The sequence below is a fragment of the Pholcus phalangioides genome, unplaced genomic scaffold (assembly GCF_987345545.1).
Source record: "Pholcus phalangioides strain wild (caught in Gottingen) unplaced genomic scaffold, Ppha-v1.0 ptg000011l_1, whole genome shotgun sequence".
Taxonomy (NCBI): Eukaryota; Metazoa; Arthropoda; class Arachnida; order Araneae; family Pholcidae; genus Pholcus; species Pholcus phalangioides.
This window is the reverse complement of record NW_028301604.1, coordinates 24,338,826-24,460,721: the sequence shown is the minus strand read 5'-3', so window position 1 is coordinate 24,460,721 and position 121,896 is coordinate 24,338,826. Positions and strand designations below refer to the sequence as shown.

Genomic DNA, 121,896 nt, shown 5'->3' with positions numbered 1-121,896 from the left:
CGGGTTGCCTGTGTAAAGGGAAATCCCCTGGCCATCCCCGCATGTCAGACGAAAATGTTTAGCGCATCCGACAGAGTTTCGCACGTAGTACACAGAAATCACGGAAATCCACTCGCAGTGGATGCAAACATGTTCGCAAAAGTTTGGGACGAATTTAACTACCGTATAGACATATGCCGTGCATCCCAAGGTGGACATATTGAGCATTTGGTTTGTAAAAACACTTTATGATTAGCCATGTAATATAAAATTAATCTTAAGTGTCTACGTTCAATATTTTTCGTAATATACGCAATTTCAAATCGGGTGATTCTTTTTGAAACACCCTGTACTTTTTTTCCGTGCAGTTCTGCAGTGAAATCCATAATATTAAGCACACTATACCTGTCTTTCACTGTTTGCGCATTTAGTGCACGATAATCACCGACTGGTCCACAGTCTGTGCACAATATTATGCTTTATTTCTACATTTGCACGCAGTGGTTTTGTTATCTCAGGAAATTCTTTAAGTAACTGTGTTATTAAGTGTCGCCTGTAATCAGCTTGATTAAGTGAATTGATGCTGATTGTGAATTTTTGCTGTAGACGATAAATTGGTTAATAAATCAAAAAAATTCCTTAATTTTAGATCAGGAGTGAGACCGAAATTGAAAAGAAAATATACGCCTATTATTGGTGTGGACACATTTGCTACTAAAAATGGCCATTGGAATTTTCTTCGTAAATTCAAATCAATTGTGAGAAGTTTTTGTCGATATACATTAATATTAGATGTATTTACCGCATGCAAAATGAATAACATTGGTTTCATACGACCGACAGAGTTAGCCGGAATAAGTGAAACGTCTGACCCTGTATCTATTAGAAAATTTATGTTCGTCTTTTCATCTGTTACAAATGGCGACGGGATTTTGTAGGCAAAGTGACTGCCACCACTACACTTTGCTTTCCGAAATTCCCGCATTATTATCAGTACACGGTTGTTCACATTTTTGGACATTTTGGCTAAATTTTCTGTGATAAAAACAAAACTGCTTGTTTTCCTGACAGCGGGTTCTACTTCTATACCTAAAATTACGCCTGCCTCTGTATCGAAAATTAGGCCTTCTGTCTAGAGTTTCAATACGATAAGATAACTTCCTAATTTCGGCTATTAAAAAAATTTTCCGGGGAAAATTTTCCGTTTGAGAGGATGCAGAGGGAATGCTACTGGCTATATTGGTGCAACATTGTACTGGTTGACTTCCATCACACGACAGCTCGTTCATCCAAGGAGAGTGCCACAACGGCAGCCGAGATGGTCTGTACGTGCGAACGAAGGCGAGGCGTTGCAAAAACAACGGTTCTAAAAGTTGTTATTTGGAGCGTTCAGGGCCGCAACTAGGGGGGTGCTGGCGGGTCTGGTGCCCCGGGCGGCGGACTAGAGGGGGCGCAAATTTCATTCTCATGTTTCTCATAGGAAAGCATGGGAAGCCACGGTTTGTTTGAGCTTACTTGGTCCTTTTAATAGAACGATCACTAGCTTCATCTGGCAACCTTGATTTCCCATGTTTTCTCTCTCAACAGACGCGCTGGTCACGCCACCTCCTGTTATTTTTTCCTCCATGGGAGCTGTTCGCATTAGAAAGGAGGTCAGGGTAGGGTGACCATTTGGCCAGTATTTCCGGCACAGTCCCGGTTTTTCTGTTTTCTGGCTATCCCGACTTTTTTGCGAAAGTGTCCTGGTTTTTCAACAGATTTTACTTGAATTATTTAATTTGTTATCTTTATCAAAAAGTTTTTCGCTCGGGTAATTTTCATAACTCAATAACTATAAGTCGACATTATTTCAAGTGATCATTATTTCCTTTCACTAAATATTTCCAAAATCCTTCAACTTACTTTCGACAACTCAGATATTAGATATTGCCAATACGTGTAATATTCAAAGAAAATCCGACTATATATACAGTGTATATATTCGTATTTTCTTTGAATATTACACGTATTGGCAATATCCGAGTTGTCGAAAATAAGTTGAAGGCTTTTGGAAATATTTAGTGAAAGGAGTGAGGCAGTTGGCCTATTCCTGAACATAACCATAAAGAGCAGTATGCTTATTGACATTTTTTTTGTTAGAAGCCTAGTGCTTTTCACATTTGACAGGCAGCTGTGAACAAGTTAATTCAATTAACAGATTTCAATCAATATCATATGCGTAGAGAGCAACATTGATTTTCTAAACAAAACGTGGACATCGCCTGGGAATTTAACAGAAATTTTTTTAAATTACATAATGCATTTTTCAGAATAAATACATTCAGAGCACAAAGTGATACTGTAAAAAAATATGTGAAAATGTTCTGGCAGCAGTTTTCACTTGAGGAAAAAAATTGAGGAGGGGGGGGGTGGGAAAAATAAGATAAGATATGATGAGAAACAAATTATTCGGAATTCTTGAATCATCACCAAAAAACTTATTCTGAAAATATTTTCTATTTTCAAACTTGGGGATTTAAAACAGCTATTTGTTGTATTTCAGAAAATTCTGGTTAATTTTGAGCCATAATTGGAAATTTCGTGACTGCTTGGTGACAATTGGCGATGTCTCGTATTTGCCCTTATATTTGGGAACCAAATTTCCCGTATGCTATGTAATAGTATCGCGGCAATATCAATAAAAAACGATAAACGAACTCAATTCGGTCTTCATTGAAAAGAAAACTTTTTCTCACAAATATAATCATGAAAAAAATCACACAAATATAAAATTTTTCTGTTGCCCTAACTGGACTCGGGCGTCATTGTCAAGGGATTAAAATCTGTATTTGCACGCTAAAATCTGCTCAAATGAGTCATGTGCTTTTATTGTTTTGATAACACCTTTACCCATGGAAAGAAATGATCTGCTCGTGTTTGGAGGCAAGAAAACAAATTTCAGCCATGAGGTGAAGTTAATTGGAAGTTACAGACCAGGTGCATTGTCATCAAAGAGCAATATACTGTACTAGCTGTTACTTGCGGCGTCGATCGCGTGGATTTGGTAATCTGAAAATTACTCGGCGATGATTCTCCCATACAAGATTTGAAACTATCATGATCCCTTGGGGGTTGAACTATCAGAAATCCTGTCTTATAGTGGGTGTCTACATTATAAAATATAATACTAATCAAGTTCCATATTTATAACTTCAGCGGTTTCAGCGCGGAGCCGGGATTGCTCCATATAACTTTTGAACCGCCTTATGACCCCCTTGAGGTTGAAATTAGGAATGTCCCTCCTTAGTGAGTCTTCACATCATAAAATAAAACAACTGACTAAATTTCATATTTATAGCTTCGGCGACGAGATTGCTCCATATAACTTTTGAACCCGCTTAAGCCGGGTTTTCCTAGAAGTAGAATTTCAGCGCCGGGTGCAGTGCGAAAACGCTGATTGGTTAAAAACCTGAAATTCAGGTTTTTTTGACCAATCAGCGTTTTCAAGCTGCGTGCACCATAGGAAACCTGTTCCTAGGAAAACCCGGCTTTAGGGTTGAATTTTGAAAAATCCCTTTTTAGTGAGTCTCTACATTACAAAATGAAAATACTGACCAAATTTCATATTTTTTACTTTAGCGGTTTCGGCTCGGCGTGATTTTCATATAAACTTTGTAACCCCTTATGATCCCCTTAGGAGTTGAATATCAAAAACCCCTTCTTAGTGAGTCTTTACGTTATGAAATAAAACTACTGATCAAATTTTGTGTTTATAGCTTCAACGGTTTCGGCTCGGTGATGAATCAGTCAGTCAATCAGTCAGGACATGTTATGCTATACATATAGATTAAACAAATTATTTTTGAAACTGGCATTGGACTTCAAGTATAAAATTGTAACCTTCTCTGCAAAAAATAGCAGATATTAAACAAGCCTTATATAAGGTCCCTTTACACGTACAATCTTCCCTGCACGCCCGGAGCGGGACGTTCTTGCGCGAAGGATTCGAGGGTGGTTATAGGAACGCGGCGTTCAAGAGCGTGTTGTTAAAAAGAGACACATTCTTGCGCGCTCTCTCCTGCAGGAAAGAAGGCCCCGTTCAGAATTGTGTGTGTGTAAAGGGAAGCGTGTGGCGAAATTCATACGATTTAGTGTGGCGTGTGGACTTTCGGGGAAGTACAACACTCCACGTTCCTGGCTAAAGTTTTTTCCCTGTTGCAGATCGAAATCGGCATCAACGTTGTGTTTCCCAGATCTATTTCCAATTTTAAAAATATGCTTATCGAATAAATTTCTAAATAATAAAATAGCTTTTTTTTCGAAATTTCTGTAGCCAGTGGTAGGCGTCTTAACGGGTGAGTGAATGGAAACGGAACGAGTGGCAAATCAAAAAAGGGCCCCAAATTATTGAAAGGCTTTCATCTATTCTGAAATTATTTATTTTTTCTCTGCTGGATTTTTATTAATTTTGGAATAATTTCTTTCATAAATTCTCGCATTATTTTGCATTAATTATGGATTTATGCACATCTTCTATTATTAATTTCAAATTTTGAAAAACTGATCTTTCTTAAAATATTTATTTTATATTAAAAAAAGCAATTATTTTCTTTAAAAGGAAAAAAATAGAACTTATGGGCTAAGAGCCCCTAGTTAAACTATTTTAAATTTTTCCCACACCCTGAGGGTAAATGAAAGCTTGTGAAGTTATCAAAATAATAACAGTAATTTAACATATCAAAGCGGGTCTGAAGTTTACAGCTATCGCGCGCGCAAAAGCGTACGAGTAAAGGGGCCTTTAGGTTCTAAATCCCGGCAAAGTTTTAATTTTTACATACTACTCGTATATATATATATATATATATATAAAATGAAATTTCACTAATTTTTCAGAAGCTATACGAGGAGTATGTAAAAATGAAAACTTTGCCGGGATATATATATATATATATGTATGTATAAAGCTCAGATCGAATAAAACAATTCTTTACTTGATTATCTCTCACTTAATGATCTGTACTATCTCAGCAATAACCCCGTGATTATGCTTGAATTTCAGAAATATGAATTTTTCAGAATAAATAGCTCATAACTCGGGGTAGCTCAAGGCAATACCACACTAGAAATACCTTTAGCGTGGTGTTGCTCACAAGGCCGGTTGTCCACTGGAAGCTCACAAGCGAAAACAAGTTACGTGTATGAGCAAAACTGCTATAGTAGTCCTGGGGCGAAAACGACTTGTTTTCGCTCGTGGTAGGTCCCAGTGAACGACCAGCCTAAAGGCCGAAACACACCACACTGACGTGATGTGATTTCACGTCATTAGTGTAGTGTGTTTCGGCCTTTGGTCGGAGTATCACATGGGTCATTTTGGATCACGTGATGTTTTCCTTTTTCAGTGAAGGTTTAGAGGAAAATACAAACTGTATACTGTTCAACTGCACATTGTGCAAATATTTTGTCAAAAGACTGCATAAAGCAGGTCGAAATTCAGTGTTTACCGTGCATTGACGCACACAACGTGTGCCCTAAAAGCCTAAACCTCGTTGCAGTAGGCAACGCAGTATACGTTTACGCGAAGCCAGAACCTTTCGAAGATTGGCTGCGACTCAAAAAATAACCTAGCGTGAAATTACAAAAGTTGCTAGAGTGAAAGTTTCAAAAGATACGGTGTCCATAGAAGAATTAGAGAGGATGGATACTTGATACGTAAAAGAATGGTCGGGAATCCGTCTCTCTCCCAAAGAAGCGCCATGAAAAACTGAAATGGGCACGAAATAATACGTGTTACGGAGACAAATGGCTCATTGTCATAATTAGTGATGCAAACAAATGGAATTTATATGGCTTTTCTACTGGAACGACCTAAAGAAAAGCAAAACTTTTTCCAGCAGAGAGCAAGGAGGAGCCTTAATAATGGTATGGGTAGTATTTGCTTTCAATGATCAGGCTTAATTACAATTTTTGAATGGTTGTCAAAACTCTGATGCTAACATGGAGAATCTAGATAACGATTTGCTACCTATTGCAGAAGATTTAAGAGGAACAAACTGGACGTTTCAGTATGATATTGTGTCTATTCAAAGATCAGCTGCCACAAAACAGCTTCTTAATCCGGAAAATGATTGGTTTTAGCTTGATCAGCGATGAGTTGTGACCAGTATTGAGATGGGGCATATTTCTAAGATTATTATGGGGCATATTTCTAAGATTATTATGGGGCATATTTCTAAGAAATAGATATGCAAATAGAAAACATTCGATTGTTGATGACTTGAAGAGCTCTATCGAGGATGCAGTATGGATGGTGAAGTCCTACAGAATTTAGTAAGACAAATGGAGAATCGTTTGTTTGAGATAATTAGAAAATACGGCTATTAATAGCTTGTAATTTCTTTAAATTTGCAGTTTCTTTAAACTTTTGGGACAGCTATTTTTTGTATTTTTTATATTATGAATATTTTAAATGTTCTTCGGTAGAATTTTTTATTAATCCATGAATGTAGAAACACTTCAGGTATCTTCCATTGAAAAGCGCTAATTTTACTCACCGTATTTTTCTTGTTATTAAAAAAAATGCATTATCTAAATTTTTGAGACGAACTGTCATAATACCGGCATCTTCGGTGGTTCAATAACGATTATTATAAACCCTTTTAAATTATAACTAAAATGGTGAACCTCATTATATTGAAAGAAAAATTCCATTCAAAAACAGAAATATGCTAAGCATGTCCAAGTATATCCTGCTATCCGTGATGAAGCATTATACTCGAACTTATTTTTGTTCCAGGCATGATAAAAACCATTGAAAACCTGGTGTTGAGAAAAAAAAATTGAAATGATTTTTATCTCTCGGAACAGTCACACAAAATATCATTTTAGTAGTTTGTTATCTTTTTGTTTTAGAAATAAATGATTCATGTAAACGGTAATTTTATATAAAAATAAAATATTTTGTCATCATGTGTAATAATTTAACTGCATAATTTTTTCTAATAATTAATCATTTCAACTGAATAACATGAACTGGAAACTTATACTAAAACAGTGCATTGAAATTAATAAATAATAATAATATCTTTTTTTTTTCTGCTTAATTTGATAGTCTTTGATCACGTCTCATAAAACGTTTTCCCCAATCCAGCTTGTAACCGGTCCAAAGTTTCTCCAAGTCCAAACAAGTCCGTAACCAGAAATTTCGTTGAGGGGGGGGGACCACTTGCATTTCGGGAAGGGGGGGAGGCACCAGAACCCGAAGTCCTCTCCCCCCTCTAGCTACGGCCTTCAGTCCAAATGGTTTGAAGGATATGTTAAGCATATTCACAAAAATGTTGCATGCTTACAAAGCATGCAAAATGAATCCACAAATTTTTGAGATATGGTGCAAGCATTGCAAATGCTTAAAAGTCAGTGAAATTTTCAAAAACAGGTACATGTGAAAACAAGGGCGTAGCGGGGGGGGGGACTTGGGGGTCTGGTCCCCCCCCCCCGAAATGTGAGAAAATGACCGAAAAAAGGGAAAAAGATGGCCAAATCCATTGTTCTGTCACTTTGGTCCCCCTTCGAAATGAAAGTGGTCCCCCCCCCGAACGAAATTTCTGGCTACGCCCCTGTGTGAAAACTATGTCAGCATTGTGCATTAGAGACTCACGAATGTTTTTAAAATCAACATCATGTTGAATAACGAGGGGAAACTCATTGAACAAACTAAGGAAAACAATTTTCTTTCTTGAGTTTTTAGCAGGAACTTTCGATTAGAAGCGAAGAAACATAATTACGCCAACAGTTGCGACATTGGCTACAAGCTTGGTGAGACCCGTTTGTGAATAGCGTTTCCACGCTTGAGAGCGAGAGGCAAAGTAGCCGCGCTCTCTATTAGACGACTTTGCATTCAACGCCAGTCGAGTTCCAATGATTGCTCAGATCGCTTTAGTAGTTCAGCAAGAGCGACTCTCGGAATATTTGAGATAGTTAAGTGTCTCGGCTATCTTCGGAGTTGTTTTCGCACACTATTATCGATTTTTTAACTTCATTCACAGGTTCTTCTTGAACCCCCCCCCCTCTTCCACGAAACTATATGATGTTACTATTGTTGTGTGTATAGAATACTTTTAATAAGGATATTAAAATATATACAACTAAAAAGATACTTTTAAAACAAGTTTGATATGTTCTACTCAGATTGAAAGAGAGGATAAAATATTTCAAAGGTAAGTCTCCTGCTTTTACTTATTTAATTGAACCATTTGTGTATCACTGTCTATTATTTTCCTTTAACTCTATTACTTTGAAGGTTATTTTTTAAATATGTCATAGAAAAACACACTAAAGTATCGCATCAAATTTATAAGTTTTCGTATGATATTAGTTTTTAGGAAACTGAGATGCTTTCTTAATTTAAATCTCTTTTCATAATGCACACTTTCGATAATGCAGTAAATGAATTCAAACAGATCTAGATAAACTGCCCACATGAGGAAATTATTGTAAATTTTTTTTTAATCTCCATATCAGTAAAATAATGGAATTTGGCAATTATTGGTGAGCTTCAAAAGGGAAAATTTTAGTTTCATTTGGTGAGAATCGAAAGAACAAGAAGAAAAAAAATGAAATTGCCAATATTTTTTCTTATCACAGGCTGAATTTAAAATAAATTACAGCTAAATTTCTCTGGTTATAAGAATGGATTTACTTTGAAAATATCTTAAAAAGGAATTATTAAGACTTCCCTTACCTGTACTTCTTTTTTGGGAAATTATGATCCAAATATATTTATATTAATTTAACCAAACTTGGATATGGATGGGCAGTAGTGAAAGTTGCAGTTGCCCTAAATTTATTACAGGCAGTAAACCGGCATTAAAATACATTGATCATATGCGTATTTCATCTTGTGATTTTGACTGCTTAATAAATCCCTGTCTTAGAATTCTAGCAATTTATAAATTGACGTAATTAACAAATCATATTACATGTCTTATAAAGTTCTGTGCGTCTTATTAACACACATAAACAAATGTTGTAGATGGCAGCAAAATACATAAGCATGGCCTTGATTTAATGTTAGACATTAATAATAATTGATCTGCTCTTCCCAGCTTTTATAGATAACTATCTATTATTCGATTCACCTTTATCTTGTACCTACTGATATTATTTACTGTAATCGTATTGATGATAAGATAAACAAAAACAAGTATAAAATAGAAGAATTAAAACTATCAAATAAATTGAATATTTTTATCAGACTCAAACTAATCACCTTATTAATTGAGTGATTTTTCTATCGTTTACTTTATTCAATAATATTGGAGAATTAAATACAATACTTTTTGACATACACGGGTGCCGATACATTTTTTTTATTTGGATCCCGGAAAAAACAACTCGTGTACCACAGAGTATGCCACAAGGCTTACAAATGTAAGTAACATACATCATACGATTCAGATAAAAACCTGACATTGCAATACAGCTTAATACAAAAAATAAAAGATAAATCAAATCGTCACATTATATGGGCAAAATAACAACGTAATATACTAGCAATAGATATCAATATGAATAGGAAAAAAAATTATGTCGACGCATTGAGCATTTTCGAATTCTCTAAGTAATAATAAAACAATACCAAAAACAAAAGCTTTTTATTTTTTTTTTGTTCTTTATGGTGTAAAAACGTCCATTAAAAAAACTAGAACAAATCTCCTTTGAAAATAGAAAAAAGAACTTCATCCTGTTTCATTTTTCGTACGTCTAGTTTTAATACTGCTTATGAAAGTATCAGTGATCATTTATCTATTGCTGAAATTAATATGATCTTGATCTCATGAACATCGCAACATCACTGTCAAAATAATTACTAAACATGTTCTGGACTACCTAATAAAAAAAATATTTTTATCAAAACCTTTCTCCTGTATATAAATTAGTGAAACTAATTAAAACTAAGCAGTGTTCAGGTCTGAACATGGATTCTTTTTTTTTGGGGGGGGGGAGTGAAAGCCCGTTTGATAAATACCATGTATTCAAACACACGCCTGTGTTTTTAAACTCAACAACATTTAATTCTTTAAGAAGGGTGATTCAATAATGCGTCAGTGAAACGCAGGGGAATTACATAAGACAACCTCCCACTGGAGAGTTGTGACACACTCCCACATGTAGGGGAAGGGTTTGATCATTTGATCATTTTTGTCGCACCACGGTCATTTTCTGCACACGAGGGCTAATTAGACCGGGACCTACAATTTATTGCCGGTTCCGAACGGCAGGCTTGTTTTTTTTTATACTCATCGAGAGGTTGGTGTAGGGGAAGGGTGGGCATAATGCATAGGCGGAGATAGACTTGGAAGTCTGGGGAGGCACGATGATGATGATGATGCCAATTCTTATATACATCTATACATTAAATCAGTCGACTCCACCTTGGACGCTGGGGGGGGGGGCAATGCCCCCGCCCCGTATCTCCGCCCATTGCATAATGGCCATGGCGGGCAAAATTGCCACTGGCTATTTCCTTCCCGTAAGGTGCTGCCACAAAGCTCCAAACACCTCAACTGCTCTGCTAGTCCACCATCATTGTTATATGGAAGTTGAAAGCTGTTCAGATGGTTCAGACCATTTGTTTGGAAATCATTCAACATTTTCTTGTTTTTCACTGTGCTGATGTAAGATAACGTGTTTCATTAATGTTTTTAACAGAATACAAGTTCCTAATACATGCGATTAGCATTCACCCCTTGAAACTACAAGATTTAAGCTATAAATACGTTGTATATATGTCGAAGTAAGAGTTAGAGCTAGTCGTTTATGCTGTGGAGTCGCATTTATATAATGGCGCCGAAGAGGGCAAAATGGCCACGGCAGTGGTCATCAGCGGCCATTTTGTCCTTAACCATAGTCACTTTGACCGACACAAAATCTTGTATATTTTTGTACACAAAATATATAAATCAATTTTTATCCTAATTATATACATTTTTTTTACACAAAATTTCAGTAAATAAAAATATTTATACCTTTACGACGGTAAATATATATATATATATATAGGCCTATATATACAGCGAAATCTCGATAACTAGAACCTGGACTTGATAACAGAAACAAAAAGACTCCCAGTTATCGAAATTTATTTTAATCGTAGAAGATTTAATCAAATTATTTTAATCATAGAGAGATTTAATTTAATCATTAATAAAAATAGTTTTTGCACTTAAAGGTAGACGTCAAGTTGGCTCCCTCGCATCTGTCGAAAGAGGTGTTCTCTCTAATTTTGCAGTTTGTATATCACCGGGGAGATTTTTTATCCCTCCTTTCGTCATATTTCCTAGGCAGCGGATGAAAGAACTTGAAGATGGTGCTCCACCTAGGATAGATTTCATTTGTCAAACTTCAGGGTGGATGCAAATTGAAATATTCCCCCAATGGTTTGATCACTTCTTGAAATATGCCAAACCATCAAAAGAAGACCCAGTATTGCTAATACTTGATGGACACGCTAAGCACACGAGGAACCTCCCCTTCAATGAAAAAGGTAGGAATAATCATACCACTGTAGTTTGCCTTCCACCTCATTGCTGTCACAAGCTGCAGCCCCTGGATGTATCTTTCATGTGTCCATCCAACACTTATTATGTTCAAGCAATTGAGAGATTCTTGCAAAATAACCCTGGTAGGTTTCTAACTCAATATCAGGTGTTACGACTTCTTGGGGAGGCTTTTTTGAATGCAGCTACCCCGACCATTGCCGTAAAAGGATTTCAAAGATGTGGTATAGTCCCAATCAACAGAGATTTATTTAGTGGATTTCGCTGCAGCTGCGACTACAGATATCTATGATCCCTCTGTCGCCTGCCTACCAGCTGAAGATCATCAGGTGTCGCAGGCCCAAAACAAGAGAGAACTCCTTCTGTTCAGACGGATTGCGTATCTGCAGACCCTTAACCCCCAACGCTGCACTTCCTGTACTTTTTAGTGACGACAGCGCAGCATTCACTGTAGGTTCCGGAGATTCCAAAAATACAATTTCTTCGCATCTCGAGAGACTCATCTACTGTAAAGCCCACTCACTAAAAAGTTTCACAATCTTTCTATTGAATGAGAATATTGCTTTCATGAGAGAGAGAATACACATTCATATTCTTTAAAATGCAATCAAACAATTATTTTTTTATATCGGGCAAAATGGCCACTTGGTAGGGTTGCGGGGAAATACTTTTTCTCCAACAAAACTAACCGAAATAAAGTCAAAATAGTATTTTTTGCATGAACCTAAATATTTAAACTATCTTATACAAAACTTTCATTTGTTTTTTTCAATATTTACTTATCGAAAAAAATTTTTCCTTAGCGTGGCCATTATGCCCACCCTTCCCCTATTTCTCCCCAGAGAGAGGGAGAGAGGCATAATAATAAAAAATAAGAAATACACAAGAAAAGAAAAGCGAAAGTTGACATCAACTCCATCTTGTGTTGGGAGCAAGAGATAAAAAGTTCGTTGTTTCCACCGTTCGTTTTGGAATTCTCAACTTTATTCAAGTCGTAAGACGATTTGCTTGACTGTTCGTTCAGAAATGAAGTGGCCGAATAACATTTTTGATGTGACAACAGCTCGTATAAACATTATTATTATAATTATCCCCTCTTGATTATTATATATTAATCTCTCTTCATTTCCTTTTTATTAACATTTTGTGTTTGAATGAAAAATGCCACTTGTGTCTGTGAAACTTTCGCTCATTTTACACAAACACGAAGACTGAAATTTGCTTAAGCCAGAGGTGCCTCGTTCCTAGCAATTATATAAACATATATACAGTAGATGCACATATAAGGAGAAAAAAAGCAAAACAGTGAAGGAAAATAGATATTCGATCACCGTATATGGAAATATGTCAATGGGAAGTACTTTACCGTAGATCACTTCGGTTAATCACCATGTAGAAGTACTGCACTCGTACTTTCCTCCTGTCTGTAGGAAGCACTTGGATAACTAGTAAAAAAAACTAAGGATTCACCGTATTATTTCCAGTTAACTTTCAAGACATTAGAAAGCCAGAATAATTTATATTATGAAAAAAAATTATATGTATGTGTGTACGCGTAGGTATATAGTCCAAATACCTACATATACATACCTATGCAGGGTGCATAGCTAATAGCTCGAACCGCAAATTACTGGCAAACCGTTGATCCTAGAATTCCTAGAGGCATACTTCCAATTAGAAAAAGTATGGAAATAACGTGTAGACCTCAGATAAGTCATTCATATTGCAAGGAGTTGTATAGTTATTAAAATAAAAAAATTAACTTTCTATACGGACATCCTGTGTTCAGAAACCCAATTAGAAAGTTGTTGCCCTGTCTCTCCCGAGATAAAAAAACACTTTCCTGAGTGAAATATTTGCTGAGATATTTGAATTCAAAAAACGGAGGAAAGTTCGGGAAAAAAACAGGATTAATAACAACCATTTCCTCAACTTTAGATCAATTACCTAGTAGTAAGGCCAGAAATTTTCAGTTCGCGCTGTTAGCTATGCACCCTGTATATGCATAGTCTAAACCTATGTTTAGATAAACTATAAATTGCCTAGAATGGTTAGTCAACTTTGCAGAACACACGATGTAGGCCTACTCATATACATATGGCGATTATTCGAAATTTTTGTTATTTCATTAAATATTCTAATTTCTAAGAAATTCAAATCAAAGAAAATATTCATGTTCCCCCTTCTGTAACGTATATGAATATTATAGAACCATGATGAAAGAAAAAAAACGGGGGAAAAAATCAGGCAATTGACATTTTATTCAATATGGATAAAAAAAATAACTTGATAGCTTATTTTAATAATGAAAGAAAATTGCACTTTTTTTTGTTTGACATTTCGAATTCCCATCACTATTAAATTATTATTTTATAATGTTGAGTTATTGATTAAAAAATTGTTAATGCTACCGCAATTTGGTTTTTTTTGCTGACCGTCTCCTGGAGAAAAACTTTTTTCCCAAGAGGGGGTTTTCAACGAAAATATCGAATTTTTTTCTTCTATTTTTTTTCATTTAAGGCTTGAGATACAGTAATAAGATCTCACATGAAAGGGATGCATTGCACACTTATAATGTACACTTAGGGATGTGAATCGATAAAAAATTTCAACTAATTAATCAAAAAATTTATCATTCGGATTTTAATCGAATATTTTCAAACTATTACTCATTTATTTGACAATTTTTTTAAATTAATTGATGCTACAAAAAAGTATTTTATTAATTTCTCTCACTCACCTATTCGCTAGATGTAAACAAATATTGAAATAGATTAAGAAATAAAGGCTGCACGCTTCAAGTAATGCTGAACACTTTTGTCACATCCTTGTAATTTCTTCACTAACATCTTGTTTTGCTAGAAAATCAGTCGCTTTAGGGTAGTCACTGTTTTTTCAAACTACTGATCGATTTCATATACTCTTTTTCATATTGTCGCTAGAAACTGCTCCCGGATGGTACTGGGGGAGGGGGGAGGGTTGCTGCTGTTTTCCGAATACGAAAACTGCTGTTCACAGTGTAGACAACAAATTTTGGTCTTGTCTTCTAAAACGTCCATCAAGCTGAATTTGAAACTGAAACCGTCACCAGTTTTCGTTGAATCGACTTGATAAAAAAATTTGATTAAAATATTGATTCAAATATTTTTAAATATGGTCAGTTATCTGAAATGTTGCTTCTAGGAATATAACTTAAGACATCTAAATCGGTTTTCTCAAACACACCTCAACTTAAATTATCAACTTTTAACAAAAATTTTAATCGGATTGATTGAGTCGATTAACCCAACTAAAATTCTTAATTGCGATTAACAATTGATTGATTAACCTACCCGATTAATTGGACCAGCCCTACTTATAATGTGCTATGTTCGATACATATTGAAATTTGTTCGAACAAATAAAGGGTGTCTATGTGCTTAAAGCTAGTGTTATGATCCTTAACACACTAGTCTTAAGAAAATTATGAAATTTTGAAACTGTCTTAATGAAGGTATAGAAAAAATTTTCTAAGTGCTTTTAAAGACCTAAAGTCTCCGTATAGCTTTTGGTGTAAAATCACCGTGCTTCTGAAAGAGAATATTAGAAAAGAGCACGTTCTTGTGAACTCGACATCATACTTTTAAATGAAGAAATGAGGAATGAACATGGTTCTGATGCAGATGTTTAGCCATGAAGTTTGAGCATTTTCGCCCCATGTTTGCAAAAAATTAGCACGTGCATTATAATTGGCATTAAAACACTCTCCTAGGGATGAAGGATGGAATTGGTTTCTTTTTCCTCTTAACTTTTTTCCCATGTCTTCGTCGAGGTGTTTCCAAAGTTTCGTAACTTTATAATGAGTAGTTACGGTTATAGCAGGGCCGTAACTAGGATTTTTGCCGCCCCTAGAACTTTAAAATCAGATAATTTTGTAATGGTGTTCTTTGTTCCCACCTAAAACTGCTGCCCGGGGCAGTTGCCCCCCCCCCTTATAGTTACGGCCCTGAGTTATAGACAGCTCTGAATAGGTGAACTTTAATTATATACACCACACATGTTTTTTTGGGCCGGTGATCTCAATGATATTAATTTATTTAAAATTATTATAAACAATGATTTTTATACAAAACTGAAGGAAAAAATTCAACAATCATAACAACTAATAACAAATATAAATATTTTTCATTTGATCACATTTCTATTAAAAAAAATTAAACGAATTACCGCAATGAAATATACTGCAAAGAAAAACACATACGCACAAGACAACAATCATCATTATAAATATCATAAAACGGAAATTCAACTGTTTCGCTTAGAATGTTTATTAATTTCTTAAAAAACAGTAAGTATTATTCTATAAAGGTACGGGCAAGTCGTCTTCTTTAACAGATCGGCAAAAGAGAAAGAATAGCGATAAACCATGATATGAACAAAATATTTTTTTAGAGAAAAATTGTGAATGATTTGGAACTCCTCTTATACCAGTAAAAAAGTCTGATATAATACTAATAAGACCGCATGCAGTGCATTCAAAATTTAAAATCTGCTTCGACCGCCTTTTACGACCCCACACTGTGATGGGATTAGAGTTCACTAAAACACAATGTTAGGTGATAGTCCGTATAAAATATAGTCTTTTCAAATTAAAATTGATATTTAAAGATGACAATGTCAAACGATGATTTCCCAATATGTGCCTCTTAGCGAACTTCAATCTCATCAGAAATTGAATTTTCTGGATGTTATGCCGAAACTGATATTTGGGAAGAAAAGTGATCACTTTTCCACGGCATAACATCCAGAAAATTCAATTTCTCAGTATATTTCAGGCCGAAAAAATACCATCTCTTCATTCAATCTCATCAATTTGTGTATGTTCGTAAGGGACGGCCGGCAGCGTTCGATTTTGAATAAACTGCATGCGGATTTATAAATACAGTAAACCCCACTTAATGGACACCCCTATTTTAAGGCCAATAATTATTTCCCCTTGTTTACAAACCTTAAAAGTATGCATTTAAAATTCTTCATTAACGGTCACCCTCTTTTACGGACGAAATTTTTTGTCCCGCCGGTATCCGCAAAAGAGAGGTATCGCGAACGTTTTTACTGGTAGAAGAGAATTTAAAATCGTTCCCAATTTTCTCTGAAAATATTTTTTGTTTGAATCCCGTTTTATCGACATCCTCTTCTGTCGACCTATTAAAAAGAAAACGGCCTGTGGTAATTTATACTCAGAATAACATTCACTGTTCCTCCAGAAATTGTTAACCAGTGTCTTAGATCTAATAACATTCTTTCCGATTTCACGAGAAATTAATCTGCACTTTTTTAAAGCAAGGATCTTACACTGTTCTATCCGAGATAGCCCTTTGCCGCGTCCCATCTTTGCAAATCGAGCTTAACGAAAAATAACCTTATTGAACGATTCAAGAAGTTGTTAAAAATGATGCTCAGCTATATGACGTGCAGATAGGTGATTGCGCGAGAAAAAGGGAATGACCTTAACATTTTTCCCGACTGCATTACAATGGTAATGAAGAAAAAAAATATTTACGAAAAAATAATTGTGAATTTTCGAATGATTTTTTCTGATACTAATCCTCTTAGTCATCATCTAAGAAACTGTTTTTGAAAAATTCTTACTTTTAGGCCGGCATTATATTATAAAAGTTTGTAAAAATTATTTTATAAAAAACTTCAAAAATGCAACCAATGAGCACATCGGTTATGTTCGAGCGAATGTATAACCAATAAACTTATTGGTTGCATTTTTCAAGTTTTATAAAAGAACTTTTCTAAATCTTTTATAGTGTAATCCTGGCCTTACTTTTTTTTCAAATGTTATTTCTCTCCCCTGGCCTTATCTTTTCTTTCCACCACTGAATGAATGAACGCCAGGGTCTCTGCCACCGGACTTATCCCGTTGCCGAGATCTCTTCCAGCCCAGCTTCGTGGCAGAGTCTGGAACAAAGTGAGTGTGTACACCTAACAGTCTGAGTGTGTAGCTAGTGTTGTGTATGATATTTCAGTGCTGCCATCTATACTTCAAATTGTGAGTGAAGTGTAATGATTGAATATTTGTAACGTTGTAGGCCTGTTGCTCTCTGTGGCGAGACTTTTTAACGGGGATATCGGCTCGCCTTCGCGCCTTGAAGTTGGGAACCACAGAAAACCAACTTCAGCCGACCACTACTGTGGGGTTCGAACCTAGATCCTCGCATCGCGAGTCCGTCATTATAACCACTCGACCACCACAGCGGCTTCTTTCCACCACTGTACATTATATCTATTAATAATATTATATTATATCTTTCATTGCGATAATGTTTAAGGCAGTTAATGCACCCATTTTTTCAGAAAAAATGAAGTATTTATGACCTTGTTATTTTACATCAGACTAATCTACCGACAGAGATCAGAAAAGACAAACTACATATTGAAATTTATTTCAAACATTTGTTAATCTACGGCAAAGTTGAGCATGAAAGAAATGGACCGTGTCGCGTCATGAAACCTCATTGCATCATTGCAGTGCATTAGACTCATATCATCTTTCTCTCAAAGCTAATAAATAGTAAACTATTTCATGGAATGTGGACTTCATGTCCACATTCCATGAAATAGTTTACTATTTATTAGCGACTCGTATATTAGAGTTTATATAGTCACGAATCAGCTAATTTCCTCTAAAATACATTTCAAATGTATCACGACTATCAACCATTGCATGCCTTGTTTCTTTATCGCTATTGATATTAGTATTTTTGAGAACCGACAAAGTTGATTTTGCGAAATTTCCCCCATATCTTTTTCGGCAGTGTCCCTTAACCCCCTTTTTTTTGAGTCAATTCAAATGTTCACAACCTACATAAATTTTCTGAGCTTCGATTGAAGAATATTTGATGCAAATGTGCATGCATATAAAAAAATCGTGCAGTGTTTTTTACCCCTCTGTACCACAGCAAGAACACTATTGTTCTTAACTGCTTATTCAGAGTATAATATATGAAGTAATCCACGGAAAATATGTTCGAATTTTTTTTCCTTTTTAGAATCGGTGTAAGAAAATATCTAACATTTCATAAAGCAATAATTTTTGATCGGTCAAGTTTTTCATCTCGATAATACAATGAAGAGATCCAGTTGCGAAACCTAGATAAAATAGAATTTTCTCTATTTCCCAATTCAGTCATTGTAAATCCACGTCAGCACCAATCGTATGCAGCAAAAGAATTCACAAAAGGATCATTGTAAATAACAACATAATAAATAAAAGCATAGCATGTATTACTTGTGAAAGTTGCGAATCATAGAATAGTAGTGTGTTTCGAGATACTGTATTCTTGACATGCAACAGGCATCTCCCAATCACTATCGACGTGAAAGAAAAAAATCGCCTATACATAGAGAGAAAGTCCTGTGATTCTGATGGAATAGCACATGCAGTTTCCTCATGAGGCCATTCTATGATAGGTATATATTGTATAATTAATATGTTACGATAAATGTGATAAATCCGGCGATTACGCATAATTACCGACAACTTTTTTGTAAGTTTGATAAAATTTGCAAATTCATCACATTTATCGGCTATTATGTATAATCCCCAGAGCTCATATTGGTAAATATGAGCATATATTGATCATCAATGAATTACTTAAATTTACCGGAAATTTTGCCTCAACTTCAGTGTGGGAGGATGGATTCGATCGGTGGTGTTGATTATGCTTAAAAATGTCGATAAATGTAAAGAAAGATAACATTACACCGCGCCGATAATACGATTTATACGTTTCATCCCTATAATACTAATTTTAATCTAATTTAATTTTTATGACAAAATATGTGTAATATGCACTCATCACGTACGGGAGATACTGATAGGTTGTTGAATTTCAGTGATTATTTCTCTTCCATATTTATCATACCTACCAACTTCATTAGGGAATTATGCATAATCACTAGAAAACTTGATAAATGCAGGAAAACCTATCAAACTTATCGAGATACACGCGATTGGTGATTATGCATAATAACCAAATAATCACCGATTTATCATATTTATCGTAGCATGTATCTCTTGATCATCAATATATTTATCCATGACGTATAAACATTTAAAATTTTAGGACTATATCATGGGTTAGATAATATTCCCTCGTTTCTAATGTTTTATTTTGGAACCTTTGACGATGACGATACTGTTATATGGAACACAAACACTAAACGTTTCTACTATATGCATGCTAGGGTGGGTAAAAAAAATAAAATTCACATTTTTAAGGGGCACAGCGATAAAAAGGTGCTAAATGGTCTCAAAATAACACATGATTTTTTTTACATTCTGATTAGTGTAACTGCCTCCGGATTGATATTGATTTTTTCGATATTTTTTATTTTTTTTCGATATTTTTGAATTTTTTTTTCAAGGTAGGTTTCAGTTAGGGTTTCGACAAATTACGTTACTTTCTACAAACATAAATAATTCGTCACGTTGTAGTTGTGAGGGGTGGGTAGAGTGGGGAAGAGTCTAGGAAGACCCTATGCGTGCGCATGTGACGCCGACGCCCATGTTTCCCAGTATAACCAACACCTTCTAGAGCAAGCTTTAGTCTGCTTTAGAAGGTATTGGTATAACTCCGACTGAAATCAGGCGAGGTTGTGTTGTGCTCGCTTGTGAAATTTTCATTATGGATCGTATTTGTTCAAAGTGGAAATGTATGTTATTTCGTGATTGAAGTGACATTAAATGCCCATCGGTGACCCATTAATGGTGACCCATCGGTTAGAAATTCTTCGGAATATGGACTGGGTCGCCGTTTTTCGGTTAGTAAGTCTCGAAACGCTGTGCTGAAATTCAGTAGTAAGAAGGATTTTTGTGCTATTTGAAATATGATGATAATAATATAAATGCCACTTTTGTAAACTTTTTCTTGTAATAAATAAATGTTACTCATGTGATTTGTATTTGTTTTATAGACACATTAAATTTTTTTTTAAAACCTTATACTTTGACAAATCATCAAAAAAGTTTTTTTTCTTCAAAATATGTATTCTTCAAAGTCAATCCGGAGGCAGAAGATGATAACCCATTCTTAAAAAAATTTATATGTGAGCTAAAGACATCATTTTGGCACCCTTTTCGTGCTGTGCCGGATAGAAATTAAAAAAAAATATTTTTTTTTACATACGTAGAAAGATACAGAACTTGAATACAAAAATTTGAGTAATAATTTTTAGAATTTAAGAAGTTGAAAATTATCAAAGAAAGCGCCTAGGCTCTTTATGAGGGAGTGGGGGAACACCCCGACGCTGAAAGGAGGCAAAACGTTTTTGAGATAGCTTGGGAAATGCCAAACAAAGCGCTCGTCCCCCGACGTTCTGCCATATAGTAACACCGAAATTACAGAAATTTGAATGAAGAATATAATATTGTTCCGGATAATGTCTCACAAGTCCTTGAAATGATCGGAGGAGAGATGAAGCACAGTTTTCAGGACGTCACAGATTTATTCACAGGAAACAGCTATTTTACACGTATTTACAAGCAGACAGAACGCGATCGACAAATAAGAATCTCGCACTAAGCTTAAAGTCCAACAACACTGACTCTCTTCCTTTCTGTCCGTGAATCGTTTTTACAGATTCGTCGAACCTTCGAGAGATAGTGTTTCCAGAGAATTCTATTTCGTTGTACCACGTTGGTGGCGCCCTTCCCAAAGGTCAAAAGAGATTCTTTAGACAAATCTAGAAGCTTCGAGCAATATTTATGAAATTTGGTCAATAGTTTTATTTCATGACGTAAAAACTCACTAAGAAGGGTTTTTTTTTTTCAAAATTCAACCCCCAAGGGAGGTCATAACAGGGTTCAAAGGTTATACAGTAGAACCCCTCGATAACGGACACCCATGAGGCCAAAAAAATTTTTTGCTAATAGGAGGTACATATACGATGGAACCTCGTTTATACGACTTTCACATTTATACGACGTTTGGCTTTGGTTGCAATTGGTCGCTTTTAAATTTATATGCGACTGTGTGTCCCAGTGATACACCAATGCATAATGACCAATCGTCTCGATAAAGAATGTTTGATTAAATTTCACATTATAGTAGTAAGTTTTTGTTTCCTAAATGAAGTAGGAAAGTTTGATAAATACGGGAAAAACATAAAAAAAACGTATCTTCTTTTCATTAAACCAATTAATTATTTTTACCCGTATATGACATGTGCAAATTTGGTATTAAAAATTAAATTAAATAAGTGTGAAGAAGATAGAAAAACATTCATAACATTATCAGTCTTGTAATGTTGGTTTTCTGTCACACATTATCAACTAACAACACCATCTCATCACCATTTGAATTCACCATCCTGGACCATAGTTATATATGCTCAGTTAATTAATTAATTGACGATTTATCATATGTAACAACATGTGCTTGGGTTTAAACATAATCTTGAGAGTTTGGGAAAAAAAAATTCAGTTTGCTTGATTTTACTGCCCGCTAACGGGGAGTGAAATACATCAAAGCCTTATTCCAAGGGGCTGGTGATCAGAAAAGCTTCCGTTAACGGGGAGTGTTCACTGTACAGGGAAATCATGTCGAGCTGAAACCACTACTTTTCCGCACACCAACTCCAGTCATATATCACTGTGTGGAAATTTGCAACTAGGGTGGGAAATGAAGAATCAATCTATCGGTGGTCGCCCTGATAGGTAAAGAACTTTTCTGATGTATTTTTGACTGGATTCGAACCCGTGGACCTTGACGGTAACCTTCATAGTGGAAGATGAGCATCTTACCACTGCGCCAATCGGGCGCTTGATCCGAAGCCGCTGGAGCAATAGTTATGAAATTTGGTCAGTAGTTTTATATCTCGTGACAAAAACTCACTAAGGGCGTTTTTTGAAATTCGACCCCTAAAATGGTCATGAGGGGGCTCAAAGGTTATATGGTGCAATCATCACTGAGCCGAAATCACCGAAGCTATAAATATGAAATTTGGTCAGTAATTTTACTTTGTAATGTGAAAACTCACTAACGATGGATTTTTCAAAATTCATACAGTAAGTGGGACATGGGGGGGGGGGGCAAAAGTTATATGGGGTAATCATCGCTCAGCCATACCCAAGGTAGTCAGTCGTGAAGGATCAAATCGAGAACAGTTCCGGTCCTGCCATTGGTCTTCTCTGCATCGGCGATGCACTCTTTTTCCGCCCCTGGAATGTCCATCACTTTCCTTGGAGGTACTTCGTTACGACCACATCCGAGAAGGGCGATATGTTCCTTCAGCGTGTGTAACTGGTCATTCCTCATGTCCAAGAAAAATCCGTGTTTCTTCAAGAAGTTCACTCCGATGATGCACGGATCCCTTATGTCTGCCACGAAGACGGTGTGTTGGTAGGTGACTGTGGCGAACTTCAGTGAGACTCTTAATTTTCTGTCCTGTGACTGTCTGCAGCGTCAGCGATGGTGGTACGTAGAGAAGTCGTTGCTGGAATTTCCGAGCCAGGTCCGTCCTGACGATGCTCACGTTGGCTCCGGTGTCGATGACCATCCTACAAGGAAATCCGTCAATTTCACCTTCTACGTACATTCCATGGTCTCCGCCGCTCAGCTGTGAGATATGGTAGACACTTGATGGGGCATCTCCTCCTTGCAGCGACCTCCGCCCCGCGAAATGGCCGCGTTTCAGTTTAACGGTTCGGAGCTTCGAGAGGTGTCCCCTCTCTTGGGAACAGTCATTGGGCAGGACCTTCGTAGGTGGCCTTCTTTATGGCACCTCCAGCAGACCAGGGTCTTGTCTTTCCGATTTTCTCGGTCGTTCTTGGCCCTTTCCAGAAATTATTTCAATTCCCTGAGAATGTCCGCCGTAGCGTCCCCCGCAACAGCACCGCGGACCACTCGTCGATCTCGTCTAGAAGCTTGGTGGGCTGCTTCGTACTTCATGGCGTAGGCGAGGGACTCTTGACGTCCTTGTATTCCCCCAGACGCAACGCCTGTTGGATGTCCGGATCTTTGACGGCATCGACGAACCATTGTAGGGTCAACCCCTCCCTGATGTCTGGCGGGCAATCCGGGTATGCCAACTGCCAGAGCTTCTCGATGTCCATTGCCAGTTCTTGCAATGTTTTCCCGGTCTTCTGCTGCCTGGTCTTAAGTTGCAGCCTGTGGAAGTCCTTCAGATAGTTTTCGCCGAACCTCATCTCGAGCGCATTCGTCAGGGCTGCATAGCTAGATCGGTCTTCAGCGGCGATCGTCTTAGGAAACCTCGGCGGCTTACCCTCGAAGAGCGGCGGCTAGGTGGAAGGCCTTGAGAACGCCGTCCCATCCGTTCGCAGAGGCGATCATCTCGAACTGCGTCTTGAAGATCGACCAGGATGACTTTCCGTCGTAAGTCGAGGGCTTGATGTTCGGCCGCATGACGTCAGCTACGGCTGGCAGGACCTGGTGAGCGTCCGCGGTAAACGTAGGTTCTTGGATTTTCTTCTGAGAGCTCCAGTATTCTTTTTGAGAGCTTTTCGTCGCGACTGCGGTAACAGCTCCTTCCACTGCGTTCATCCTACTTTCGACAGCGGCGATGTCGTTCTTTACATTGGTGATGGCGGTGGAAATGTCTTGCTTCACGGCGGTGACATCCTCTTTTACGTCAGCGATGGAGGCGTTGACCATGGCAATGGAATTCGTCACATCTTCTTTCACGTCAGTGATGGAGAGATTGACAGCGGCAATGGAGTTGGTGACATCCTCTTTAACAGCAGCAATGGACTTGTTGACAGCGGTGACGTCTTCTCTCATGGCTGAGCTCGTTGACTGGATCTTTTTCTCGATGCCTGATTTCATCTGGCCCATCACAGACATTAGTTGACTCAGCTGTTCTCGCATTTCATCCATGTCCATTCTTCTCGTCTTCATACAAGTCTTGAATTATCCCACTTCTGACACCAAATTGTTCCGGATAATTTTCCACAAGACTTCGAGATTGCAAAACAAGAAGTGGTTCGACGGACAAACACAAATTTATTTACAGAACAGCAATTTACACGTATTTACAACCTAACCAGAGAGCTAACAAGTTTCTCGTAAAGTTTAAACACAACTGATTGTTCATCGAATCTCCTATTCGAGTCTCTTTGAGCCTGCCATCTTGTGAGCGCCAGACTATTTATAACCCCGGCAGAAACTTCGAGAAAAAGAATGTTCCACAAAATGCTATTTTACAGTTTCCAAGTCAGCGGCGCCACCGTACGGACTGTCTGGAGGGGCGGGACTTTCTGGAATGTTCTCACCAACAGCATCCCTCTCCGATAAACCGAAACCGGCATCAACTCCCGTTGCTAACAGAAGACCGCGATAAAGAATTGCGCCATCTATCGTCTATAGTTCGTAACAATATTTTGTGTTTTTAGAGAACCTGGGTAGTTTGTTTTGATTATGCCCATTCCACTTTTCACGGCCAACCCCCTCTCAACGATAAGTTTGAAATTTAATTAGTAAACGTAATATAATAATATCACCTTAACAACAGAGCGGTGACCGCATCTGAGGGGTGTCCGTTAAGAGGGGTTTACCGTATATAAATATTGTACCACAAATGAGAAGTTTAGTTTTTGTGTTTCTGAGAAACCCAGAAAAGTTCTCATAGAACCCCAGTTGGAAACATATACTCTAGGAATATTTATTTGTTAAATTCTATATCTCAGATTGTCTGAAGCATCAGGTAAAACACTTAGAAGGTGAACTAAAATTGAAGTGTTCGGACCAATAACGGTCTATGTTACACTTTTGAAAAATCAATTTTTTGACTGAATAATGTTCCATATAGCCTCCGTTACAGGTTCCTTAAGTTAGTTCCTGCAGAAACCCACAAATTCGTTGCTACGCCATTTTAAACAGCTGCAACCGTGAGTTCTATACTGTAAATTGTAACAACGGTCTATGTTGCCATTGCGTATCAATTACTTTCCGAGATGGAAAAACGGTCTATGTTTCTTTTGTCCTCAGGCGAAAGAAAAATTTCCCCTTTTTCAGCGATAATTTCAATCGCATCTTCTGTAAAGTTTGAAAAAACGACATACACCGTTATTCGTTCGAACCCTTCAATTAATGAAGAAACAAAAACAATAAATAAAATGATATAATGAAACAAATTAATGCATAATATGAGTATGCCATGTACGGTATTATGATTGTTTATTTTGTGTTCAAAATTGAAGGTAGGTTTTTATTCATTCAAGAGTGAAACAAAAACAAATGTAATACAAAGTTTGAATAACAAACTTATTTTCAATACTAAAATTTTGAGTTTTTTACTCGATTACAAATATTCATTACAATATTTGTAAAAACTTGGACCATTTAAGCTTGTCTTTTTGTCTATTTGAAAATTAAAAATAATTAAAGTTATATGATCAATTTTTAATTTTCAAATAATTTTTTGTATTTTTATTAAATTATAATTAAATTTTAATTTCTAAACAAGTTATTTATAATTTTTTATTCAATTATAATTAAGTTTCAATTAAATTAATTATTAAAATTATTAATTAAAAATTGTTGGGAAAATATATCTAAGTTAGTGTCAGAAACAGTTACACATTGGTTCATCACACATTTAAGTAGTTAATGCAAGAACCTCTTCAGCTCTTTTGTTCATTAGCTATATTTTTTATTGAGCTTTATTATAGTTTATTCGTATGAAAAATTTAACAATAAAAATAATGATTTTGAGTATTATAATATATTGCAACTAAAGATATAATATATTTTTTTTGTTCATTCGCAACTTAATCGAAAGATCAGTTTTTAATTCAGCTTATATACAGTATATTATATATATATATATATATATATAAATTGTATATATATAAATATAAATATTCAGTGATACTCGTATAAAGCTGAAATGCTACACCTTCGCAATCAGGGAGTAAAATCATTGTGAATTGGGGTCAGATCGTAACGAGCAGTCTAATAAAGTGTATGAGGCCCCTTTAGGCATCTTTGCTGCTGTCTGATTCTTCGAGCAGCACGAACATACTACTGCGAAAGAAAACAGATTCTCGTTCAAATTAGCTGATGCTTTAGGGTATAAAAGAGGATATTCCAGTTGACCTAAAAATAAAAGAGAAAACCTTTTTATTGCCAACTGTTCATTCTAACAGAGTTCTCAGCTTCACTACTCTCATTATCTGACTCAAGAGGAGTTGTTGTTTAATGAGTTGCTAATATTATCTCTTGAAACACATTCCATATTTCTTTTATAAGCCATCCGAAACACATTACCCGGCATTGAAAATGTCCACTTCATGGAGAAATGCTGTGAAATCAGGAATTTTTTTCTCTCAAGTGGAAAGTTGTTACCTCGTCTCTCCCGAGGCAAAAAAAACCAACAAATTCCACGTTTCTAAGTGCAATTGAGAAATTTAAATTCGAAAATAGGGGAAAAAACAACATAAACTAACGGACAACGCTTCTCAACACGTTATTTTGATAATTTTTCTAATTGGAAGTACGCCTTTAGGATCAACGGTTCGCCATTAAAATGCGGCAAGGGAAACTAAGTAATTACGTTGTATATTGTCCAAAGAAACTAACGGACAACGCTCCCTTCCCTCATTAATGCTGTTCTTTCTCCTTTTCTCTCTGATTTGCGAGTTCAAATATCTCAGCGAATATTGCACTTAGAAACATGAATTTTTTTTGTTAGCCTCAAGAGAGACAGGGCAACCACTTCCTAATAGGAAGTTACAGTACAGGGTGACAGTTAAAAATTTAAATTTTTGTAACTTTTTATTAATAAGTTTTTTTTCATTTGAAAGACATTTAAGATGATGGGCGACATCATTTGAAACATTTTTTCTAATTGAAAGTTGTCTCTAAAACCAACGGTTCAGGAAATAGCCATTGGGTAACGATATGAGTGGACACCCTTTATACTGGATATTAGTATTGATAGCAGGCCGAGGGGCAACTGCCACGGGCAGTAAAATTTAGGGGGCAGGAACAAAGAACACCGTTGTAAAAGTATCGAATTTTAAAGTTGTGGGGAAGGCAAAAATCCTAGTTACGGCCCTGATTGATAGTAAGATAAAAGCTTTACCCTTTTAGTACTGATGGTGCTTTGAAGTACCACCATTCTTTTTAACCCCCGTAACATCCCTTACATACGTTTTTGGGTTTCGGTATTGTGAAATATAAAGGTTGTATAACTACTTCACAGTTACCAGATGTGAGAACAAGTGTGAAACTATTAATATTTTAAATATGTAAATTAATAAAATTGAGTTAGATGTTTCACCCCTGTAAAAGTGTCTGCTGCTTTCCATTTTTGTGTAATGCAGTAAAACACTGCTTTTACAAAATGTTCCCTAACAAAGATACAGAATAAATTATGGCTTTCTTTTGTGGTAAAATAAATAATTAAATTAATAATATTCATTACTATATGTATTATTCAACATGTTTGAATTGGTATTTTTTATTTTTAGGGTAACCGTATAGTTCTAGGGAAACTTTCAAGTACCAGGTTAATTACGTCTCACTGTGTACTAAATAACTCTTTGAAAGAAATTATTATTTTTGTTTTTATGTCTTAATTAGAACTGAAATGACCTACCAAAAACTTTCATGGTGATAAGTACATTTTTCACAATATGGTACTGTAAGGGTTAACATTTGCATATATTTAATTTTTAAAACACGAAGAAACGTGCCAATGTTTAAATTGTATATAGTTTATGTATAATTTCAGGAATTTCATTTTTATTTAAAGTTTCAGACTGGAATTTTGTTTTGATTGCAATTCTAAGATAGGAATTGTTAAGTACAGACCAGGTTTGCGATCATGGCAGATTCAGTGCATACCTCATGACCTCGGTCGGGCGGATAAATTCTATGATTTTTCATTGTGTAACTAGTAAGGTTTAGTTTATAGAGAAAGTTTCAGCAAGAACTACTTCGATGAGTCTTGAGTGTGGATAATATAATGTAAGGAAACATTAACAAATAAATTATGAAATATTATTTTATCCTAGAAAAATATCTGTCGACAAAACAGTGCCTACTTTCATGAGCTGAAGCTAAATCGAAAAAACGGAACTGTCCTCAAAAGAACTTCCTTCACTAAACTACCCTTTTCGTCAGTAAACACGAGTGAAGTTCAGGAAGGAAAAAAACTTCGTTTCTCTCTAAAGCGTTTCATTGTTACGCATTATACCAAGGCCAACGTAATTCTCAGGGAAATGTCTTTCGATTGTGTCATGACATGCAGGAACGACGACACGCAGAGGAAGAATGAACTGTCGGGGTCATCTAACACACAGTGCGTGAAAACTCATTGTGAGTAAAACAGAGACGGCTTAGTGACGAGAACATCAGCTTTTACGTAACAAAAGAAAAATATCAGGCACTAGACCAGGTCGATATTTCTAAAGATTTCCTGCTACAGTTAAAAGTCTTAATAGCTAAACTTATAAAATACAAATCGAATCGGTATTTCTTCTAAACTGCGAAGCAATTTACTAATTTATTGTCTATTTGCAAGCTTTAGTACATTTGAAATGCTTAATTCATGCCGATTTGTTGCGTAACATGGATTAAAAATGTTCATTGTATTTTTTTTTTCATTTGTTCCTCCTGGTAACGTGAGCAGAAATACGGGGGGGGGGGGGAGCGTGAGGAGCAATGCCCTCCCAGTGTCAGTCGGCGCATGTATGAATTGGCATCATCATCATGCCCCCCCCCCCAGCCTTTCATAAAAATACAAATACAAATATAAAAATACAAGGCCACAACAGGAAAAATTCCCAACGATGTGGCTGAGAAAAAGATGCCCATAAAAAATATGGATGAGTCATATTTCTAAAATACAATAACCCATAAAAATGCAATTATAAAAACTGAAAACTATGTATAAAATATTATACAATGCCCATAAAAAGTAGTCATGATTGTCTTACTCTAAGTATGGATAGCTTCTCGATTTGCCCCAACATGTTTATCGCATTTCTTGTGTGTGTCAATTATGTTAGATTTCATGTCTATCTCTGCCTATGCCTGGTAATGAAATGGTAATTCTTTTATATTTCAAAACATCTTTTGCTAAAAAATGGACTACGAACTTTCTTTTGTGAGCAGCAGCAATCTGCTAAATTAGCTCTGGCTAATTTCGTAATTGAATAATTTGCGTAATAATAATTGTAAGGTACTAGTTCAATTGAAGATGAGTAGTAACGTATCCCAAGTTTTTGATAGATGGTGATTTTCAATGACGAAGCAACTATTCATTGAAGTGGCGAGTCCTCATACTGCCTATACCAGGAGCCCATGGTCCCCACAATCTGCAGCAGTGCCCCTTGGCTGGAATCTTTGACTGAGTCCCTCTATAGTGAATTTATAGTGTGAAAAAACAAATAATAACGAGTATCATCCCAGCCCCCCAGGCTGTATACCCTGTCAGCCCCACCTTCATGGGGAGGCGTGCCTGAGGCCTTCGACCATTAGCACAGTGCGGGCCTAATTCGACATTTTTCTGAGGCCCCGCGGGCCACTAAGCTATACTACAGACGTGTTACCAAAGAACTCGACTGACCACGAGTGGCCCACTGTCCACGTGCTTAAGACCTCTGGTACAGGCAGTATGAGGATTTGCTGATCCCCGAATCCTGAAATTATGTCTATTTAATTTGCCATTCAAATAAAAAGTTGCCTCATCACTGAAAATCACTATATATCAAACACTTAGGTTACGCTACTAGTCATCGGAAATCGAACTTATTGTGCCCACCCTGTACTTACTGTATTTAGCAATCAATTCTGTTCAAAATTTATGCAACGTTTGAAAGAAACGACGAACTTTTAAAAACATAAATGCATGAAATAAAATATATTTCCCGTGTTATAACCAATTTGTACCCACTGTACTAATTTGAATACAGCTTGACGAAGAACTCTGTTTTCATTTGAGTACAGTTTAATAAGAAAACGTATGTGTTGCGAATTCTGTCGGAAAAAGCATTCGTAGGCACAAATAAGTTAATAAATAAAATATTAAAGAAAACCATTATTTTCTTTTTGGAGGAAGATTTTATGGGTGAAATGTTTCATTAAAATGATTTTGCATATCATTATTCCACTCACAAGCTTACGCTGGAATATTTTAAGGAGGTGCCTTGGGGAATTGGGGAAAGGTGGGTAAGACTATGCGCTTATTGGATTTTCGATTATAAAAACGAAACTTGATAAAATCTCAAAAAAAAAAAAAAAAAAAAAAAAAAAAAAATTGACATACTTTATTCAATCAAGAATGATTATGCAAGAAATGAAAGTAATAGCTTCATAAACGAATGAGATAAATTTTCTGGGCGCGGTAGCCCAGGTCGATAAGATACTCGCCTAAAGTACCAAAAGATGTTTAGAGGTGTCGCGAGTTCGATACCCGGTTCGTCCTTGTCAGAAAACTTTCCTGACACAGGAGTAGCACAACAAAAAATGGTGACATGACCGCGGAAAAAATTGTTACCTCAGGGAGTCCCCATCGGGGGGTTAGTGCACCAACCTCTCGATGAGTATAAAAAATAAGCCTGCCGTTTGGAATCGGCAATAAATTGTAGGTCCCGGTCTAATTAGCCCTCGTGTGCAGAAAATGACCGTGGTGCAACAAAAATGATCAAATGATAAATTTTCTGTAGAAAATGGCGAATGCGTGCTCTTTCCCGCCCTGTCAGGTAAGAGTACGCAATGTGAGCGGTCAAGAGTACGCACCCAAAGATTTGACAATATTGTATTCAAAAATGTGTACCTTCGTAACTAGAGCATTCTCATATGCCACCACTACTTACATATTCCACGCTGAGCCCTATCTTCATCGTAGAATTTCTCACAAGCTGGGCAGATGTACTTCTCATACATGGCCAAACTTGTTAGGAGAATCGGTTTTTCGATGCAGAGTTTTGAAAGTCTTTTTGCAGTGATTTCAGGGCTCTTTTTATAATGCAATCGCCCCCCTTTTCTTCCTTTCAGAGCAGGTTTTTCGAAGTCAGCGTCGTTGCTCCTAGAGGCGTCTCCAACCGTCGCGTCGTGGCTATTTGGATATATTATTCATTTGTGTGCCTATTTATGCTTTGAAGGGGTTCTTTTATAAGGGAAAATATCTACTAAACTACTCTGGGATCCACAGATGAACTGTGAACTGTTCACTGGAGCCATGGGTGACAAAAGTTTGAGAACCACTTGTTTTAGGCTGCCGGCACACTACGGTTCGGCTGGCGCGGTTGATCTTATCAGCAACCGTGAAATTTTGCGTGAAAAACACACTGCTGTTAGCAACCGGGTTTTTTTATTTTTTTATGTCACGTGACATCTCGGGATTGGCTAAATTTTTTTCGCCAAGCTGAAGTTGGCTCCAGTTAGCACGCAAATTCATGCTCATAAGCTGCATTGCAGTAAAACCCCGTCTTAACGAATACTCCCTCTTTTACGGACAAATAATAATTTACAGATGTATAATATAAAAACGTATGAATTTCAAACCTCTTTTTAACGGTCACCCATTTTACATGTATTTAATTTTTTTGTCCTGTCCGTGTTCACAAAAAGGAGGGGGTTTTACTGTATATACTAATAAAAATATTCATGTAATGAAATTTAATTTTCTGTAACAATATTTGCCATTTGAAATTAATTCAGAGTTGAAGAAAGACAGCCTACAAGTTGACCCATTTTTGATGCTTTTACGATTCGTGACCAAATCGCACAAATTTTTTTATATATGATGACTGGAATCATCATAATTAATTTAAATAACATATATATTAAAAAACTATTTAAGTAACATACTTTTGAAGTTTTGGCTTGAAGAAAATTATTGGCCATGAATTTAGCACGTTTTTCTTTGTAATTAAAGTAAATTTCCAATTAATTAAATTTCTAATTAATGGAAATTAAGCACAATAATTGTGATTTTGGGAAACCCCATATGACCAAAAGAAAGTCAAGGAAAAAATGATTTTCTCCTGTTTAAAAAAAATATATATTTCTTTTGATGGTCAGGAAAAAAAAAATTCAGATAGGAAATCGGAATGAAATTTCTGAATTTCATGTTTTAAAAACAGTAAAAAATCAAATTTTTTTAAAAAAACATTCTGATACTCATTAGACCTTTTAGTTCCCAAAAATGTTCATTTCGTGTGATTCAAGTATTACGTCAGCATCGAGGGGGGGGGCGGGGGCGGGGTTTCGGATTTGCGGACATTTGATGACAAAGGGGCGAGGGGGGTTTGAAGGTCACTTACATCATCAACCACCCCCTTATACGAAATTATTTACATGCTTCACACTAAATCTCTTTCCAGACACAGATTTATGGCTTCGCCACGTGCTGGCTATTCGAATTGCTCTGCCCCCTATTCACGTTATAATTTAAAGTTCTTGACCACGAATTACTCAAATTTGCCGCCCCTCTGAACTTGCTACCCCGGCCCGCTTTACACCCTGTACATACTTTTTTAACTGGAGCTAGCAAGCTTTTGGCGTCCCTGTGTAAGGAAAGGTTAGGAGTGGTGTTAAAGGGGCAATTCGGCGCCCCCTCTAGTTCAGCACTCGATACAGTGGACCCGCTCTCCCTAGTTGCGGCTTTGTAAATCAAAAACTGCTTGAAAAGAACGGTAGGTGTGAAAATTGTCTTAGTGCACTCTTCGATATTACCCGCATACAACGTTTTGCCTAGATCAGCGGTTCTCAATCTTTTTTGACCCACGGAGCCCTTTCCAGTATATAATTTCTATGGTGGAGCCCCGTAGGCCTATTTTTTATTTATTCATCAAAGTTACTGATTTATTTTTATTCAAAAATATTAATAATTATTTTTTTCAAATTTACTGGTTCTTTTTTTAATTTCCTCGAGGGCCGCGAAGCCGAAACAACAGATAGACAGCCACATTCATATACGATACAAAAATTAATACCAAAAAGACAGAATAATGAAAGCAAAACACACACAATGCAGCTCTTAGGGACATATTTCATCCCCGGTTCATACTTAGGCTTTTAATAAATGTTTCAAAAGTTTGATATGGAGAATTTGCAAATATAAAAATATATTCCTTCAGATGTCTGATTATTTTTACTTCTAATTTTTTATGAATTTATTATAAATGGTTGGGCCCCGTGGTAATTTGTACTCTTTTGGATGAGGTAACTAATTGGTTTTTTGCTAACACGTTATAATCGGGATCCAATGCATTTCATTCAAGTGTTCTAAAATATACATCTCGGTATTAGCGTAATCACGTTAGTTTATGAATGTCATTATAACCGAGTTTTAATGTGTGCTCATGTAGAGCAAAAAAATTTCACTAGTTAGAAAATTTTTTTTTCTTCATCGGTTTTTTTTATTGTTATCAGTGCAAAAGCGCCAAACAAAGAATTAGCTTCTGTCGAATAGAACTTCACCATACAGTTCTTCGAATTTGTCTTTTCCCCTCATTTTTATGGCAACCTGAGGAGAGCAATTCCTTTGTCCAGTGCATCCGAAATCCCGTCACCCTCCTTGTCAAACCACTTAATAGACAATGGAAGAGAGCAACCGCAGGTCCAGCCGAACCGTCATCAGGGAGCGCAAGCCTTTGCAATACATGATGGCAGCTTTCCGGTTACCCCAACCGTCCCAAAAAATGTGGATTTTCTCGGTTGAAAAAACCGCGCTCAGCGGTTGCAGTTGTATCTGTGCGTTGACAGAATAAAACTATAGATGATGCCTTCCCCCCCAACCTCAACCGCGTCCAACCGCGCCGTAGTCAGGTCCCAGCCTTAGAGGCTCGATAGTCCTCTTTGCCATCTGCACTTCCAGATTTCACTTCATTTGAATTGACATCACATTTGTGTGCATACTCTTAGCCTCATGGCCCCTACATCCAGGAGCAGGGCCCCTAGGCTGGGATCTTTTGCGGTCCCCCAGACCAGACTTTCACAGGCCCCTTTATGATGAATTTATAGCGTGAAAAAACAAAAATTATGAGAATCGTCCCGGGCCCCACAGCTGGAGCACTGTCAGCCCCACCCTTGTGGGGGCCCTGCTTAGCCTCCATGCAGTTTTTCTAAATCCCCCATTGATAGCTACACCTTCGCATTTTCCCAATAAATTGAGGGCATTAAGGGTGTTATCAATAATGACAATTTCTTAAGACACTTCCCAACACACGTATTAATTTAGTCATTGTCACTTTTATTTACCCCGCTGCCAACAGCAAAAAATTGCTGCGCACTCTTACCCACATTTCCGATAGTATTTATTACCCAATACATATTTTGGCGCAGTTTGACCTAATTGGTCCTTGTGCCACAAAAACCAAAATCCATTCCAAATCCCAATAACTATTTTATTATCAGTATTTCCTCAGCAATTCATTTAGCTATACTTCGCTTGTCTTTTAAACGTTGGTACTTTCTCTACCCTCTCAACAAATTTGCTTATCACAACTTGGCGGAAAATCGAGAAATCTAAGATAGTTTCATTCAAAAAACTACATAAAAATTCATTGAAGCATAACGTGTTCCTATACGCATCACCAAAATCCTAAAAAAAATCTACCCAAATCACTGAATAACAGATTAATGAACGTACAGATACATGATTGGGTGGAATATGCATAGTAAAGAGCGTGCCATTAAAAAGCCCATCTATCTATTTGTTTACAGAATGAAATGACATCTTCTCAGGAGATTCAGAACTTCATTAATTTTTTCCCCCCGTTCAAATAAAAAAGTATTGTATGTCAATTACTGGTGTAACATTGAACCGTTCCGTTCCGTTTAAGCCCGACCTGATTTGTTTTAAGCTGTCTGCGAGATAAGAGTATTTTGATTCATCTGGGATTTTGGGTGAAGTACAGATTTCTTTAATCTTGTCTTTTTTCTGTTTATCGAGTAATAAAAATATTTGTAAACTTCGAAACGTCAGTTTTTTTTAACATAAAAATCAACAGAAATGACAAAAATTTTTTTTTTCATATTCTCATTCGCAATTTACCTATATACTGAATTAGAAAATTGCTTTAGCATGCGTTCTATATATTACCGGATATTTCAGATTTCTTTACCAGTGGGAGAATTTGTTAGATAATAAATTTATAATATTGGGTCTGACCCAAAATAATTTTTAGATACGTCAATAATGGATGTGAGGGGACAGTTGGCTCACTCTCGATAGGAGAGTCTAGGGTAGAAAGCAATGTGTAGGCATGTGTAGTGCTTTCGATGACTTTTTCGCGTCGGTTTTTAAATGAAGAAAATGATATTTAATGTACGGGTGATGCATGGGGTAACAAAATCCTCAATAATATTCACGTGGAAGACGTGGAGGTCCTAAATCTTCTAAAAATGTATGTGCCAGGGCAGATGATATCTATCCTAAGGTCCTCAGGGAATGTGTGAATGAATTGTTGGGGCCAGTCCAGCCCCTCCTAGAGATAGAAGGCCTCCACACGCTGCTCCTGATGTCAGCAAGTAGTCCATTTTCGCTCAGAATATTCAGGGGGAAAAAATTCCCTGCTCGTGCCAGGGTCTATAGGTCAATTCGTCGCGCTCAACTTGTCGCGTTCAATTTGTCGCAGCGTCATTTCGTCGCGGTACAAATTTTTCGCAGACTCATTTCGTCGCTGTATAAAGTTGTAGCGAAGTCATTTCGTCGCGACAAATTTAAATTGCTTTAAAATTCATGTTTGTTGTGATCTTATAAATAGGGTAGTTGCTTTAGGCGTAAAAAATAGAATTAATTTTTTTTCTCATTTATTGAAAATGTTCCCCCTTCCCATCTCTGTTTTAATTTTTAACAAATGAAGGAAAGTATTCATTGAAGTCATCGAGGGACATTGGAACGTACACAAGATAATAAATTGGGATCCAATAAAGTTTTAAAATTTAATTTTTTCACCATATATTCTGTCGGGATTCCCATTTTCCGCAGTGAGGGGCGTTGGGAAGCTCACCCAAATAATAAATTGAGAAGAAATAAATTATTAAAATTTAATTTCCACCGTTTAAGCCGCATTTTGCACTCTTTGTAGGGATTTCCATTTCTCGCAGTGAGGGACGTTGGGGAGCAAGCACATCAAGATAATAAATTGGGATCAAATAAATTTTGAAAATTTAGTTTCCATCGTATAGGCAGCGCTTCCCGCTTTCTGTAGGGATTTCCATTTCTTGCAGCGAGGGGCGTTGGGGGTGCACATCGAGATAATAAATTGCGACCAATGTGCCCCCTCCTCCAGCACGATTTCCGTAATTCACTATTAAATGTATCCATGCATAAAATATATTTTTAAGGAATTTTTTATCGACAATGTATCTAAGTTTTATGTGTAACTGCGAAAAGTCTTATTTTCAAATTATGTTTTTTCAATGCAATGTACATTTCAAATCATTTTGTATTATCACACTGAAATAATATTCAAACACTCCGACCATAGGCGCCAGAAACTGGGAGCTGATGACATTTGAGCCCCTCCTCACTCCAATAACTCATGAATATACAACGCAATGTACCATTTCGCCTCCTGAGTACGGGTTTGAGTCCCTCATATACGGAATGAATGGCGATTTTCAGCTCTCTCCTTCCCAACAAAAGCAGGAAGTGCGGCTTATACGGTGAAAATTAAATATCAATTTAATTGAATTATTAACTAATTAAACAAATAATAACTAATAACTAAATAATAAATAACTAATTAGACAAATTTGTACCGCGACGAATTGGAGCTGCGACAAATTGGAGCTGCGACAAATTTGTACCGCGACGAATTGGAGCTGCGACAAATTTGTACCGCGACGAATTGGCACTGCGACAAATTGAGGCGTGACGAGTTGAGCGCGACAAGTTGAGTGCGGCAAATTGACCGGCTACGCTCGTGCCAGTATCATCGTTGTGCGGAAGAGAAATGATCGGGCTCAGAATTGGCGATTTCTATGCCCCACATCCAATCACCATGCGGTATTTGTGAGCCGACTAGGACAATTCTACGCAAAAATAAGAAGAAACGAAATAGGATGCTGCTATTCAAAATGAGGCAAACTTGCTAGGTAGTTTTAATGACGTTACAGATGAACTTGGCAGCCCGTGTGGAGCCCTATCTCTAGGAGGTGCTGACCAGTCACACAGATTTACAGAAGTAGTGTTGCTGAAGTTATCGTCCTAAGGGATTGGAAGCTCACTAATACTTTTTCTAAAATAGCCTTTCTGATTTCCTGATGAACAATTTAGTAATCCTAAAATTGATTTTGTACACTATAAATATACCTGATTCAAAATATTGATTGAATTTTCGGAAAAAAATATTGCAAGCAAACAACACACATACTCAAAAAATTATTTTATTAAAATGTTCGAATCAGGTGTTTCTGGAACAGGTTTCCCAATATGAGACACCAAGGGTTCCTAATACGAGACACTATCTCATATTGTGCAATCACACTGAGAAAGAAACATTTGCATGAAAAAAGTTATTTATTGAATTTAACTAATCGCCAAAATTGAAAAGATAGTATAACAAATTAAATTTTTTTTACGAATAACAAACATTGAACAAAAATACTGTCTCCTTAATTTCTCCACAATCCTCGTGAGACCATCGAGAGCATAGCATACATCTTGTCCACTTCTCTCCATGGGTGTCCTCTGAAAATCGGGTTGAACAGAACATGCATTCTGGATCCGACTCATCGTAATTAAAATCTGAATCATCCGTCCTTTCAGAGTTGGTTTTTCGTCATCGCACGTTTCGTCTTCACTCGAATCTCGTCTTTTCTTTTCGGTTTTATCCGACTCTTTCTTGGCTTTCTTTTGCTTTATTCCCTTTGTCAGCCCCAGTTAATGTTTGCCCCATTTTGTCAAAAACAATTGACAGGTACCAAAATTAGAAAAATTAATATTTGTTACTCAATGCCAAAATCCCTTTCAGTAACATTATGAACTTTTAACTTTTTTGTATCGTATGATGGAGAAAGTTTAAAGTTTTTAAAGCTTGAAAAAAGAATTGAAGCAAAATTTTAATTTCTTCGATATTAGGGAAATCACAGATTTACTAAAATAAAGTTGACTAGGACTCGTTCGATTGTGTAATGGAAACAGAAAATCGATAGATATGTTTAATTTTTATCAAGAGAAGAATTATGGAACGAAGATTTCTATTTTAGTTTTTTGGTTACATGTTAAAAAAAATAGGCCGTGTGTAGATTTGACCTGCTTCCTAGGAACCCAAAAATATCCGGTTTTCGACCAAAGAATGATTGTTGATAGTATAGCTCAAACGTGTATGAGGACATTGCTTACGGCTAATGTGTAATAATAGTGAAAGGGAAAAGAGAAAACGGGTGGAATTCATTTTACTTCCGAAACAGTGTGAATGATTCGCATGCTGTCAGCAAATTTTTTTCTTTCTTTAATTTGAATAAACACATCCGCATTCAAAAATAAAAATAGAAGCCGCAAACACTGAGTCATTCATGTGCAGCCTCTAAGAGGGCTGCGTATCATAATATAATTACTTTTAGGGGAAATAATTTATGTTTCGTGTCGGTAATTGAAAATAAAACTCTGCTACAAGAGAAACAACCATTCACATAATTCAGATTGTTTAACTTTTAACTGTGTGTCGAGATAAATACTCTGTATAGAGTTAGCTTATCTGCACTTGTGTGATCAAAGTGTTTTGTGCTTCTCCCTCTCATGGTATGCTTTTTTATCGTAAATGTCAGGTAAGTAAGTAATTCACTACGTTTATCGGGAAAAAGAATAATAAAAAAAATTAGAATTTTATGGAAAAATATAAGGAATTCTTTTTTAGTTTGATGCTACGGTTAAATGCAATATCTTCACTACGTTTTTCTCATGAAAAATATGGATTTCATGCATACACAATTCACATATAACTTTTTAGTTTTTGTTTTTGACGTGATGTCATTGGTACGCATTTTCGTTCAAAAAGCCTGATAAAAAACCGCGTTGTAAAAATATCATTTCATTTGAAAATTTAGAATACTTTCTTATTTTAAGTATTACCGAATACAGTAACTTTACTAAATTACAAGAACACCGGATAGCACAACTTCACTTTCTATTTTCGTTCATCTAATGCTGTGAGACGTAAGCAAAGATAAATAAGAAGTATTGATTTCGAATAATTATCTTAGTTTTAAAAAAAATAATCGATATTTCTCTCATTTGAAAACTGAAAGACGAAATGATTGTTACATGATGATGTTTTTTCGTAAGTTCTGTTACTTACGTTCAAATTGAAGAAAAGTTCCTCGTAAGATCTCATTGGAAGCATGGACTCCCAAATGAGAAATTTCAGAATGATTGAGGATACAAATACAAACACAACGCCACAACAGGCAAAATGCCCAACGAGGTGGCTGAGAAAAAGATGCCCATAAAAATATGAATGTCATATATTTCAAAAATATAGCAACCCAATTAAAAATGTAATTAACAAAGGATGAAGGGTGAATTGAATTTAAAAAAAATACAAGCACATATATTCAATTCATATATATATATATACAATCGTGTACATCATACATATGAGGGAAAACTAACACCAAACCTGATTACAAATATTTTTATTACAATGAAAAAAAAGACATTAAATGTCAACCGAGAGGCAAAAGAGGAAGAATTACTTCCACAGTTCAGTTCGAAAGGGCAAAATGTTTACTTCAATTATATATTGAGTTACGACTGTGAAACATGCAAAATATTCAATCGCATGTTGTTTAGTTCCCGTTTATTTAAAATCCTCACAGTATCAATAAAAAAATTAAATATATCTGTTCCGTTACCTTGCTCTACTTGTTTTTGATTTTTTCCGGTGAGTTTTGAAATTTTCCAAGAATGCTTTCCGAATTTTTCTCATGTTTCTTCTTTCGTTGTCACGCTCCACAAGGTAATGATTATACGATAAAGAAGAAGAAATGTCAAAAGAAAATATCAACGGATACGAACCTCGAAGAAAAGAAAAAAGTGTTTGTCGTGGGAAACATCCACCTTGCAGAAAGCAAAATGCTCTGATGTACGCTGGGCATTACTTTCTCCATTTTATTTTCCCATGAATTTATGACAACTTCCTGAGCTTTTATAGTTTCAAACTTTTTGACCAGATAAATAATATACATTACTGACAAATCACTGTTATGTTCTCTGCGTCGGTGCGCAACTTAATGCTCATGAATACATAAACCGTTAGTCACAGATCTTCGATAAAGACAAAATTGCCAAATTAACATTCTGAAACAACGTCTGACTACTAAGAAAGGACCAACACTATCAGAGAAATTATTAATCCTTTACTTTATTGTTTTGGACTTCATCGATGTGATATCACAGACCATAGGGAAACGATTACCATATGAAAGGATGATGAAGGGGGGTGGTTTCAAAAGTGATACAGGCGTCCCCCGCTTTACGCGATTAATTGGTTCCACAAAATGATTACATAAGACGAAATCGCGTAAAGTGAGTTTACATGAGTTAAGATAGGGATAGGGGTTTTCTTCAGAAGGATAACAAAAGGTAAAACCAACTTCCAGCAGCAAAATAAAGTTTTTTGAATGTTTTAATTACTCAAACTTAAAAATAAATCTCAATTCAGACTATATGAATAAATTTAATACGTTTTTTCTATTTTGGTAGCTGGTATTTTATTGCTACTTCTGATTGATTATAGTGAGTGAATGTTTTCTTTCCTGAACACCTCAGCCTGCTTCGATAGCGAGAGAAAGAGAGAAAGGCTGAGATAATTTTTTTTAATGAAAGCAGTCGAGATTCAGCTGATAAGCAGCATTCTTCGTCTCTCTATGAAAACTTTAGAAGCAAAGCTGGAGAATTCCGAATATCCTAAAAATTCTAGATTCTTCCTATGAAAATTCTAGATTTATTAGGATCGTTTTCTTTGATTAAAATTCTGATGGAATTGTCGATGTGTTACCAGATGTTCGTTTGTGAGATAAATTTGAGTGTTTCTTCCATATTTGTCTCATCTAAATTAGAAAATCTAACGGATTTTGTGATTTTAATTATGCCATATTTCTAATTTGCAAGCCCATTTTCAAGATTAAAATCAAACTGTAAACCAAATTTTTCGGGTCGCAATTTCTGAAGTTAACTTTTCAAAATCGATTTATTGCTAAATTGCGTTAAGCGAGGGATACCTATACTTTTACTTAAACCTATTTATTGTCTATATTGAGGAGGCAAGTATCCATCACATAAATACGATTTAACACCAACGACAAAAATTCAAAAATTTTCTGTATATACATTATGTTTCCAAAAGCCTGTCCGTTTTTTGGAGTTTAGACATTTTCTCTCGAATTTTTAAAAAAAAATACTGGGCGAATCGTTCTTAAATTTCGGTCTATATACCTTATGTTGATAGTCACCATTTTCAGTGAAAATTTATTCACGAATGCATTTATTTAGGGAACCGATGAAAAATTGAATAAGAAAAAAAAATTGTATTAGTTTTGTGCAATTTTCTGTTCACAGTTTCGTGAGAATAGAATGTATATTTATGAAAATATAAACGTTTTCTATAAAAATTTCCATCGCATAATTTTTGCTTATAATATGTCAAGTTTTAAATCGATTTTAACGAAATTTACAGCAATAGCATGACGCTACATACATGAGACATACAAAATTGGAAATATGGCAAATTATTAGACAATGAGATACGAATATTTTAAATAAATTATGATTAATTGCGGATGCGCAAGGAATATAAATTTTATTTTTCATAATTTGATTGCCAAATATATAGTGCAATTTATATAAAAATTCCAACTGAGTGTCATGAAAATTCAGAAAGATATACGTGATATTTGGAGCTGTAACTTCGAAATTTGCTGGAAGTGTAACTGAATGATAAGGAATTTTCCACAAATTGGTATACGATAAATTGCTGTTATTTCATTTTTGATTTCAGTTTGTTTATTTGGACATTACACACGCGTGTTATGCTAAAATAATTCTCTTACATAGCATCAGACACAGGTCTTTGCTCATTCGCATAATGCTGTGGGCTTATTCTCCACAGAAAATAATCGTATACCAGTTTGTGGAAAATCCCTTTCTGAATTTTCGCGACATTCAGTTGTAGTTTTTATATAAGTTGCACTATATATTTGGCAGTCGAGTTGTGAAAAATGAAATTTATATTTCTTGCGAATGTGAGATTAATCATCATTTACTAAAAATACTCGTATCTCATTGACTAATAATTTGCCATACCGTATAAAATTTTCATACGGTATGTCTCACATGTATAACGTCATGTTTTCTTTAAATTTCGTTAAAATTGGTTTAAAACTCGGCATGTTATAAGCAAAAATCATGCAATGGCAATTGGAATCTTTACAGAAAACATAAAATTTTCATGAATATATGTGCTATTCTCACGAAAATGAACAGAAATATTGCACAAAATTAGTACAATTTTTAATCTAAGTTGTGAGTCATTTGCAGCTTTTTCTGATATAGGGTTGATCCAAAACATTTTTTCCTTATTCAATTTTTCATCGGTTTCCTAAATGCACTCGTGAGTAAATTTTCACTGAGAATGGTAATTATCAATATGAGGTATATATGACCGAAATTTCAGAACGATTTGCCAAAAATTTTTCTAGACGTTCGAGAAAATGTCTTAACTCCAAAAAGGACACAGACTTGGAAATACACAGTGTATTTTCCAGTTTCTATTATATTTTCACACTATACACACACTTTATATATTATAGTTTCTATATCTTCACACAGCATATACAGTCGGACCCAATTATAACGAGAAGCTCATTACCAGCGAAAATGCTCGTTAAATTCTGTCACTCGCTAAATCCGTTTCAAGTCAAAAGAATGAAATTTTGGAAATGAGCTGCTTATAGCAAGTAACAAACATCAATAATTGACGTATAAATTTTTTTTTTTATGCTATCTTTGACAGTCTCAAACTGTATTTTTTGAAATTTTCCCCCAAAAACTAAGGAACACAAATCATGGGCAGGATGATAGGGTAAATTTCCGGGGGCTAATTTCTCAGACAAACGGAGTTTGTATTGGAAATTACGAAAGGGCTGAATTAGCTATAGTTTCTGGTCAGTTTCTTATCTTCATTTTTAATGTTCATTCCTAGCTAGACGAAGTATGGCCATGCATATTGACAAAAAAAAACGTTGAATTAGTAATAATTTAATTTAATAATTTAGCTGAATTATTTAATTGTCATTCACACACATTCCTCGTCAAGTGCATTATCTCGAGATGATAGGATAATATGTGTTCATAATCTGAGAGAGGCAAAAAAAACTAAAAGAGTTTTGTGTTTTTATACTTTTCATTTCTCTCATTTATTTTTGTATTTATTTTTTCAAGTTTCCCTTTTCAAAAAATTCCTTTCTCCCTCGTAAAATCGGAGCTAGAAAACCTGCTCGCAAAAAGTGACAAAATTGCTGTTGTTCCGGATGTGTCTCACAAGCACTCGAGATGGCAAAGTACGAAGCAATTTCACTTAAAACGAAGATTTATTTTACAGAATAGTATTCACAAGAAGCGGTTTCGACGAAACAAGCTAACCAGAGAGAGAGCGGCCTATAATAAACCTAACGAAAATATAAATAAAAAGATCTCGTCTTCCAACTGAAATTCAACACACTGCTCATAGTTCCACGAATATGGCGCCACTATACACACAGACAACGAAACCTTCTAGAATAATCTCGACGATTTTCGCATGATCTTTACACTTGGCACTATGACATCGCCAAATCATCGTTGTCGCCAGACTTACCAAGTTTGTCGTTAATTTGGGGAGATTTACAGAGAAATGTATTAACGATTACTTAAGTGAAAAATGACCTAATACACTTGATAAATAATGACTATTTACATAATTTTCATAACACTATATAATTAGCATTGTACCAAACAAAATAAATTAATTAGCTCGTTGAATGAAGACTTTTGCAAAAAACGGGCTCGTTATAAGCGAGTCCGACTTTACGAAATACTTGCATACTCCGCCAGATATGCAGTATGTAGGCTTGAAATAATGGAAAGGTATGCGAATTATTTATCACAGATATATTGTTTGGTTTTAATACGGGTGACAATTGTCTACATATGTGCTGACAATACTCTTAACTTGAACCAACTAAAAATACAATGTGACGGTGTTGTAGCCTATCTACCAATATGAATTGACTACTCTTATGGGTGGTTCATCATTTTTGTTCTTCTCAGGAGGGGGTGTTTCCGTTCTCTATTGAAAAATATCTCTATTGGGGTTAAAACCCAAAACTCCCCCCCCCCTCCTCTTGTGTACGCCAGTATATGCCTATAAGTGCCCGAGTGGCATGGTGCTCATCTACCATCGTGAAGGTTGTTGTCAGGGTCCCGGGTTCGAACCCAAGGGAGGATATCGATAAGATATTTTCCCTAACGAGCTCGAGGCGACCACCGATAGACAGCGCCTTCGCTTCCAACCCATCTCACTAATGGCAGTAAATTGCAATGCTGAGCGATATGGTCAGAGTTGGTGTTTGGTGAAGTAGTATATGCCTATACTAGTAGCATACAGTGGCTTGTGCAAATGCACGTTACTTGAAAATCTCCGATATTTACACGACAGATTTTTCCGAATCACCTGATTTTTCGGTTTGGCAATATTTGACTTCTCTCCATTTCGTTTCTCCCATTTAACAGCTCCGAATCATCCTCTGGGATTACGGAAAAGAGAGAGTCTTTGCACTTGGTTTGCAGATGATTCAAGAATTGAATGAAGACTGTCATTGGGAGTAGAATACGTTCCATCCCACAAAATATGTTGAGACGCATCGTGGAAGATTTTTCTCATACATTGTCTAAGGCCCTCATCAGACGGAAATACTCAAATCAATCTCTGGTAGCCTAAAGATTTGGAGATTGGACAATTCGATTTGCCCGTTCTCCCTCACACGGCGCTACTAAAAAACTTAAAACCCATGGAGACCGAGTAAAAATGAAGCAGTGTTTAGTTCACCTCCTTCACATGATCATAAGAATAAGGACATCTTGAGGAGTTCGAGACCCGGTAATGAAAACGGGTGATTGGGCTCCCTCGGGACCCAAATCAATAAAAATATAAGGAAATGAGTGAAGTACGTATCCACAAAAAAAAAAAAAAGAAGCGTACGTACATAAAGTTATGAAATTTTAAAAGTAAAAATATTCATATTTGATGGATGGGAGATATAATCTCAGATTTAATGAAAATGATGAGAGGAATGAGATTGCACAGAATTATTGGAAATCCAAAACTACAGAAAATAACAATTTCAGAGTTGTTGGAAATTATGAATTATTTGAATTCAGACTTTCGAAAATTGAGAACTAATGAAAATTTTAAATTGATGCCGTAAAGAAATTCAGACTTAATGAAGTAAAAAAAATCAGAATCAATGAAAGAAGTAAAGAAAATTCAGAATTCATGAGGGTTCAATAATTTTTGTTCCCTCTCTTCCCCTATATATATATATATTTTTTTTTCTGTAATCGCGTAATACTAGAGTAGCGAGTATACTAGCGCGTCAAGTTTACAGTCAATAGGTGGCGTAGGTTTTTCTATGTAGTTGCCAATACTCCAATATTCTGTCTGAGTAGCGCCATAGAGAAATACACGTTTTGGGTTATCTGGATATCTAGTATTTTAGTATCTAGGCAACATCAGTATCCCGGTGTAAGGAGGGCTTTAAACAGTGCATCCGAGCAGAAGGAAGACATTCTTTTACAGCAGTGTTTCCCAAACTTATTCAGTTCATCGCCCCCTTTTCAAAAACATTTTTCTCATCGCCCCCTTTTCACAAATTTTTTTTCTCATCGCCCCCTGGAAGTATCGTTATAAATCCACATAAAAAATTGAAAGATGCAGTGATGAATTCTAGATTTTTTTGCATCAATATGTTTTCCTGCAACAGGGTAGTATAAAAGGGTAAAAAATTCGAAAACAATTACAGTAAAGTTTCAAAAGATTACAGTAAACTTTATTACAAACAAAAAAAATTAAATTTGTGAATTATAAAATTATAATACATAAAGCATATGCACATATTTACATTGACTGCAGTCGAAGTCGTATCACACTTAAAAAATATTCTATTAATGATAAAATTATTTAAAAAAAAAAACACACAGACGCAACTCCAAATAGCAATCCTAATGGGAAGGGTGCAAGTGGTGTGCCGTCATTATTTGTTAATGATGGACTATTTTACTAAGCAGCATTCTCAAATCCTCACAACTGAATATCTGTAGATGATTTCGATTTTTTTATCGAATGATTTATGAATGCATTGAAACGTCTCGCTCCTGAAAAATTTTGGATACTCACGGGACCGAAAATTTTCTCCGCTAACTAGGAGTGTCCGTTAATGGATGGTAAAATAATCAATCGCATATTCGGAGTCCCGTTGACGTAATTAAAAAAGTATCCGCTATAACGGGAGTGTCCGTTATGAGAGGTTGCGCCGTATATCCCGTAAAGTCCAGGTACAGTATTTGCTTTTGCAACCAGAACAATTAAGTCATCTTCAAAGTTCAGGCCTTTTAATGCTATTTCTTGTAAATGTGATAATTGTTAATGTTGGAGATTGAAAAAAAAGTATTGAAAATTGTTATTTTTATATCCAGTACAGATTATTTATTTCATTAGATTGTAAGAACCTCTTGGGAATATGTGATGAAATCACGTTGTATAAAAAAAATAAATATTATTTTAATCGCCCTCTCTCCCCCCCGTTTTGTCAACTGCACCTTACACATTACTGAAACACTTTAAACTAGATTTAATATGTGTTTCCTATGAAATCGCATATCCGGAAATTTTATTTTACACGAAATTATTCCCAACGACTGATGTTGGACTCAAGTGTTCTACTTTGATATGGAGCATAAAGTAAGGTGTTGATGAGTTGAGTTCCGGTGAATGCATACCTTCATTGATGATAAAATTCAGCTAATCCTCATTACTCAAGCTCAAACAAAGCCGTTGCACCTCGCTCAATTTGAAATATTTATCTTTAAAATGGAATTGATGCAAAAAAACTGCTCGTTAATTTCGATTTTATAGTGGCCGTCTTAGAAATACGCGCTATCCAATTTAGAATATACTATCAAATTAGAATTAGTGTTGTTGTAGCGCACTAGATACGCAATCGTGTTCACACTCCTTGGGTCGGCAACCAAATTTCCCTGGCAATCTGCTGCTTTATGACTTTTTCCCTGTTATCAGAGATCGACTCCGAGATCAACAGCACACTAAATATATATTTCTAGTGTGGTGTTGCTCCGATGGGACACAAGTCCCAGCTATTTCGTTGTGTTTTTTTGTTTTTCTTTGTCACTAGAATACAGCCAAAAAATTACACTGCTGGCCACCCAAAATGCAACACCAAGAAAGACAAGAGATATCGCAACAATATTTATTTTGTAGATAACATGTTGACCAAGCATCAAATGATTAAATTTATAGACTTCTGTGAAGTGTGGTTCCTGCCAAAATCAGTAGCCAGAGTAGCCACCATTGTTGGAGATCACCGCTGCCACACGCCTCGGCATTGATTCAAAGAGACTTTGGATGTGTTCTTGGGGTACAGCAGACAAAGCAGCTTCCACGCGTTGCCAAAGTTGATCTGGTGTGGCAGCTGGGGATGTAATCTGGGTCAATCGTTGAGCAAGCATGGACCACATGTTTTCTATCGGCGAAAGATCCGGAGAGCGAGCTGGCCAGGGAAGCAATTCAATCTGGCGATTGACGAAGAACTTTTGGACAATGCGTGCCACGTGTGGTCGCGCATTATCCTGTTGAAATATGGCTGTGGGCAAGCCCTGAAGGTAAGGAAGGACAACTGTCTCCAACACCTCGGAGATGTAGCGCTGGCTTTTTAAAGTACCGGCAATGCGTACTAGAGGAGTGCGAGAGTGATATCCAATACCGCCCCATACCATAATATACCGCCCCATACCCGGTGCAGGACCAGTGTGGCGGTGCATAACGCAGCTGTTCAGCATCCTCTCTCCACGGTGTCTCCAGACTCGAATCCGACCATCGTGATGTTGCAGACAGAAGCGTAACTCGTCAGTAAAGACAATTTCATTCCATTGTGCCGTCCACATCCTTCTTTCATCGCACCATTGGCGGCGGAGACGTCTGTGGTTCTGCGTCAAGGGTAGACGAAGCAATGGACGTCTTGCGGACAGACCACTCTGCTGTAAACGGCGTCGAATGGTACGCGCAGACACTGGATGATGCGGTACAGACTGAATGTGCTGTGCTATGGTTCGTGATGTGGCTGAGCGATCCGTCACTGCCATACGCACAGTACGCCTGTCATCACGTGAAGTGGTGCACTGAGGTGGATGCGATCGAACACGTCGGTCCGTCGTACCCTCCTGCATCCAACGATCACATATCCGCATTACAGTTGTTTGGTTTCGTCCAACACGACTACCGATTTCCCTGAAAGATAATCCACAATCTCGGTAGGCCACTATCCTTCCTCTGTCAAACTCGGATACTTGATCAAAAGATGATCGCTGTTTTCTACGAGGCATAATTGATCGTTTCTTTGAAAAAACCACAAGAAAAACACAATTGCCGTACTTCAAATCGTCGGAATCTCCAAGCCTTAAATAGCGCTTTGAAGTGGCGCCACAGGCGCGCGTAATGTGCGTCTGCGCTGAAATTCTAATCATTTGCATATCTCACCTCCGCTAATGCATGTTGTAAATTTCATATTATTTGCATGCTTCCTTCAGGGTGTTGCATTTACGGTGGCCAGCAGTGTATTTTAGTTTTTTCTTTGGATTGTCGATTGGATTTTTATTAATCTTCTACGCTTGCAATTAAATACGTTTACAATTTACAATAGTAATAATCCTTTCCCTCGTAAATCAAAGAAGGAACAAACGATAATGGCAAATAAGGAGGAAAAAGCCATGAATTACTAAAGCTTTTCGACACATTAAAAGTGTCGTCTTCAGAGGATGAATACAATCTCTATCAACGCTGAAAGGGGATCCCACTTGGATTTATTACCAAATTTCAAGCACATCGGAAAAAATACATCATTTCAAGTCAGATGCCGTGGTGAGAATTAAGCGTGTCTTTTGCATGGGCATTGCCACAGCCTACTTTTCTCATATAAGCAAAATTTGTCATTTAGTAAAATATGATACATAATAATCCATTTTTATCAGCAATAACACTAATAAATTATTTGAACTCAATGTTCAAGAATTAAGTTACTGAAAAAAAAAAATCGAAATTTAATCTTTAAAATAAATTAGTTTTTGAAATTATCAATCAAGCCGCTCGTGAGACATTCGCTGTTATTTTTGGCGTGTTATCTAAGCGAATTCTGAAACGAATTCGAACGCAAGTATTTTCTTAATATATAACGTTATTTTCTGTCATGTTATTTCGGGTGTGAACGGTTCCGTAGGAGAAAATGGAGTTTCGCCAATCAATGTAACAAGATAATGAACAAATAAAAAAAAAGACCCATTTGATATTTATTTTTTTAATTTCCTATCAAAAACATTATCCAGGCATTATTCACCAAATAACCACAATATTTGGACCCAAGTCACAGAGGCCCTGATTCCTGCCTTGCCCAGGACCTCTTCGTGTCTAAACCGGGCTCAGGCTATATGTCATTCATTTTTCAAATCACCAGTGTTACTGGGATATTATATAGGTCCATATTCTAAGAAAATATAATTTTGCATTATGTCAAACACAGGACTCTCGCTTCTTTCTTGATTGAAACTGGCAAGTATTAACAGGCGGGAGAGGGGGAGAAATCATTGCAATTGATAATTTTTTTTTTACATATAACTCTGAATGAATCTCATTGAATATTTACCATTGTTTTATGAACATATCAGAAATCTCTCGTTAGATTGCAATGAGTTTCAGCTTTCAGCTCAAACATTAAAATAAAAAACTCAGATGAAACCACGCTAATTAAACGCAAAAAACAATCAAAAAATTCTTAGACACAGAGTGATTGAAGAAGAAATTTCTATCATCCGATGCTGAAGGAGCGTGTGTGTGTGTGTGGTATTCTCCTATCCGTGTACTGTATTCCTCGAAATATCCGGAGGAGAAACGATGCTTGTTTCGGAGATATAATACCAAAATTTTTCCCCCTTTTATCCTTATACTGTCATAATCAGTGCGGATACGGATAGTGTTCTTGATAAGCATGAATAGACAGCATGGGCACCGAAACCTCATGGCTGAGGCGCTTTGAGCCCCCTCACCCAATAAATTTTGTACGGGGTGATGAGTCTTCCTCCCGCCCCCATTAATTTCTAAAAAAACACGATAGAATGCACATGCTATCTCCTACGTACGCATTTGAGCCCCGTATATGCGGGACGACAAGCAACTCTCAGCCCCCCCCCCCGCCCTATTTTCTTCATGTCAGTGCCTCTGATGGATACTACCGCCCAAGTGCCTCATAAAAATCGGTCAATATAACAGGATTTAGAGAAATCAAAATTTTGAAGGAAAAAAAATGCATTATTGTACTTAAACGGTGAGGATTCAACAAACATCTTCCTTATAAGTTTCATTTCCTTTCGGACACCATCGAAATGACAAATACAATCACAAAAGCCAAAACAGGTAAATTGCCCAACGAGGTAACTGAAATTGATTTATATGTCTGAAGCAAATGAATTACCACCCGTCGTGACACAAACACTTTCGATATGTGACTCTTTTCAACACGAAAATTCAATACCGCTTGTCTGCAATTCATATTCCACATAGGCCTACTTATGTTATCCATGGGTTTAAGTAATTCACGAAGTTGCACGAATTTCTTACAAAATGTTTCCATTACGGCAGTGTTCCTCAAAGTGACCGTCGCGGCTCCTAGGGGCGTTGCGACGAGCTGTGGACCATTGATGTTTGTCTCTGTTCATAAGCGGCTCTATTATGAATACACAATAGCTACTATATTTTTCCTGGAAGCCGCACATAAACCATGCTTAGGAGCCTAGGGTAAAAGGAGCCGCGGGTGACAAAAGTTTTACAACCACTGCATACGGCGATGATGATTAATGTCATTATGTATAAAAAACAACAAAAAAGATCATAGAAGTAGGTGAATGAACAGTAATGCTAAAATCATGCCCCCCCCCCATATCCTGCCGCAGGGTCCCGAAGCTAGGCTCTTTGGCGGGGCGCTGCTGTATTGAGTTCATATGAAAAAAAAGATGAGAATCGTTTCGGTGCCCCGAAACCAGAACACTGATACCAGTCGCACCTTTGTGGAGACCATGGCTCCAATAATAACCTGGTCATTAGCAAAACCAGTCCTTGGGGGAATAGTGGACCTTTGGTCTGAAGCTGATATCGCTCCCTTAAATAGTCCCATCGCCCACTTTGGGAAACACTGTTTTACAGGTTCACTAATCCTTATATTGTTCGAATCATGTATTATATTCAACTGTCAATGTGTGTACTTTCACTTTCTATAACCATGTAAAGTTACTATAACCGTTCTCACTGTCTTCCTGTTTTTACTTGAAGTTGGTAGATACAATACGTGCTACCCCGTATATTTAATTATTGTCTTCCCAATTCTGGAATCCTATGAGAAATAGTTTATAAAAATACTGTAACTGTAGTTATAAGGTTGCAGGAATTAGGGATGGTTATACTGTATATAGGATTATATTTATTTATTTGTTTTTTGTTGATCGAAAACGTGATTTTTTTTCCCCATATAGTAAAATTAAAAAACTTAGGTGCGGGTTTATTTATGTTTTTATGGGGGGGGGGGGGTTACGGTTAATAACGAAGAGACGGTTGGTCAAACAGCAAAACCATCACAACCTAATTTTTTTTTTACCTTTTATTTTCACGGTCGCAACAACTCACGTGCATTGCTAACCAGGCTTGAAATTACCCTGTTTCTAAACTTCCTGGTGGATAGAAAGAGAGGAAAAGAGTGATATTCTCTGTTTTTCTCATTGTCATCCGATACAAATAATAGATAAACTTTTACTACAATGGGCTACACTCTTCAGCATTTTTCAGAAAAAGAGCATTGAAAGCCATTGTACTAAAAATGATTTGGCGGAGTTTCTTGAATGTGGAGCATAATTTCATGGTGAATTCGAACGAAACAACCAAACCATAATTTGGTGACTTAGATAAGATTCTGATTTACAGAGAAATACTGCTGAGCGAGAGTTAACCACTTCTATTGTCTGTTGTGTAATATGAAAACAATGAAATACATTAAAAACGAAACGTTTTGTATGTTCTATAAAGAAATCGACGCATGATCGCATTTCGCTCACGCGGAAGTGATAATCAATAAAAACAGAATTCGTGTCATTTCTTTTCTTTCATTAAATGAGGTTTTGAGAAGAATTGGAAATTATGGGTGGCTCATTTATCGAGAAAGCATTCTGTCGCGTTTACTGCATGTGTGTTGTTGGTCTTTCAGATTTGTGTCAACCACATTATGTATACATAAATAATTTACATAAATAATATATATATACAGCATATTGGGTTATTTGAATGCTCCTAAATTCTTAAATTATTTCAAACCATGAAAATCCGAGCAGCTATAAAGTACAAACAAAAGTCTACTCATAAATGTGAAATGTGTGATGAGGATTAAAGATGAAGCATTATCACTGAACATTTCTTTCACTCGAATGAAAACCCTCAAACATGACGACCAAACAATGCAAAATACAGAGTGTTTCAAAAAGAATCACCTGATTTGAAATGCGTGTATTACGAAAAATATTGAACACACACATAGACACTTAAGATTAATTTTATATTACATGGCTAATCATAACGTTTTTACAAACCAAATTAAAGGTGTTCAGTATGTCCACCTTGGGATGCACGGCATATGTCTATACGGTAGTCAAATTCGTTCTAAACTTTTCCGAGCATGTTTGCATCCACTCCGAGTGGATTTCTGAGGACTACGTGCAAAACTCTGTTGGATGCACATCACACTTTCGTCTGACATGCGGGGACGGCCAGGGGTTTTCCCTTTACACAGACAATCCGTGTCTCAGAATTATTTATACCCATCGCCTAATGCTCTGAGCTGTAGGAAGTTCAACACCAGGATATTGTCGACGAAAAGCGCGATGAACAGTTGTTACGGACCCGCACTTCGCGAAGCTTAGAACACAAACGATTTCTGTTGTGCAGTCGCCATCTTGACAAACACTGAAGTGGCAACCGAAGGAAGAGCGTTACCTGTCAGCAACTGCGTGAAACTCGAGATTTCCCTCTTTCTACCTATACATTATTCGATCTAAACGAATTAAAAGCTGAATGATAATGATTTTTTTTAAATCGGATGATTCTTTTTGAATCACCCTGTACTTTTAGGTGGGTCGTCCGCTGGAAGCTACCACGAGCGAAAAGAAGTTGAGGAACAATTTGCGCGTATGAGCAAGACCGCTGTAATATTCTTGCACATACACGTAAATTGTTCCACGATTTGTTTTCTCACTCCTAGTAGCTTCCAGTGGACGACCGGCCTAAAAATATTGTGCACAGTTTGGTCGTCGTGTTTGTGGGTTTTCATTCGAGTGAGAGACATGGTGATTATAATTTTCAGAACTGCTACCAAACCGTACACGCGCTTCTTTAACATTTCTCCGGGAGTTTCTGATGGAATGGTGCATGCCGTCATGTGCTCTGGGTACATGTGGGGCCCTAACATATCAAGCCTTTTTTTACATGTTAAATGGTGGGGATTTTGCCCTACCAGTGAAGATAAAAAATGACGAATGGTGGGGCAAAGCCATTTTCTTGTTTTCCTGAAGCAGCTTCAACTTCAAATCCTACCAATATGAAGGGAGTCAAAGAAAAAAACTCAGACAAAAAGATTTTGCCATTTGTGAGGCCGATTTTTTGACCGATTTTTTTCAAGAAGGAAAAGGAAAGTTCAACTGAAAAGATAAGTTTTCCAGGGACCGACTTCTATGGAATAGGTCTTTTGCTCTCATGAAAAGACAGATAAAGATGGAGGATGGCCGAGGCGAAGGATATGACCATGGATTGATTTTTTTTTATGTTCATTAAAGTGAAAACGATTTAGTTATATAACCCTGTCATCAAATGCCGGGGTTAAAACATTCTACTTTAGAGCAATATAGATAAACATCAGTGTAGTACCACAAAACCATTCAAATTCGGAAATTGGGAATTTGATTTAATTTATTAAGTAACATTTTTATTTATTAATAATGTTCATAAAATAATGTTTATTAATAAATTTTCGCCTGCTATGTCATTTGTACGAACACACTGGAGCTTATTCCGCTTCGAGTGCTCTTTTTTTTCCAGTGCCCCACCAGTTTAAATTTCTTATAAAATGGCCTGTAACATATTTATGTCAGAGTTGTGTTTCATGTTCGAGAAGTGCTGTCATCCACTTATTTCACTTCTATTGTATTCCACATCATAAGTGAATGTGACAGATGCCTGCATTTTCGCGTTCTTTTAAGTATCGTGTTGGAGGTCTGCCTGTGTTCGCTGTGACTTTTTGAAATGGAATACCCCAGCTCGCATTCTCATGACTCAAAGTTGAAAAACAACAGCAAATGCAAATCAACTTCAGTCAATCACCTGTGCCACCCGCGGGGTTCAAACACGGATCTTCGTCCATCACGATGACCACACAGTAGTCATAATTTACAAACTGCTTTTGTACTGTACGATCACTGAGTACGATGTTGAAAATACATTTTCTGATCTTGAACTGTAAAATATTGGTTAAAAGAGTACGAGGCATCATTCGGATATTTAGATTGGTGACCATGAAATCCAAAAATATATGTGAGATCAGGGCCGTCATTTCAACTTTTTCCAGGAGGGGGGAGGTGCAAAGAACATGTACTCAATGTATTGAAAAAGAAATGGTATATATATACCATTTCTAGTGTATTTTCTAAAGCCAGGGCCCCCAAATGACAGGCCTATGTGAGATTTAATCATGACTATAATATTTACATAGAGTTACAGACATTATCCTATTTAGAAGACACCAACGAATAAGGCAAATACACAAAAAATAATAAAAGTCCTAAAAGATATTAAAAGTATTCATGACGATAGACCCGTTGCCGTCTAAAACATAGAAGAGTTGATCCACTTTGCCCAAGAATATTTAGAAGACACCAACGAATAAGGCAAATACACAAAAAATAATAAAAGTCCTAAAAGATATTAAAAGTATTCATGACGATAGACCCGTTGCCGTCTAAAACATAGAAGAGTTGATCCACTTTGCCCAAGAATATTTAGAAGACACCAACGAATAAGGCAAATACACAAAAAATAATAAAAGTCCTAAGGATGACGTCACTCTCCGCTACCATACGAAGAATTTAACAACTGGCTGTTGCGAAGATATATTTTGGAAAGAGAGAAAATTCAACTGCCCCGGCGGGGAATCGAACCCACGTCCTTTCACTTTCCGGGTGAACGCCCTAGACCACTAGACTACAGAGGCACCGAATCTCTCAATCTTTCCTTGGAGCTCGTGTACACTGAAAGGGACCGTACGTGGACGGCCGGACCAGACTCAGGCCAAGCTCACAACTGCTGACGCTGCCACCAGATGGCGACTTATGCTATTTTATTATTTTTTGTGTATTTGCCTTATTCGTTGGTGTCTTCTAAATATTCTTGGGCAAAGTGGATCAACTCTTCTATAGACATTATCCTTATACCGCCTTTCGTCCTCGGCGTCGTCATTCCTCGTCCACTCCCTGCACATAACGCGCACGCACACACACTCGCCAACTCGACTCCGGCATGTGGCGCCATCTATCTCACAATCGGCCATCTTGCAAATCTTCCGTGTCCCGGAAGATCTGTTTTTCCGAAACATCCACTTCATCATGCACTCAGCACAGCTGTCGATCCCCGATGGTACTTCATAATCACTAATCTCGTTGTATGCGTCTTTCACCTTGACTTTCATCAGTCTGTCGAGGTTCAGAGCGAGGGGATCAACACCTCGCTAAAATCAACTATTTCAGCTCTCAAAGAGCAAGGTTTCACTTTCAAACATGCAGTATAAATACATAAATTTATTTATAATGGTTCTCAACACTCGAGCACTGGACACACTCGTAACCTACTGCACTTTGGAAGAGAAATCTTCCTATTCTATGATGTGTATAATCCCACTGTACAAAATGTGAACATTGATAATTCGCATTATTTGTCTCAGGTTTTATCAAATATGAAATCCATTTATGACAATGTATATATTAATCTCGAAACGTCTCAAAATGAACAAAACTAGAGACAGCTTCCACAATCGAAAATTCGAAACCTAAATGTAGGCGATGTTGTGTATCTAAAATCAAAGGACTCTTTTCGCCTACGATATGATGGACCATACAAGGTCATAAATAAAATTTTGAATGTAAATTACAGCATTCAGTTATGTAATAATCTCTATTCAAATGTGTTTACTGTACATATTGACCGTTTGCACTACACCGTACCCAGAAGACCATATCTGTTGCCTACACCAACTGCCACACAACCACAGATAGATGCCTCACTTCCCACACACACATACGATCTTCGTCCTCGAACAAATTAATTTTTACTCTTTTGATACCCATGTGTCTTTTTCACCCACTTCATTCTTCCTGAGCATTGGTGTCATGTTGAGACTTGGATAGAAAATGTATTAGCTAGCAATTATGCATTTTGTATCCCACTGCGCAGAAGTGTCAACATGTTATCAAAATGCTCAGCTTCTTTAATTTTCTCTTTTTCGCCCTATCGACACGTAATCTCAATGCTCGAGCTTCTCCACAACTTCACACTTTAACATTGCATAACACCCACACATTTTTCCCCCCTTCACATGTTTGCAAACACTGTTTTCTGTTGTATATAGTCATTCCTGCGGTCAGTATTTATGAATTTACTCAAGAAAATTTGTTACGTTAAAAAAAAAACAAAAAAAACTGATATGTACAAGGGGTGCAAGAAGAATATTCCGACACTGATCTATAGTGGACTATATGTTGTGGAACCACTGATCACACTCAGATATCATGTATGTACAACATGTCAATACGCTGTTGACACTGACTGAAGTACAGGGTGCTCGACAAAGATGTTCAATATTTTTATACTGTTCAATTATTTACCATGTCATAATAGCATAATTGTATATATTTCCCATAATTTTAATTTTGGCTCTGAAAATTGGTTTTTCTCTTTTCGGCTCTGCTAATCTTTAAAATTTTTGTATATACAACGAATGTGTGTTCTCAAATTTTTTTTCGTTTTTTTTGTGGTGGGGTAGAATGTCATGCCATCACAGGCATGAATTTGCAATTTTTTACTTTTTCGTACCCAACCCCGACCGCAAAATTGACTCATACACCTCCCCCAAGAATATGTGTGTGGTCACTACAGAAAACGAGCGGTACCTTTTGTCGGCAAAACGTCATTCTACTGATACATCGCTCTCAAACTTTCAACAATCGATGAGACTGTATGTCGCCGCAGCAAATAGCGGTTGCCAACTTTCTACCAACTGAGGGCGCACTATCGTCGTTGATTCAACGCCAGGTCCTTTGTACAGGCACGGTAAGAACCAGAAAGTACCGGTTGAAGTGACCGCTACTGTACAAAAGGACAGTCACGTACACCAGCGGCGAGCTCACTCATGTACACTTGGCGAGTTCGTCATCGTCAAGGTGTGAAAATGTTGAGAAAAATGGGGTTCCTAGCGTCAGCATAGTCAAGATGTATCTCTAACGAAGAGAGGTTCTCCTTGCGGGACCTCCTGATGATCGTGCAAGCGTCTGACGAATTTGCCAGTGTGTAAAAAAAAATGTAGTTAATGTGATCCCACCATCAAAGAAACCTTTGGATCAGAACCACCCTCATCGATTCACTTCATCCACACCAACGTGAATCGGACATCGAAGACGACAAAACTCCAAGCATAAATTTTGGTCGAAAGCATCATGTAACGACGATTAGTAGTGATAATGTTCCTGAAATCCATCTACAATTGTTGGTTTGCATCTGCAACGACGCTGATCAGCATAGGACATTCCCCAAGCATGAACTTTGGTTGAAAGCATCTTGCTACGATGATCGACAGTAATATTATTTATGTGAGGTACCTCATTCAATCATTTTTTTTAATTTATTCTAGCAGAGCCAAGTTTTTGTTTGTCAAAATTTTAATTCCGACATTAGTAAATTTTAACATGAGCATAATAATCTGATTTTGGGTTGCCATTTGCAAGCACTTTTTTTTTTGTGAGGATCCCCCTTATGCAATGCTAAAATAAATGTGATTTTTCTAAGTTTCGTTAACCTAGCGATTTTCTGGCCTAAAGTTTTTGTTGGTATATTTCGTCATTCCTTGTCATTTTCACCTCTTCCCCCTTTCAGGTATTCTTCACTATGGTGACATCAACATACCAATTTAATTTAACCTAACCTTAATCTTACCAGAATTCACCACACCTTGATCACGATCCAATCAGCAACACATTTTTCTGCGATCATCCGTCTTGAATTGAACGTCTTCCTGTTTTCGTCTGTCACTTCATTAATCTGTTTATTAGATGCCCTCCGATGTTCCTTTATTCCCGCATTCTGAGGTATCAAAGCCTCACTCAAGAGTATTTCAATTCTCATTTGCATTTCATTCATGCACCTTGATACAGTTCTGTCAATGGCTTGATGTAACGAATCTTTCAATGCCCTCATCACTTCCTCTTTCTCCCTTTATAGGAAATTCTTCTGCTCCGTCAGCAAAGCCTCTTTCTCTCGTTGGAATTCAGCTTTCAGTTCTCTTTTTCATTCAGTCTCAACATCAGCTCCATTTGGTGTCTTTTCCTCATCCCAGACAGTTCTTTTTTCAGTTGTTCAATGACAGTCTTGTCTCCTTCAGCTGAAAATCTGTTTCCTTCTCTCCTCTAATTTTTGTTTAACGTACTGCCACTATGTCCCAATAGACTTCGTTTTCATTCACCGCAGCTGTCAGTAGAGCCCAGTTTGTTGATGCTGACGATTTCGCTTCAGCCTTATCGCCGTCTGTAAAGCGAGAATTTTTCCTTCACTCACTGGGTTGGTTGGTCGTCTTATTAACACACGATTTGAGCAGAGCTTCTTTATGACATACACTTTCGTGGGAACAGCGTATCTATCGATGAATAAGGTAGCGTAAAAAAAACCTAAGGGAGATACATTTTCTCCGGCTATACCATCAATGTTACACCATCAAAACACATACTGGGTGATCCTAATTCACAGTGAAAAGTTTGATTGATCATGGTTACGTCACTTCCCGTATCAAGTAATGCATCTACTTCTTTGTCCATGATCTTCACGATTTTTCGACAATTACTTCTTTTATATTTACCTGAGGCACTAACTGTTTTATTCACATCTTTTTGCGTGCAATAAATAGATTTGTGGCCGAACTTATTACACCGAAAGCATTTAACGCGACGCGACTTATTTCTATAGTCTTTTGAGAGATGATTTCTTTCACCACAGTTGTAACATCTGATGCTAGCTTTTTGAACCACATCTGGTCTTGGCATCCGGTTGTGAGGTCTCGGCTTGCTTCCGCCCTCACGTTTACACTCGGTCGAAGGTGTTGGATAGCAGTGCCCTCGACTATTGCTAGTTTTCAAGTCATCATACACTACCAACTTCGCCTTGAACTTACTCACCGACGTCGCGCCTTATAGCAAGATTTTGTGTTTGTCCTCTGGAATGCCGTCCAGGTCATACTCAATAATTGCAGCGTCCTCGATATTGCCGCTGCTAGCAATTTCTTTCATTTGCAAGAAATATTCACGAGTCGTCTCGTTTTTCAGTTCCCTTTCAGACAACATCTTGTGTATTTGAGCACTGCTCAATTTTGAACCAAACTCAGCCAGGAGCGCATTTTCAAGATCGCCCACGAGCCGATAACTTGACTCCGGCCACCTAAAAATCTGAGCAATGTTTTCCAGCTCCTCGACGAATTTCTCGACTGGATAGGTGCTTGTGCCATCAAACGACTGTATCGAGTCCTCGACATCTTTCAGATTCATTGAAAAGTTCATCGTGAAGCACTGGGAATCGGCAGAACCAGGTCTTGGAACTATCGACTCGTTGCCGTCATTTACCAGAAGCACGGTCTGTGACATCTGTTGTAACGCTGAGGTCGATTCGCGAGTCCGAGTCGTCATAAATCATTGGCCGTCTGGCTCTTCTTCGTCATTGGAAATGGGAACACTATGATGGTCATCTTTTTCATCGTCTGAAGTTTCTGATTCAAGCCATTCAAGTCCATTAGAGGTTGATAAAATGTTTTTTGGCAGTTGATCCCGTCTCTTACATCATAGTCTGGGCACAGGAAATTTGCAACGAGCAACTGATCTGTTTCACTCCATGGCTTAACAATTAGAGCCAGTCGGTTTTGTATTCCTCGGAGCCATGATCGCACCGAAAACCATTGAAATTCCTGTCTCTTTCAATTTCCCCTATCGCCCTCAAACTTGAATACGAGTAATGTAATTTCTTAACAATCTTCGCGGACGTGCTCTTTATGTCAGTTATGTTAATTTGAGGGATTTCACCCAAACAAATCGACATTTTGTTCGTCGGAAACTGATCAAAACTCACTCACCGTGAACACTTCAAAATCGTCGTCCTTGATTAGCGCGTTCCGTCGACAAAATGCTGTTGCCGTCGTAGATCAGCGAGATTCGTAGTCGTCGAAAGGAATCTGCCGTTGCAGATCAGCGAGATTCGTCGTCGTCGTCTTGAAATGGCGTCATCACTAGTAAGAAACCGTCGTCGTCTTGAAATGGCGTCGTCGCTGGAAAGAAACCGCCGTCGTCTTGAAATAGCGTCGTCACTGGAAAGAAATCATCGTCGTCTTGAAAATCCCGGTCGAGCCCCCAAATATGTGCGATTTAATCATAACTATAATATTTATATAGAGTTACAGACCCTTATACCGCCTTTCGCCCTCCGCGTCGACATTCACTCTCCTGTCTCCTCGTCCACTCCCTGCACATGCGCGCCCACACATGCTCTCGTCAACTCGATTCCGGCATGTGGCGCCATCTTTCTCACATTTATCCAATCGAGAGCAACTTATAAGAAAGGAAACGGAAGAGTCATTTAATCTTCCCTAAAACACAAGATTTTTAGAGAAGCATTGATGCAAATCTCTCCCATGGGCCCTGGCCCTTACACCCGCTAATGGCTTGAAATAGAGCCAGTCACGGGCTTTAAACATATGATTCTGGTCTGGTCTGTTGCAAATCTGGCTAAAAATAAGTTTTGAGTTCGTTGCAGGACTTCATAAATTGTCAGTAGTGTTGCAAAGAATGCGATCGTAATTCGTACCGAAGCCGATTCAACAAAGTGTTATAATATGCGACTTTTTTTATTTTTGGCTAGGCAGTATATGTTTCACATAAATCAACTACTATGACCGCATATGCGCTTCGTTAACATTCTATGAGGAACCTCTAAAGAATAATGTACCGAATAACCCAGTTCATAATGACATAGAATTAATCTAGCCATAGAATTTAATCTGGCCCATATAAAATTGATTTAGATTATTAAAAGCAGAATAACAAGAAAATGATAATAAATAAAAATATGAGGATAATAATTAATAATTATCATGTAAATTAATTAGTAGGTCATTTTAGTTCTCATTAAAGGTAAAAAAATGAAATAAATACTATTTTTCCATGAATTCGTTAGTACATAACAAATTGTTTGAAAAAAGTTTTTTGTCTTTAATTAGAACAAAAATGGCCTACCAAATAATGAACAAAAAAATTATTTATAATTGCAATTTTTTTTTCTATTTTTATCTATCATTATTTTCTTCTTATTTTGTTTTTCATACTGTGGTAGATAAAAGGTTATACAGGGTGGTAACTATCGACCGCCCAATAATTACAGACGTGATTCCTTGTGTAAAACTGATATGGGAAAGTGCTGTCAGTTTTTTGATCTGACCCATAATTAATGAGTTATAACGCTTTAACAATTGATGACGTCACTTCAAAATCCTGTTAAATTCACCAAACATACTACTTGGCGTATTTGGAAATGCTTAAAATGCTTAAATGTCTGAATATGTTCTTTGCATCTTGCAACGCCAGCTTTACAGCAGAGGCTCCGACATGAAGAAAACATTGGGAGGATTGAAAGAGTTACTGGTCGTCCCGTCCCATATATACGAGATTGAAGCGCGTACGCAAGAGAGGAAAGGTACACTGAATTGTTTTTCCAGAAATTATTGGGGGGGGGGGTCCCAAATGTCCCCAGCCCCTTGGTTCCGGCGCTTATGCTTTATAAAGGTTATAGATATATTCCATGGCATTCATCATACAAGAATATTGTGACATGAACTTTATATAGGTGCACGTCACTCACACTCACTCCGTAGTAAATTGGCAATGGCGATAGATCGAAGTTTTGCTCGGTTTGAAAGAAACAAATCTCTTCCTTTCACCAAACTACCCTTAAAAAATTTTGAGAGGTATGAAGTTCAAAATTATTTTTTCGAATAATACTGGCTCTAAAATACCTGCCATAAAACTAAACGTTTGTGAGTAGATTACAATAGCGAAGTTTTAGGCCAGGAAAAAAAGTATATTGGGGCTGCTGGTTTTAAAACTGGTGTTCATTTTGCCGAATTGTCTCTATTTTTTGAGATAATGCATAATAACAATATTGTACAAGTCTATATCCACTAATTTTTGTATAGAAATTTTTCTTTCAATTTTTCATTTACACACACACATTCCTATTTTAATCAACACGTTACCACATTTACATCATTACCGGACATCAGTGATCTTTATGTATTAATATTAAGTTTATTAATGATTTATGCATTTCGCACAGTTTCAATGTGATTTGTATGCTGCTTATGGCATGAGCGGATCGATCTGGAGAGCGCTGTTGGGAGGGGTGAGTTTACAAAAAAATAAAAATAAAATAATAATACTAATAAATAAATAAAATGAGTTAGTCACTGTGAATAGGATGATCATACGTCCTTCGTTTTTTCCCGTATTTTCCAGGATAGTCCCGATTTTCTCTGTTTTTTCTCCATCCCGAATTTTTCGAAAAACTACTAGTTTTCTCTATTTTTCAGTCGAAATTTTCTTGATTTTATTATTCATCAAAAACGTTGATACAAGTAATTTTCAACGGATTGATTAAATGCAATATCAGCATATGAAAGTTCCGAAAATCGCATTTTGCTTGGAGGGGGAAGATCACTCCTCCCCCCCCCCCCCATAGATCCGTGTCTGGCTTATTACTATTGAAATTCAACTTTCACTCAAACTCAAAAACTAGAACAGATCTGATAAAACCAATATCAGATTCTGAATCAGTGCCCTAAAAGCACCCTCAAATCAATGAAATATCCTTGAGAACAAAATCAGTGCTGAGTAGAATATAATCAGTAGAAAAATCCGAAACCAAAAAGTATTTTGAATATGTCAATTCGTAACATAATAAGTTTGATTAAAAGTTTTTGATTGAATACGGTTTCCACCAGTCGTCAAGCTACCATTTTTAGATCCTTCATTGAAATTTCTTACAAGTAACAGTTTCGATGAAGGCTAAAAAAACCCCCCAAAAATATATATTGCCGTTTTATTGATCAACATGTAATCTGATTAAAACGCCAACATAAAATAACGATCACGCAGTAAACACGTACGCACTGTTCGCACCTTCCCTCAAAAAATTTGACTTGATAGTGAAGGCAAACAAATTGCCACATTTTGGCAAAAAGTGTTGATTTGACTAAAAAAATTTCAAACAGATCTCATTTGGCGGACATTTTACAAATTAGGTGATAAATTTGCTAACATAATGGACGAAGCTAATACATAACCGATACGTAATAGCAAGGTTATAGTATCACAAGCGCCAATTGCGAACTTGTCTCTATTGGGATTGAATATTTCTGTTCGTTTTCAAGAAGTGACAACTCGCAGCTGGCAGAGAAATGCACTTTCGTTCGGATTTTGGCACATAACTGACCGTTAGAAAAATGACACGTCACAAAATTTCAGAAGCTTATAACTCACTTAATATTCGTCCAATCCAAAAACGGAAAACACTTTTCCGTACTAGTTTTTCACAAGGAATCACATGTGTAATTATTGGGCGGTCGATAGTTACCACCCTGTAAATTTTTTGGACTAGCATATTTAAAAACAGCCGAAAGCCGCGTTGTTTCATTTTATTCGCATGTTATTTTTCTCCTTGAAATTATAAGTAAGATGACATATATATGGTATGATATCAATTGGGGCGAATAACTGTCCAGAAAGAAAATGCACTCATGCGGTGCAGGTAAATGCAGTGGCATCTACGGATTGACGTTGTTTAAACAGATTTAGCTATACCCCCTCATGTCTTATGCCGGAAGCAGCGACGCAAGACTTCGATAGTGAAAACCACATCGCTCGAGGTCGTCTTATAACGCATGGGTCCACCCAGACACATATTTTGGTACAGTGTTCACCAATACGCATCTAGGCGCCTGATTCATGCATCAAAATCCAATTTCACTCCTTCAAATTTCGTTGAGAAGTGAAAATAATTCTTCAAATTCTAGGTAACTTTTTTTAGTAGAGTTATTTCTCACTGATAAAAAAAATACACCTTGAAATTTTGGAGAAAAATCAAATTACTCTTCAAAATTATATTCTCTGATAACATTGCCTCGGTGGTCTCAAATGCATTAGGGGGGGGGGGGGAAGAGGAGGTTCGTGATAAAGAAAATTTAGTATTACGATTTTCACGAGTAAGTATGCGAAATTGATAGGCAGATACATTGAGCTAGGCAGGGGCCCCAGAATATCACTTTGACCGAGGGCCCATAATACTCTTGAGACGGTCCTGACGCGGCTAGCTTTAAATTTCTTAACAAAACGGTTTCGCCAACTGTGAATATTGACAAACGATTCAATTTCATTAAATCTAATTACTGAAATACAAACAAACCAAGACACACACAGGAACCAAGACACACCGGATGAATTTTTCGGGACCAAAAAGAAGGACGTCTAGCCACCCCATCCCGGAGCCACCTTCTCATTAGAACCAAAGATGGTTTCAGAAAAGATAGTATTAGCCACGATTGAGTATTAACCGTTCTTGTATTACAAATACAAATACAAAGCCACAACAGGCAAATTGCCCAACGAGGTGGTTGACTTAAGAACATCATGGATCCCCGACCCATTTTTTGGAGTCCCTACCTACTACTGCTACACCACCAAGCAACCCCTTCCCGCGGAACCCCCCAACGAACCCCCAACGAATCGGTACATGCGGGAATGTGCGTGTACGTGTAGTGCAACCTGACGTAAAGTTTGTTTCGGTGTAATGCTTGTTATGTGTAGTGCTATCATCTGCCCCCAGTTTTTCTAACTATGAGTGAAGTGTTATGGTTGAATGATTTACCGTTGTAGGACTGTTGCTCTCTGTGGCGAGACTTTTTAACGGGGAGATCGGCTCGCATTTGCGCCTTGAAGTTGGGAACCACAGAAAACCAACTTCAGCCGACCGCCACTGTGGGGTTCGAACCCGGATCCTCGCATCACGAATCCGGCACTATAACCACTCGACCACCACAGCGGTCGGTATTGAGAAAGAAACTGTATCTAATAAATTAATAAATCTTGTATACCGTTATTTTCTCTTAGAAAGATTTAATATTGATTGATGAGGCCAATCACTAAAGTTGACAGATATTGTTTATTAGTTTGATATCTCCTGATGTTCATTGAGTGGGGAAACAACCTTGAAACACGAGTATTAGATATATCATCAGTTTATAAAAGAAGAAATCGAGATAACATTACTTATAAATGGAATTTATGTGCACATATTCATAGAATATCATGAGAAAGCGAGTTGACTTCACATGTAGAAGTTGCAAATAATAATTAGATCCAGCTAACGAGAGTAACACAGCATTGTGATTTCAACAGACGTGAGCAAGTAAGTAATAAAATAGCCAACCGTGAGCGAAAAACTAGTAAAACACATGGATAGTAACTTTTTCAAAAACCCGCTCCTAAAATGAATACAATATCCCGAAAGAGAGTCCATATACAAAAGATGTCAGCAATACCACAAATAATAATGCAAGCTCAAGTTAATCTGAAGTACAAGTCAAACCACAGATCTAAAATGCAAAAGAATGACATCGACAACAATATACCAAGAGTTTTCCTATATAATTTTTTTTTTAATTTTATCTCCGAATTCCTTCTAAGGATCGTGACACGTTCGAACATGGTAACAAAACAAAAGAAGAAGAGGAAAAACACTCAATACTTGCGCGTAGTACTCTTGGCCAGGGATGCATCAAGTATTTGCTGTAGCTCATATGCAGATAACCGTAAGCCTCATCTTCGCTTTCTCAGCTTATTCTTGTATCCCTCCCAACTTACTGCATTTGATTTGTAAATAAGAGAGAACAGTTTTTTTATTTCATCATATTATGTGAAAAGCATGAAACAAAGAAAATTCTCTTTACTACCAAAATGCAGCGAAAAAAAAAAACCCGCATAGAATGCCGCGTATATATTTCTTTTTTATCCATATTCTTAACGATATAAGGAACTTTTCTTATTGTTTATTGTATTGATATATAATCATGCAAATGTAAGAGAGGTCATAGCAATAATTTAAAAATTTTCACTGGAGTTATCAACTCAATAGTCGTGAGTTTATCTCAAAGAAGTTTCTTATCTGTGTCATAATCATTCATGAGTTATACCGCATATTTTTTTCCAATTCAAGCTTTAGTGTCTTTTTTCAAGGCAAAGCATGAGTCCCTTTAAAAAGACGATTTCCCTTAAACGGGAAAGTATAGAATTGGCCGGACTTAAAAAAATATATTTGAAAAAGTTAACCTATCTTTACTATAAGAAGTGCAATTGATTTTGATATAATTTTACTTTTATTCGTTGTTTTTTGATATAGAGTTGAAGTAAACGGAAAGGGGGGGAGGGAATGGAATAATGGAATAAACAAGAAGTTTAAATAGCCAAAAAAAAATATATATATATTTTTAGACATCTCTGAGAAAATTGGACTCTTTGTGCTGAGAGGGATTGATTGAAATATTGAACTTCAGGACCCGCTGTATGCCTCTAGGGGCGGGTCAGCAATATATATGATTGATTACTATAAGAAGTAGGAGCTTAATTATAAATTTCTATAGCGAAAGTTTGCAAGTTTTGAAAAACTCAGTTTTCTAATCGTTAATAAAGGGCATCATCCTATGTTCCATGTTTCAAAAAATCATCCCATACTTTGCTAATAACTGGAATATGTCTATTCGGAAAAAATGTCTTTAGGTACAGGGTATTTATGGAACATGGAAGTATATATATATAATACATATTACAATGAATAGTGCTTTAGCAACGTTGAAATATTTACAAAACAATTTAATCGGATTATTTTCGTGTGGTTTTTATCGTATCTGAAGTCCCAAAAGGAACACAAAATTTAAAACTATGTAGTTAAAGTGCCACATTGACAAGTTTAAAAAGAAAAACCAACAATTTTGTAAGTAACAATTGATTCCCTAAGCCACACGGTTATTTATTTATTTTTTCAAATTTTTCCTTTTCAGAGATGATCCTGTGAAATCATAATTTGTATCCAAATGCAATGCCCGAAAAAGAATGGCGTCTACTGGCTGTAGTTGTTGTCATTGCATCAGTATTACATTCAACAGAACCTTTCTTAGGAGTTACTATCAAAAGAAGTGAGACCGCTTTTTTCCCTTAAATTTTTTGTAACAATTCAGTTGAGTTGTGAAATCGTCGTGACACATAAGCGTGTTTAATTTTGACAAACACAATTTATTGAATGCGAAAGAGATCTCAGTGAATGATGCAGCTTGATAATCTCCTCGGTAGGTACGTTGGAAATTATTCAGACTAGTCTGTGAAGTCACGAAAACTAATTTCTACAAAATATTGTTTTTTCCCCCATTTTAACAAAGAAAGGGGGGGAAGTCATGGCTAAATTCATCTCGTGTGTTGTGTAATTTTTTCCCTCAAAACTGAATTTTAATGCTGTTTGTTCCAAATTAGCTAGGTACGTCGTGCACATCCTTTCATATTTTATTAGAGATTATTAAGATTACAAGGTATGGATAGTGATGAGTTTTACATCATCATTATCTCTTATTACTATCAAGGTTATTTATATGAAATGCAGGCAAGTACGTTGTCTTATAACTTCTATGATGCGAAATGTAACACTAAATTGAGGCTATGGTAATACCTGATAGGGAGAGAGGTAGTGTTTTCAACATGTTTCGAGTTGTGCGCACCTTTTATCTTCTGCAGAAAAAAACAACAACAAGACAACAGGCTATTTTATTAGAAATACAAACTTTTTAGCCACTTTGAAGAAAAAGCGTCCAACAATGTGGCGGGAGTCATGATTATTGACAAATAAGCAATAGGGCATAGCGATTACCTCCTAGAACCTCTAGAAGGTAGTGGCCCACGAGTGCACTTTTAATTTTTACTGGTGGGTCAAATAAAAAATCTGGCGGGCCAAAAGCCCACCATTTGACGTGTTAAAAAAAAGCTTCGAAGAAAAGCATCCAAATATCAACTTCAGCATATGCTCAAACTCAAACCAGCCTAGCATGAATTCTTGAATGCAACTTGTATCGAGTGGTTTGGTCACTATGCTCAATCATACCTTGCGAACACGCAATTGGGCACAAACACCGAACATTTCTATGTTTTTCCAGCGTTTTTCACGTAATTTAATAATAGAATACTAGTACACGGGAATTGTTTCGGAAAAAGACTAGAAAAACAACTAGCAAAGCAACAGGGAAAAACAACTAGATGGACATTTTTCCCAACTAAATGGCCGAAAAAAAGACCAGATCTAGTTGGAAAATAACTAAATTTGCAACACTGATCATATACTTCAGCAAAGATTTTCGAAGGAAAATTCAAACGATCTCTCACTAATAAAGCAGATTAATTTTCTTCCTACTAATTCAATTACACATTTCGAATGGACAGAGAAAAATACTTTATTTTATATCAATATTTCAATCTTTTAAGATGATTCATCTGGTACATGCCAGTACAACGGTGAGCGACATCAATGCACATTCTTCCTGTTCTGTTCCTTGGCTGGTGGGTCGTCAGTTGGATCTTGCCCAGGAAGTATTCTCTCGACATGTTGTGTTACTTCTCAAGTAAACAGTGTTAGAAGGTCACCTCCTCCTCCTCCACGTTCCAGTTCTCAAACTTACGACTATTCGCCTACTCCATATACTCACAGATACCCTTATAAAGAAAAAGGTAACAAAATATGGGCATATATACAGTATATATACGAGTATATAGTTTGTGGTGGAATTCGGAAAGTTTTCATCGATTATTTTAAATGAAATCACGGTTAAAATCTTATCAATGACAGTTGAAACAGTAATTTTTTCCGTGGATATAGATTGAAATTACAAAAAGAAAAGAAAAGAAAAAAACAACACATTGATAAATGTAGTTCAAACTGTAACGTTGTATTTGTTTGGGACGGATACAGATATATTCTTTTTGTATATTTTAAAGAAAAATATTTTCGTTGGTATAAGAGTATAGGGCTATTTAAAATTCTGCGGTTCTATTTCTTCTTTCAAGATCTTTTCACGGAATTTTAATTAGAACGTTCCGTCTAATCGAGCATGATCTTTTGCTTTTTTTACCAACACATTTTTAGAGTGGATGCTCTCAAGAAGAACTTGCATATAACACGAGAGATGTTTACTCGAAGCATATCTGCTTCAAAACGTGAGTCATAGTTGCGTAGTTCCGGGAGATTTTAGGTGAAATATCAATTAAAATGGAAGGTGGTCGGAGAGAGAGAGACTTCGAATCATTCATTTTTCAAAATTATGTATGATAAGTAATAAATTTATTTAGACAGTTTGCATAAAATACCGAGTGAGAAATTTCAGTTTTTATATGTATTGATTGCAATTGCAACTACTTCTGTTCCACCAAATTTGTTTCGTAGAAAACATAAAATCTCTTTTGAATATGTGCTCTGGTATTAAGTTGATAATAATCTTTAAAAATATTTTTATTTTAAGGAATTTGTGGACGAAGGGTATATAAGCCACAGAACCGAGTCGTAGGAGGTACCGATGCTCAATTTGGAGAATTTCCATGGCAAGTACGTGGAAAATATAAAGCAGTTTTTAATTTACAGTATTTCTATATATACTATATATTCAGTCACACTCTGCATATGACAAATGTTCGATGACATATAAATAATCTAGTCAGAACAAACATTCTGTCAGCCACAGCAACACGTATTTTAGCGCCTTCGTGCAGTGTAGAAGGAGTACTTAGACTCCACCTGTCCCCCCCCCCACTGGTTGCGGTCCCGATTCATGTAATGGTCCAGAAACATTTTTATTTTGTTACATTTTTTGGCTTATTGTGTGTTTTATTATTTTTTATTTATTGACTTATATTACACATATTAAATTGAAAAAAATTTGATATGATAAACATGAAAAAAATTTGATATGATAAACATGAAAAAAATTTGATATGATAAACATGAAAAAAATTTGATATGATAAACATGAAAAAATTTGTTATGATACACTATGAAAAAAATTCAGACATCGCGTATTCCTGTGGTTTTGCCGGCGAAAGATGTTAATTCGCACGAAATACATAAAAAATTCAATTTCTCTCAATTTGTGCCAGAACAACAAGAACAATCAACTTCAATATTTACTGTCTGACAATCTTTCCGACAATCAATGGTTTCTCAAAATGTCATGATTTATTCGAGTTGTTGAATACATTAACAAATAAATAAATTAACTTTTAAGTCCGCGTGCGCTAAAACTTACAATTGGTGAAATGTAGAAAATTCTTCAAAAAATCATTTGCAAAAAAAATTCATATTTTAAAATGCAATATTTATGGAGGTACATATTTGATTTTGAAGTTTTTAGCATTTATTGCCAATGATTGAGGGTGTGGTTCACAGTTTGTGAGGAAACGTTATTTAAATTCAAAGTGAGAAAAATTAGTAAAAAATGTAATTGTCATTGAGTGATTAAAAAAATAATAAAATAGTTTAACCCTTTAACTCCCTTCATGTACAGGCTTTTGGCAACAAATTTGGTTGATCTCTATTAGAAGCCTCGGCGATAAATCTGGTAGCCTTGTTGCAAGTTAAAAAAAAGAGAAAGAAATAAAAGAAAGAAAAAAATAGGAATAAGAGTGGGGAACAGTATATATATATATATAGTAGATAAGAGAGCGTAGAGACCTACAGTAGATTACTCTTTCGCCCTCACCCTTTCCTACGTGTTCTCTTTCTCTCTTACATATATGTATATAGTAGAAAGATAAGCGCTGAGAAAAATATATTATACGTGGGAGAAAAATCATTAAACAAGAGTTTAGGAAGAACGGAGAAGGTAACAAAATTCAGAGAAAAATAGGGAGGAATCTTCGATGATGAGGAAAGATGTAAAGAAAACACACGCATACAGAGAGAGAGAGAGAGAGAGAGAACTCTGGTGAATTTTTCTGATTTCGTGTAAGGACGAGATATTTCACCCGTGATCATGGGGGCTAATTAATTTTGATATTAAAACCTGTTTAATCAAGTTGTTCACAAGAAAACAATTTTTTTCATTTGTGTTCTTTATGTGACCAGTGGTTTGAAGTTGGAACAACCAACATTTCCTGCAATTTAGGAAATAGAAATTTTGTGGATCTCTGGTGAACGTGGTAAGAAAAGTCACCTGTTCTCAGCAGGGAATCGAACTTAGGTCCTCTTGCAAAGTGGACAAACGTGCTACCATATACTACACTGGAGACACGACCTTGCCTTTCTTATTTTAAGCACATATTACTCAGAAAATGTCAATTTCTTTGATGCTAAAGAAGCTACTAATGCTTCTACTTCAGCACCTCACGCCACAGTGCGTGAAATAAGGAAAGCAAGGTCTTGTCTTCTGTGGTATATATGGTAGAGCGCTCGTCCGGTCTGCATCTGGGGTTTCGAGTCCAAGAGGTACAGATTACTTTTCTTTCCGAGTTCACTTCGGTTTAATATCCAGAAAACATCTATTTTCTCGATGTATTGGGCTGAGAAGAAGCCGTTTCACTGTTTCTTGTATTTGCTTATTTTCCGAAGAGAAGATATTTTTTTCTTTTCATTTCATCTCTTGGTCCCAAAGAGATTGAATAATTACTTTTTATAATTTTGTCGAAGAGTGGTGAGAAGTAACCGGGATAGAGTACGTGATGAAAAATATTTATTTTTTAAATACTGTATTTCTCTTTCAAACGGGGTGGAACTAGAACATAGGCTCCGATGCCTCGGAGCTGAGGCTATTTGAGCTCCTCCCTAATAAATTTTGTGAGGGAGGCCGAGCCACCCCAATAATTTATGAATATACAATGCAAAGTACCATTCTGCTATACGGGCTTAAGTCCCGTGTATACGGACGAATAAGGATTTTTAGCTTTTTAGGATTTTTAGCCGAAGGCAAAGTTTGGGGTCGGGGCAAACTTTAGGACAGAAGAAAAATGTCGTAATAAATTAATTGAAGTTTACTGTGGTGGGGCGTAAAAATCATGTTCGCTCCCCATCCTCATAAAAATCTTATATAGTTGCGGCTTTAATCTTGTATGGACTGAACAGGTAAATATGAAGGAGTAACACAGGTAGCACAATCATTGTTGCTTCGAACGCATATGGATGGCGACAACATAATATTGACGGAAAAAGAAAAGGCAATTACCTGTTATACGAAGGCTTTAACAACTGGCTGTTGCGAAGATATATTTTTGGAAAGAGAGAAAATTCAACTGTCCCTGTGGGGAATCGAACCCACGTCCTTTCACTTTCCGGGTGAACATCCTAGACCACTAGACTACAGAGCTACCGAATCTCTCAATCTTTTCTTGGAGCTCGCGTACATTGAAAGGGACCTTACATGGACGGCCGGATCAGTCTCAGGCCAAGCTCACATCTGCTGATGCTGCCACCAGATGACGACTTATGCAAGGATGACGTCACTCTCCGCTACCATACGAAGGTTTTAACAACTGGCTGTTGAGAAGATATATATTTTTGGAAAGAGAGAAAATTCAACTGCGGGGAATCGAACCCACGTCCTTTCACTTTCCAAAAATATATCTTCGCAACAGGTATATATACAGTATATATCTTCGCTCGGTCCCTTTCAGTGTACACGGGCTCCAAGGAAATATCGAGAGATTCGGTGCCTCTGTAGTCCAATGGTCTAGGGCGTTCACCCGAAGCGCCCTAGGTTCGATTCTCCGCAGGGGCAGTTGAATTTTCTCTCTTTCCAAAAATATATCTTCGAACAGCCAGTTGTTAAAACCTTCGTACGGTAGCGAAGAGTGACGCCATCCTTGTATAAATTACCTGCCATCCAGAAACAAAGGCAGTTTTTCTGTAGAAATTTATTCGCCACATGCTTCCTGACTACATTATACGGTGAATTAAAAACTCAAATTTGTTTTTAAAATCGCAAGTATCTACAGATGATTTGAATCGAAAACCAGCGAATATCACAATCGTAATAGTTAATGTCCACGCAAGAGTCACCGCAAAATGCTCCATCATCCTGAGATGATCTAGATGTTTGATGTTTTGCAAAGAAATTTTTTAATATGAAGTTCTTAAAACGACGTATAGATGGCGTACACATATATTCTAGTTTTATATATATATAAAACTAGTGTGTGTGTGTGTGTGTATATATATATATATATATACACACACACACACACACACACACACATATATAAATATATATATATAATTTCCTCTATTTTCTACCAGGTTTGCTTGAACTAAGTAGACATAGTTCATGTGGATTAAAAATCATTGAGTAGTGGTAAAGTGCCTGTCTATCCCCATCCACAATCACTATTGTGCTGGTGATTGGGGGTTCAAACCCAAATTCTCTGTTTGCATCACACCTATACGGTGCGGTAGCTCAGGTCAATAAGACACTCGCCTAAGCATGTTTAGGGGTGTCGCGAGTTCGATATCCGATTCGTCCTTCTCAGACACTTTCCTGACGCAGGGGTACAACAGAAACGGCGACATGACCACTGAAAAAAAATTACTTCCGCAGGAAGTCTCATACTGCGGGGTTAGGTTAGCGCACCAATCTCTGGGTGAGTATAGAAAAGATGCTGCCATTTAGAATCGGCAATAAATTGTAAGTCCGGGTCTTATTAACCCTCGTGAAACCTGTAAGCAACGGAATGTCAAGAGACTAAAATTATGTTCCATTTTTTGACAGGTTTCCATTTTAGAAAGGTGCACACACACATAAAAGCATTAGTCACAATAAAGGGAGTATTGATTAATTCCGTCGAAGACAGTTTTCCGTTTCATACAGTATTTGTCTCAGATAGGTTTCACCGCACAGTGACACCTCAGTTAACGAACGCTTCGGCTTACGAACGTGATTCAGGAATGAATTGTCAACATTAGCTGAGATATCACTGTATTTGCAATGTATGAGTTTGAGTGTGAAAAAGGAATTTTTTTTACACAGCTGTTTTGCGAACAGTTTTTTCCTGACTATTTGCGCAGCCTAGGGGTTAAAGAAAAAAGCTAACAGGTATAGACCATTCATAGTTATTACACGATTGGAAGCTGTGGAGACTGCTTTATAAAGTACGCCTATGAACGATTGTCATTACTCACAGACTTTGGCCATTTGCTCCATTTGATAAGTTGCCTTACAAATGAATGAAATGACTGAATTATATATTTTTGATAAAGTTTCATGACATTCTTGGTGCAACTTTAAAATTTGAAACAAAAGAAGCTCAAAATGGTATACATTGTTTCAAATTACCCTACGCAGTACATTGCTAATCATTTGCGTTATTTTCTTCTTTTCTAGGCTCATATAAAGATTACTCAACAACAATGTGGAGGAGTACTTTTGAATCATTATTATGTCCTCACAGCTGCTCATTGTGTTTATCGGTAAAGTTAACACATGTTTTGTGTAAAAAATACAATATAACTTATACATAACATGCATATATATATTTTTTTAGTATCTATATTTTCCCACAGACTACATTATTATCATGTAAGTTGAAAAATTGAATTTTTCTTACAACATCAAGGCATGCACACAGACATTACACAGGTTACAATAAATAAGTTTATGTGACAGATGTCATATAAAGCAAGGTATAAATGTGTTCGAATTACAGACATATCTGACTGATACAGAACACCCCAAAATTAGTATTTTGTTACATCGCCACTCATAGATATAGTGCCTTGTATCCAGTGCGGTATCGAATTAAATAGAGATTGAATGTCTGCCTGAGGTATGTCATTTCATGCTTAATTCAATATGCATCCACAGACTGTCCGTTGCTACAATTGGTGAAGACAGACAGGATAATCGTCGCGCAATCAGATTAAATTTCATAGTTTTACGGTTCTTCCTCTCTCAAATTCACTCAACTGCACGTAATGTCGTATTCTTGCATGAAGTAGTGCAGTCTATGTACTCGATAAGCGTTTCAAAATATGCTTGGGAATGTTTTTTATATCGTCTTCCCTTGCCTGTGAAGAGTAGTAGGGAAAGGCTTTGGGAGCTCAACTTTAGGTAGGGCTTAATACTTTCAAGCGTATGGTTTTCCTTTTTGTTTCACCTAAGAGGTCATTCAAGTATTACGTCAGCATCCGGGGGGGGGGCGAAGGGGGTTTCGGATTTGCTGACTTTTGATGACAAGGGGGGATTTTAAGGTTGCTTACGTCATCAATCACCCTTTTTGAAGATATGAAATATTCTAAGCTGCTGACGAAATTTTGCTGACAAGGGGGGGGGGGGTCAAAAATGGCTAAAAATCTGCTTACGTAATACTTGAATGGCCCCTGAGTATGTACTGATACTACTAATAATTTTCTATTTTTTTCCACTTGATACAGTATAATTCAATGTCTTTCAGAGCTCTGTTGCAAGACATGACTGTTGTCCTTGGAGCGTATGACATTCACGACCAAACTTATCAGCTGTTGCCCGCTCAAAGATTCAGAGTCATAGAAAAGAAATTGCACCCGAATTTCCGATTTTCTCCTTCTCATCCTGATCGATACGATGTTGCTCTTTTGAAACTTGATCGTCCCGTGAAGTATGAAGAAAATGTCTTACCAATTTGTCTTCCTCCTCACGGCTGGAATTTTCAAGGCTGGAAAGCTGTCATTACAGGATGGGGGAAAACGGATCCTGCTCTTAGTAAGTTTATTTCGCATTTACTGCATTATTTTTAATAATAATGCGATAAACGCATTATACAGGGTGTATAGGTAACAGAGAACGTATGGCATTTTGATCATGGCATCGTTGATCCTTGAGGAATACTTCTAATTAAAAAAGTATCCAAATAACATGTAATACTCAGATATGCCATTCATTCATATGTTGCAAGGGGTTCAATAGTTATTAAAATAAAAAAAAGTAATTTTTATACCGTCTCCATGTGCCCAAAATCCAATTAGGAAGTTGTTGCCCCTTTCCCTCTGATGCCAACTAAAAAAATTCGACGTTTCGAAGTGCAATATTCACTGAGATATTCAAACTCGAAAAACGAAGGAAAGTTGGGCAAAAACCACGAAATGCGGTAAAACCGTTTTACCCACAAATACACGAAATAACTTTCCGAGGATTATGGCCTATCTATAAAGACCGTATACAGTATGTTATATACATAGTACAGTCGGGTAATATGGAATACCACTTTTATTTTTTCGATTATTCCAATTTGAAACATGGCAGAGAAATCTGAAACCTGTATTTTTATAAAATTTTGTTTCTTGTGTTTGCATTGACAAGTGTATCGCATTTAAAAACAAATATTATAACTGAGAAAAAAGGCATTTAAAAGAAATCATTTTCGTGGGGTGATGTAGAATAGACGGGTAATAAGGAATAGGGGGTTCAGAATGAAAAGTAATTCGAATTGATCAAAAACCCCATTCAATGAGTCTATGACAATGAAATTAAAAATTTCATCGTATGTTTCTTGTAGTTGATGATGCGTTGGTGTCATAGTCTATTTACAAGTGTCACAAATGCAATATTCTTAATCTGCTCCAAAACCGTCAAGGTTAGCCCGCAGACAACAGGGCACATTATTTATAGTATATATAACACACTTTATAGTATTCCATACCACCCGACACACCATCTGTGAAAAAATAGCGTTCCGGGGAGAATCGCTAGCTAAAAACGAGCACAGTACAATAAAATACAGCACTTGTGATGTACATTGTGCTTAGTTTTAAATTATTGTGTGCACGTTTCCAAAAGTTACTAAACACTTTTGAAAACATTCCTGAATGAATTTCTGGAAGTGGAGAAAAAAAGCGTTCTCTCTCCCAAAGCAGCCGTGATGATGGTGACAACTGAGCGACACTATCTCTATAGCATCACGGAGACATTTTGAAGTTGTTTATCACTGTTCCACATGGACGCCATACCTGAAGGCCTAAACCTGGTATTCCATATTACCCGACTATTCCATATTACTTCGAATGTACTATACAGTATATGTTACGGGAAATGCGATAAATCCTGTGATTATACATAATTGCTGGTTATTATGCATAATCATCGACCAGTTTGGTATAAGTTCCATAAATATTATGTATAATCTCAAGCTCTTGAAAATATGATCAATTGTCTATGAATTTCTTAAATTTACCGAAGAATATGGACAAACTTCTGGCTAGGGTGATGAATTGAAATTGAAATTTATTTAACACAAACACATCACAGTTAAAACGGCTACAAAACACATATTACATTCGAAATATTACACCCAAGGGATCACACGATCCGTCCAGGGTTCCATGATTTGTATACACTTGGCAATATCATATACTCTTATTTATAAATAAGATCAATCTCTGGAACCCTGGACCAGGCTTGGATTTAGAACGTTGGTGTCATCCTTCCCAAGAGCCGAATTATATGTAAAAAATATTTCTGTGTAAAATATGGGACGATCCAACGAACCTACACGATAAATCGACCCTCCAGACACATCACCATGGGTCCACACCTACCCTGGGCTAGAGTTCAATGAGCTTACTTCTTGTGGGGGGATTTATGCATGGCCATTTCAACATCACGGGTCCTCGGGCATAGTGATGTTCTGGGATCCCTACACTTAGGTGGAGAAGCACCACTTACATATTTACATACTTACATTCGAAAATAATGGTACCATATCTGATTTTGTACGCTCCAAATCATGTCTACATGGGTAACTGGGTTAAAATGGCCCTGGTTGTATGGAAAGTATATAGTCACATTTTTCCCAACATATTTCACTTGAAAGCTTAATTTCTTCACAGCTCTCTGTACCCTCCTTCAACTCTTGTCGTGACTCTCCTTTCAGCTGATTTTCACCCGTGGCACACCTTAGAATATCATAGGACCATTCAAAGGGGCGGGGGTCATATGACTCCAGGTTATGAATCACTTGTTTAGAGGGCAGATAAGAAAATCCTATGAAATAGGGAATGTGTGAACTATATTAATGAATTTTGATTTAACATACACTGCTGAAAACAATTACAAGATATGCATTATTTATTTAAATTTATTAAATTTATTAATTTTAATTTAGTTGATGATTAATTCATGTGACACAACTCTTTGTGAATACAGTGGAACTTCGGTTAACGAGCTTAGTTCCGCCAACGTGCTCGTTATTCGAATCGCTCGTGTTTATCGAATCAAACTTTCCCATAGGAAATAATAGATACTCGGATAATTTGTTCCACAATTCTTCATTCACATAAAAATGTCTAATAAAAACGGTATTCAATCAATAATACAACACAATAAAAATATAATAAATAGTACAATAAAATATATATAATATAAATATGCGCCATAAATAAAAATACAAAAAATACGATGATGTTTACAATTTAACTTACTCTAAACGACGAGAAAGAGAAGATGTCTATCGTTTAGGACGATTTAAGGACTCGCTGTTGTCTGCAATTTTAATTCTTTTGTGCGACTTTGAAAAAGAACCTGTCGAATGACACTTACTTTTGCTTCCTATTTAGGATTTTGAGGAAATGAAAACTTGTTTTGTCGTTGGCCAGATTCATTGTTCGATTTTCTGCAGTTTTATTTGATTCGTTTTTTTTTCTTCCAAAATTTTCACAGATTCCCACACACACAAACACATTCTGCACATCTCTTCAGCCTCATTTGAAGTGAGGGACTTCTCATTTGTCTCTTTGTCTCTTCATCAGATGAAATACCTTGTGGAGGGTACTCCACAAGCTCTTGCTGTTGTGTGCAAAGGAGATCCCTCAGTTCATCTACGGGCAACGCCTGGCCATGTTCCACCACTAATTCTTGAATGTCATCCTCATGCACCTCCAATCCCAGTCTTTTCCAAGGACACAATCTGTTCGACAAATGGTGGCTCCTATTCATGAGATAGCCACTCAAAGTCACGTTCAGTAATACAATCAGCCCACAGTTTTCTTCAAACAGAACTTAAGAAGTTCAAGGGCACGTATGCATAGTTACAATGCTACATCTAGTTTTGTATCTTGAACAGTCACGCTCGCACGTGTATTCATCTTTCGGGGGGGGGCGGGGAGACACGTTTGACCAAAGACTTCAGGGGAGAAAACTATCCACAATTCCAAAGTAGATGTGAGGACGAAAGCGAAAAACCATCGGCTCAGTTGTGATAACGTGAAAATCAATAATCAAAGCGAAAATTTTTTGCTCGTAATGCGAATCATCGCTTGTTTACTGAGTCAAAATTTGTCAAAAATCTTTGCTCGTTATGCTAATTTCTCGTTGAATGAATCGCTCCTTAACCGAAGTTCCACTGTACCTAACAATGCCCTTTGTCAATATTTTATCAATTAAAACGTTTAAAAATTACAATTAAATAAAAACTACATTTCCCGTAATTATTTTGAGCAGTGTAGTATATTAAAAACCTGCTGATTACTTCTCTTCTGAAGGCAATCGATATGGAACTCGAGTCCTACAAAAAGCGGATGTTCCTATAATCTCGAATCGAGAATGCGAAATGTGGCATCACTGGAAAGGAATACGAGTACGAATTTTTCCAGAAATGATTTGCGCTGGTTATGAAAATGGAAGGAAAGACGCCTGTGTGGTAAGAACTCATTCTTTTAAATTGAAATGTTGCTCTCTTGCATACTCATTCATCATTTCATAATTTAATTTGTTCTAGACAATTCGATTGTGTACTGTAGTTTTTTAAATTTTTTCAATTACTGGTGATATAATTGCAAAAAAAATAACATTTGCATTGATCACTAGAAATAATTATAGATTTGACTGCACACATATAACTTGTTGCTTAAACGGATAAACAATCGCAAAAAATTAAATAAAACCACAATATAAATTTTGTAGAAAAGTGTGGTACACAAATTTTTATTTATTTTCCCCAAAAAAGTATTTATGGTCAAAGAATGTCACTTCCTCAGATTTCAAAACAATGTAAAATTCTTCAAAATACGATCTTTTTTGTTAGACTTTTTTTCGGTCTTGGTAATATTTACCACTAATTTTAACTAATCACTTGAACTAACTAATCACTTAACTAATCACACAAACTGCTGTAAATTTGATATAGATATTATTTTCATCTTCACTTTTTTTTCTTAAACGAATAACAGCAATCTAATGATTACCGAAGATTCTAAGGTTTTTGATAACTTTTTTGCACATGGCATATATTTTACGGCTACTAGTTCAGTTTTATTATTGTACATTCAAAGTTACGATTTTTTCTCATACATTCTTATGTTTTTGAATTTTTTATGCATACTCAGCCCTCTGACGCTGATAGTTAGTTTTTTGAGTTAGGGGAAGGAATGAAGGAGAATATATATTCATAATTAGCTTTTATTTCAGTTTAGTTTTTTTAGTTAATTTATTAACCTTTGAATGCATGAATTTTTTTTCCAAGCTGATAATTTTTTTTCTTAGTTAATAGTATATATACAAAGCCGGAAAAATCATTATAAAAATCTGTTTCGAATTGCACTGCTTATACAGGAGCTTAAAGAGGATGCCTCAGAAATCACATAAAATAAATGCATTGAAGTAATATTACTTTCGTATATATACAACTACCTTCATCGTGATACAAACTATAGTAAGAAAAAAATTCGGATAGCAAACCTCAAGGTAAAAAAAAACAAATACAAACTAAACATTTTAGAGAACAAAATACAAATTAGCGAAATTATAGCCACGCATGCTCTGTAACAAACAAAGAGTTGTTGTCGTTGATTGGGATATCTATCAGTAAATTCAAAATATAAAATGGAAAGAATATTATGATCTCTTATGCTCAAGAGCGATTCCGAACTTTTATCACTGGCTATAGCAATGAACGTGTAAAGCATAGTTTGCCAAACATTTTGTTCCATCGTTCCCTTCTTCAGAAAGTTTTCTCTCATCACCCCCACCCCCGACTCAAGCGAACCCATAGGGGATCTTATGTTATACTCGTAGTTTATATCTCCCCTTGGACCATTCTATCGCCCACCAGGGGGCTATATTAGACATTGCCCACTTTGTGAAACACTAGTGTAAAGGAACCCTTGGCACATATGCAAAGCTACGAATTTAAGGGTTAATTTTCATAACTGACTTTAATTTTCCCTAAGGAAACGGTGATTTTTATCATAATTGCCGAGGATAAGACACAGATGAATGAGAAATAAATATTGTGTTGGTATTATACAATGTGTGTATGCATTTTCATACATAAACATGAATGAAAATACATTAATGTTGCCTTGTTATGGTAAAGAAAGACATAAACGCCGGTTACTGTGCATAATAATCGACCATTTCGGTAAGTTTGACAAATTCATTCATATACCAAGAATTTATCTAACTACCGGTTTATATTTACCGGTAATTTCGTATAATCCACAGTTCGTATCAGTAAATGTGATAAATAGTCGATGAAGTACTCGAATTTATTGGAAATTATGCATAAACATCAATCTAGGATGATGAATTCGACAGCAGTGTTGGTTTTGTTTGCACATGTTCATACGTGTCAAGAAAGCTAACATTACAAAACTGATAATAATTCTTTTTAATCTTCTTCACACTTATTCTAATTTTTTACGGCACAATACGGGCAGTGCACGCGTATCATGTCAACACCATCTGAAGCAGAAGGCCTCCACGCGAAGCTCGTGACGTCACTGACGAAGGTCATCTCACCTATAGCCATTGGATATACTGTGAAAAAGGGACGATGGCGCATGTGTCGGCCGGTCATACCCAATGGCTATAGATTAAATGACCTTCTTCAGTGACGTCACGGGTGGTCAGCTGAAGTTGGTTTTCTGTGGTTCCCAATTTTAAGGGGCGAATGCGAGCCGATCTCCCCGTTAAAAAGTCTCGCCACAGAGAGCAACAGGTCTACAAACGGTACAAATTTTCAATCGCTCACTTCACTTCTGAAATATAGATGGCAGTACTGAAAAATCAGACACAACACTAGATACGTATCAGACTGTTAGGTACACACACTTACACTTCCGGCACGACTCACTAGGTAGTAAATTGCCCATGGCGATAGACCTGAGTTGTGCTCGGTTTAAAAGAAAGAAAGTGATGCCACGAGCTTCGCGTGGAGGCCTTCTGCTGTAGATGGTGTTGATCATGTACGGGAACAATATGCAGTATAAGGGTTAAATGACGAAAGAGAATATGATAAATTTTGCCTATATTTCTCAAACTTACCGACTACGTTTAAGAATTATGCTTAATCGCCGGTGAAAGTGATAGATCTGGTAAAATATAAGCTATTACAATTGACCGAGGCGATTAGTGGTTATGATTTCGCATTTTATTAACTTTTACTGTAACATATATAATGTAGTACATCATCACGAAGGCACGCCAGCTTATGGTATTTTTTGCAGTAAAAAAAGGAAACAGGCCCCCTTTAGAAGAAAAAATATGATGCTTCTCCCGTTGAGAAAATCATGCGTGCGATAACGTACATATATCATAATGCAATAGTATGGAGTATTCTATGAATCTCCCCCTTCCTTCACTCACATGAATTTAATCAGCACCTCATTTTTTGTTTTAAGGATTCTGCATTAATAATTGAGCTGTACAAAAATGTACAAGACACCGCATGTCAATATTTATCCTAAATGCTGTAAAACATATAGTAGATTGATATAACATACACAGACGTCTTTCCACATGTGTGTGTGTGTGAGTGGATACGATTTTTACTTTTTAAATACGTGTATTCAAATTTGCCAAATTTATTTTACTCACACAAAAATCGCATATGATATCAACTTTATTCTTTTTATATAGAAATAAAAATTAACATCAATTATAAAGAAACATATTCACCATCTAGAGCAGGCATCTTCAACCCGTTTCTCACGAGCACCGCGGTGCTCCTTACGACACCCAGAGTGCTCAGTGCTCGTGTCCGATTTCGCGCTCGTGAGCACTTGTTCAACGTCACAATTAAACACCTTGTACAAATTGCACTCAACGCATGCATTCGTATGTCAAACTTGCCGTAAGGGTGCTCTTCTTTTGATGATGGTTATAGACAGTGCTCACAACTAGGAAAAGGTTGAAGAGAAAAGGTCTATATAGAGCAGCGGTTCTCAACCGGTGCTCCGTGTGCACTTCCCAGGGGCTCCGCGGCAACTTGAGGAAAAGAAAATAAATCAGTAAATTTGATAGATAAATGAAAAAAAGAGCCTACAGGTTTCCGCAGTAAAAATTATATATAAAAAAGCTCCTCGAGTCAAACGGGCTCCGCCATAAAAATTATATAATGAAGAGGGCGCGAGTCAAAAAAGGTTGAGAACCGCTGGTCTAGAGCAATGTTTGAGGCCATATGGCCTCCCCTTAAGTTCCTGAGATATTTTGGGGAGGGGGTGATAATCAAGTTTAAGGGGAGACCATGACAGGCTGTTAAAGAGGGGGAGGCCCAAAGAGCGGTGAAAAAAATTCAGATGTAAAGAAATGAAGGTAATAAGAGTGAAATATTGGGGGGGGGGGACTGCGACTACTTTCAGAACTGCGCATACAACCAGGACCATCTTAACGCATGGGCTCCATCCGGACACAGCCTGGGGCCGTGGGTGCGTAGGAGGTCGTTCATGGTAATGATGTCTGATATTATATTTATCGACGAGAATAAATATTTAAGTTGATATGCAGGTACTCCTAGCGAGATAGGTGGTCCCTGATAATGCTGATATGGCTCCGCATAGAACAAGGGCTCCTCCAGGCGTTGGCCTGAGCCTGATGTCAATGGGAAAGTGGGGAAGGGGGTCTAAAAAAGGATAAGATCTGTTATCATGATTTGCGATACTAAGTAAAATATACGCAAGCTCTTGCTTCCGGCTAAGTACGGAACCTCGGAACATCATTTTTCCTGATCGCCTACAGTGTTCACACGGAATTACGTACAACCCCGACAAAAACTCTCAATGAATTGGGGGGGGGGTGGGGGTGGGCTTATTCAATACATTTTTTTCACTATCAATTTACTCGGAAAATCAATTCAACAAGTAGGAAGGGCCTCGCTCCTTGATGGGGGTTGAAGCATTGGTTGAGGGCCCTGGATAAAAAAAAAGTTCAAGAAACACCGATCTAGAGCATAGTTTGCCAAACTTCTTTGAATTTTTTCTCTCATCGCCTCCAACTCAAGCCAACTCATAGCTTCTATCGCTCCCCGGACCATTCCGTCACCCCTCAGGGGGTGATATTGCCCACTTTGGGAAAATCTGATCTGTAGTATATATAGAGACCTATATGCACGATAAAAATAATTACGTTATATTAAAGAAATGTGAAGTAAAAAAATACAAAATGAACACACACACACAAAACATTGAAAAAAAGCACACATAATACAATAAACAAGAAAATGTGAAGAACAAAATAAACAGCACAACACACACAAAAAAAAAGAAAATTTTTCTGAACTGTAGGGTATCCACTCTTATCGTTGTGTAATGGCTATTTCTTAAACAGTTGGTTTAAGAGACAACTTTAAATTAGAAAAAAATGTTTCAAATGATGTCACCCATCATCTTAAATGCCGTTCAAATGAAAGAAAAAATTAATAAAAGTTACAAAAATTAAAATTCTTATGCGCTCCTTCTGTCTCTCCTGATGCCAACAAAAATTTCTATGTTTCTAAGTGCAATATTCGCTGAGATATTTGAATTCAAAAATTGAGAAAAAAGGAGAAAGAACAGAATTAACTAACGGACAACGTCCCTTTTCCTTATTTATGCTGTTCTTTTCCCTTTTTTCCCTGGTTCGTGAGTTCAAATATCTCAGTGCATATTGCACTTGGAAACACGAAATTTTTTTTGTTGGCCTTAGGAGAGACAGGCAACAATTTTCTAATTAGAAGTTAGAGGACGGGGGACCGCGTATAAGAATTTGAATTTTGTAAGTTTTTATTGATAATTTTTTCATTTGAACGGCATTTAAAATTATGGGTGACATCATTTGAATTTTTTTATCTAATTGAAAGTTGTCTCTAAAACCAATGGTTCAGGAAATATCCACTGCACAACGACAAGAGTGGATACCCTGTATATAACTATAGAGAATGGCAAAGCTATGGCGGATAAATAATAAAAATGTTCACGAAAAATGTCTTTCCTAAAAGTAGCTTGTATAAGCTTACTTTTATACGGTTTAAGAAAAGTATAATACGGAAAAGAAAATTTTTTATGTGACGCAAAGAAAGTATAGGTTAAAAGAAGATTTCTAAAACCCTTTAAGTGGCACAGCAGAAACAACTGAGCCGCCTTCAAAATGCCGTATCTTTTTTTTAATGAAATAGGCTTCCCTTCGATTTTCAGCGGATGCAAACTAAGGGTACAGGGAAAAGTGTTGCATTGAGAAATCAACTTTATAAAGTATCTGGGCTTTGCCAATGCTAAAATAAGAGGCATTCAAGGAGGCGAGATATCTCGTCAATGCCGCTTAAAGGTAAATGAATAACACATAAAGCATAGAGCCTAATATAGATCCTTGTGCGAGTTTCTTTATTTGGACATAACCACTCAAGTTATCCTGACTTTCTGTTGTCTATTTAATAAATATGAGGTGAACAAATTTAATATATGTGACCTGTATTATGTAATATATATGCGTGAATATTCATTTACGAATTCTCGTTTCAGGGGGATTCTGGAGGACCACTCATGGTTCATTATAATGGCAGGTGGACATTAGTGGGAATAATATCCGCTGGATTTGGATGCGCACAGTGGCGACAGCCAGGAATTTATCACAGCGTTTCTACAACGGTAGATTGGATTAACAGCAATTTGAGGTGACATGAAGCCGCGAAGTTCGTTGAAAAGAACATTTATCTAACTGCTAACAACAAGCTATCGTTGTTAGCAGAATATTTTCAATGAGTAATAAATGAACGAGGCATGAAACCATTGAGGTAATATTTCATTAGTAGAAAAGACTACGAAGGCAATTGGACATGCGCATGATTTCACTGTCCTAGTGAGGACTGTAAACAAAACCAAGCTACAGGAATGCTACTTTGAAGATAAAGTTTGTGGACAAGCATAGGCTATATCATTCAGTGATAAACTGATCATAGTATTAATGCGTTTCAGATTTGTACTGTAAAAGGTTATTTATATAATTTATAAACGATATTTGACTAAATCAGATGACATTAATTACGAATATAGCCTTGTTATAGGTTATGAAATATTTATGAAATGTTTTTGAAATCATTTTTGAGTATGATTGCATATTGTGTGCACACTGTATTTTCACACATTTTATACGAGTACGATGCAAAAAAGCGGAAAAAAATCAACATGAAACATTCACTTACTGCTATCGATGCAAGAAATGCTTGAATTGCAAAGTGTGTTGGAGATGAGTCGCTTTGTGGAATTAGTGTGACTTCAGCTTTTCAGTGATTATCTCAATCCACTGGGATAACCAGGATTGATATAAACATTGTTGTGTTCAATGTTCTATCGATTATTTAACAGGTAGAAAATATTATTTCCCTTCTCTAAAAACGAATGTTCGATGAATTGCTGGTTACGCACACATTTATATTGCACTTATGAGTTTCAATCACAGTGTCTATAGCATTTTTGAACATTATAATACAAGTATTAAATTTTGTTTTGAAATAGAATGTTGGGCTGAGTGGCAACAAATATTTCCGCATCGCAAAAAAAATGTTTTCTTGAAACATATACAGTATAATTGAATATTCATTTACATTCAGATTTTGGACCATCACCGACGTATGTAAAACGTTTAGCAGATATACTCTGTGCTCAGATAACTAAATGTTATATATATATATAAATTTGGCATCGTGAAATTTAAAAAAAAGTCACATAACATTTTTTCATCTGAGCACAGAATTATGCCCAGTAACAAGTGGATTTGGCAAGAAGAATGGAAAAATATTAACGTTAGTTCTAATACAGGCTGTTTCGAATTGTTTGCATAGCAGATATCTCTGCAACTGTCGACTTTAAAAACATACTTTCAGTTACAAAAAGTTTTCAAATGACGCGCAGTAACTTAAAATTTCAAAATTTGTTCGAGGAGTCGTATGCACAAACAAAATTAAGAAATTAACTTTTATATAGTCCCCGTATGCCAAAACTTCCAATTATTGAAATATAGATCCCACGCTAAAAAGCCGTTTGCAAAAAAAATTCATATTTTTAAATGCAATATTTATCAAGATATTAAATATATACGGGGTGATTATAAAAAAACTATCCCGACATATGGGCCCCTAACTATCATACCATTCACAGAAACTGAATGAAATTTTGGCATAAGGTATTTTGAGGTATGCGCTCAAGAATGATATGGAAAACAACAGTGTCACTCTAACAGTTACGGTTACAGTGAGAAAATTTCGAAAATATCAAATGGCAACACCAAGTTTTTTGTATTGGAATGCGATCTCCATACTGAAAAACACTAAATAGCGTTGGAATGGCACCTGTAGCACGAAAATCCCCGGAGCTAGGCAAGGAAAAAGTAAAAAGGACTTTGCCGTGCACCAGAGCATTAATGTTCGTTTCATTCGTCACACCGTTTCTTCGGCTGAGATCCCAGCCTGATTAGTCCTCCACAAGGAAAATTTGTGAAACACAATAAAATGCTTTATTTTATGCTGCTTCTCTGTCCTTATTGGTTGTCCTCACTTTTAGCCTATCTACCGCCAGTGATTTTCATCACCGTTCGAACGCTATTTAGGGTTTTTCACAATGGAGATCACATTCCAATACAAAAAACTTGGTGTTGCCATTTGATATTTTCGAAATTTTCTCACTGTAACCGTAACTGTTAGAGTGACACTGTTGTTTTCCATATCATTCTTGAGCGCATACATCAAAATACCTTACGCCAAAATTTCATTCAGTTTCTGTGAATGGTATGATAGTTAGGGGCCCATATGTCGGGATAGTTTTTTTATAATCACCCTGTATATAATCACTATGTTTTGGCAAGTCATTACTGTGTTGGCAAGTTTCCATTAGCTCAAAAATTGCGATCTTTAGGGACTGTGCACAAATAGAATAATCACAAATTATATATTTTTATTGACGATAAATAACAAGGTGCATTTTTTGACAATTATTTTCACAAATTCAGAAATTTTACAGCTTTGAATTTAATTTACATTTTGGAATTTGTGAATCACACCCTAAATCATTGGTGATAAATGTCAAATATCTCCATTAATATTGAATTTAAACATGTGCAATTTCTTGGAAATGACTTACTTCCCAGAGCTGAATTTACATTTCACTAATTGAAAGTTTTAGCACACAGGTTCTATATATAAAAAGTTAATCTTTCTATTTCTTTATGCATACGATCCCTCGGAAAATGGAACCTTCATTTCCCACTCAACTGCACTGGTTGGAAATTGCCGTATGGCGATATATGGCCGGAGTTGGTGTGCGGTAGATAGTGAGTTAGTTCGTGTGTAAAGCATATTGAATTGTTCTATGAATTGAACCTTTCATCGCTAATACGCACGCGAGACTGCTCTATTGGTTCCTCAAAATTGAACCATTGATTCGAATTATAAAAATTGACAATATTCAAATGCTACTTAATAGTTTATTAAATAAAAAAATGTATACAATCTGTGGTATCTCCTTAACGTATTCATGTGATTGGATTGAAATCCTATCACGAGAACAATAAAAAATTAACAATTTTGACAATATGCATTTTTGATTTTTATTTTATAAGTTTTAGAAAAATCATTAAAAAAAAGTTTCTTAAATTTATTTAGAGAGATTTCTAGCTGAAGAGCAGTGGTCCAGAAAAATTTGTTTTAATTGGAAATCAAGTTTCCTCTAGAGAAGAACTTCAAGCCTACTTCTACATCTAATTCGAATACATTGACTGAAATGCGTTGAACAATAATGTGAAATTGGACAAATGCATTGAGCATTAATGTGTTAGTGGCGGGTATATCGGCATACTTTACCAATACTTGAGAAACCTATATGTAGATTTACATATTTTTTTATTAGTTCGGTTAGATATCTTTATATTTTCGTTATATCTTTATTTTGCATTGAAAAATAAAACAATATAAAAGAAGGTAGAATAAGAATGAAAATGAACATGTGTGTATATAAGATGAAACCACCGTTATTTTAAAGTGGAATGTGTATGTTTAATTAAAATTTATAGAGCTTTCTTTTGTTGTCTCGATTTATATTTAGTCTTTTCATTGTTATGCTGTATTTAATTTCTACTCAATCTTATGCTTCATTATTTACATAGACAAACTTAAATACGGTGAAATCTTGCTATTATGATATATTCATTAAACAATTAATTTCTCTACAACGGTATTTTAAAAAATCTAATATTTTGGAATTGATTTTAATTTATAGTTTAACTACTCTCGATACGATCCAAGGGTCGTAACTAGGATCTATGTATTGTCTTGCCGCCAGGGGCAAACATGATTTTGCCACCCCCACCAATCAGAATTAATACCTATTCAGAATAATTTTATAACGGTGTTCTGTGTTCACCTAAAAATTGCCACCCCCCCTAAATTTTGCCACCCGGAGCAGTTCTCCCTCCCACCCCCTCTACTCCGACCCTGCGAGGCGATATATTTTAATACGACAAATCCCACTATAACGATATTTTTTAGAGAGATTGTTGATTCTACTACAACAGTATATGCTCAAAATCACTTCAATATATTTTTAAAAATTTATATTTTTTATTTTTCACAATATATTTTTAAAATCTTCAAAAGTTTTTGTTCTTCCGAGGACATCTGGTGACATCGGCATTTTGCTCTACCTGCCTCTCGAAAGTGTTTCTGAAGTTGCCCTTGTTGCTACTTTTTTGTGTAAGGATACAAAAGTGAATTTCTGTGGGGTGGTACACACACCTATATATACAGGGTTTTCGTTAAGAGAAAATTGGAGAAAATTTAAAAAGTCCCCAATTTCTCCCTTCTGACGTCATTTCTGCTCTGGGACGGTGTGCTTTCAGGATTGTTGCAGCCTGTTCCGTCAGCACACCTTCTAGAGAAGATAAGGCATCTGTCTTTAGCACTACTGTCCGAAATGTCCTGAATGCCAGATATCACCAGTGGATTGGAAGTGGTGAACCTGTTGCGTGGCTTCCACGTGCTCACTAGACCTAAATCCACTGGTCTTCTTGCGGGCGCACATAAAAACATCGTTGTACGAGACACCTATAGACTCCTAGTAAAAATCCTTGTTGCATCGGACAAGGTCAATACTACACCAAGAGTCTACTAGAGGGTGCACCAGTTTTTCATCAGCTGATGTAGACTGTGCAACGACAACCTTGGACGTCACTTTAAGAATGCCCTTTGAGCTTTCGTTGATTTGCACAGGATTGTATAATAAGGTGGGTCGAAAAAATGAAGTTCTTATTTTCAAGTCCCTATAGTGCGGAAAAGTTGCCTCCTTTAATAAGAAAAATGACGTAAAAAAAATTTAAAATCGGATGATATCTTCCGGTCGCGCATCGTACTAGAAGTTTATGGAAATTGACGAAATTGAACATTTTTCATAAATTTTTTAGTATTACTTATAATTCTACGATCGACACGAAAAAGTTTGTTATGCTTATTTTATGGTTCAATAGAGTAAAATACACTGCTGGCCACCGTAAAAGCAACACCCTGAAGGAAGCATGCAAATAATATGAAATTTACAACATGCATTAGCGGAGGTGAGATATGCAAATGATTAGAATTTCAGCCCAGACGCACATCACGCGCGCCTGTGGCGCCACTTCAAAGCGCTATTTAAGGCTTGGAGATTTCGACGATTTGAAGTACGGCAATTGTGTTTTTCTTGTGGTTTTTTCAAAAAAAACGATCAATTATGCCTCGTAGAAAACAGCGATCATCTTTTGATCAAGTATCCGAGTTCGACAGAGGAAGGATAGTGGCCTACCGAGATTGTGGATTATCTTTCAGGGAAATCGGTAGTCGTGTTGGACGAAACCAAACAACTGTAATGCGGATATGTGATCGTTGGATGCAGGAGGGTACGACGGACCGACGTGTTCGATCGCATCCACCTCAGTGCACCACTTCACGTGATGACAGGCGTATGGCAGTGACGGATCGCTCAGCCCCATCACGAACCATAGCACAGCACATTCAGTCTGTACCACATCATCCAGTGTCTGCGCGTACCATTCGACGCCGTTTACAGCAGAGTAGTCCGTCCGCAAGACGTCCATTGCTTCGTCTACCCTTGACGCAGAACCACAGACGTCTCCGCCGCCAATGGTGCGATGAAAGAAGGATGTGGACGGCACAATGGAATAAAATTGTCTTTACTGACGAGTCACGCTTCTGTCTTCAACACCACGATGGTCGGATTCGAGTCTAGAGACACCGTGGAGAGAGGATGCTGAACAGCTGCGTTATGCACCGCCACACTGGTCTTGCACCGGGTATTATGGTGTGGGGCGGTATTGGATATCACTCTCACACTCTAGTACGCATTGCCGGTACTTTAAAAAGCCAGTGCTACATCTCCGAGGTGTTGGAGCCAGTTGTCCTTCCTTACCTTCAGGGCTTGCCCACAGCCATATTTCAACAGGATAATGCGCGATCACTCGTGGCACGCATTGTCCAAAGGTTCTTCGTCAATCGCCAGATTGAATTGCTTCCCTGGCCAGCTCGCTCTCCGGATCTTTCGCCGATAGAAAACATGTGGTCCATGGTTGCTCAACGATTGACCCAGATTACATCCCCAGCTGCCACACCAGATCAACTTTGGCAACGCGTGGAAGCTGCTTGGTCTGCTGTACCCCAAGAACACATCCAAAGTCTCTTTGAATCAATGCCGAGGCGTGTGGCAGCGGTGATCTCCAACAGTGGCGGCTACTCTGGGTACTGATTTTGGCAGGAACCACACTTCACAGAAGTCTATAAATTTAATCATTTGATGCTTGGTCAACATGTTATCTACAAAATAAATATTGTTGCGATATCTGTTGTCTTTCTTGGTGTTGCAATTTGGGTGGCCAGCAGTGTAAATTAAAACATCATTGATATCTGAATGCTTTTTGGTCGCGCAACGTGTTCGAAAAACAGGAATTGACCAAATTTTTGCGAGTTTCATTGTGCAGCTCTTCGCCCGTTTTATCAGAACAAAACTACCCAGAATTCATCACAAGGATGTAACTGCACGTCGAGTTCGACCCTCACCCTACCCAATCAACGATTCAAAGTAGGCGTGTGTGTGTAATTTACATTATATTTTAAAACCAGTTACCGAAATTGACTAGGAGATTCAGTGCTTTACAGTTTCTTCTACTGTTTTTTTTCCAAGTGTACACGTTTGAAGTAAGCCCGTAACTAGGCTGGGGCAACCGAGGCACTGCCCCGGGGGCCTCCAAGAAAGTCTATCCCGTGGCCCCATGAAGGCTCGCTGTTGTCCTGGTTTGAAGTCTGACTTTTGAGAGAAGTGCTGAGGAATCATGACTGATTTTGATAACAGCGTAGATCTCATGTAGCTATTTCTAGCTTTGTGTCCACGTACTTCCGTTGAGGGCTCGGTAACAAGTTAGGCACATCTCTTGACTGCCTGAGTGTGACTGGAGCGAGCACATGTGAACTGTATGTGGGAAGACCACTACAGTACATCGTGTGCCTACTCCATTTCTACAAACTCCCTGTCCGTCATATTTTTCAGCATATAGATGGTGCAATGAATCATTGAACACCAAGACTCTGCCACCGACTTATCCCGTTGCCGAGATCTCTTGCAGTCCAGCTTCGTTACAGAGTCTGGAACAAAGTGTGCGTGTATCTAACAGTCTGAATGCGTATGTAGTGTTGCGTGGGAATTTTTAGTGCTGCCATCTATATTTGAAATTGTAGTGAAGTGAAATGATTGAATATTTGTACCGTTGCAAGCCTGTTGCTCTCTGTGGCGAGATTTTTAACAGGAGGATCAGCTCACATTCGCGCCTCGAAATTGGGAACCATCAGATATAGATGGTGCAACCACAGGGCCCAAATCATTTTCTGGACCCCTTGGATAACAGCTTACTGGGTGTGAAAGCTCCCTGTGATGGAGTGTGAATCTGTATATTGCTTGATTCTAGAAGTAGACAGAAAGATGCTGAACAAAGAACAGCAGTACTGCATTTATTAGACATACCCAAAACAATAAAGTCGCGACTTTGTCCAAAGGATTTGCCAATTCAAGATCCTGGTCTTCTGTCACATTCTGGATGGCTAAATGCAACCTACAGAATGGCAGACGAGCATTCTACCACAATAGCCAATAGAGTGCTAAGGTTGTAGGCCTACACATTTAAGTTAGCCAAATTTTTTCGAGAACCGTAAGTTCTCTTTATCTTGAAATCGTACATGCCTGTGTGGTTCCACATCAAAAAGAACAAGTAGTTTAGTGACACGCTCTCTGTGAATATTGCACTTAGAAACATGGAATATATTTTTTTGTCATCAGGAGAGACATGGCAACAACTTTCTAATTGGAAGTTAGCAAACAGGGGACCGTATAAAAATTTAGATTTTTTATTTTGTTGCACACTGTATTTTCACTTTCGAATCTGGTACAGGGTAATTTTTGACCGCCTGTCGAGCATTTTTTTAAAGTGGAATCATACCTCTACGAAGGACGGTTGATGAGATAAAGACCGGGCTAGCACTTACGGGATACCCTGTATAATTATAGCTGCGACAAAAATTTGTGAATGTTCATCTCATATTTTTCTCATGCATAACAAATACGTACATTTTAACCTTTTGTACTTTTTTAACCGAAAATTCAGATTGTTTTTCTAATTATATTTTCACCTTTCTGATCCCTCTTCTTTAGAGGAAAATTCGCGAGGAAAAAAAAAATCCTTTATGTTTTCTGGAAATATTTTCTGGTACGTTTTCCATCGAAAACGAGTGCTTTTATGGAAATAAATTTATGGCATTAATGCTTCTATGACTGTGAATTTTTGTTTTCTAAATTAACACTGAATTTATATGAATATTGACACATCGCTTGACTAACACCACTGCAGATATGTAATATCTCTTTATTTCATGTCCTCGGAAAATTTTGAGCAATGTCATTAATAGCTGCCAATTTTGCATTCATTTGAAATTTTTTTTGACAACAATTGATAATATCGCGATTTTTTTCGTATTTCCTACCATGAGAGGAATTTTATGGATTTTTTAAGTTTTCCTTGGTTTGTGTGTGTATGTGTGTATGTGTGTGTGTGTATCTTGAACACTACCTTCATGCCAAATTTCGTGGTTCTAGGGGGCTGCTAGAAGTGCCTCGGGTTTTTGATGATCGGGGAGTCTGTCAGTCAGTGTCCAAATAACGAAAATTTGCGTTCAAATTTCGCATGAACTACAAATGATAAAAATGTGACATTCAGCGGCTCAGTTTAGTTTGTAGGGTTATTTAGATATGCTAAATTTCAGGTATCTGAGCACCGCCAATACGGAGATATAAGGGTCTCAACAGTATCGAGTTGCTCCCAGAAAATGATGTTACAGCCGTGTTTGTTTTGCTCGATTTGGCGAAGACATTGCTCTTCAAATACAGTCGAATACAATTCGAAGTCCAAAGTCACTGGAGGAAAGCTCTCTGCGGAAAGGCTTTCCAAACGAAAGATCGGTTAGCATTCGTACCTAGAAATGGAAAAAAAAAAAAGACCCGCTCCAGTTAACCGCTACTGTGCCACTAGTGGGGTTTAAACTGGGAAGAATCTATCACGATGCCCACACGATCGCAGTGGTTATCATATACTACTAGATTGCAGACGCACAAGCAGAGTGTGGCCTGAATCCAAAAAGGTTTAGGAACCACTGCTTTAAACGAATTGTCGTATTGTAATAAAATGTCGTATGTGTCCGTAATCTATTTAAGTATCTCTGAGGCGTGTTTGTAATGTCACTGCTCATCTTCCGAATCGAAGTGAAAGTGGCAGGTGTTTGAATCGATTGAAATTTTTTTATGTTTTATTATCTACCGGCTTCCTTTGGAGATACTATTTAAAGGGGTAGTTCTGCTCGAAGTTGAAACACTTAAAAAGCCATTGTGCATAGTATATGCCATAGTTCATGCCATGTGTTTTATAACAAATCAGAGAAGAATGGAAATATGTCGAGGCCCTGAGCGCAGGGGTTCTCAAACTTTTCCCTCCGCGGTTCCCCGTTACTTTAATCAATGCTTAGAGCAGTTTAACAAAGAATCTCTTTGAGAAACCTTCGGGATGCTCCGCGGTGTCAAGAACTAATAAGTTCTTGAATTTCTCTCTCTCGTAATTTGACCAGCGGGCCTTCGGTTAAGTGCTGGCAAACCTCATGACGCCATAGTTCATATTAGAAAGTATCGTAGGCCCTCGGATAAGGGGCCGTTCAAATATTACGTAAGCAAATTTTTTTAGTAATTCCCCCCCCCCTTGTCATCAAAACAACTCCGAAACTCCGACCCCCTCCCCCTTGTCGGCAAAATTTCGTCATCTGCTCTGAATCCTAACGCATATTGGTGGGATCATAGACATACACGTGGGGAGGGCGTAGCGGATCTCCTGCCTCCCCTGACGATCAATTTTTTTTTTTTAATTGAAATTTTGGAAGAAAATACCTTTATGTGTTGTTATAATCAAAATTTCTGTTAATTTCAATGCTATTTGAAGGCAATGAACTCAAAATTTATCTTTAATAAATTCATATTGCGACCCACCCTCTAAGCCATATAATGATGAATCGCACGAAGGCCCTTTTTTGGCCCGCGGACCAAATATGACCCTGGGGGTTACCTGATGCGGCCTGCCCTCCTCAAACTTAATTTTGTAAAAATGAACTAAGCGGCAGCATTTACAGATCGATTAAGTGTTCCGTGGTACAATTCCATAGCATTTAAGCGGCCCGTGTCATATTTTCAGATCACTTAAATGACCCGGGACACAGTTCCAGAACACTTAATTAAGCGCTCCGTGACACATTTAGAGATCCCTTGAGTGACAGGTGACGTAGTTTTAGAGCACTTAAGTGGCCCCCAGTGCGGTTCTACATCACTCAAGTTACCTACGGTACATTTTCAGATAAAGTGATCCGCGGAGAATCACTTGAGTGATTCGTGGCACAGTTCTAGAGCACTTAAGCGGCCGGACACATTTCCAGATCACTTGGATCCGTGAAACATTTAGAGATCACTAAAGTGGCTCTGTAGGGCACTTATCAATGGGGGGGGGGGGAATGTTACTTTAAGTGCCCACAAACTATCGAAAGGTTTTTCTAGTTTTTGGTGCACCGAGTAAGATGCCTAAAGGGTGGTTGATGACGTAAGCATTATCCAAACCCCCCTCTCCCTGTCATCAAAAGTCAGCAAATCGGAAACCTCCTTCCCCCCCCCCCCCATCGATGCTGACGTAATACTTTGAATAGCCCCTAAGTGCTAATTGAAAAACACTAGGTAATCTTTTAAGAGTAGACTCAACGTTTCGTGGATCCTTTTTGTTTTTCTGAAATAATATATGTGTGTAGCTTCACAGTTACTTTTAAACTTTCCTCGTAATACATGGACAATTCCAGGCCCGGTCCAGGTGCCTCAAGTGCAAAAGGGATTTCATGAAGATGAGATCCAGTTAAAATTTTCGAGAGTGAACTGTTAGGTAGGCATTTCTGAACAGGTAGAGGGCCTTAGAAAAGTCCCTTTGATGCTCGCAAGACGGCCCAGCGTAGACCATCAATGTGTTGTTGTGGGAAATAAAGAAACAAATAACGCTCGGAATTCTGCTTTAGAAAGCGATGAGTATATACAGTGCATTTAATATTATTTTAGTTCGCAAATATTCAACGGATTCTCAAAGTGTGTGTGCTCGTGGCTCATCGTCACCCTTTTTTTGAGGGACGTCTCAACGTGTTGGTGTATTAATGCGTGCTCATTTAGTTCTTTGTAATGGGTTTTCTTTTTTACATTAGGCAAGGGGGTTCTCAAACAGTGCACCGCGACACCCTGGTGCGCCTCCAATCTTCGCCAGGGGCACCACGGAGCGGTGACCCTGACAAAGGTTTTTCGAAAATATTTTTTGTTAAACAGCTCTAGAGAGCAGGCGGAGCTCGCGGATAAGCATTAAATAGGGGAAAGGGGCACTTGGGGTGGAAAAAGTTCGAGAACCCCCTGCGTCAGGTTATTCTGGGCAGTCACGGATAAATGATGACGAAGTCGGGGGGGGGGGCACGGGTGCCAAAAGTTTAAGAAACACTGGATTAATTAGAGGGGAGATATACGTGTCATGAGTCAACAAACACACCGGGCAAAGAGGCTGATCTGAACGTGCTTCCAGATGAAGAGCTTGAGAGCAATGGTCAAAAATGGTAATGAAAACCCCCATTTTCTTTTTTTCCTTCTCATAAGAATTAGTACAAACCCGATCACACACACTGTGAAACTGGAAGAGGCGCAAATATAAATGTAGATTTTTTTTCTTTACTCACCATTTTAGTCAATGAAAGTAGAAAATGAAAAAGTCAATATTTTTGAAGTTTTTTTTATAGATCAAAAGTCATTTAGAAAAATAGGCGCCAACGTAGGCAAAATTTCGATTGGGGGAGCCATCGCTCCCTCTGCTCCCCCTCCCCCGGCTACGCTACTGCATCTATAATCTCAGTGTCAAAGCCTTCGAAATTTCTACCTGCAAAGCCATCTAGCCACAATTCCTTCAAAACTGAATTCATATTTCAGTAAGTCACACTTGGTGCGAATCAGTATAATCGATATAATCAATAAATATACTGCCATATCAATAAGAGCTATCAGCAATTCAGTATACAGTTGCCCTTGCCCCTCTAATTCCGACCTTGGTGATGGCACCATCGATTTTTAATAAATATTCTTTTACGAACATCCACTCAATTTTCGAGCCTCCACTCAATGCATTGCCAATTTTTACTGCACTCCCTCCCGACCTACAACTTCGAATGAAAAAAATGTACGAAATATTATGATTACTTATATAAGTAAGAAATGGCATACACCATATAACAAACATTATTATACATAGTTATTATACAGAACATGGAAAATAATTATTTTTTCAGAAAAACAATTATCATTTTATAACGCCATCAAATATCATATATTTACTTTTTACAGAAACTTTTTCTAGTGATTTTTGCCACCGTTGTGGCTTTTGCATTCGTATTTGTTCGACTTTAAAGGTGAACAAACCGTAGATATACCTCACTTATAAAATTTTCAAAGAAGACTGAAATATTTTTAGGCGATTTTTCTTCAAAGAGGAAATATGATTTACGTACTGTGTATATTGGGAAAAAAAGTTATGCAGTTTAAACATTATATTTTCAACGTGAGCACTCAGAACAAAGGTAACAATTTTCATGGAAATATAAAATTTGTGAGCAGGACACCAAACTCCAAGAACATTCCCATTTAATTCCTTTTCATTTCATTCGTTTCTAAACGGCGCCACATTGGAAAAAACTGCCGTGCACGTTTATATTCCCCAAAACTATCCCCCTTCAAACCCCGATACTGCATATGTAAACGGGCTATAAGCTCAAAATGGGTTCGGCGTCCTTTTGTTGTATCGGACCACTGGAAGAACATATACAGGGTGATTATAAGAAAACTATCCCGACATATGGGCCCCTAACTATCATACCATTCACAGAAACTGAATGAAATTTTGGCATAAGGTATTTTGATGTATGCGCTGAAGAATGATATGGAAAACTACAGTGTCACTCTAACAGTTACGGTTACAGTGAGAAAATTTCGAAAATATCAAATGGCAACACCAAGTTTTTTGTATTGGAATGCGATCTCCATACTGAAAAACCCTAAATAGCGTTCGAACGGCAACTGTAGCATGAAAATCACCGGCGGTAGATAGGCTAAAAGTGAGGACAACCAATAAAGACAGAGAAGCAGCATAAAATAAAGCATTTTATTGTGTTTCACAAATTTTCCTTGTGGAGGACTAATCAGGCTGGGATCTCAGCCGAAGAAACGGTGTGACGAATGAAACGAACATTAATGCTCTGGTGCACGGCAAAGTCCTTTTTACTTTTTCCTTGCCTAGCTCCGGGGATTTTCGTGCTACAGGTGCCATTCCAACGCTATTTAGGGTTTTTCAGTATGGAGATCGCATTCCAATACAAAAAACTTGGTGTTGCCATTTGATATTTTCGAAATTTTCTCACTGTAACCGTAACTGTTAGAGTGACACTGTTGTTTTCCATATCATTCTTGAGCGCATACCTCAAAATACCTTATGCCAAAATTTCATTCAGTTTCTGTGAATGGTATGATAGTTAGGGGCCCATATGTCGGGATAGTTTTTTTATAATCACCCCGTATATATATATGTAATTATCTAGAGATTAACTCACACAGGTTCCTAGTGGTCCAATACACATTTAGTATAAAAACGATGACTCACGAAAAGAAAGAATACTGTAACAGTTAAATTTCAATAGCATTTAATATTTAATCAAATAATCATGAAAAAAACGATTTACATTTCACTAACGAAAAAAAACCAAACATCACGATACCAAAATCTGCATAATACGCAGACAGAATATACTATATGTTCAATTATATTATTCTTAACTTGATGTTGGAATAACTCTCTCTCTTTCCTCTTTTAAACACTCATTATATTTAATTTCACCATCTCCCCCCTGTTAATTTCGCATAGTTTGGGTGTTAATTAAACCTCCATAATTTACTTAAAATGTTGTATAAGAATTTCTTTCCTACCTTTTCCTCCATCCTCTTTGTCACGGATGATCGCAGCGTCCGATGGAAAAATTACCATGTCTAAAAACAAATTCTAAGTGCTACATCTTTTCCTCAACTTGACTTCTAACTTGAGCTAATCAATCTGCCTTAATTTTTCAAAATTCCAAACAATTAAAGTTTTGAAGGGCACCAACTCCCTTTTTTCATTGGTAGTCCGGTTTCAAAAAAGGATCCTGCTATTGGGTGATGAGGATTACGTAGGTACAAATTAGTATTAAATTAACATCGTTGGTCAGGTCCACCCCTACGATCTTTCGAAGCATATGGGGGGGAGGACGTGTTTTTTTTGTGAGGGTTTGTACAAAAAAAAAAAAAGAAGGAAAAGAAGAGAGGGAGCAAAAGAGTCAGAAAAGACACATATTCCCATGGAAGGGATGCGTAAATAGATGAAATAAAACCATAAAGTCAATTGTGCCTGCAGGTGGCAATACAATAGGTCAAGTATTATAGGGGGAGAGAGAAGAATACGGAGCTGCTACTACGCAATCTTTGAAGGGGTCCTTTAAGTAAGTGGCCATAAAATTAAGGAATGTTGATGATGGAGGCAAAAGAGCATGTTTTGTACATTTAAATGGCTAAAGGCCCCTTTCCTTTTTCTCTTATTATTATTATTATTATATTGGACAGGAAATTGGAACACTCCCGCATCTAATGATAACGATGGCTATCGACGCCATAGCACTTTGGTTACATAAAATATTAACATGACAAAAATATAACAGTGAAATAATAAATTCCTAGCATAATATCTAACTTAGCTAAAAGTTAAAATGGGGGAAAAATATTGAAAATAATTATATTTCATTGCTCTAGCAAAAACCGGGACAAGCAGGCATTCCGAAAGCCTTTTTCGGAACAGGACGAAAAATAGCGGAAAACCGGGACATCTGATCACCCTACCTCAGAGTAATGTTTACGAGTAGCATTTGAAGTAAGTGACAGTAATCCATCCTTTCAGTAAAATTCTTCAAGGGATTGAAAGAAAAACCTGGCCCTTTGTAGAATGTCGTTGATGTTATAGCGGAAACTTCATAATTTATAACGCGTTATAGGCCTAACCGAATAATATTTGTACCTTTAAAATTATCTGTATGACAATCACTCACAAATCATTCATTATAGCTAGATTCTCGTTATAATTCGCGTCACACTCCGCTTATTCGAGGGATAAGTACATTACCCAAATTCAGAAGGCAACATTAGCAACCATTAGTTCTTTAATAGATATGTGCTAAAAGAATAAATACGAAAAAAAAATTCACCTCTCAACCCCCCTCCCCTCTTTCCTTATAAATTACAATTTCATCATGCTATTTTAGCTAGTTCATAATCTATCATATTAGTTCCCTAATGATAAATTCAAACGTGAGTTTTTTGAGAAAAAAAACACATAAAAATTACACCTTGACTACAGACATTTTTTTTTATCATATTTTTATTATTATTATTATTATTAAAAATGCTCATTAAAATTTAGAATTTGTGTTACTGAAAGACTATCAGAAAAATTCACAATAAGAAGAAGATCCCTAAAAATTTCGAATTGATCATCTAAATATCCATACTTACCACTTTTGATTTCAGTATCAATATAGAAAAGAAGCAAAAAAGAAATTACAAGAAAAAAGAAAAGAAAAGTTTGATATAATAGTTGTAGCTTCGGTTTTTTTTTTGTTCCATTTTAAGCTCTATATTGTCAAAAAGGGTGCCAAAGTTCAATTTCAAAAGACACATCCTGTTTCTACAGTTTCAAAAGCCGCATTCACACCCATGCATTAAATGTAAAAGTTTTCTGAGAAGTCAAGAAATCATTTATCAACAGATTTAAGGGAGGCCGGTCCTTGAAAGCATTCAGACTTTTGAGGACAAGTATGCGGAAGAGAGGATCGTGTAGTCTTTAAGATTATCTTATACGAAGAAAAGAAAAATAAGTAAATAATTTATTTTTTTTTAAATAAATAAATAATTTATTTTTCTTTTTACTCTTTTTTGTCTTTTAAATGAAAAAACCACCAGTAACCCGTAAATTTGCAGTCCTATAGTTGATAAGATGTACAGGGTGATTATATATTCATGGGACAAATTTTCAGAGGTGATAAAAGACGCCTAAACAAGAATTTTTGGTCATAGAATGTGTGGTCGTAGTCAAATCGCAATAGCAAAGTCGGTAGAGGGTTTTTTTAATGAGTGCGCAACGGCACTTTACCAAAACAAAATATATTTTTCCGTCGTGTTTGCTGAGATATGTGCTATCAATCATTTGAGGGTGCAGAGAGATGTAATGTGGTACGCTTCCTCATGGTGTAACCTGGGTAACGCAAAATCTACCACAAGTCATTGTACCGCTTATTACAGCAAGAATCCGGAGAGAAGCGATGGGGGCAATCACTCCCCCCAAGAGCTGGATAATATGGAAAAGAATTGCTGTGTCCCGCATTTTACAGAGCAACCAAACGAACACTCTACACACAATAAATCGCCTCCCAACACATTTCTCTGGATTCGCGCATGGCTTGCCATTGTTTGGTGCAGCATGGCCTTGATGATTGATAGCACATATCTCAGCAAATACGTCGGAAAAATATATTTTGTTTTGGTAAAGTGCTATTGCGCACTCATTAAAAAACCCTCTATCGCTTTTGCTATTGCGATTCGACCACGACCACACATTCTATGACCAAAAATTGGTACACGCACGAATAAAAACCAAAATTTGGTTTAAAAGAAAGATAGGTTTTTATTGGTGCATATGCACCTTCGGATTGGATTATAGTTTGGTTTTTATTCGTGTGATGACCATCAAGGTTATGTTGCGCCAAACAATGGCAAGCGGTATAATGTCTTGTGGTGAATTTTGCGTTACTCAGGTTGCACCATGAGGGAAGGCCCACCACAGTACAACCCCTTGCACCCTCGAGTGGTTGATAGCTCATATCGTGGCAAATACGTCGAAAAATATGATATTTTCTTTTGATTAAATGCTGTTATGCACTCCCTAAAAACACCCGATACCATGTTTGCTATTGCGATTCAACTACACCATTCTATGACTAAAAATGCTTGGTGTTTAGGTATCTTATAATTATTACCTCTTAAAGTTTGTTCCATGAATTTAGAATCACCCTATAAATGTAACTTACCTAAACACAAAGCAATGCTATAGATTACTTAGAAAAGTAAGTTTCGAAATCAAGTGAAAATATTATTGCTTATGTATCACATTTTTTCCATATTTTTAAAATATCTTATACTGCATTTCTTGAGCGATCAACCACAGCGCTTGTATTTAAAAAATTATAACTGAAAATAAATTATAACAAAAATAATTGGTGCCCAAATACTTTTTGATGTCTGCGGCACTTACCTTAATTTTTGGTAAAATTTTTTTAAATTTTTGTTCAATAGTCAATTTTTCCATTGCCGAGAAATTGACTATTGAACATTATTGAGCATCAAATATCAACTGCATTTTAACTATATAGAATGGTTTATTATTAGGGTCTATATAGGGTGCTATATGGGTCTTCTATGGGTAATTTATTGGTTCTGAGCATTTTCTAGTAAACATTTTCTAACAAACATTTGATTGTAGAATACAGGGAAAACAGTAATTATATATATATATACTTGAAATTTTATCCTTGACTTCGGCACTTGACATTGAACATTGTTTTTGACTGCCGTGACTTTTTTTTTTTTTCTCAATTTCAATTTTTTTTATTAATATGTAAGATGAATGATAACAATGCATTAGATTAGTGAAAACCACCAAGGGGACACCAAGGTCCCATACTGGTTGTTACAATGAAGTTAATTCAATAACATTTCAATTATCATACAGTGTAAAATAGTCACTATGAAGTGGCAGACCATAAAGTAAGTACTGATTTTTGAGATTGAAAACAAAAAATCATGAAAAAAAACATCAAAATAGGAAGGGGGGTTGGGGGAAATGTGATTACACAAACACATATAATACATAAAATACAAATATATATAAATAATGAATAATGCAACGCTCACAGGGGGGTGCTTTAGTGATCATAAAAAAAACAACTATAAATCAACATATAATTATGTATGAATTGGACTGGCAGAGCAGAGTTGACAGCAAGGGTATTTTAACGAATAATTCGACAGCTGGAAATGAAAAGACAGTAATACACACACAACAGGGAGTGATTGAGATTCCGTGGATGAAATCAGAAATAATTTTCAATATTGAAAATTTGTAGCATGTGTTTTTTGAGGTTTTTTCTGAAAATTGAAAATGAGGGGGGACTGTATGAGATCATTTGGAAGGCTATTAAAAAATTTAGGAATGAGAAAGCTAAAATGTTTTTTGAGGATAGTTTTATGAACTAAAGGCATTGAGTAAATAAAATTGTGTCTATTAGATGTTCTTGACGAGTTCATAGGTAAAGAGAATTGGTTTTTTTAATTATAAGTATGGATCGGTAAAAGTATAGATGTCTTAAAGGAAGGATGTTTAATTGAAGAAAAAGTTCATTTGTTGGAGTGATGTAATTACTTGCCAAAATTCTAATAACTTTTTTTTGTAAACAAATAATGGGTGCAATATTGGTGACATAATCACTTCCCCAGAGTGGCAGACCATAAAGTAAGTGTGAATGAAACATTGAATAATAATAGGTTAACAAGAAAGATCGGTTTACATATGGTTTCAGGTTGAAGAATTTGTATAAAATGGAACGAAGTTTTGATTTTAAATGATTATAATGAGATATCCATTTTAGATTTTGATCAATATAAATACCTAGATATTTTATAGAGGATATTTGTTCTATACGTTGACAGTCACATGGATTATTACTAGAACAATTTGGTTCATGGAAAATTATGTCATAGTCAATATGTGGAATATTGTGTAAGGAAAAATTGATAAATTTACTTTTGGAAATATTGATATGAAGATCATTAGCAATAAACCAATTACGAACTGTTAACAGATCGGTATTTATATTGTTGATAAGTGTTGGGTAGGCATCTCCTGAATAAAGAATTACAGTATCATCTGCAAACGTGATGATTTTACCATTGATATTTAAATCACATAGATCATTGATAAAAATTATAAATAATAATGGTCCTAAATTAGATCCTTGTGGGACTCCTTTGATTATCTTCATGGCCTTACTTAAACAATTATTGCATTTAACTTTTTGAGTTCTATTAGTGAGATAAGAATGGATAAAATTAAAAGTATTTCCTCTAATTCCATAGGAGTACAATTTTGAGAGCAAGATTTCATGATTCACGCTATCAAATGCTTTTCTTATGTCCAGAAAGATACCTATTGTTTTTCTAGATTGGTCAATATTCTTGTAGACATATTCAGAAAAGGTTAAAAGAGCAGATTCAGTATTTCTATTTGGTAGGAAACCATGTTGATTATCGGAGAAGAAATTATTGTTATTTAAAAAAGAATAAATCCTAGTTTTAATAAGTGTTTCAATTATTTTCGAGGTAGGTGACAATATTGAGATGGGCCTATAGTTGCTGAGGTTATTCTGATTACCATTTTTAAAAATAGGAACAACTATGGCTGATTTGAGTGATTCAGGAAATTCACCCCTTTCAATGCAATTATTAATTATGTCAGCCAGTAGTTGATACATGCATGCAGGAAAGCTCTTTAGAATTTTAGTAGTCAAGGTATCATAACAAGATGCAGTGTCTTTAAGAGATTTTGCTATTTTGTAGACTTCAGTTCGATCTGTGGGGGTCAGAAAAATTGATTTGTCACTGCGAGGAATATACTGCTCAAAATTTCTGTATTCGTGGGTTTGTTGTGTAACATTTATGAAATGGTTATTAAAATCATTAGTCAGTACATGCAAATTAGTTTCCAAAGGCAGAGTGTAGTTTTTTTTATCATATCCAAGTATTTTGTTAATTAGTTTCCAACGTTCGGATGATGTAGAGCAATTCGAAAAACAAGTAGAGTAATAATTTTTTTTGTCGCTCTAATTTGTTTTTTGAGATATGTTGCAACGTTTTTGTAAGCATTCTTGACTATTATGTCAAATGGGTATTTTTTTGCTTTCAAAAAAAGTTTTTGTTTAATCTTGGTTAAGTCAACTATGTCAGAGGTAATCCAAGGTTCATTTTTTTTATTTTTCGGTTTGATCTGTAAGTATGATGTATGATTGTTAATTATGGTTTCAAGTTTAACCATGAATTCAACAAAAACCAATCTTGGATTTTCATTTGTAAAAACAAAGTTATAATGTTGAAGATAGGTTGCGATTCCAGATAAGTCAATTTTTTTAAAGCGTTTCCTGTCAGTATCATCAGTTCTTGGGTTAATCAATAAAAACTTGAGTTTACATGAAATTGGATAATGATCGGTCAAATCTGTAGTAAATATAGATGAAGAAATTTCCTTGATTCTAAATGAGTTACGAATAAAAATATGATCAATACAGGAGTTAGAGAGAGGTCTTGTTATTTTGAAAAATAAAGGGGTAAATCCATGACTGGATAACATGTCCTGATAATCTGAGTGGGTACTAGAATCAGTTTTAAGGATGTCAATATTTATATCACCAATTAGTAAAACATCTCTATATTTGATATTTTTAAAAAGTGAATCAAGTTCTTCAATACATTGAGTTTGTGGGAATGAATGTGATCTGTACAAGCTGAAGATGGTAAATTTTAATGTAGGCTCTTGAATAACTATCAATTCTCCTGTTTGCATTACTATAGAATCAAGTTCGAAAAACTGAAGGGATTTTTTTGTATAAACGAAAATTCCGCCTGAACTATTATAATCTCTGCATCTTGTAAATAAATTATAATTTGGCAATCTATAGTGATCAACCTCATCCTCAAAAACCCAAACCTCAGACAATACAAGAATATCAATATAATCCATAGATTCATTCAATAGGACCATCAGTTGGTCGAAATTTGCTCTTATGCTACGAATGTTGAAGTGAACAATGTTAATATCATAAAATTTATCATAATCATGCATATTCTGGGTATGAAGAAAATTAATGAACTCCTTCAGAGTGCCAAGATCAGAGAATTTCATGCTAGATATTCCAAGAAAATGTAGTTTTATATATAATAACTACCAGCACCCCGGAGGAAGAAACATTAATTTCTACACCCAATTTAAAAATTAAAATGTTATCAAGCAGAAAAACGTAGCACAAGTGTACAATTTTAATTGGAAATTTAATTAATTTTAAGTTAAATACTGTAATATTCACATAATATACGAGAAAAAAATTGTAAACGATTGGGTATATTTTAGAAATTTGTATATGAATTTTCCAAATTATTTTTTTAATAGAATGTAAATAAAATCGAGAGACCCACAACATTTCAGTTAGAGTGAGTTCATACATGCTAAATAATGTGATTTAAATCATCAATATGATTGATTTTGTACACTCCGGTATCCTCCGATTTTCTGAAGTATATTTTCGTGACCAGCAAAATTTGAAATCATTTTCCGTTTTGAATTTTTTAGCAAAATATAGTACCTGTTTCGTATAAGGTGCAAGGTGCTCATTAAAGTAAACATTGCTGGGTCTTTGTTCGAGAAATATTTAACAGTGATTTTCAGGAAGGAATCTGATTTTTCAGGATTGAATGCGGCTCTTGTCTCAAGCTCACAAATATATTTTAATGTTTCTTTTATACTGTGTTGCATGCAGCTTTAACAACAAGAAATACGGTAGTTTTATATTTTTATGTGTTATGGTTGATTGAGTTTAATGTATTGCACATCGAAAACTGCCGTTTGAAATATTTCCTAAATTGCTCTCAATTTGTAACGACTCAAACCAGCACCTCTTAGAGATAGAAGGCCTCTGCACTGTTTGCCATAAACGCCATTCAGACTACCTAGCAAATTTGCCACATTTTGAACCACATCATCCTATTTCGTTTCTTCATATTTTGACGTAGAATCTTCCTGATTGACTCACAAATACCGCATAGTGATTGGATGTGGGGCATAGAAATCGCCAATTCTGAGCCCGATCTTTTCTTTTCCTCACAACGATGATACTGGCACGAGCAGGGAATGTTTCCCCCTGAACATTTTGAGGGAAAATGGACTACTTACTGACGTCACAAGAAGACTGCGACGGCCTTCTATCTCTAGGAAGTGCTGCTCAAACACAGTTGTTTTTGTTGCGAAAATAAATGAGTGATATGATTGGCTTCCTATCCTTTCTTTATGAGAAAAATCACCTATCTTTGACCCTTTCACTGGCATTGTCGAGATATCTCACCTCGGCAAAAGGCATTTATTTTACCAACGACAAACATGGATATTTTGTAAAGCTGATTTTTTTTCTCAATGGAATACATTTTCTTATACTCCTTAATTAATACCTGCTAAAAATTGGAAGAAAAGTTACTTCATAACAAAAATGATTGCCAAATAATTTGAGGGGGGGGGGTTTAATGATTTCTGCCATTCCCGTTAAAAGATTGAGGAATATTGAAAACTTCTATTAATGTAACACTTAAATTAATAGAAAAGATGAGTTATAGAAAGATGAGTTATTTCCTTAAATTTTGTGAAAACTTTTGTAACTGAGCTTTCAGGATTTTAATTACTGTAGTTGGTTATTTTTTTCTCGAACATTGACTTCAACAATATGCCACTTTTTTCTAAAGTCATTTTTGCAAAAAGCAAATCAAATTCTAGCATACAAAGGGTGGCGGTTTTAAAAGAAGAATATTCAATTTTTTTATTAAAAGAAAAATTCGATAGCAAAAGCAGGGGTCCAGTACTATCCTGAAATTTTTTCTGCTCAGCTGCCAGAATGTTAGTACGGCTGTTCCAGTCAAAAGCTAAAACTGAAAAAAAAACAGCACCCGTGCTGGAATAGTGTGCCGAAATTACGCCAGAGTTTTTCAACTTTTATTTGTCTTTAAAAATTAATTCTTTAATAACTTGTTCGAAGCAAAGTCTGCTTGTAAAGTTTTTCGGAACTGCCTACGTTTGCTCGTACTAAAATCATGACTGAAAAAAAATGAATTAATTAAGCAATTCCAACATTGAATTAAAAAAACTCAAAGGAGTTGGCGAAAGTTCAAATTATCAAAAAAAATTAATTAACCAAGTTTACGAGGAATAATGACTTTTCATATTCACTTTCCATTCCAAAATTAACTGGTAAAATTGAAACTGCCCAAGCACTTTCCTAATACTGAAAGAAAAAATGTTATTCGTTTTACTTTTAAACTATCTTTACGAGTCTTAATTTTCCCTGATTTAGACACATTAGTTCTCAAAACTTCATTAACACAAATCCATTGACTCTTTTTTTTTCCCACTCAGTGGATGAAGAAAATAATAATGGGAGGGGGAATAGAGAGACTTAGATCGATTTCAACTGGTGAGATGCGACGAGAGTCAAAAACATGAGAAAATATCTTGAAGGTTGCAATGATTGTGATGATTAATCACTTGGATGGCTCCTAAAGATCTAGGAAAGTGTATTCATTAGATGTCGTTAGCACTTTATCCGCGAAACTGGCAATTAGAACGCCTTTCCATTATTTGTCGCCTCAGCAGCTGAGCAAACGATTGAATGAACGACGAGAGACTGTTGTTGTTCTTCACTTGAATTGCTCGGCTTTCCCTTTAGCAGTAGGTCACCCGATTAAAGAAAATGTAAGCGCAATCTACAAGTAATTTTGAAGCATCTTTGTGAATTGCGCTTTTCAGTTCCCTTTTTCCTTTTTTTTGCTCGCACCCATTCCCAGCATGAGGTCATAGTAGAAACGGTGTAACTGTGAGCATTTCAAGACAATGTTAAAATGTTTGAAATCGCGAAAGAGAACCAGTCTAGAAAGTAGGAAATTCTCAGGGACTCGACGCCGGTTGGGGAATAAAAATGAATGCTGAATCAACTAGTGCGTAAAGATGATTTTCCTAGAGAAAATTGCATCGATTAATTGGGTAAACGGAGTAAACAAGCATTCACCGCACGTATCTGATAGTTTGGAAGTTGTAAATAGTTCGATAGCCGATATCTTCCTTGACATAAAATCTCTAAGATTAGCTCATAACAAATGTTTACATTTTAGTAGTGAACATTTGTTATGACTAAATACTTTTTATGAAGAAAAGAAGTGATTTACTCTTAAGCAATGTCGCATTCAGCAATTGATATCATTGACATTCATAAATTTTCATCACAGATATTCGATGATTCACAGATTATCGAATAACAAAAACACTTTGATGATATATGAAAATTAAATTTTTCTAAACTTGTCTAATCAATACGTTCTCGTACTTGTGTGGACACAACTACTCACAGGTGCGTTTCACGAAGTGTCCGAAACAGAGGTGAATTAACAGTATTGCCACCTGTATGCTATACAAATTTGCGCTCTTTACCGCTCCAGTCTAATTTTCTTGACCGCCTATTCCTCAGATTTGTCGACTTGGTGGCTAAGCAAATAGCTTGCTTAGCCACCCCTCCACGTAAATATGCCCTGTCTGTAAGTCATTCTTTTGGTCGCTCATTATGCTTTCAGATTCTCTACGTACATCTCGTGATAAATAGAGTATGGTTCTCGTGATCCCCTTTTGTTTTGTACTTCTTGTGATACATAGATTATAGTTCTCGTGATTCCTATGTTACGGATATCTCGTGATTGATGAAGTATGGCTCTCGTCGAATCTCTGCTACGTAAATCTCGTGATGAATACACAATGGTTGTCGTGGTCTAAATATACTAAATACAGGGTGATTAAGGAAAGATGGGGAAAAAGAGGTGATAGTACATACCAATACATCAAAGAATGCATGGTCTAACATGAAACGCAAACGCGCTAGTGCGTTTCGAAACGGCCGCTCCGCAAACGCTAAAACGGCATTCCTGTTGAAATTTATAGGGAGAAAAAGAACAACGTGCATGCAAATGTAACCTGGGGAAGACGAAGAAACCGTATGCAACTCTGCGTCACAGTGAATGAAAGGCGCGAATGCCAGCCCTGTGAAGTTATTCCAGCGCACAACCGTTCTAACAGTTGTAACGCACGGGATAATGGTGCGCTTTAGTAATACGGATTGGGCAACCGCCTGTGGAGAAAACGCTCACCGTATATTTCTGCTGCTTCTGTGGTACTTCAGTTTGCAGCTCCGTAAATGAAATGCATGTCTGCTTTTTTAGTATTACTAAAGTGCGCCATTATCCCGTACGTTACAACTGTTAGAACGGTTGCACACTGGAATAATTTCACAGGGATGGCATCCGTGTTTTTTATTCATTGTGACGCAGATTTGCATAAGGGTTCTTCTTCTTCCTCAGGTTACATTTGGATGCATGGTGTTCTTTTTCTCCCGATAAATTTCAACAGGAATGCCGTTTTAACGTTTGCGGAGCGGTTGTTTTGAATCACGCTAGCGCGTTTGCGTTTCATGTTAGACCATGCATTCTTTGATGACAATTGTTTGTATTGGTGTGCAGCATCACCTCTTAAAGTTTTTCCCATCTTTTTTCAATCACCCTGTAGAGTTCTCTTGGTACTGATACTATACACGTCGTGGTTGTTCTGCGTGTATCTCGTGATTGAATGTACTAAGGTTCTCATGGTCTCTGCCACGTACATCTCGTGATAAATGGAGTGTTGATCTCGTGGTCTTTCTGCTACGTACATCTCGTGACAGATGGCGTGTGGTTCTTTTGGTTGTGATACTAAATACATCTTAATGTTCTGATACGTGATTTCATGATAGATGGAGTATAGTTCTCGTGGTTCCCGTGTTACGCACATCTCATGACAGAGTAGGATTATCGTGACCCTTCTGTTACGTACATCTCGTGACAGATGGAGTGTGGTTCGAGTGATATTTCCGTTATATACATCGTGTAATATAGAGTTCTCTAGGTTTTGATACTAAATACATCTTGATGTTTTGCTACGTGCATCTCGTGATAGATGGATTATAGTTCTCGTGGTTCCGTGTTACACGCACATCTCATGACAGAGTAGGATTATCGTGGTCCCTCTTCTACGTACATCTCGGGGTCCCTCTGCTACGTACATCTCATAATAGATTGGTCGTGTTTCTCGTGGTCCTTCCGTTATATACATCAGTTGATATAGAGTTCTCTTGGTCCTGATACTATATACACGCGTAGTTTTTCTGCGTGTATCTCGATTGAATATGCTAAGGTTCTCGTGGTGTCTCTGCTACGTACATCTCGTGAAAAATTGATTTATCACGTGGTCCTTTTTCTACGTACAATATCATGATAAATGGAGTGGGGTTCACGTGGTCCTTCCGTTATATACGTTGCGGTGCACGTGACCTCTGTGCTACGTACATCGCGTGATAAATACAAAGTGGTTCTCGTGGTTCTTCCGTTATATATATGCTTATGTTTTGTGAATTATAATTGATAATTCACAAATTCAATTTTTTTATGTTTATAATGAAGTTTACTGTAATCTTATGATTGTTTTCGAATTTTTAACTCTTCTTATACCAAGGCCGTAACAAGGGGGGGGGGAGGGGAACTTGAAGGTTTGCCGCCCCCAAAAGTGTGAGAAAATGACCGGAAAAAGATGACCATATCTATTGTTCTATCACTTTGGTTCCCCCCCACGAAATGAAAATAGGCACCCCACCCCCCGAACGAAATTTCTGGCTATGGGCCTGTCTTATACTACCCCATTGCACGAAAACATATTGATGCAAAAAAAATAGAAAATTCGTCACTGCATCTTTAAATTTTTTTTGTGAATTTTAACGTCACTTCTAAGGGGGCGATGAGCTGAATAAGTTTGGTAAACACTGGCCTAGACGAAACCGCTGAAGTCACAAATATGAAATTTTATCAGGAATATGAAATTATAGTATATATTATAATGTAGATGCCCACAAAGATGGGATTTCTGAAAATTCAACCCCCAAGGGGGTCATGAGGCGTTCAAATTTTATATGGGGGAATCATCGCAAATTAATTTTTAGATTACCAAATCCACGTGAGCGAAGCCGATTGTGGTTTTAAAATTTATTTATTCATTTATTTATCATACAAACCAGTGAAAGGCCAAATGGATTCTGACTTCACTAGGTGCGCAATAGAAACAATGAAAGAAAATGGAAAGAAAAACGAGGGGTATCAGAGTAAAAACAATAAATTAATCAGACACGCGAACATATGTAGAGGGGAAAATGCATAAAAGATGACACTTAATAAATAGTTAAAAAAAACCCGAATACATAATAAACAATAAAATACACATGTATATGCAAATATAATTCAATATGTGGTAAAATAAAAATTGAAAAAATAATAATAAATTAAAAATAACATTTTGCACATGTAATTTCAAATCTAAACAATACCACTTGTGAGAAAAAGCGGCAATATCAGTAAAAACAATAAACCGATTACACTCAAAAACGCAAACAAAGGGGAAAAAATACATAAGAAGATGACACCTATATAAATAGGTTAAAAATATAAATAAAAAACCAAACACCCAACATACAATAAAATAAGCATATACACACCAATAAAACTCGATTTGATTAATTAAAATGCATAACACGTTAAAAATGATGAGAGATCAGAAACGTGAGAGAGTGGAAAAATCTGCGATATGTGGATGAACATACCAGATCTGGTGGCAATCTGTTCCATACGCTTCCAACTCTGCATCGGAATTTTAATTTGTAATGGATGTCTTTTTCTCAGTGATGGTCTGGCAATGATTTCAAAGAATGAAGATGAATGGCCCGTATAGATTGAGTTGTGTACAATGTGACGAGTACAAAATGGGACGAAAATAAGATATGTTGCTGGCCAATAAAAAATCCTGGTCAGCCTTTGTTATGGTTCTCATGATCTTTCTACAAGGTACGTCTCGCGCAGAAGAATATAAAACAATACATTTACCCTAACAAACTTGAGGTGACACCGATAGATGGCGCCCTTATTTCTAACTTGTTATATAATGGCATGTTAATTACACTCGTGTGCAAAATTAAGAAAGTTAGCACATTATGTTAAATTTCTGAAAAACTGGTGGACAGATTTTAATGAAATTTGGTACGAATACACAGTTACAACAGAGAAAAAGAGATGTACCATACAAAAGTCATAGTACGCACGCATGATTGTCAGTAAAGCTCATCATTGCAGGAATGTCCAAAATCCACGTTGCGAGATCGAACCGAAAATGAGTCTAATATGGGGTATGGTCCCCTCTCAGAGTCAGACAGGTCGCACAACGTGACGGCATACTGGACACGAGGCAGTTGAGGAGACCCTGTGGCAATCGGTTCCACTCTTGCAGCAACGCAGTTTTCAGTTCCGGGATGGTTCTCGGAGGTGGATAGCGAGATTCAATTGCCCTCCCAAGAGCGTCCCAGATATGTTCTATAAGGTTTAGGTCAGGAGATCTGGCTGGGGCCAATCCATACGCCGAATATCCTTACTTTCCAGCTAATTGTTGACCAGGTGAGCCCGATGTGGACTAGCGCTGTCGCCCATGAACAGGAACCGAGGGCCAACTGCGCCGCTTAAAAAGTCGAACACGGAGTGATGGGAGGGATGGTATCGTGTACCAGGTTCTCTCCAGATTAGTGTACGTCGAGAATCAGTGTCCAGGCTGAATCTCGATTCATCTGTGAAGAGCACGGTGCTCCAATGAATTCTGGTCCAAGGCACCATGATAAACGTGCCCTGTTGTGTGCTGCAGTTAGCGGGACGCAAACAGCGGGTCTTCTGGCATAAAGCCCTCTCTCATGAAGCCTTCGGGCAACATTAAACCGTGAAACTCGAGTTCCAATGGCAGCATGCAGCTCATGTGAGAGCTGTGATGCTGTAGTAGTCCTGTGGCACCGCGTTGAAAGTGCCAAAAAACGATCCTCATTGGTCGTCGTGGCTCTTCGACGACCTTGTCCAGATCTTCTCGATATGGATCCACTGTCCTGAAACTGTTTCCACAAATTTCAGATGACACTGGGTGTAACATCGAGCTCTGTAGCCACCTGCACTTGTGATCGCCCTGCCTCCAATCTACCGACGATTCTCCATCTCATTCCGTCATCCATACGTTTGTGGCTACTCATTTTACCTGATTTAGCTTATAAAATTTACCAAACTCTCACAGCGAATGTCGCCGAGGAGTACGAGCACCCGAATCGTAGAAAGGATGTTTAAAAGTGTCGGGAATTCGATACCCAGTTCGTCCTTGCCAGAAGATTTCCTTACGCAGGGGTACAACAGAAACTGCGACGACCACAGGAAAAGATTGCTATCGCATGGAGTCCCATACCAAAGGGTTACCGCACCAACCTCTCGGTTATTGTAAAGAGGCTGCCGTTCGGAATTGGCAATCAGCCCCGGTCTAATTAGCCCTCGTGTGCAGAAAATGACCGTGGTACGACAAAAATAATTAAAAAAAAAATATCACTGCTCAACGAAATGCGGATGTTTGAGATTGAATTTTGATGCATGAATCTCTCACGCATCTAGATGTATACTGGCGAACACTGGTAGTTATACAGTACTTCAGGTGATGGTAGAACTGGAGGAGTATCAGCTCAAGCATTAGAGCTTTATGAAGCGGGAAGCCATTCTAAATAATACAGTTGATTTCTTGGCCTTTCACTTGGCTCTAATATCCCATCAACCCTTTGGCTGCGCAAATAGTTGGAGATCTATCTCCTTCTGCGCACAAACGAAAAAAAAATCAGTTTTTTCAGTTTTCTTTTATGAAAGATAGATAGAAATCAGACTCAGACGCTGCCTAGATTCAATAGTATAAAAAAGGGGAAAGAACACGGTAGAAGCAAACCTGTCAGAGTACTACTATGCCAAATTACAATTAAACTAATTACATTAAAAAAAATCAAACTGGAACATATATTCGTACGCCATCTACACGTCATTTTAGGCATTTCATCTCAAGAGAGCAATTCAAATCATCTCCTGCTGATTGAGCAGGTCTCCAAGGGCATCATGCAAAAGCGATGGGCTCACTTTAAGCATTAACCAGTAATTTGGGAATCTATCATATTTGGTCAGCTTTTGTACACATTGGTGTATGAAGAGCCAGAATAGCTAAAGAGAAGGAAGCGAAGGAGAAGAGGGAGCACAACAGCGTAAGCATAGTCAAAACGTATTTAATCATTTAATGACGCGCTGAACCGAAAAATGCACAGTTGAGGGATTTTAATTTTGACTCTTGCAAAAAAAAAAAAAAAAAAACAATGCGACTTTTCATAGTTTTTATTGAATCGACATTTGTGAAAATCGATGCTTGTTTTTTTTTTAATATTATACAGTGCCCCCACAACGGTGACAGATTTTGAACGGTTACCGATGAATGCAGTATTGCATATTTTCATGTTACTCTATCGCACTACTACACTGCTGCTCAAACTACACTACAGATTTTATTAGCACCACGAACTATCAATCCCAACAAGTTATAACAAGTTTAAGGCCGGAATTACATTGTAAAAACTCTTACACTGCAAGAGTTTTGCATTAAAAGAACGCGTGATTTGAAAACATAGACTTCTTTTTTTTTTTCAATGCATTTTCTATTAGCTGAATCTTTCATTATGCATAAAATGATTCAAAAACTGTCTGAAAGAGTATTGGAGGTATATCTGGAAAAAAGTTCCTGAGTTCATGAGTTAAAATCGGACTCGAGTGACAGTAATTCTGATGATTATTGGCGCTAAACATTCAGCTCACGACGCGGCTATTTTATGTGAGCACGTGCACTTATATCAAACAAAACGTTCGTCAGTCGAATCCGTATTCGTTAGATGAGGCAGAATGCCTGAAATTTATTTTTCAAATACACTCAATATAAGTTAAGGTATTCGACTGCCTTTCTTGCCACTTTTCTTTAAAATGATACTGGAGTGTACGTTAATAATATTTTTTGGTAGAAAGTGTCCCAAAATGATGAAAACAATAATAAACTTTGAACTATCTATGCCATTCTCTATGAAAAAGTCAGAAAAAAATTAAAAACCAAATCACAGTTTCATCAAAGATGTGGATTTCTGAATAGCAACAACGGTAATGGAGAGATATAATGATAACGGACGAAGTGTTAGACGGGCGTAATTAATAAGTTCTAAGTCTTGAAAGCAACACTGTGAATGTCATGAACTTGGCATTGTATGAGTTGCTCATTGACCGTGAAGACGAGGCCAAGGATAAGATGAAGAAGAAATGCAATATACAGCGGCTAGCTCTTCTCTCAACGAGTTAAGGTTTTTACTCAGTTACTGTACGATCGAATCCTTCTTTTCGACATGAAAAGAAAAGGACAAGATCTTTGTCACACTTCAAGTGAAGACATCCTAGAAAAACAACAATAAAAATGATATGATAAAAAACAAAACTGAAAGCTTGAGCGAGTTTTTGAAAACTGATTAAAAAAAGTATGTTACTAGGAGAACTTGCTTTTGGACAGTGATACTTATTTCTCTGTTTTGTTTTCCCCTACCGTGTCTCAAATAAAGATACGATAACCAAGATTCTGACGATGGGTAATTGGCAAATGTGTTTTGAAACATTAAAGCGTGTTTCAGTGAAACAAATCGATAAAACTGCACATTTTAGAATCAATGTACTGTATTTCTTGACCTATATTCGTTGTGGTTCTCACATTTTTTAAAACAATTTTGGAGGTTTTGACTCTTACACTGATGTGACCCCTACGTTAAATATATATTTAAAAAACACAATCCCCAAGAAATCGACTACAAATGTTTTCTTAAAACATTAAAGTATCAACGAAACTTAATTCCAACTATCGAACAAATACTTGATAGTAGAAGACGGTAATTAAGTGAATGAGAAATTTTATCTAGGAAAGGTGTGGCTCTTATACGTTGCACAATTTTTTTCGTGACTCTGGCGCTTACGATAAAAAATATGTAACAGCGATATTTCAGGTTTTTCACCATTTGTGTTTTAAAATAATTTGGTACTTATTCTAAACATACGATTGTTTCGATACAAATAACACCGATTTGGTAAGACGCTGAGACGCTACAAAATTCTGCCAACGACTCAGTTTATGGTGTAATATCAATAAGGATAATTCGAAGCTCAGAAGGACAGCAAAAGAAAATGAATTATCCAAAATTCGAATTATATATTCATAAATATAGAATAAAAAAACTTTTATAAAAAGTCAAAAACGCTTGATAATTATGAAATGTATTGAATGCACTTAATGCACCAGTTTCCTCGTTTTTGCAGCTGGTGTTTGTATAAAAGGTAAATTATCACGAAAAATATTTCATTTGTAAGATTGATTTTAATTTTTATGCTTTCTTTTGGATGCTCTTAGACATTGTATCTTCTTATAAAATTTTCAAGTTCATTTAGAAAATGAAAGATGCGAGTTTTGAACAACAGCATTAATTTTTGCTAATATGTCCGTAATCTCTGCAAGTTTTGGAATAGGGACCTCTGTTGCTTTCTTAGATTTGTTTTTGTCATCTTCATGAGAAGATTCAATGACAATTTATTCTTTACTTCTTTACCAATGTCCGCCTCCGTAAGTTATCCACAATTTTTTTTCTAGAGGTGAAACAAGCGTATGGGCCTCGTTTCAACATGGTGAAAAATGCTACTAGGCTACATTGATATTCCAATATAAACAAACAATAATGCTAGAATGCTAGAGAGACATGAACCTTCATCACATTTCACCAAACAATAAACTAGGATTTCAGCACCAGCCTTTGAAAAATTTACCACATACACACATAAACTTTCTTATTTCCTGAATAGTGTTCCTTCATTGAATCCGCCATTGACAGTTACTAATTTGTAAGTCATCTAAGATCCGATAAAACTACAGCTGGCAACGGAAAGGCAAAAGTCAGAGTGTAGAACTCGTAACGGAATTACTTAGAGCCAAAACAAAATTCAGATTTTGTCGATTGTAACTTTTTTTAACCCCGTCGCGTACAAGCCGATAAATTTTTGAATGATCTGTATTAGACGTATAGGTGATAAATATGGGAGCTTTGTTCGCACATTAAAAAAGAATTAAAGGGGGAAAGAAAGAAGTAGAGAAAAAAGCAATAAGGGTGTGTGTGTGGGAAGGAACAGTACAGACAGTAAATAATTAGATAAGAGACTTACAGCCAAATAACAGGTATACAGTACACACACACACACACACACACATGTTGGGTGAGAGCAATGTCGTGGAGAATGAGGAGGGGCAAATGCTGAGGAGAACAAAGACGTGGAAAACACACACACAACTTTGTTTCATAGGGTTACAACAGGCTTCGCGATCAGGATAAAAAAGGTTGAAGAGACAGCCGGCTGGACTGAATTTATTCCAATGGCATTTGTACGCAATATTACGTTCCTGACGGTAAAGGGATAAAAACGATTTTTTTTAACAGCTGGCTGATTCGAGGATATATTTAGAAAAGAGTGAATTTAACTGCCCGCCAGCTGTCAAAAAGCCTTCGTATGGATAGAGGAGAGTGACATCATCCTCGGGAAAGGGATAAATATTATTATGTAGGATAAATGTTATATTCTGGTAAAAATCAGAAAACCACGAAATAAAGAATAAGATGACTATAAGTTACTCAGGAAATCAGGGAAAAGAGACATTTTGTAAAAATGGCATATCTAAATTAAACTTCGAATTATTCAAATTATTAGAAAAAATTAAATAGGCAATTTCGACATTAAATTGAATACGGCACTCAAGGGGAATAACTGAAATTCGAATTGTTTAAAAATTTGAATTAACCAAGTTCGCCTGTATTTTGTTTATCATTAGTATTTGTGTATCATTCCTTGCTTGTTCGTATTGCATTGTGCTATTTATGTTCATTTTTTTAACTGCACTGTAATTGGAATTCGCTTGTTGTGTGAGATAAATAAATAAATGAACATGTCTGCTGTTTACCAAATGTTTTTATCTTCTCTAAAAGAGAGAGGAGGGGGGGGTGATTTTGTTTCTATATACAGTGATACCTCGACTAACGAAGACGATTCGTTCCGGAATCACGTTCGTTAGCCGAAACGCGATTTCCCATTGGTTTGTAAGGAAAATCATTTAATTCGTTCCAGATATGGCCCGAAATTTAGAGATGTTTCTTTAAAACCCCAAGTAACACTATAAAAAAGGCAAAAAACTGACCAAAAGCTAAAATGAACAGTTTCGGAATTGGTTTATTGACAATTTTCTGGAAGAGATGAGATACTATGAAGTTCTTATTTTACACTCTGTACACAACCAACACCAGTCTTAGTCTACTAAAGCTGGTGTTGACACAACCCAGTCGAGTTCGTAGGTGTCGCCATTCAGTTGTGTTTTGGCCAGCTCATTTCTGTATCTGCTATATGCAGATATCTCTTTTTGGAAAAGACAAACTACTAGAATGTCCAGACTATTCAGTTTTAGGCTCTTGTACAATGAAAGAACACGTGCCCAAAAGAAAAATAAGCTTCTTTTCTTTTTGAAGGTATTTTCTATTAGCTGAATCTTTCACTTTACATGCAAGGATTCAGCTTCTCAGAAAGATTTTACTTTCAGAAAGAGTAGTAGAGGTACACCTAAAGAAGATTCCTAAGGTTGACATGAATTTATTCGAGCTTGAGTGACAGAAATTGTGATGATGATCGGTGCTGAAATTCAACACTTGACGCAGCTGTTTCGTGTTAGCGCATACATCCGTGTTA

General features: G+C 36.7%; 1 protein-coding gene across 2 annotated transcripts; it reads left to right on the top strand.

The window, feature by feature from the left end:
* The first annotated feature begins 7,814 nt into the window (after positions 1-7,814).
* LOC149080259 (trypsin-1-like) lies at positions 7,815-90,544 on the top strand. Of its 2 annotated transcripts, XR_016193558.1 has the most exons (9): positions 7,815-8,171; positions 68,300-68,434; positions 69,765-70,007; positions 70,796-70,878; positions 75,638-75,723; positions 76,707-76,993; positions 80,767-80,924; positions 86,998-87,840; positions 90,132-90,544. XR_016193558.1 is itself a non-coding variant. In XM_089239354.1 (8 exons), exons 2-8 carry the CDS (start codon positions 68,338-68,340, stop codon positions 87,151-87,153), a joined length of 1,110 nt encoding a protein of 369 aa, XP_089095480.1. In that variant the 5' UTR covers positions 7,815-8,171; positions 68,300-68,337; the 3' UTR covers positions 87,154-88,645. The 2 variants fall into 2 exon arrangements, 1 of the variants encoding a protein (XP_089095480.1); XM_089239354.1 differs by lacking the exon at positions 90,132-90,544 and having other exon boundaries at positions 86,998-88,645.
* Positions 90,545-121,896: the final 31,352 nt, after the last annotated feature.

Bases quoted from the DNA above. Each gene is read 5' to 3' on its own strand.
- LOC149080259 (XM_089239354.1), top strand. From the start codon at position 68,338: ATGCCCGAAAAAGAATGGCGTCTACTGGCTGTAGTTGTTGTCATTGCA. The intron at 70,879-75,637 runs GTACGTGGAAAA...CTTCTTTTCTAG, and splicing joins TTGGAGAATTTCCATGGCAA to GCTCATATAAAGATTACTCA. The intron at 76,994-80,766 runs GTAAGTTTATTT...TCTCTTCTGAAG, and splicing joins GAAAACGGATCCTGCTCTTA to GCAATCGATATGGAACTCGA.